Source organism: Cornus florida, unplaced genomic scaffold (genome assembly GCF_030987335.1).
Source record: "Cornus florida cultivar Cherokee Brave unplaced genomic scaffold, ASM3098733v1 CherokeeBrave_3.0.0_Hap2_Chr08, whole genome shotgun sequence".
In the NCBI taxonomy this organism is placed as follows: domain Eukaryota; kingdom Viridiplantae; phylum Streptophyta; class Magnoliopsida; order Cornales; family Cornaceae; genus Cornus; species Cornus florida.
This window is the reverse complement of record NW_026775578.1, coordinates 28,629,026-28,772,377: the sequence shown is the minus strand read 5'-3', so window position 1 is coordinate 28,772,377 and position 143,352 is coordinate 28,629,026. Positions and strand designations below refer to the sequence as shown.

Here is a 143,352-nt window from a genome sequence, read left to right as displayed (position 1 = left end):
TACAAACCAAAAACCCTAAAATTAAATCATACATTTAAACTTCAAATTGACAAGTTAGAGAGCGGGAAAAACATCCAATTAGCTACCACAACTAAGAAATTTGACAATTAGACAAGCTCTACCTCAAATAGAAGAAAAACCACAATTTCGAATTTCTCCAAACCCTAGCAATATTGGCCTCAATTTGAAGCTCATGCTAAGCTCTCCAACTTCCCTCCTTCATCTCTTTCAAAATTTAACTCAAACCTTTCCAAAATCAAGATCAAATGGTGGAAGACATTTAGTGAATATAGGTAGATATAGAGAGATAAGAGAATGGTTAGAGAGAAAGAGCATAGTGCCGAAAATGGTGGAGGAGGAAAAGTGATGGTAAGATAAAAATCTCAACATTTGGTCATTGGCTTGCCATGTGTCAACTTTTGGTTGATCTCTAATTTGGTGCAAAGTTACAATATTGTCCTCCTTCAAACCATACATTGCCTCATTTGCCCCATAAATATCAAACTCTAATAAATAGATATAGATGTATACATATATGTGAGAAAAGTCCATTATTCCCTTTTCTTAAAATGACAAAACCGGGAGAAGTTCCCGAAAATAGAAAATAGGAAAAGTCGGTAACATTACAAAGAGTCTCAGAAACCATTTTCGAGCACTCAAGACGACACTAAGCGACGAGAAACTGAACTCAGAAAAGAAATTTCAACGAAAAAAATTCATCCGTAAAATTCTGAGGAAAAAAGGAAAGGAAGGAAATGACCGGGTCGTTACAGTTTTCACCATACCTGATCAGGATATGTATGTCGTCGCTATGCCACGTTCTAACGGGGTCACTATCACTTATTTGTTCCATGTGGAGGAAGAGACGGAGGAGGAGATTATTGTGTCATTGGATAGCATACCAATTGTATAGGAATTTTCAGATGTTTTTCAAGAGATTCCAAGGTTGCCACCTAGTCGAAAGATAGACTTTGTGATTCACTTAGCTCCAGGTACTACGCCTATTGCTAGAGCACCATACAAGATGGCACCAGTGGAGATGCGAGAGCTGAGAGATCAGATTCAATAATTGTTCAGTCAGGGTTTTATTCACAGGAGTACTTCACCTTGGGGAGCACCAATTCTGTTTGTGAAGAAGAATGATGGTTCACTTTGCCTGTGTATAGATTACAGGGAGTTGAATAAGTTTACTATTCGGAATAAGTACCCTTTTACCCAGGATCAATGATCTTTTTGATCAGTTGAAGGGAGCTACCTACTTCTCTAAGATTAATTTGCGTTCTGGATATCATCAACTTTGGGTTAGGGAGAAGGATGTTCCTAGGATAACGTTTCTCACTAGATATGGTTCTTATGTGTTTCGTGTCATGCCTTTCGGATTGACTAACGCACCAGTAGTCTTCATGGATTTAATGAATAGAGTCTTCAGGGCTTACTTAGATTAATTTGTCATCGTCTTCATTGATACTATTTTGATTTATTTTAGGTCGGAGGACGATCATGCCAGACATCTTCGCACAGTGTTGCAAATGCTTCATGAACACCAGTTATATGCCAAGTTCAAGAAATGTGAATTTTGGCAGCGGGAGGTGAAATTTATGGGTCACGTAGTGTCAAAAGGGGGAATAGCGGTAGATCCAGCCAAGGTTTTAGCAATGGTAAAGTGGGGATAACTTACTTCACCTACAGAGATTCTGAGTTTCCTCGAATTGGTAGGATATTATCGTAGGTTCATTCAGGGGTTCTCGAAGATAGCGGGACCACTCACTCATTTAACTAAGAAGTGGGTACGGTTCGTGTGGGATGAACATTGTCAGAAAGCGTTTGATGAGCTAAAGAGCAAGTTGACTTCTGCACCGGTTCTGTCTACCTCACAGAGCGGGATAAAGTATCTTGTCTACACAGATGTTTTTTTGCAAGGTCTTGGGTGTATTTTGATGCAAGAGAAACGACCAATTTCGTATGGATCTTGTAAGCTTAAGCCTCGTGAGCTTAATTATCCAATATATGATTTGGAATTGGCAGTTGTGGTCTTTGTTTTACGCATTTGGAGGCATTATCTGTTGGGAGAGTCCTTCAGATTATTTAGTGATCATAAGAGTTTGCAGTATTTGTTTACTCAGTAAGAGTTGAATATGACACAGCGCCAATGGTTAGAGTTTGTGAAGGACTATCATTTCTCTATACAGTATCATCTAGGGAAAGTGAATGTGGTGGCAGATGCACTCAGTCACTGACCCTATGTGAGTCTTTTTGCTTTATTCACTATTGAGTGGAATGCTTTACAGACCGTGGATGAGTTGTCTGATGATTTTATGGCTTGCATGGTAGTTACACCTTCTATCATTCACAAGGTTTTGAGGGCACAACTCACAGATCAACAGTGCATTGACAAAGTTGCACAGATAGCTTCTAGGGAGGTTCCATTTTACTAGGTTGGGACTGATGGAGGTTTACGGTACAAAGGTCGTTTGGTAGTACCTTCTGCTGACGATTTGAGGAAGGATGTGATAATTGAGACTCATCAATCTGAGTTTTCTGTTCATCCAGGAGAAGATAAAATGTATCAGGATAGGAAGCAACAGTTTTGGCGGGCAGGTATGAAGAAGGACATTGCTATTTTTATCTCTCAGTGCAGTACTTGTCAGATGGTCAATATTGATCATCAGAGGCCGGCAGGAGCTCTACAGCCACTACCTATACCAGAATGGAAGTGGGAGAGAATTTCTATGAATTTTGTGGAGGGATTGCCTAATTCATTTAAGGATCACAATTCTATTTGGGTCATCGTTGATAGGTTGACTAAATCAACTCATTTCTTACCCGTTCGCACTGACTTCACATCAAAGCAGTTGGCGAGACTTTACATTACGAAGATTTTGAAGTTACATGGCATTCCGTTATATATTATATCGGACAGGGATTCGAGTTTTATGTCAGGATTTTGGAAGAGTTTTCAGCAGGCTTTGGGTACAGAGTTGCATCTTAGCACTGTTTATCATCCTCAGACAGATGGTTAGATCGAGAGGGTTAATCAGATCATGGAGGATATGCTTTGTTCTTGTGTTCTTGAATTTAAGGGCCACGAATTATTTGCCACTTGTGGAGTTTGCGTATAGTAATAGCTTCCAGAAGACTATTGGTATGGCACCATTTGAGGAATTGTACGGCCAACGTGTCGATCTCTTGTTTGTTGGATGGAGGTTGGCGAGAGCAGATTTTTAGGTCCTGAGTTCATTAAGGATACTTCCGAAAAGATTGCTCTTATTTGGGATCATAGGCGCACTGCTCAGAGTAGGCAGAAGAGTTATGCAGATCGTTGTACTCGTGCATTGGAGTTTTAGGTTGGGGATCAAGTTCTCCTCAAAGTGTCTCTTATACACGGAGTGATGCACTTTGGAAAGAAAGGGAAGTTGTCACCACGGTTTGTCGGTCCATTCATGATTACGGATCGAGTTGGAACTATAGCTTATTGGTTGGCACTTCCGGATCATTTGGATCGTGTGCATAATGTGTTTCATATTCCATGTTGCGGAAATTTTTACGAGATAAGGATTGGTATCAGCATATCGATATTGGTGAGATTGAGTTGCAGCCGGATGCAACATATTTAGAGCCACCGTGTTGTATTGTCGATCGTCGGAATCAAATTCTTCGCAATAAGGTTATACCTTTAGTGCGTGTCCAATGGAATCACCACAATGAGGCTGAATCTACTTGGAAACGGGAGGATGTCATTCGCTCGCGGTTTCCTGAAATAATGGAAGAAGGTAAGAGTGAATTCTGAGGACGGAATTCCTTTTGTTAGGTGGGAAAAATGTAATACCCCTAATTTTAAAAGGATAGTTTCGATATTTCTTTTATGGTTTTTTTGCAAAATTTAAATTCATTACTTTATTATTTGAGATTGTTTATTTGTTTATTTGTTAATTGTTTAATTGTTTAAAGTGAGTATTTGTTTTAGTTGAGATTATATGCTTATGTGGAAAATGAATGAATTGTCTTATTTGATTAAATTGATTAAGTGTTTAGTTGTAATTACATGTTTATTTCTGTTTTTATTTTAAAGGAGTTAGGCTTGGACAGTAGTAATGGACCATTCGTTTGGGTCTCACGGACTACTTGGATAGGAGATTAAATGGGTACGGTTGTTACCCATGGATGGTTATACATATGTATATGGGGTTAATTTAATTATTAATTATTAATAATGGTTAAATTAGTATCAATTGTCGGTAAATATGTATTATATATAATTTTAGGATTTTATATATATATGACTCACGAGGTGTGGTATAGCCGACTTAGTTATATACTTATTTTAATTATATATATTTTTTCCTTCTCTAAGTATAATTAGAATTAGGGTTATATACGCCTATATATATATTACATTATACGTTTGCTTAGTTTAAAAACAACAAAACCCTATTCACAAACAGAGAGAGACTTGAGAGAAAAATAGAGAGAACTAGTTAGGGTTTCGGCCATAATTGAAGGTCGGACCAAGGAGGAAGGAAGGGATTGCTTGTGGGTTTGAACCAGAGCAGTAGGAGGTTTGATGGTAGACAGCAGTCGTCGGAAAACTCAGAAATGACGGTGCAAGGTTTCAAATTGAAACCTAAAGGCAAGTTTTATATCTAACTCTCTCCCTTTGACTCGTGTTCTTTACATGCCTATTCAATCCCAGGAGTAAATAAACTTTAAATTTAATCTATTATACATGTTGAATTAAATTAAAGCAGTAGGAATATTAACAAACTTTTAATTGCGTGATTTTAAGTTTTTTTGTGTGAATTCTTGCTTTGATTGGTTTAAACAAATGCATAATGGATTTAAATAATTTCTGGAATACTCTGGGACCTAGTTCAGACACTTAGGAACCTTAGCAATGTAGGACAAAGGAATTGGAAGTCGCCGGAGAAGACGAAGTGGATGAAAACAGGAGGAGAGCAGGCTCCCTTTTGAAGGGAAGCGGCTCCCCTCTCAAAGAGCCGACTCCCTACAAGGAGGAGCCAGCTCTACCATGCAAGGAGGCGGCTCCCCTAAGGGGGGAGGCGGCTCTTCCCCCTTTTGTGGTTTTTTTAGCAAAATTTTGATTCTAGGTTTGGTTTTTGACATTCCAGATGTAATTAGGAGCTATAAATGGGAAGTTAAATGATGTCTAAGGTCATAATAAAGCTTTAGAGGGCATGATAATGCTTGATAAACCACCTAGTGTTTATAGCATGAACAATATATAATTCTTAATTAAATTGGCATATTGTTATTGTATATGGATGATTTAAGTTGTTTATCTTTATTTTAGCAATTATCTGTGGATGGTTGTATAGTTTTAATCATGTATCAGTGTTATCTGTAATACCCCTAATTTTAAAAAGATAGTCTCGATATTTATTATAATTATTTTAATTACATTTTTAATTATTTAATTGATTATGTGATTATTTGTTTATGTATTTAATTGAATTAATTGTTTAAATGTAATTTATGTAATTGAATGATTTATTTGGTTAAATGATGTATTTAATTATTTGTAATTAATTATAGAATTAAGTGACGATCTGTAATTCTTTGTTTACATGCTATATGTTTATTTGTATTTAAATTATTTACTTTGTTTTATATTATTTTAATTTAAAAGGAATGGTTTTAGATAGTAGTAATGGACCAACCAAATGGGTCATATGGACTACTTGGATAAGAGCCTAAATGGATAGGATTATGACCCATGGGCATTGATTTTATATATATATATATGTGTGTGTGTGTGTGTGTGTGTGTGTGTGTATTAGCATGGTATGTATTATTAGTATTTATTATTATTAATAATACATGGTAGTTTTGTTAATATGTATATAGATATAAATCAATATATATATATATGATATTATTATTATTATTATTACATTTAGTAATTATATATCATGGAGTAGTTATATATATAAAAAAATCATATATATATATATATATGATGTATATAGTTAGTATTATTATTATTTTAAGTTATGTTATTCTATTTTCTTTAACTTGTACAATTAGGATTTATGTAGGGTTAGTGTTTGATAGCTTATATATATATATATATATATATATATATATAGGAGACTATATTATTACGAGATAATATTATAGAGGAGACTGAAAGAGAAAAACAGAGAGAAAACGTGGCAAAGAAATAGAGGGGTTTTGGCTACAGGAAAGGCGAACCAAGGAAGAAGAAGAAGGAGGTTGCTCGTGTAGTTATAGACCAACCTACAAAGGAGGACGACGGTAACCAGAGGCTTTCAACGTTGAGGGATTGGCTGGAAAAGAAAGGAGTTGGGTTTTTAATTCAAAACTCTTATAGGCAAGTTCTTTATTCTACTTCTCTTATTTGATCTGGGGTTCAATGCATGTCTAGGACTGCTTTAGGATGGTTATATAAGATTTATTAATCTGTTTGCATGCTTTAATCAGATTAAAACATGAACTAATTATGTGTTTATATGTGTTCTTGATTTTATGTAATTTTGATGAAATTAATGTGTAATTCTTGGTTTAAATTGTTGGGGATTGTGTATCTGTGTATTATATAATATTGATAATCATATTAGACATAGATACAACAATTTAGGACCCGAACAGTGGAGTTACAGGTCTGGAACAGCTGTCGTGAGGAAGAAGATGACCTGTTTCGGTCGACTGATGTGGGTGTTTCGGTAGACCGATGTAGGTGTAGTGGTCAACTGATGTGGGTGTTTCGGCCGACCGAATTAGGGAATCGGTCGACCGAAATAACCTGTTTAGGCAACATCTTTTGTTTTCTGATTTTAATGGTTTGGTTTTTGGTTAAGTGGTGGCTAAGTGATAAATTGGATATTTGGGTAACGTTGTATTGTACGTGGTAAAATTATATTGTACATTATATTAATTTGGTTATACATATTTTATCCTAAAACAGTTATAATTAATAGGATAATATAACGTATAACGTGTTATGTGGTTTATTAATATAACCACTTTTGGACATTAGTTGGTGGTTGTTGGTTTTATCACTTTAGTGGAAAATAAAGATAAATGTAACGTGATATTTATTTTAATACACGTAATTGGATTAATAAATGATTTTATTAATTATTAAATTATAAATCATTTTTGGGATAATGTTATATGTATTCAATTAAATTCATATTATTAATTATGATTTAATTATATGAATGGATGTCCTTATGATCTATAAAAATGGTCTATGGCTGTGGTATTTAATTTATTTTTGAAATAATATTGTAAATGAGATTAATGTTTATATGGGACGTGGTCATGGAGATAGTTAACAAGCTACGCTTATTGATAATATATCAATTAAATATGGTTGGATTAAATTATTTTAATCAATTGTTTAGATTTAAATTAATTTAGTCATAATGTGGAGGTGTACAAATTGAGATGCATGTTAATTTATTATGACGTAAATTAAATGCATGTTACTTAGAATTGTTACATTTTGATCAATTAAATATGTTAATGCCAAAAATCTACACGCTCCGGAGTCGGTGGCGATTGCTGCAAAACAAGAGAAGTGATGACCGGCGTGGTGCCGGCTGGGTGCACTCCGACGGTCAAGTTAGTACTTGACGATCTAATATCCGATAAGGATTACATATAAAATTTATGGCATACCTTTTTAGGTTGACCCATCATCTCTTTTACAGAAGCATTAATGGTAGTAGTTGTTGAAACAAGATTCTCCCTGATTCAAGATGATATCGTTTTCTTCTTACAGGAATGGTAACTCTGGTTACATATGGTAATCAGATATTTTTTATAATTCCATAGAGATTTTGGGTAAGATAAATCCCTTACACTTATCTTATTTCTCTTTTGACTTTGAGTTGCTTATTATTTTTATCCCTATCAGTTGCCCCCCATTCTCGTGCTTACTTGTCAAGCATCGAGAATGTCAAAGTATTTTTTTGAGTGACGTCTCTTTAGCAGAAATCAATCTCTTTTTAGGTTACCCCTTGTTGGGCAACTTTTTTTTTTTTTGGTTAATCTCTTAAGATTTGCCCGAACTTCATAAGCTGAGGGAGTAGGCTTTCTTAAGCTGAATGAGCTTACCTATATTTATGAGTTTTACTCAGCTCGCCCCTTAAAAAGGAAAATATATTTTACAAACTTCACTCAGCTCGCCCTTTAAAAAGGGAAGTATATTTTACAAGTTGATTTTTTATTTCGACCCCTTTTAATACAGAAGACAACAATCACGAGTTTCTTTCAGCTCGGGCCCTTATAGTACGGGGCACTTTTATATCAATCCTTTGTAATATGGGGAATGGCAATTACGAGCTTCATTCAACTCGCCCTTTAAAAAGGAAAATATATTTTACGAGCTTTACTCAGCTCGCCCTTTAAAAAGGAAAATATATTTTACGAGCTTTACTCAGCTCACCCTTTAAAAAGGAAAATATATTTTACGAGTTTCACTCAACTCGATCTTTAAAAAAGGAGGTATATTTTACAAGTTGATTTCGACCCCTTTTAATACAGAGGACAATAATTACGAGCTTCATTCAGCTCGGGCCCTTATAGTACGGGGCACTTTTATATCAATCCCTTATAATACGGGGATGGCAATTACGAACTTCATTCAACTCGCCCTTTAAAAAGGAAAATATATTTTACGAGCTTCACTCAGCTCGCCATTTAAAAAGAGGTATATTTTACAAGTTAGTTTCGACCTCTTTTAATACGAAGGACAACAATTACGAGCTTCATTCAGCTTGGGCCCTTATAGTACGGGGCACTTTTATATCAATCCTTTATAATACGAGGATGGCAATTACGAGCTTCATTCAACTCGCCCTTTAAAAAAGGAGTAGGTTCTCCAAGCTTCATGAACCTATCCTTTTAATATGGGAGGTTCATCCTTGTGAGTTTCGTCATCTTATCTTTTTAATAAGAAAGACTAATTTTCGATAGTTGCGTGAGCTCATCTATTTGATAAGGAAGACTGATTTTTCAGAGTTTCGTGAGCTCGTATCTTTAATAAGAGAGGTTAATTTTCTGCCCCCATTCCCAAGCTTGCCTTTCATGCGCAAGGAGTACTAATGTGTACAGTTTGAACGGATAATATATATATATATCAGAATTAGTACAATTAAGGCAAAAACTTATCATTGAGCATCATAGGACCAAAATCATCCATAGAGCTAGCGATTATTCTCTAGAATAAGAAATTTATTTTTATTTTTATTTTTATTTTTTTAAACCCTGTGAACAGTGCCCGCGGGTACTATTCATGTGAATAGTACTCATAATTTTATTTTATTTATTTATTTTTTTCCTGGGAACAGTACCCGCAAAGCGTAGTATTCTATTGAAAGGTCTCCGGGTGAACTACATCATTATGTAGGTGAACAATATTTTGCAGACAATTGGAAACACATAAAAAATTGTTTATCTTTAAATCATGTGAGGAAGTGTAGACATATATTTTGATATACGCGTAATGCATGAAACTTACCCGGTTAACAGCGATGATGAAGCGGTCGGGTGAGGCTTTCCAGCAATTTTACCGGATTGAGCAACTGTACCCTTGCTTTTGGCCACGCAATCTATGAACTGTTCTCTTTCTTTTAGAGAAAGCCAGATTGTAAAGGGACTGAATTACTTTAAAGTTTTGTCGTAGATTTCCCTTGTACGAACCATGATTTGTTGGGACTAATATACGTTCCCACAGACGGCGCCAACTGTTAATGCCAAAAATCTACACGCTCCGGAGTCGGTGGCGATTGCTGCAAAACAAGAAAAGTGATGACCGACGTGGTTGTAATACCCCTAATTTAAAAGGATAGGTTTGGAATTTATTTTATTGTTTACATTATATTTTTATTTATTTAACTATGAATTGATTTGTTTTAATTGAAAATTTGTTTATATTTCAATGTGAGTTTATTTTGTTTTATGTGTATGTCTTATTTTAATTTAATTGTTCATTGCTGTGGTTTAATTGCATTTAGTTATTTAATAGATTTAATTGTCGTTTTCCTTTAAGTGGGTTAAATTAGTTATTTTAATTAGGATTAAATGCTTTAATTGATTTAATTTAACTGTTTAGGTGATTTAATCTAATTTAATATAATGGTTAATTATTTGAATTCAAGTGTTAGTTATTTTCATTTAATTGTTGTTTTAATTAGGGTTGTGTTTTAAAAAGGTCATGTTATAGCCGTCGTAGGAATCTAAGTAAGTTGGATGGACCGGTTAGGATTACAGTTGGGTCTTGCATTAAGCTAGGGTTTAGTAAAATCCTATAAATATATGTGAGATGTTTGGTTAGGGTTTTAGAAAAAAATAACAAAACCAAGTATACGTCTGTGGAGGCAGAGGAGGAACAGAGGAACTTTTGCAGTAGGAATCGCCGGAAAGCTTAGAAGAAGACGTAGAGATTTTTAAACAAAGGTCTCAAAGGCAAGTTCTGTCTTAACTCTCTCCCTTAGGCTTCGTGTTCTTTGCATACTTAAATAGTTTCAGGTTGAGTTACATGTTTAAAACAAAAAGAAAATATATGTTTTCATGTTTAGAAATTAGAAGCGTATCAGTATGTGTTTATACTTGTTAAACTGAGTACACTTGAAACTTTCTTGTAAATTTCTTTGTTTAAATCCATGCTAGTGGTATACCAAGGACATAAACAAGGGTGGAAATTTACTGGAAGTAAGGCATAAATTCTGGAAACCAAAATACTGAAGTGCCGAAGGGGTAAACGATGCTAAAATGCGAGAACAGAGAAAAGAGGAGGGAGAGAGCCGGCTCTCCCTTGGAGGGAGCCGGCTCTCCTTGTAAAGGGGGTGGCTCCAAGGCATTAGGAGGCGGCTCCAAGGCCAATGGAGGCGGCTCCATGGTTTTTGGAGCCTGCTCCATTTTGGTTTTTCCTAGTTTTTACGTTCTATTGATTTTTCTTTTGGTTTTCAGTGAGACAGGTTCTTGGGTATGGAATTTCTGAGTTTTCTAACAGAAACTAAATACTATAATGGATGGTTTAACAGTGGTCTGGTGCGGGAATAAAGTTTGAAGGGTGTTGAGTCTGCTCCATGTTGTCTTCTTCACAGTTTTTACATTCTGTTCTTATTTTTCAGTTCAGTAAGGAAGCCTATTGGTTAGTGAATTTTTAGTATTGGTTGAGGAGATTAATTATTGTAATGAGTGTTTAGAGACTGTCCAGAGGAATATTAGAGTCTAGAGGAACAGAGTAATATAAATATAGGCACCGAGTGTTAATCGTTAAAACTGTATGGTTTTTGTATGTGCCTTGTAGACCTGTTTGGTTTTGGGTACTGTATTTCTAAATTTTATTAGAAATTTTTGTGATAGTTAGTTCACTGTTAATTACATATATTTGAAAAAAAATACATGTTTTAAATCTATATTTTTGCTAAGAATTATTTAATGGTTGCATTGTAAAACCTAGTGCATCAATTTGTTGGACAGAAAATTATATATATGATACATTACTTACATTTATTTTGCATGCCATGGAACAGATTGATACAATGTCGATTTGGGCTGGGTTAATTATATGGAAACTGGGAATAGAGTTATATTTGCAGACACAGTTCTGTGTGATCAAGTTGTGATTTCTATATTGGTTTACTTAAGCATGTTGTTTACTTTACTCTAATATACTTAGTTTGGAATGGTTGATATTGTTATTTAATTGTCAATGCCTTATGAATTGTTGGACGAATGGAATTGTATGCACCGGTATGGGACGGTGTCATATTAGGTTTGGACAGCACAAGTTGCTAAGTTCTACCTATTTGGAATAAAGGTACGGGTTATTAAATAAATCCTCCTTATATATATGTAAGTCGGTGCGGTTGACTACGCCGAACGACTTAAATGGATTTCTTGTGGATGGATGGAATTGCAGTTTAAATATATTTTTATGGTACCATGACATGAGCTTGAGTCTCAGAGTCGACGGTTAGGATGCGTATATGCAGTTGGATGTGTAGCTGTCTGTGGGGATTGAGGTATACCCTGTTTAGGCCTAGGTACTCATACCCACTCAGGTGCGATTTGTGTGATGCCTTCTATTCAGGTTGAGACCCTCTTCATAGTCTAGCGAGGGTCCAGTAGTGTGGATATATATTTATGTACGGACTATTAACTATTGTTGAACTATTTAGTATGTACATGCGTATCGGGTCTCTGCTTGGATTGCAGTAGGATAGAACTTGTTCGTGGGCCTGACCCACTCCTATTTTACAGGTGTACGTCAGTTCCAGACTTGAGCTTATTCGTGTGAAGCAGAGACGGTCACTCATTCTTCCGACGATGTAGGATCTCTTTCCAGATGTTCGACTTGGATTTTATCTTTAATTTTACTTTGATTCAGTTTGGGATTTTTATATTAGGGGTCCACTAGAGATGGATTCCCGAGTTGTTAAAAGATTGGAGATTTTGGATTGTAGGATTTTAAGTTATTAATATTTTAAGGTTTTTTTTATATTAAGGATTTCTTTTATAGTTTCTTTCCGCTTATTCTTTTATTTCTTAAATCATTTTTTTTGTAATCTGTGTTCGTTTAAAATACTTAAATTGTTTGGTACTCCTTGGTTCTGTGCTTGGACTTGATCTCCCGTGGCTCTAGAATCGAGGGGTATCACAGTGGTGCCGGCCGGGTGCACTCCGACGGTCAAGTTAGTACTTGATGATCTAATATCCGATAAGGATTACATATAAAATTTATGGCGTACCTTTTTAGGTTGACCCATCATCTTTTTTACAAAAGCATTAATGGTAGTAGTTGTTGAAACGAGATTCTCCCTGATCCAAAATGATATCGTTTCCTTCTTACAGGAATGGTAACTCTGGTTACATATGGTAACCAGATATTTTTTATGATTCCATAGAGATTTTGGGTAAGATAAATCCCTTACCCTTATCTTATTTCTCTTTTGACTTTGAGTTGCTTATTATTTTTATCCCTATCAAAATGTAAAGGAATATTTGTACGATTTATATCATGCCATGTATGAATTTATTTGATGTGACATTATAACTGTAACATCATTTATAGATTGTATGCATTATATGCACCAGTATGGGATGGTGGCATATTAGGGACGGATTAACTAAAAACGTTAAGTCCTACCTATTCATGTACAAGGGAATGGATTAACTAAAATGTTAAGTCTTACTTATATTCATGTAGGTCAACTGAATTAGTTGGATGACATACCAAATTTATTTTATGTTTGAATAGGATGGATTATATATATATATATATATATAGTTATATGCCATGATATGAGCTTGAGTCTCAAGATCATGGTTAGGGTGCGTATATTGCCAATGATGTGTAGCTAGATATAGTGTAGTTGTTTCCTTGGTAGGTCTAGGTACTCATGCCCAATATATGTGCATTTTGCATGTTGCCTACTATTCAGGTTGAGACAACCCTATAGTCTAGTGAGGTTCCTCTAGTGTGTATCAATATATATATATATATATATATATATATATATATATATATATATACAGACTACTTAGTTATTGCATGAGTTAACTAGGATGTATTCGTTCCTTAGGTCTCTGTTAGATATAGTGGAAAGAACTTGTTTGTGAGCCTGATCCACTATTTATTTTTCAGGTATATGTAGATTTTGATCATGCAGAGCAGAAACCAGCCATCATCATTCTTCCGGTTCTTCTACATAGGATATTACTTTATGTTTTAGTATTTAGATGTAAATAATTGTTACTGTTGATTCAGTTTGGGATTTTTCTAGGGGTCCACACAGTATGGATTCCCGAGTTGTATTTTGGAGAATTGGATGTATCAGAAGATTTGTTATTTACTGAAAATGTATTCTGAGGATTTTGAAATATTGGATTATCATTTTAGTTTTCTTTTCATCATAATATCTATTTTTATTTATCCTTTTGTATTATGTGTTCGTTTATTGCTGATTTGTTTTGATATTCTCGGTATTCGGGCGTGGGCCTGGCTAATCCGCATTTAGAAATCCGGGGGTATCACATTATCAAATAAGCATGCTAATTTACATATTTTTATGATGTTTATTGTGGATTAATTGACATTTACATTTGTTACCTAGATTGTCAATTGTTTGGACTTAATTGATGTTAAATTAATTATTTATTTAATCAATTAGTGGATTTATGGATTATATGCACCAGAATGGGACGGTGACATATTAGGGATGAATTAGCTCAAAACATTAAGTCCTACCTACTCTGGAATAAGGGAATGGATTAACTTTAAAAGTTAAATCATACTTATATGCATGTCAGGTCAACAAATAATTAAATGACATTACTTTGGTTTGGATAGATTATATATATATATAATTATGGTACCTTGATATGAACTTGAGTCTCAGAATCGACGGTTAGACAACGTATATGCAGTGAGATGCATAGCTGACTATGACGGTTAGAGGAGTACTCTGTTAGGTCTAGGCACTCATGCCCACTTCAGGTGTGTTTTTCATATTGCCTACTAGTCAAGTTGAGACCGACCTATAGTCCAGTGAGAGTCCTTTAGTGTGGATATATATATATATATATATATATATATATATTTATGGATTATATAGTTATTGTTGAGTTGTTTAGGATGTACATGCGTATCGGGTCTCTGTTTAGATTATAGTAGTATAGAAATTGCTCGTAGGCCTGACCTACTATCATTTTTCAGGTGTTCGACAGTTCGAGGCTTAGAGTTTGATCGTGCTGAGCATAGACAGTCACTCATTCCTCCGAGTACATAGGACTACTACTTATGTTTTAGTTGCTTTCCTTTAGTTCAGTTATTTATTTTCCAGCTGAAATATTATTAGGGGTCCACTAGATGGATTCCTAAATTGTAATAATATTGAATGTTTTGGCAGTAGTGGATTATATAACTTTTAAGGATTTTTATTTAGAATTCTTTCAGCTTATTTATTTATTCATTAAATTCTTCTTGTAATCATGTTTGTTTAAATATTAATTGTTTGGTATCCCTCGGATCTGTGCTCGGACTTGATCACCCGTGACTCTAGAATCGAGGGGTATCACACTTTCTATATCTATTTCGCTCTCCTTTCTATTATAAAAACCGTTACTATAATTTATTCAATTAAAAGTCCTTTTAATTAAGGCAATTATTGAACTCAAAGAGGAGTTTTATTGTTCTCTTTATCCTCGCATCGTCTGAAAGTCAACTTTCCCAAAGAGACTATAGTTGACTATTTAATCTCGAACCATATAATTGGTTTTGGCACACTCGTATCACATCAATTCTGAATCGGATCAAATGAGCCGATTTTAGTATCAACATTCTTGGCACGCCTGGTGGGACCCCACTAGGTGAATAATTTATAGTAAAAATATGCAGTCAGCTTTTCAACTGACATACAAATATTCTGATCAATCAAATCAGCCGATGTACCAGTATTCTAATCAGCCATATGGTTGACCAGACAATTATCGGCATGTTCCAGAAGTCGCTGATTATCGGCATGTTCCAACAGTCAATTATTAGTAATCAGTTGCTAATTATTAGCAGACGCCAACAACCGCTGATTATCGGCATGTTCCAGCAACCAATTATCGGCATGTTCCAACAGTCGATTATCGCCAGACGCCAATAGCCGTTGATTATCGGCAAGTTCCAGCAGTCAATTATCAGCAACCAGTTACTGATTATCGGCATACGCCAACGGTCGATTATCGACAAGTTTCAGCAGCAGATTATCGGCAAGTGGTAAATCAGTCACAACAGATGACTTATTAATAACAAAGTTGGATAAACTATCAGCCTGGTACTGAAATCGGCTAGCCTTGCCGATCTCGGCAGGAAATTTTACCCGAAAATTGGCAGCAAAGTTTGCCAGAATATCACAAGTCACCAGTAGCCGATTATCAGCAAATGGCAAACCAGTCACCAGCAGCCGATTTAAATCAACAAATGGGAGAGTTTAATCAGATAATTACCAAAATGAGGGAGGAGATTAAAGCAATAATGGTTCAGATATCAGCTACCCAGAGTCGCCAAAATCAAGTCGAAAGCTCAGCATCTCATGAATCAATTCTTCAACATATTTCTTTACCATTGACACACATCCCTCAGGTGCAACAGACTACAATGGTAGGGCTTAGCCAGTCGAGTGTAACTGTTAGTTTACCCATCAGCAATCTGCCGATAATAACATAAATACCATTGATGCTGATTGAGCCGAATGTAAAATGGGCAAAGGTTATTCTACAACACCCACCAGTTATACCGATTCCCTTTCAGAAAGAACAACAAGAAATATGGGAGATTGATCAGGAGATTAAAGAATTGATAGCTCAGCTTATCCAGGCTAAGGTAGCTCAAGAGCGTAAGCGTGCTCAGCCTGTGTATAGGAAACCTTATCCTGACTAAGTGGTAAATCAGTATGTCACCCCTATATCACAACTTCTGTTATATGAGGGGCTGCCGATAACCAGTACTGAAATTGGCCAGTCCTGTCGACCTCGGCAGGAAATTTTATCAAAAAATCGGTAGCAAAGTTTGCCAGAATATTATCAGTTACCGACTTCCAATTATTAGCAAGTTCCAGCAGCCGATTATCGGCAGACAGTAAATCAGTCACAACAGATGACTTATCAACAACAAAATTAGAGAAGCTATCAGCATGTTACTGATGGATGAAAGGGTACAAATCGGCTAAAAGCAAAATGGCCTATGTACCAGAATTCTTTACCGATTGTGACATCTAATAATCGGCAAAAACAATCATTAGCTGAAAGAATTGTTTGAACTCTCTGTCTTCAGCCCAACTTCAAGAAAAGAAGAAAAAGACTAACCGATGTTAGTTTCACAAGAGTACTTAGAAATCGGTTGAGAAAATAGGCTAAGGCAAAATCGGCTGAAAGAAAATAGGCTATGACAAGATCGGTTGAAAGAAAATCGGCTAAAAAACCAGTGGCTGCCGAGGGGCATGTGATTGCAAACCCCAAACAAAAGTTAGTTAATCTATACACTACATTTCAGCATACCGATTATAGTGAGGTCATGCTTGCCGATTAATGGACTTTTGGGCATAATACAGTCCTGCCAATTGAACCAAAAGTAAAATCGGCAAAGGTTATTCTACGACATATCTCGATTCATGCCGATTATAGCGAGGTCATGCTTGCCGATCAATGGAATTTTGGGTATGATTTAGTCTTGCCGATAGAGCTGAATGCAAAATCGGCTAAAAAATAATCGGCTGAAAGGAAATCAGCTAAGAAAACTCCTTCCTGGCAAAATGTCATAAAGATAATAGGCAGATTGGCTAGAATGACGCTTCACAATAATTTAATTCCTGCCGATCATGATTATGATTTACTAGCGGAGTTGGAAAATGCATGGGGGGCAAGTCCTTTATTGGTTTATGGGCTGACAATATCGGTAAACTTTCTGAGAATCTAGGAAGAAGCCTAAATTGGCAGATTTGGCTAATATGAAATAAAGATCATCTTAGAGGTGATTCAGAAGAAATAAAACTTTGGAGCTCGTTTATTCCAACTGACTAGCACAACCTTTGTTCAAAATTTCCTTCCAATGTACTTTAAATTTCAAATATCTTATCGGCTTGGGCGGCCAACAACCGATAAGACATTTAAAATTAGGGGGCATTGTTGACACTCTTTTTGGTAAATTTTGTATTAATGACATGGCAACCAATTTGGGTATAAATTGACACGTGGAAAAGGAAACAGAAGTTGCATGCAAAGGTGGAAGATTGGAGAAGCTTTGAATTAACTAATGAATAGGGATCAAGTGCTAGTATTTATCTGTTAGTTGGTTTTAATTAAATATTTATATTTATCTTTAGGATTAGTTTAATTTAAATTAATAGTTGATTAAGTGATAGAGTTCTAATGCAAGTAAAATACTTGCATATAGGAGTTTGTTTCTATGTTTTATTCTATAAATAATTAAAGAGACATGCTGAGATAGAGGTCCAGCACCCTCAGACTCATTTTAATATTGTTATTGCTTTCTCAAGCCTTTCCCAGAATAACATCCTTGCTATTTTTTCTCTATCTCTATCTCTCTCTCTCAATCTTTCTCTCTATATTTCTTTCTATATTTATTTCTCTCCCCTTTCTATTCTAAAAAACGTTACTATAATTTATTCAATTAAAAGTCCTTTTAATTAAGGCAATTCTTGAACTCAAAGAGGAGTTTTACTATTCTCTTCATCCTCGCATCGTCTGAAAGTTAACCTTCCTAAAGAGACTATAGTTGACTATTTAACCTTGAACCATATAATTAGTTTTGGCATGCCCGTATCACATCAATTCCGAATCGGATCGAAGTAGTCGATTTTAACGTCAACATGCATAAAACTTGTCTCCACACATGAATCAAGATCTTTATTTGAAAATCCCTTTAAAAGTTTTTAAAACTTCCATTTCCCTAACACTCCTATATATATAAAAAAAGTCTATATAGAAAATATCTCTAAAGGAAGACAGAAAAAAAAATTTCCCTTTAAGAATTTAGAGTTAGTTTTTTTTTTTTATCTAAAGGAGACTCCCACAAGTTTTGTCTCCAAGGTCATTCATGAAGGTTTATGGGTGATTCCTAAAAGCAAGATCACTACTAAGAAGATGAAGGTCTAAGGAAAAGGCATCTAGCTAAGGGATCTAAAGACAAATTTAAGGTTTACTCAAACTTTTGATGTAAGTTTACTAACTCTAAATGAATGAATCATTTTTCTCTTCATGCATAAAACTTGTCTCTATACATGAATCAAGATTTTTATTTAAAAATTCCTCAACAAGTTTTTAAAACTTCCATTTCCCTAACAATCTTATATATATATATGGAGACCAAACTTGCAGAGATATTTTCTATAGACTTTTATATATATATATATATATATATATACTGCAGGCACCTTGTAAAATAGCTGCAAAGTTGGCCTCCATGCATGTGTGGCTCCGGCACTGCGTGTTAGTGTGTTGGGGTTGGGTTGTGTGCTCTTACCAAAAAAGGGGAAAAAAAAAAAAAAAAACACTTATAGTTTATCATCATCTGTTGCTTTTATTGTAAAAGTATATGGTTGAGTGATCATATATGATCTTTGATTTGATATTTTATTTTTGGGTAAGTATGTGTAATATGATCTTTGATTATGTTTCAACAAAAATTCGATTGTTGTGAATAATGTATTAAAGTCACTTCATTTTAAAATCGAACGTATGTTTAACTGATTTTCAATGTCCGATCGGAGAAATGACAGTTCTAATTACAATTTATATTAGACTTAACTTTAGCAGGACCAACTATCAAATAAGTTAAACTACATTCGCTTTTAGCTTGAAGTGTTGTAGCATTCTATTTAAAGTTTCAGCTAAATTAATAAATAAAAAAAGGAACATATAAACACAACATCAATGTTTTTAATAAACAGGAAGAACTTAAAGCAATTCAAATGTTCATTTGATTTGTATTTTTTGAAATTTGTTCTATCATAATAGTGTTACAAATGACCAAGCCTCAAAAAAATGTTTTCACTGTTTTTGAGCTACATAGTATATAAAGTTGAGAAAATATTAAACATGAATGAATTAGGTTTTAGGAGATTATCATTTCCTTATCTTAATATTGAACGAGACAAAACAATTAAATTTCCTTATCTCAATATTAAACCTTTTTAGATATAAAATACCTAACTGATAAGATACGTAAGACTCTATCGACCATACAAATGCGCGTCAAGTCCATGTAAAAGGTAAGGTTTGGTTACTATATGTCTTATTCAACCAAAATAATAATCATACATATCCTTTGTTAATATATATCTTCCAAGTCGTCCACAGTAACAATCCATCCTTCTCTCCAAAAGGCAATTTTAGTGAATGACCTAATATAATACTTCGGCAAATGGTCAAGTTGGTAATTTTATTTAAGGATAGTTACACTTACATCCCTGTAGATTAAATAACAATGACCTTCACTATGTCTTCAAATATAGCGCTGATCTCTCCCTGTTAATGCTGACTTTGATCCTAAAATGTTAAATTACTATTATACTCATTGTAAAATATTTATTTATTTTTAATGTACAAACTAACATTTTCAAGCTTTCTAAGAGCATTTTTGAATGTTAAAGAAATATTGAGCATGACATCAACAAACAATAGTGTCAGATTTTATGACATGGGAGGTCAATCAGTGTTACTCACACCTAAACCAGATGGGACGTCATTGTTATACTTAAAACTAAAGGAAAATTCATAATCTACAAGGAACGTAGACGTAATTATCTCACTTACATATGTCTTCCCCTCTGCCAAAAAAGATATCCAGTGAGACAAGCATATCACATGATGGATATACACACCAAAAGTGCAACATACTACAGTCCATACGCTCCTGGTATCATATATGTCCCTTTTAAAAATGAGAAGTTAGTGTTACTCAGACCTAAACGCGAGGGGAAGTTTATAAATTTTCTAATATTAGTGGTAAATATAATTATCTCATATATTTATATCTTCCCCTCCTCCGAAAAGATATTCAGTGAGGTGAGCATACCACCTGACGGATATACTTACCAAAAGTGTAACGTACTCCAGTCCATACACTCCATGTATGATATATGCCCCTTTTAGAAATTTGTGTCTGTTCACTTTTCTGCTCTTTTTCCTCTCTCTTAGATTCCTCATCCCCTCTCTCTTTGTACTCATCTTGGCTACTACTAAGTAGTAACTGTCCACTCTCTCTGTCTTTTTGTCTTATTATTTTATTTTATTTTTTTGTTTTATTTTTTATTTAGGATATTAGAAACGTAGTCCACATAATAGGAATACGATGCAAAGCTAGGAGGTGTCCACAATCCTAGTTCTTTTTGCTTTTTGCCAGATTGGAAAGAACAAGTTAAACAAACTTAAGGCCACATATATTACTTGAATATGCAAAGGTTAGGTAGGAAAGTAACTGGCATGACTATGACTAGAAAAAAATAAACGAACTTTATAAGATAAAAAGGTAAGAAATGAATCTGGCATAGCTTTCTGGCAATAGAGAGAGAGTACACTTTTACATTCATCAAAAGGTCGCAAAGATGAGTATTAAGAAAAAACCTAGTCGTCTATTTTCACTACTCTATGGATCCTACAAAGAGACGACTTCGTCTTCCAAAGTCGTGCCCGACTACTTGCAAAGAGCCACACAGGTCACATGCGAGCGCTGAACTCTATCTAAATGACTTTCTTCAAGGGAATGGAATTTTTTATATAGTCTTCCGGAGTTGTGCACAGAACTTTAGAGTGTAGAGAGAGTTGGGAAGATTTTAATATATTGAAAGATTTGTAGATAGATGTAGAGAGTAGAGAAGATTTTACAGTACTGTAGGACTTGTATATGGATATAAAGTTTAGAGAATATTATGGAATAGAAAATATTTATGTGGAGAGTTGCCGGAAATAATGTCGATACCTATAAATAATTGAGAGAGCGAATCTAACAAATTAAGTTTTAGAAATGAGGGAGACTTGTACAACATGTGATAACACATTACTGAATGTAAAAGTTATAAACCTGATATAATTTAACTCTATCTCGAAAGTACATCTAGTCAATAAAGTGACGCAAATTACCTTCCAACGTGAACTAACTCCCCTCCAATGTAATTCAAAAAGAATTGTAATGTTTTAAAGTTTACAAATCATTCACCAAACAGTAATATATATTATTTTACAATATTTTTAATTTACTCATTTATCTTTTTTTCATTGAAAATTTACTATTAATAAATTATTAAACTTATTCATTATGAATACAACAAAAAAAAATATTAAAAATCAATCTTAAAAATTATATTAGAAAAAATGGACCTTAAAATGGGAGGGAGGGAGGGAGTATGATACATTAGGAACGTAGTGCGGGTAGCTCAACTCAGCTAAACTTAATAGATTTTTTTTTTTTAACTATTTCAAGAATTGGTTACATAAATCTTATTTTTTTCATTTCCATCAAAATAATATTAATAAAAATAAACAGAAGAAGTTACATTATTGTTACCCAAATAATTATTCATAAATAAAATCATCATCTTTTATTCCTAAAAATCGGGTCGAACATAAATAATATCATACCTCAATTAATATTATATAACAATGTTTATAATATTTTAAAAGTAATAATTTCAAATTATTAAAATTTTATTTTTTTATTTCTGCTTCATTTGGTGCACAACGAAAGGGGTCATTGTTTTGGTCGGTCTGCTGACAAAGTGATTGAAACAATACAGAGTCACAAACTAAAGTCCCGACCTTTTTTTAATTTGTAACGTGCCACCGGATGATTTGTCAGTCAGCCAGATATTTTTAGCTGATGTGGACCGCTTGACCACTCTTGGAGGTATTTTGGGAAAAGTATAAGGGCAATTTCGGCATTAAGCAAACATCACCGCCGTTAAATTCGTCGTTAGTCTCAAACCACAAGAAACGGCGCAATCCACTTCTTTAATTTGAAGGGACAAAAAGGTCATTTCCTCACAAAAGACCTTTAACTGAGTCCACAGCGAGCCACGTGTCCACAATCCGATCTAAGATCATTTCAGATCTAGCCTAAACTATCCAGCGTCCGGCTTTAGATTTCACTACACGTCATACTGTTCTCGCTTACATGTAATCCTACGTGGAACACCTCCGACAATCCCCACCTCCACAATATCCACGTCATCAACCAACTTGGACTAATATAATATCCAAACACCAGACATATCTTTTTAGCTCTTCTCGTTGACACATTTCAACAACAAACCCTAAAACTGCTCTAAATCATTTGGAGTAATTTTGGTTAATCTTTGTGTCAAAATTTTCAAATCTGACCTAATTTATTTTCCCAATTTCGAAGATTGGCTCTGTTCTTCATCAATGAAGCTTGGAAGGTGATTTGATTCAGTGTTTAATATGAAAGAACAATTTTCCTGCTTAAATTTTCTCTGGAAAATTTGATTTCTTTCTTTCTAGATAATTGTTGTTTTATTATGCAATATTTTGTTTCTGAATTCTGAGAAACTTTGATATATTGAAAAAGTAGGATTTTGAGTGTTGTGTTTCTAAATTACTGTGAGAGAGCGTTAATGCCCTGTTTAGACTAAGTTAGAGATTATTTTTAATTTCTTCAGGACCTGAAGAATCGTAATCACTATTTTTTTCTACATACACTATATTCTGAATCTGAATTGTTTACAGATTGCATAGTTCCAGGTTTCACATGAGAATATTTTGACTTCTTAATATATGGTAGAGTTTATAGTGTTAAAATTTGTTTGTTGAGATTGTTACCTAAGGTAAGTGCAATTTCTGCAGCACTCATTCAAACAGATAAGATAACAGAGGTGTTGATTAGAGCAGATTTGTATCTTTATTTGCAGAAAAGTACTACTTGTAGTATGTATGTTAGGGTTTGGAGTATCTAATTTACAGCTCTTCGCACATTTGATTGGAGTGGTTGATACTTTGTGTTACATTTGTATTTATTCATTATGTTTTGGTTTATTTGTAGATTCTAATTCTGTACATATCTTTGGTTCAGAACTTGTTGAAAGATTCGGTATTTTTGTGGTTGGTTTCTTGAAGACAACAGTATGTGCAACTTCTCTTCTAAATTGGAGGTTTTGTTGCTGACTCAATCCAGTGCCTTATTCATCATTGGTCTTTTTGAATCTGGTTGATAAGGCGTGTTTGGATGAACGATAATTGCCCCACAACCAAAAGACTGGAAAAGCTAGCACCCATTTCAGCAAACTGGCCACTCGATTACCACATAAAGGATGAAGCAAAAGGAATTGAGGAATGGACTTGCCGGTGAAGGGCAGGATCTCTTAGAGGAAGATGGGTTAAGGATTAATGAAGATGTAAGCTGTGGGAGTATTAAGTTGGCTGAAGCAGACACTGTTCTGCCGAGTCTGCAGCAACAGCCTCAAGGGCCTGTGATTCGCTGGGAGAGGTTTCTTCCTCTGAGGTCTCTTAAGGTTCTTCTGGTGGAAAATGATGATTCAACTCGCCATGTTGTCAGTGCATTACTTCGAAATTGCAGCTATGAAGGTTAGTAACTCTCATCACTTGTATTTGACATGTATTTTAATGGGAGTTTAACTCTCTCATCACTTATATTTGGCATGTATTTTAATGGAAGTACGACCCTTTGGTGAGAGCCCCTAAAATTTTGAATACATGTTGTGACATTGATTATTGTATGTTTATGGGGGAACTGTCCTACGGTGAGAGGCCCTAAAAGGTTTAAATGACAACTGAGAATAAAGGATTCTGAGTAGGGGTGGAAAATTACCCCGCTCCGTCCTACCCCTTTCGAATGGATGTAGGGTGGATTAATTGGGGACGGGAAGGGGATGGAGTGAAAACCTGCGCGGATTTTGGGCAGGGACGGCCCGGGAAAGGTATACCTGCCGGTTATGTTATGAAATTACCATGATACCCCTGTACTTTATTTTTAATATACTAATTGAGTTTCTTATCAAATATTCTAATTGATTTTTTTGATACTCTTATGTGTTATGAACTTACCATGATACCCCGGTACTTTATTAGAAGATATACTAATTGAGTTTCTTATCAAATATAGTAATTGAGTTTTTTGATTCTATTATGTTGATTTCTCATATTGCTTTCCCACAATGGATTTCTTTCATTAACAAATTAACAAAATATTATATATACCTTTTTAACAAAAAATTAATGGAGTGAGCCAGTGCGAGGACGGGGTGGCGGAACTTAAATGGGGATGGGGGATGCTATGTTAAACGGGGACGGGGATGGGAAGTGGCCCTCAGCCTAATTCTGAGGAAGGGTCCTAAAGGTCTGTACAATAAACAGTATAAGGTATGCCTTGGGGTTATAGTTTTCTATTTGGATTTATTGTTTCAAATTCTGATAGATTGTTAAAGTGATTATTGTTCTCTTCCAGATATATTGTCCGCCTTTTAAATTCTTGCTATTGGTGCGTTGAAAATTTTCATGCGTATTAGCCTTATTAGGTTTCTATAGATTTAAGAATAAGTGTCACCGCTGTACTGAGTTATGTTAGCTCACTTTAAATTTTTACATTTCTAGACTTGCCACAAAGAGGAGACTGAAGAGGAGTTGAAAGTGTTTGAAACATGATGCTTCTTGCATGCATACTCACACACTAGCACTTAGCTTTATTTTTATTTTTTTGATCAGAAAAGTACTCGCACACACTTTGCCCACGCCGGAGCACTTAGTTTTATGAACTAGCCTATTTTAAATGTGTATTAATCATGGATTAAATATCCTTAAAATTCTAAAATTTTGCCTATAGTTCAGACTTGTTTGAGTATTTTATGAAATTCCATGAAATCCAAAGCAGGTTTACTTTGTTTTCTTAGAGTTTTTATATAGAGGCACTGCCTAAATTTTAATCGACATAGTCTGAATGGAAATGAATTTATGGAGAAGATTTAGTGCATTTTAAAAACCAAATAAAATTATTCTAGATTACTAAGACGGAAATTTATTCTATTATGAAATATTGATTTATAAATTTTATAATACGAACTCATTGGAATAATATGTTTTTAAGAAGTAAAATTACTTTAATTTTTTGATAAGTTACTTTAATTTAATTTCAACCCTTAAACCTACATCTCACATTGAGTGTTGGGTTTCTGGATTCGGGGTGTGATCAGTGAGCTTCTTGGTGTTTTGGTATGATTCAGTCGAATAAACTGGAATTTCCTTTTTCAACCTGCATTTAGTATATCTTTTCTGCCCAGCTGCTTTTTTTTTTTTTTTTTTGAAATGATATGGAATATTCCCTCCTACCCTATTCTTTGTCTTCTCTTGCTTTTTATCTTTTTATAAATTTTTGTTTTCTTAATTAGACTCAAAGTGCTAGAATTCCTTTTGAGTGTACCATATGAAGCAGTACTATAGTTGGATTGTAATTCAGTCCAAAATCTTAACTAGAAAGAGGCAGATTCTCCCAAACCCTAGTTCTCCCATACCACACTATTTGGATAAGCTTTCGCAAGCGATCAATAGCCTCCCCTCATGTCAACTAATAAGATAAGGTACAAGAGCTATTAGAAAGGGTGTAAAGTAGAGAGAATAAGAAGAAGCAAACAGTAGATATAAGGTATTTAACGTCAATAATATTGTTCTCTTTTATGCTATGTAAAATGTGAATCCATCTGTGTAAATGTATTAATCTCCTGGTGAAGTAGTTTTTCAGCTTATTCATGTATTGACCACAGGATGGAAGATGAAGTAGATGTAAGGTATGGAGCATCAATATTTGTATAGTTGGCTATTATGTTATGTGAATAGATTCTCTGATGGACCTATTTACTGTTATGATTAAAGTACCTATGCATTTGTTTCTTTACTCATTTTTGTGATTCATTTCATGATATACGATCTCTAAATGAGTAGATGTCTATATAAATGACATTAATTTGATGATATATTTCCTTGAGGTTTGGTATCTCATAAGATTTCCAAGTCATAATCCATTTCTTATATTTTTCACATGTATATTAACATTTAGAATATATTATAGATGTGATGGTTTGTATGTCAAAACATGAATTTACTAAATATTTTGTCTATCCTTTTAATGACAACATCCTTTTTTTAATTTTTTTAATTTTTTAATTTTTTTTTATCATCTGGATCTTGGCAGTTACAGCTGTAGCAAATGGTCTAGAAGCATGGAAAATCTTAAAAGATTTAACCAATCATATTGATCTTGTTTTGATGGAGGTAGTCATGCCTTCTTTATCAGGCATTGGTCTCTTAGGCAAGATAATGAGCCACAAAACTTGCAAGAATATTCCTGTGATTAGTGAGTGCTTTTGCCTTTTGCATTTCCTATGCTAGTTTTATGTGCATATAAAACTCTTTTTCCTTGATATTTATGAAACCAATACTCTTAATTGCTACACCTGATAAGTTTTGTGTGCAGTGATGTCATCTACTGATTCTGTGAGTTTAGTTGTCAAGTGTTTGTCGAAGGGTGCAGTTGACTTTTTATTGAAGCCTGTTCGAAAGAATGAACTTAAAAACCTTTGGCGGCATGTTTGGAGGAAATGTAACAGTGTGAGTTAATAAAGTTATTCCAATTTATATATGAATACAATATGGAACATATACTTTGTTTTGATGTAGCATGTAAACAATGAGGGCATCATTTGTTGAACAATCCCTACTAGAAGAAGGGATTGGTTTAAGTTGCATTGGGGAAATTTTCACTCTCTCTTCTTCTTCTTCTTCTTATTTTTTTTTCATCCAGTCTAGTGGTAGTGGTGGGAGTGAAAGTGGCATACAAGCTCAAACTTGTACAAAGTCTAAAAGTGATGAAGGGTCAGACAATAACACTGGCAGCTATGATGCCGATGATAATGGAAGCACTGGTTTGGATGCTAGGGATGGAAGTGACAATGGAAGTGGCACTCAGGTATTACTTAAATCTTTTCAAATGACAAGGCAGTAGTTTATCATATCACTTTTTTTACTAATCTCTAAATGTACATATTTGTATAAATACGTTCATACACACACAATATGTTCACCTGATCATTTGTTGCTTTAGTTTGCTGCTATCTGTGTATGTTTTACATTAATTATCATATAATGATGTGTATTAGTAGAGTGTTAAGGGTTGATTAAAAAATTATGTGGCAATGGGTCAACATTGGCACATAACTGCAATCATCAAAGAAAGCGATGATATTCCCCCACATCCTGGCCTCAGAAGATATATATGTATATATTTTTTGGGTTGGGTTGGGTTGGGTTGGGTTGGGGGGGGGGGGGGGGGGGGGGTGTGGGGGGGGGTGTTAAAACATAGCAATACAATCATATATTTATAGGGCATGACATTGTGGATGCTTAATCAACCAGTAACAAAGGAAATGATATTGAAGGCATTCATGGGGCAACGTGATAGTCCTATTGGAAGAAAAGGAGTGAACTTGGGCTTATCACTACTCGTCATTCTAGTTATGTCAGAGGGATAGTTCGAAAATGTATCATTTGTAATTCTGTTAGAGGATGTGTCTATGTATGAACTGAACAATATGTTATCTTCAATTTGTGGAAGTTACTAGCAAATATATATCCTTCTTGCCTTGTACTTTTAATCTGAAAACTGTGTTTGTGGCCTTTAGCATTGCTTTATCATCATGTAAATCTATTTTCTTTGCCACTTCCTGAAACAAAAGCCAAATAATTGATGTGTTGTAACAAAAAAATCTAGTAATTGACCAGTTAAATTAAAAGGAAATAACAGCACAATAGAGTAATTAACAAGAGGAGTAAAAGAATATAGTCACCAACTAATTCAAACTTCGTGAATCTTCTAAAAATTTGAGCATCAGAATAGATTCAATAGGTTACAAATATAAGCGGATCAAAAAGAAAATTAAATGAAAAAGATAGTAAATTGAGTAGATTTACATCTATAAGCTAGAATAATAGTTGGACAGATGAAGGATGTCGCATTCAATTAATACAATTTTCCAACGGAATTTTCACTTAGTTACGGGTCAGATTGTGTCAGCCACATCTAGAACCTTTTATCTTTAGAACTGTCTATAAATTCTAGAAAACAGATTGCATTCTATCTAACACCACCTCTGATTATTTAATGCTAAATAAAAAATCTATGGTTTTCAGATGTGTGCATTAACTTGGCCATATTATGATGACATCTCAATTTTCGTTGTGTAAATATGTTCAGCTGTATTCTTCAACTTATAGAGTGGCCACTTTTTTCTATACATCTACAGACACAGGGAGTGTTCAACCAATTGCTATATTTGCTGAAAAACATGGCGAGCTTAATGACCACACAGAAATAGTCTTCCTTGTGATCAAGTCCAATCAAACACAATGACTAGATATATATATATATATATATATATATATACCCACCAATATATACGAGTCCTACAGAGAATTTTCATTAAACACAAAACAACTTCCTATGTTTTCTTAGGAAAAGTGTCCCAAAGAAGTTGGTAAATTGAAACCTCTTCAAGGCGTGAAGCTCTTTTGTTTCTAACAATTTAAAAAGCAGCTTTTGGGCTCTGAAAGCCAGAAGCGGCTTTTGGGTGCTTCTTTTGAGCTCTTCTGTTTATATGTTATTGTTAATGGGTTGCATCCGGTATGGACAGTTCTTCCCCTGTAAGAGAGTTTAGGGGCCTTCTGCCTCCAAACCCCAAAACAAAATTTTGTTCTCTGGGTGTACAACTCTATTTGATAGGGTTTTAAGGATAGCACCAAAGCAAAACACCTACTTCAAGGCAAGGAAAGCAGATCAGGTCGGAGAAATAGGTTCATGGTTGATTGAATGAAGCATAGAGCCTTACTGTAGATGGAAGGTCTAAAAAAATTAAACTAAATAAATGGCCTATATCTTTTGACAGCAAGCGAATGGTAGACCACCTTTCCATTTATTGTGAGGGTGCTTATAGAATCAGTCCTGTGTTCTGTTTTGGCATGCCTAAGTATCTTCAGCTTGTTTGTTTGACTAAACTTGCCACTTGTTTCCATTCCATTGTTTTATGGATAAGATGAAAGATTGTATGGAGTCAACCCCAAGGGGTTGGCTCAAGTGAGTAAGTCACTTGGCCCTGGTGCCTAAGGAAGCATCAGGTTTAAGGTTCGACCCTTCTTGGGTAAAACAATTACCCCGCCGGGGGGGTTGAGTACCAACTACGTAAGAAGGGAAAACAAATTCTAGAATCTCCAATGGGAAAGTCACTGTTTTTTTTTTTTTTTTTTTTTTATATAATAAATTTTATTGACTTACCAAAAAAAAAAAAATTTATAGACTAGATTAAGTGTGACTCTTTTTTTCAGCTCAGGATCAATTGTAGTAATCTTATCATGTGCAGAACTCTTGGACAAAAAGGGCAGTAGAAGTTGATAGCACCAAACCAATGTCATCGTGCGACAACTTAGCAGATCCCCCTGATAGCACACGTGCCCAGGTTATCCATTCTAAACCCAAAGTGTTTAGCAATAACTTGGTGCATATGAATGCCACAAGGGAGTGCCATGAACAGGGTGACGTGCTTGGTATGCATGGCTTTATTGGCAAAAATCAAATTTGCACTTTCACTGGTCTAGTATATGTTTTGTTATTCTTTGTTTCCTTCTTTTGCTAAAAATCATGCTGCATTTCATTCCCCAGAGAATGGCACAATGGGCAAAGATTTGGAGATAGGAGTCCCTAAAAATACAGATTTACAGCTTGAAGACCAAAGCAATAAAGTATTAACTAGTGTAGCAGGTACTCATAAGAAAACCTTTTCTGATTTAGACTTGAAGGAAGATTGTGAGAAACTAGAAAAAGGGAAAGGGGAGATCAACAGAGACACATCAAATGCAGAATTCATGAATGAAGCTGCTGATCTTATGGGTGCCATCACCAACAGTACAAATCCTCAGATGGAAAGTATGGCCATCGAAATTCCAATGGACTTCTCCAAGATCACCAACATCAAAGATAAGGCCATCCATGATGCTGAAAAAATACCTTCCCTTGAGCTCAGTTTGAAAAGACGGAGAGATGCTGGAGATACTGGGACCAATCCGCAAGAGCGAAATATTTTAAAACAGTCGGACCATTCAGCCTTCTCTAGGTGTGAGGATATTTAAAAGCGAAATTCACTTTTCTAAACTAGAATTGAAGCTATTAACTTGAACATTCATATGACTCATTACCATGCAGGTATAAGTATAACACCACTTTGGCTGCTAACCAGGCTCCGACTGGGAATGTAGGCAGCTGTTCTCCGTTTGATAATAGATCAGAAGCAGCAAAGACAGAGTCGATACACAATTTACAATCTAATTCAAATGGCACTCCTAATCAGAATTCCAACGGCAGTAGCAACAACAATGACATGGGCTCCACCACTAATAACGTTTTTACCAAGCCAGCCGCGTTCACCGAAAAACCAATGCCTAAGTCTGCAGTCAGTATCCATCCATTCTCTGCCTTTCAACAAGTGCAAAGTGGGCATATGTCTTCATTTCAGCCTGTCATATCAGGTAAAACCAACGCTGCAACAGTTGACAGGGTCCTGGCACACGCAAGGGGTATGCACCACCAGGTCCAACTCCAGCACAACCATCACCATTACCACCATCATCACTACCTTGTCCATAACATGCAGCAACAGCAGCAGCTGTCCAACTGTGATGATTTGTCTTCGAGAAATGTGGTAGCAGCTCCACATTTTGCGCCATCCAATGTGTCAACCACTCCAATTGAAGGCAATGCTGCTAATTATGGAAGTGCTTCAGGAAGTGACAACGGAAGCAATGGGCAAAATGGTGGTAGCAATCAAAATGGTAGCAGCACTGCTGTATTTGCCGAAGGCACAAACATGGAAAGTGATAATGGTATGGCTAGAAATTTTGAAATTTTCGGTGGAAATGGGAGTGAAAGCAGGACTGAGGTACATCAAAATTGGTCCACACGGAGACAGGCTGCTTTGAACAAGTTCCGCCAGAAGAGGAAAGAAAGATGCTTTGGGAAAAAGGTAACTCTTGGATTGTGTTCTAACATCTACACTGAGCAAAAACATAGCATAGATATTTCAATGGACGCTTCCCCAGCATAACGACTTAAATCCAACTCTCTGGCATTTCTACAAGACCATCTATGTTACCACTTGCATAATCCTGCACAAAACACCTTCTAGGAGACACATCAATCACCATGAATATTGCTTTTCCACCTCTAAAAAATCCGTTTGTGCATTTTGTTGGTAATACCATTTGCATGTAAACAAATTCATCAAAACTGAAGAAATTGTAATTTATTTTTGTTTTTGCATTGGCCTCTGTAGCACATAGTTCATTTCTTTATTCAATTATAAAAGCAAAAATGATGGAAATGTTTTTCCTTCTCATGCTTTCCAGGTCCGATATCAAAACAGGAAGAGACTGGCTGAACAGAGACCACGTGTTCGAGGACAATTTGTGCGGCAGGCAGTGCATGAAAACGAAAGCAAGGTGACAAATTGCTAACACATCCTTTTTCCTGACAGTGCATGTGGAATACATAGATGAAGATTAGCACCGAGTTTGTAGATTGGGTGGGAGCATCAATTCAATGACGGGCAATACAAGGTGAAAATAAAGTCAATTAGTAGAGCTATGGCAATTGAAGACTACCAGTGTGAGGACACTCTGAAGACTACCCGAGACTATATATTATGTTGTTAGATGACCCTTAAAAGTGTAGACCTATCAAATAAAACCAATTCGTTTTGGTGTGCTGTGTTGTTGCTCAAACAGGATTTCCGCATATGGAAGCTTGTGAAACTCTCTATTCAATCTCTTTGCCCCACTTTTATGTGGTATTTAGAGCTCATCAATGCTGATTTTGTTGAACTCTCGATAGGGTCTGGCTTTATATTAAAATTGCTTCATGTTGGTACCCGATCCACCAAGCGAAAGAGACGCATTCAGAAAGGAAAAGGTGAATGTCAAAGGAACTTGTGGTGATTCTTCACCAGGTAAAATACTTCTCTCACAGCTTTTTGTTCTGAATATATAACACACATCAAGTATGACTTCTATTCAAAGAGTCATTGCTCGCTAGGTATCTGTGTCTAGTGTTAACCATTGCAGCAATCAAGATACTAGGTTTATTGTGTTTTAAGTGAATTATCCACAAATAAAGATGTGAGAATTGATCCTGGGTTGTTCAGATAAACTGTTTAGGGTGTGATGCAGCTCTTATTCTTAGTTTGGAAAAATGAAAAATGGTCCCAATAAAACATAGTTGAAGTCCTGAATGCTTTGCAAGTATGTGTGTGTGCGTGTGAGAGAGAGAGAGAGAGAGAGAGAGAGAGAGAGAAACCTGAGTGGGAGGAGCTTTCTTGGTATCCAAAAGGTCTAGCTGCTGTAGTATTACCAACCCTGAGAAGAAGCTTTCAGGGTCTCAAATCATTATTTTTCATGTACACGTCATAATGGCACCATTATCTCTTAGGTACCATATCTAATATATGCGTAACAATTCGCCAGGCATATAACAAGATGACAAAAAAAAAGTTTCCTTTTTGATAGGTCCAATAATACAAAGCATGTGTCATTCATTAATCACGGTTCAATTATTTATCACAAAGACGCGTGCACTGGGAGAATGCAGTTCTACTTTCAACGAGTGATGACATTATCTCTTCGGGAGCATCAATCAATTATATTTTGTCAATTATATCTTGTTAGCATAAGTAAAATTATATCAATGTTTAATTAGTGGGTGATACTATATTATAATTTTTGAAAAATGATTGAAATTTGTATATCATTCTCTCATGAAGTGGGATTCATTATCTTCGAACACGGATTAAATCAAAACCCTAAACATTAAGCAGTTCAATTCCGGATTAGGGATCTCTTCTGGTGGTGTATGTGAATGGAATGAGTTGGTTTTATGTTCATGTGAATGGAATAATTAAAAGACCTTCAATATATTTGAAAATGGACAATACTTGGGGCCTCACTAATGAAGATTCATACCACAAAATAAAACGTCCTCTTTTATTAAATAGGTCAAAAAAATAAAATAAATTGGATCCTATAAAAATGAGATTTGATAAAGTGGGTTCACAATGCTTTCTGATTCTCTCTCTTTCCGGCACAGCCTTAAACTCTCTCACTCTTCACCTTCTTCTTCCTCTCAGCTTTTAGTCCGGGACAAACGCAGAAAATTGATCTTTGGCGTATTTGGTCAGCTTCTTCGAATTTCATTGATTTTTTTTCTCCTGAATAAAAAATCAGCATTTAAATAACCAAAAAAAAAAAAAAAGGTAAAAAAAGAGAGAGAGAAGCAGATCAGATTGGGACATAATCTCAGAAAAAATCAGGTTTTTGAATTTTGTGTTGATATGTATGTGGATCCTTAAATCTTACACATAAAAGAAACCCTAAATGTGTGAAAAGAAAAAGAAAAAAAAAAAGATCATACCTCCTTCAAATATTCTTGCTTCTAGGACAAGAAGCTTGAAAGGAAGAAGATGGTGAAGAGAGAGGGGTGAAGGCAATGCCGGAAAGAGAGAGAATCAGTGAGTCACGTATGTAGGATCTGGTATATTTTATTTTAAAGACGTTTTAAATAAAATAGAACATGTTTTCTTTTCATTGGGTCACGTAAGCAGTAAGAATTGTATAAATCATTACTACTGAGGACCTGAGTATTATTTATTAATTAAAAGGTTGTTTGACAATAAATAACTTTTTAATGCTTCCATTATACAGCTGACTCAAAAAGATGTTTTGAAATTATAATTAATTTTATAAAAATAGTAGTAAGTAATGAATTAGCACCAAAATAAAGTGATTTGAAACATAGCCTTCCGATAAAGAATGTAGGCCCCATTATTCGGTTACTTGGTTTGTAATGAATGAAATTTTCGCAGCCAAAATAGGGATTTGCTATGGTACTCTTATGCTCTAACCTATTTTCTATTATATCCCATATATTTTTCTTTTTCTTGATCTAACCAGTAGTACTTAAAATCTCATTGTTTCTACCCTTTCATATGGGAAAACACAAATATGAATCTTGCGCGGTTTTTATGTTGAGATTTGTCAACTCGTTGATGGGTTTTATCAATAAATTTGTAAGGATATAAAGGATATTCATGAAACTATTACGATGTTAGTGATTCTTTTCAAGATTGTTTTCTCGCATAATTCAATAAAATTTAAATTGGCGATTATATTTATGTACAAAATTAGAATAATGATACTCAGATCTATTTCTCAAGTCGATTTATTTGGCCTAAAGGGTTTTTATCCATTAGATGTAAATCATGTAATGCATAAACTCAAGCATGATCCCATCCACTAATATTAATCCGTCTAAGAAATACGCCTAAGAATCAATTTTCGCAAAATTAAATCAATTTCTATTTCTTAAGAGGGTCAAGTATATATTCGTATATATAATAGGCCGACAGACTAATCTATATCTCATGGATTAGAGTAACTTTTTTTCTTCCTGTTTTTAATTCTTTTTTATCTCAAGGGAAGAAATTGATATCTTTTACTTTCATGCAAGACTTATGCTATTTAAGTCCAAGTCTTCAACTGGGACAAGTACATGCAATGCATACGCTGGGATTGAGAGTATTGTAGAATTCTTTGTTGTATGTGAAAGGAAGGCAAAGATAAATTGAAAATGAAAGAAGGAACACCTTCCGTGCGATGATGATTCAATCTAAATGAATTTGATCAACATTTTGTTCTAATAGTGGAATTTAATTAGATCACTTTACTATATAGATCGGTTAAAATTATACAATTATAAATATTAGGTATTATTTAGTGACTTAGTTGATACAAATTTATATTTTGGACATTATTTAGTAGCCTAATTGATATAGGCTTATAGCGCACAACTCTTCGAATGAGTGTGCCCGTGATCGAGTCCCTATCTTTTAATTTACCAAAAAAAAAAAAAAAAACACAAAAGGTATATTTTGGATGAAGAAGATGGAAAATATGGGATGGTTTACCTAATACAAAAACACAAGGGTACTTGTGCAAAAAGGACACCAATGTAGAGAGGAGGGTGTGTTATAAATAAAATAAAAAATAAATTAAAAAAAGAAAAAAAAAAGGCAAAAAGGGAAAAGGAAAAAGAAATAGAGTGAAAAGACAAGTGAACCCGTCTGAATTTAGATCTCTCTCTAAAGTCGGTTCTTTTTTGGGTTTTTTTTTTTCGGCCTCTCTCTCACACACACACCCCCTAAGAAGCGATGGGTTGGTTAGTTTAGAGAGAAAAGACGCGATGGGTTGGTTCCTCTGCCCTGGAAAATCAAACAAAAAAGCAAAGAAAAGGCAGAAGAAGAAGCCTGACAACAAGATCCCATCAACTTCAGGTATATACATACATATATCTATACGAGCAAAATATACACACACATGTACAAATTTCAGATGATGTCAAAAATTGTAGTCCTTTTTTAGCTCATTACATTTATACTCATTACTGTTTGACCTATTTTCTGGGTTCATTTTCATACAATTTATGACCACCTTCAGATTTGCTTCTCACTGATCAGGGAATGTCATTTGCATAATTATTCAGAGGGTTTGCATTATTGTGTGATTCATTCTAGAGAAAAATGATTTGGGACAGTGGCGTAGCCAGAAATTTCCCTTCTGTGGGGCAATCTTTAATAGCAATAATATATATATATAATTTGAACCATAATGATTTTTCTATTCAGTACATTCACAACGATTTTTCAGATTATTCATTGCTGTTTCAAAATTGAGTTCATTCAATTAAATATAGTAAAAAAAATCATATTCAATGAATCAAGAATAAAATATGAAAAAGAAAATAACACAGTTATCTAAGGTTTCTAATATATCACATATGAAAATGAATAAAAATAAAAATCCATGATAACATTGAATCTGTGATTTCATTGATTTAGGCTGCAAATAAAAACAAATTTTAAGTCTTATTTAGAGAATAATAATTAGTAACACAATTACACAAACTAAATTTTGGAAGAACAATAAGCCCTAAAATAATTTTGATAGTAATAACTAATAATTTTTCTAATTAAAATTATAATATCAAATAATAATCTTAAATTTAGATGATTAAAAAAAAAAAAAAAAAATCAGATTACCCCGCACTGTAGTACGACTGACTGAGTTTCTGTATACTCGTAAATGGTTGCTCCACTTGCTTTGTTTGGATTGTGGAAAATGTTGAAGATTGAAGATGTGATGGAAACAATCCATTTGTTTGTGGTAAAGTAAAAGTGTGATAGAATATCTTGATGAAATGCTTTTTTTTTTTTTTTTGGAAGTGTGAGAGATTATAATATTTTGGGAAAGTAGAAAAAAATATCATATTTTATGAGAAAGTGATAAATTGATAGATATATTATATATATTTACAGTTGTGTGATAATTATATTCCTTTGTTTTGTCCCCTTTTTTTTTTTTTTTGGGTGTAAAACCGTGAATGAGCTTTTGGTTATATATATATATATATAGTATATATCAAATTTTAGAAGGGGCAATTATACAAATTAAAAATCTTTCCATATAAAATGTTAAAAAAATTAAAAGTTGAGTGGGGGCAGTTGCCCACACTTGTCCCTACGTGGCTACATCACTGATTTGGGAAAAACTTTTTCTTTATAAATTTTTTCTTTGAGTTTGTATCAATTTTCCATGATTATGTCTTGGCTGATTTTTTATGGGCTGCTTTTATTTATTTATTTTTTATTTTAAGCATTCTAAAAATTTTATTTATATTTTTGGACACAGTAGTGTTAATTTGTTATGATTATGTCTTTATAGGATGTTGGTGTTTGGTCTCTTAACCATAGTTTTTAACTTGGAGGTCCTTTAGGTTGTTTTGATCTGTTAAATTGCTTGGAAATCCATTTCTTACAAGCCCAGTGGTCAGTGAAGCTAATCTATTAATTTAAATTAATCTATTAATTTTCTTTTTTTGTTGTTTTCAAAGAAATTTAGTTTTGTGGGGTGTTACCATGGAAAAATTGGCTTTTGCCAAAGCAAGTGCATTGCAGGCAGTTGTGGAGGCTGCTTTTGCTGTTGTTCACTGCTTATCAATATAATTGGTTAACGAAGCTCTTTTCTTAATATGAAATTAATATCGAGTGAAGAGTCATAGATAATTTCATTTTGTTTTGGTTGCAAGGGATTATATTTATTTTAGTTGCTCTATGGGGTGTTTTACGTTTCAACCATTGGCTTTTATCAAAGACAGTTGTTACCATGCACTTTCAGCTGCTTATTAATACATTTGTTTGATGAAGCCCATTTCTTAATTCAAAATTAACATTGAGTGAAGAGTCATAGATAATTCCAATTTATTTTGGTCGCAAGGGATTATTTTTATTTCAGTTGTTCTATGGGATGTTTTAGTTTTAAACTACTGTTATTGCCATAGCAGCATCGGATTTTGTCAAAGAACATGCTTCTATGGCCGGTTGTTACCATGCGCTTTCACTGTTCTTCATTGCTTTGGCAAAAGCCAATATTTATTTATTTAGTTATTATTATTTATCTATTTGCGACAAAGACCCCCTAGTTTTAACTGAAGGGAATATTGTCTTAATAGTTTATAGAATTCATTTAGTTCTGAAATAATTGTGACTTTAATCGTCTATAACGAAACTTGATGACAGAAGCAAAGCAAATTTTTGTATTACTACTTAGTACCATCAATACTGGTGGTTTTTGTCTTACTGGAAACAACCAAGCTAGAATACCTCTTGGATGTTTGTTTTGTGACTTTTTAAAGTTTTTTCCCTTATAATCTTTGTTTGTTTTCTATGATTTGAACAATGGTAGCAACCCTTTATTCCTCCTCACAAGAATGAAATCAGAACCCACATGGGTTATGCTGACCGTCTCCTTCTTATCTTGTCATTTGTGATTGTACTTCTTTTTAGTAATGTAGTTTTGTTCTACAAATAGGATTAATCGAGTTCTATTATTTTTTTCAGAAAAACTGAATAAGAGTTCTTCATTTGATGCAAAGGAGGCTTCTACGGATGGAGAATCAGGTCACATTGCTGCAAATACACTCACATTTCGTGAATTGGCAGCTGCAACCAAGAATTTCAGGGCAGATTGTCTTTTGGGTGAAGGAGGATTCGGTAGAGTCTATAAAGGACGATTGCAGAGTACCAACCAGGTTTGTTAAAAATTTTTATTTTTCAACTGTTTTGAAATATGAAGTGAAGTTATGACTTTTGAGTGGTAAGAACCGACTTAAAAGACACTTGGTTTGATATGCTTTTCTTAGTTCTGCTCAAAATGTTGGTGAGTTGAACTCCTTCACTATGGGATTTCTTCATGGATTTTGAAGTGTCAGGATTCGATGTGTTTTATGGCTTACAAATTTCTGTAACATTATAAATGAGCTTCTTGTAAGTTTCAAACTCATATGATTTTCTTTGGTACACAATGACTAAATTTCATATTTCTTAGTTTCTTTGTCAAAGAAATTGAAAATGCATTTTGGAACTTCCTTTTTTTTCTTTTCATTTTTTTTTTTTTTTAAATTTTTAACAAAGCCATGTGTCTGCTTAATGTTGCAGAATATCAAATCTTCCTTAATTCTAATTAACTTGGCTATCTCATCTTAGGCCTCTTTGTTAGAGGAAAATAACTTGGATTTGTTGGCTATTGTGAGGTTGGAGATGTCCTTAAAAACTTCTAAATTGTTTATCAAAAATAATATGCCATTATCTAGAGAGGTCCAGTGTTGTGGGCAGAGTAATTTTGATGGTCACAGATGAGCTATGCATTACTTGTTTTGATTTAAGACCCAAAAAGTTGTCTAAATTTGTGATAGTTTTTTTGCCAAAGTAATAAAGTTTGTTGTATCGTTATATTAACTATTAAATGATTATTTCTCTGTAATTTTCTTAATTATTCTTCTAAAAGGCCAATGTACAAACGAAATACATGTCTTCTAGCACTTGTATATCTCAAAACCTATTATTCTTTATCAGCTTGCACACACAACTTTTCATTTGTCCTGTTATGCTCTTTTTTCTTTTTTTCTTTTTCCCTTTGACATTTGGTTCTCTGTTTCCCTCTCTATGGTAGTTAGTTAATGCTATTTTACCATTAGGTTCATTGTAATATGTAGTACTAATGGATGGAGCTTTGACCCACGATAGTAAGCTTGTGGAAAGACCTGAATCTTGTTATCTTGTTTGTTGCAGATTGTAGCTATCAAGCAACTTGATCGTAACGGCTTGCAAGGGAACAGAGAATTCCTTGTCGAAGTACTGATGTTGAGCCTACTTCACCACCCCAACTTAGTTAACTTGATTGGATATTGTGCTGATGGAGATCAGAGACTTCTGGTTTATGAATACATGCCTTTAGGATCGCTAGAAGACCATTTACATGGTATAGAAATAGATTCAAATTTGTTTTTGTCCTAAAATATTAATCTTTCACTGAGGTCCCCCTGAAAGTCCCTTACGTCTCACACACTTAACTTGCAAATAAAAGTTTGATGGTTGACATTTTCTTGGTACATGTGGCTTTTAGAAGATTGATGTTTAACGAGTCAAAAGAAGAGCTTGCTCAGCCAAAAGAAGGATAATGATCGTATGATTTGGAATCATATTCTGTTATTTTGTTACTGTTTTTTTATACATATTTTTATTATGATTTTATCATAGTCTAGAAGGTCTTTCTTTCTACATTATGTAATTTTGTTACCTTTTCTTTTCTTTCTTTTTTATTTTTATGATTTTAATATAGTATAGAAGGTATTTCTTTCTATTTACTTTTGAAAAATGATCAATTTTTATATTTTCTATTTAAAAAAGAAAAACCATTCAGAATCATTTGGTCATGACAGTTTCCAACACCAGCATTATCCATGGTGATGAACCAATTGTCAGTGTCAAGCCAACATGCAACTTTTTTTTTTAATAAGCTTTTTAGTGGCTTTAACAACTTTCTATGAGGTATCTTTTGATAAAAGACTGTATTTTTGTTTTTCTCACTCACACATGCCAGACCTTCCACCTGATAAGAAACGACTTGACTGGAATACAAGAATGAAAATTGCTGCCGGAGCTGCGCAGGGTTTGGAACACTTACACGATAAAGCAAACCCCCCTGTTATATATCGTGATTTAAAATGCTCCAATATTTTACTTGATGAAGGGTATCATCCAAAGCTTTCCGATTTTGGCTTGGCCAAATTGGGTCCAGTAGGGGATAAAACACACGTTTCCACTAGAGTGATGGGAACGTATGGATATTGTGCACCAGAATATGCAATGACAGGTCAGCTTACATTGAGATCAGATGTCTATAGCTTTGGAGTTGTTCTCCTGGAAATCATCACTGGCAGAAAAGCAATTGACAATTCAAGAGCTGCTGGAGACCATAATCTGGTTGCCTGGGTAAGAATCACTGTTATCTTCTCTGTTCAAATGTTTTTGTTGTTGAAATCATTATAAAGGCAGTACTGTCCTTTTTAACTCTATGATAGCTTAAAGCACCCTGAGAGCATGTCATGTGCATTCATGTGGTTTGCCATTCCACTAAGTAGACTGCTGATTACTGGGCAGAATCCTTTGTCAGATGCATGACCAAATGCATGTTGATGGCATTGGCTTGGCGATCAATTTTAGTACCTCTTCCGGTTGATGTATATGTATCTTTCGCCATTGGTGTTTCGGCCCACAATATTAACCTTCTATTTTATTTGAACTCTTTACTCAATGTAGCCATGTTGACAAACAGGTAGGCCGTGTACCCATACTCAAAGCTAAGAACTAATTGAAAACGACGGAAATCAGAATATATACCTAAACAATCACTCACACCTGCACCTGGCACTCTTACCTGAGTCCTTGCAACATAGTTAACCTTTGGGATCAGCATGTGTGGTCTAAGTACCAGCTGATGGAGCTATACAGTCGTTCCCTTCTTTATTTACCTTACCTAACAATTGACAAATCACCCAGAATGAGTTTTTTTTTTTCCTTTTTTTATTACCTTTCTCGTTTATATGCAATACTGGATCTGGATTCATTCGATTTCTAAAAAGGATAAATAATCCTTAACTTTCAAGGCTCATAAACTGACCTAGGTAAATCTTTGAACTCAATTTGACTCTTCTTTTATTATTACTAAGCAGCTGCACATGAATTGTCTTCTTATGACTCATCATTCAGATCGATAATTTTTTTTGAAAGAGTGGAGAATAGTTATGGTTTCTCGCGAATTCATAGATTGTGACATGCTTGGAAGTTGTATGGCTGACTTCAGTGTTACTGCAAGATGAGCTAGACGGTACTTAATCAATCAAGGGTAGATGACTTGGTAGAACGATGTTCCACTGGTTTGATTAGCTTTTTCGAAACTCCATAAACTCTTTCTTACTTTTGCTGCACCCAAAGCATGGTTGTTGATTCCTGCATTATGCTAGTGGTACTATATATTGCACCTTGTGTACCTGTGAACCCATTTTGCTGTTCAGTTTCTTGAACATAATCGACTTCATGAAATTAATGATGAACAACATATTTAGAAATGTTTTGCGGGAATAATAAATAAAAAAGAAAAAGAAATTATAAGAATAATACCCTTCTGCAATAAGTGACAGTATACATTTAAAGACTTTATTTTATCAACAAACAGTAGAACAAAAAAACATGAATTTTTCGTGCTAAAATGTTGTCTTTATGTTACAGGCACGACCATTATTCAAAGACCGAAGGAAGTTTTCACAAATGGCTGACCCGGCACTCCAAGGACAATACCCAATGAGGGGTTTGTACCAAGCTCTTGCTGTAGCTGCAGTGTGTGTTCAGGAGGAGCCAACCATGCGGCCCCTTATAGCAGATGTTGTTACAGCCTTAACTTTTCTTGCTTCCCAAAAATATGACCCGGAAACTCAGCCAATCCAAAGTGCTTGCTCATGCTCTTCCGCTACTAGAACCAGAAGGGAACAGTGATAATCAGGCAAATCAAATTGAAGGACTAATCCGAGACACTTCAATCGATGAAATTAGTGGTTTGCTCTTGTTGGCTGCACAGATGATGATAATTGATACCTCAGACCTGTTTATCCAAATTTCGCAATCAGTCAAGCCTCAGGATAACAAGTTCATTTTCCAGTCCCTTCGCGGTGTTTATTCTACCACAGCTCTTATTCTTTGGCATTTTCCGTTCTTTTTTTTTTTTTTTCCCTATTATATGGTTGAGCTTGGGATTGTTGTATCTGATTGCCTTTTATATAGAAAAACACCACACCATATTGCTTCAAATTTGGGGCTTGCCTTTTTCTTTCCACTGATCTTGCTTGCACATGGAGATTGGAGAGTGAAAGATTTTGTAAGGAGTTTTTGAATTTGACCTTTTTAAAACTAACTGCCTTTACTATACTGTAGGTTCAGTATGTCAATGGACATTTTTACTCGCAATAAATTGTATAGAAATGTGTGATCTTCAAAATTAATGCGAGACACAACCATTTATGATCATATGTAGTATTATAATTTCAGGTTGTTTACCTGAAAAATTCAAATGTAAGCTACTGCTGACAAATTATGTTTTTGCAGTCGAATTCTCTCTTAAGCAGTCTCATACCGTCTGATCAAGTGGTTACGGGAAACAATTGCTGCTGACTAACCCAACCTGGGGGGGGGTTTTGCCCGGTGTCCCGGGGATTAGTCGGGGCAAAGTTCGAGTACTATACTGGTGACCTGGAAAAAAAACATTAAAAAATATTGCTGCTGACTATTATGGATTAATTTGCATGAATGTTGGAAGATACTTGTCAAATTTTTATTTTTATTTTTATTTTTTCTTTTTTTTTTGATGAAATTTCTAAATGAGGCATGAGATTTACTATTCAATGGTGCTCAATTATTTAATAATTTCTCCCCAAAAGAAGGAGAGAGTTCATATTTCATATCCTCGTAGGAGTAAATGAGAGTAAATGGGTGTGTAAAATGGAGTCTTGAAAGAAAAAAAATTAATAATAAAAATAAAAATACAAATTATTAGGATCTTATTTATAATGGCTACAGTTTTTCAAATAGTTAATCTCATGCCTCATTTAGGAATTTCTTCAGAAAAAGGAAAAAATTCATGCAAATTAATTCGTAATAGTCGTCATCATTTTTTTTTTTGCTTTTTTTCAGGTAACCAAGGTAATAATCGGGACTTTGCCCACGACTAATCCGTGAGACATTCTTGCACACTGGTTGGGGTAAAACCTAAAACCATCATGATTTCTCTACTTTAGGATTCAGAGGAAAAGAAATTTTTAGATGGTTCAGGAACTATTAGTTGTAAGGAATCACCTTATGGACATGTTATACCAAAAAAAATTAAATAAAGTTTACACACCTACTACACAATTCATTAGAGGATGAATGGTACCTGTAATAACTTCTCGATGAAAGAGAGAGATATTATTAAATTACAGTCCTTGGTGGTGTTGCATTGAGTGGATAAAATTATGATTTAATCAAAATATTAGGATGCTTTGGTGACAATTATTTTGAGTCGGAAATATCTACAATTTCGACAAGACTTTGCTAAAGCTTTGGTGGATAAGCCTTAACATTTCACTTTAACTCAACTTTTTTAAAAAAATCAAAACAAAAACAAAAAAAAAAAAAAAGGTATAAGAAAAGTAAAAACTAAAAAGGTAAAATCACAGTCCTACTTAACAACGTCAAGTATAATTTTGGAATCAATACAAGAGGTCTGTGTAATTGTGTTTTAATTCAAGGAAGCAAGTGTATATTCTTAATTTTTTTATTTAAATCTAAATTTCAAAATTAAACTTCAGTTTTTTATTTATTTTTTTACTTTGCTCTTATTACTCACAAAATAAAAAAACAAAAAAATAATTTGAATGATTACTAGTACTAAGTATTATATTTTCTTTTGTTTTCATTTCCTTTTTATTATTTAAACACTAAACAAGTATAAGACATTTTTTTTCTTTTTCTCTCTCATATCTCTCATGACTAAGCATATATATATTTTTTAATAATCATCATTTTTTTTTTACTCCCAACTATCCGAACGAATTGCCAATTACCTTCCCTTCAATTTTAAAAGTATTTAATTTGGTATTAAAGGAATTGAGAGATATTTAGCAGAAATTTGAATTTATACAAAATATCATATACAGAGAGAGAGAGAGAGAGAGAGACGTATATCTATAGGCATCAGTTAGTACTGTACTGTACCGGCACTTTCGCTTCCCCTAACCTCAATAATTATGTTTCTTTTTCGTTTCGGAGTCTTTGAAGACAGTCCACACACTTAACACTTGCTAACTTAAGCCCAGTGCGCATTTGCTAACCTAAACCCCAAGCGCAATTTTCACCATGTCGGGCCTCAAACTCACAATCGTCGCCTCCATTTACAGCAAACCCTACAACCTCGATAAATGGGTGCGCACATTAGCCACGACCACTAACATTACGCCGAGACCAAAACCCTCGACGTCCTTCTATACCCACACAGACAGAACTCCGGTGTCGTGCACACCCGTGTTGAGGATAACGCCGTACGCACCCCTCGCTCCATATAGCAAACTAGGGTTTCGAGGTCAGAAAATCTTCTATTCTTCCGAAGATAATAAAGGAGTAGTTGAAGGAGGATCTAGTGGTCTTGCCACTGATATGGGTACAGAGAGTAAAGATGACTACTGTTATGACAGTGACCGGTCGCCGCCGTCGCACAACCACCACCACCCGCCGCCGCCACCGCAGCAGCAACACAAAAAAGAACAGCATCAACAGTCGACAAAATTGCTCACATTGCCGACGATCTTGACCATCGGCCGTGTCGCCACCGTTCCGCTCCTCGTTGGCAGTATGTTCGATTACTCTTGATTTTCTGTTTTTCAGTTTGTATTTTCCTGGAAAATTTTGGTGTATAGAGGAGCTTTGACTATGAGCACAACTCTGAAATTTTTTGTGGTCTCTGTTTATTTTATTTTTAAAAAATTTGTTTACCATATTTGATTGGTGTTTGATCTTCAATGTATGTTTTGATTTTTTTAAGGTGTTGTTGCTTGATGTTTGTTCTGTTTGTTGGGACTGTTTTAGTTTTGAAATTCTGTTTCTAAAACTTGGTTTTGTAAATATATAAATCTTTTTTTAGGCAGTGAATTTGAACTATGTTTTACTTATTGTTGAATTTCAAGATCATCATGTAAATGAAATTGGAGCGTTACAAATTATATTACATGCAGTTTGTGTATTTACTTAGGGTTGAATTTCAATGTCCTGTTATTTGTAGCAGTGTAGCAGGTGTTTAACTTGTTATCTAAATGTGGAAAAGCAAATGCTCGTATGACATTTTAATTGCATGATACCGTTTTATATGATGAAACTAACATATTATTTTCTTTTTCCTCTAGCTTTTTACGTAGATAGCTGGTGGGGAACTACTGCTACTACTAGTATTTTCATTGCTGCAGCATTTACAGATTGGCTCGATGGGTACATTGCTCGGAAGGTATGTGATGCTCTTGTCTTTCAGCTATGAAGAAGCATTTGGCCAGACTCTATATATTTTTTTTGTGTATCTCGACTTATGAATTCTACATGCTTCAAAATGTCTCAGATGAGGTTAGGAAGTGCATTCGGTGCGTTCTTAGATCCAGTGGCTGATAAGGTAGTTCTCTCTTCTTCAATATAATTTATGTGTTATTGGGTTGGAGGTTAGGAAGAGCATTCGGGACTTGGAGAACTGCAGAGTTTGCGTGCTTTTTTCACTTGTTAGATCATTTAAGAGCTTTTTGTTTGGCATGCTTACTGAATGCAGCTTATGGTTGCTGCCACCTTGGTCTTGTTGTGTACCAGACCTATGGAAGTTCCTATGCTTGGACAAGTGCCATGGCTACTTGCCGTACCTTCAATTGCCATAATTGGTAGAGAGGTGAATACCTAACCTAAATCGTCTTACAGATTCAAGATAATCGATGCATTACTCCCAAGTCCTAACTAATTGCGTTCAAAAGAGGCACATTTCTTTCCATTTTCCCTTTATCTGTCTCTTTACTTTTTCTCACTTCTTTTAGTATGACTTTTTTTTTTTTTTTTTTTTTTCCCCCGGAAGATTTTAGTATGACTATTTCCTAAAACTTTTCTTTTGGTTTTGTAGCTATTGATGTTTCAAAAATAGGCATACATTTGAATGAAAATACACACAAGGGTGACACATTTTATTGATCAAGATTTCTTACATTTGTAGTCTATGACGTGTATCGCAGAAATGTCCTTTTTAGGTGGTGTTCTGTTCTTAGTCAATGGTTGCTGATTACATTAAACAAAAAAAATGAGATGATAGTCAACTATGCTTAGTTTATGCTCCAATCCCTTTTTTGTGTAAGTTTTGAAGCAATTGACTAGATTTTGAGACCTTGATATACAATTTTACCCATTCCTTAATAGCTCAAATTCTCTAAGCAAGTTGCTCTTTATTTTATCAGACCTTTGATTATGGGAGGTTTTGTGTTATTTTTTCATGAATATACGGGTTTTTAGGTGTTATTTTTCGTTAAAAGCATGTTGACTGAAAATTGCATTAAAAATGTTGCTCACTTTGAAGCACAAGGTGATTTGAAAGCCTGCAGAATATATGTGTGTATATATATATATATATATATATTATTTTACTAGGAAGTAAACTCATTATGGATCAGGTAGATCCTCTGGAATATAAATTATTTTACCATCGTTTTTTTTCGGGGTCCCCTAATGTGAAAGTTATTGGATTTTGTGACTTTGACCCTTCACAAGGACTCTACGTTAGTGGTAACATTAGCCACTAGTTCAGCCAGTCTTAGTGGGCAGTGTATGGACTTCTTGTAAGAAGCATTTTTCTTATGGATTTTGGGAGTTAATGGGCAGGAATCTTTTTTCTTCTCTTTGTTAGATAATATTACAGCGTAAAATTAGGTCCTGATCTGCCCAGCCAAATTAAGCTTCTCTTAATTTCTCAAGACGATAAGCACCCAGAAGTAAACACTTAAACTTATAAAGGAATCAAATAAAATGTATATATTTTTGCTTGATTTTTATTAAGAAACTATAAAATGGAAGATGAAACTATGATGTTCAAGTCAATTGAAGTTTAACTAATCAGTGAAGTGCAAAACAGACGTTGGAGAAACCATACAGCATAGTGAACACACGAACAAAATAAAGACCTGATAGGACTAATGGATTAAAATTGCAAATGAAAACAGAAAATAATGAACTAGATCACCTGTAGTGTGAAGGAGACAAATAGCTTATGTATCATTTCAGTCTTTCCAGATTCAATTTCTAATGTAAACATATTCAAATTAGACTAGAAGATGTATTTATTCAAATTATTCAGATACGAATGCACATACAGTGATCAAGTTTACTTGAACTATTTGGCTGCATGAGCATGTGAAGAGACCAGTCAGGCTTTGATCATTAGAGATGTACATATATTACATGAATGGTTGAAGAAGAAGTAACCAGCCTCGAATGAAAATATTGTTATAAAACAAAATGGTTTACCTTGCATTCTTTAATCCAGTTGATTGTGATGTGGCCTTGTAACTCTTTATATATATTATTTTATTTTATTTTTCGCATTAAAGCTTTCTAGGTTTGATGTGTATTTTGAGCATGCAAGTGGTTATTCTACAATTCAGATTAGTATATTACTTTTTTTTACCTTCAGCACTTTGCTCGCATGTGACATGTTTATTGTTTCTTTGCCATCATTTTCTTGTACAACAATGTTTTTGGTTTGCTTTCATGGATGAATGTAGGAGCTAATATTTGGTACCTTATAAATCAGTTTGCAATCTGTTTGTAGATTACGATGTCTGCTGTCAGAGAATGGGCTGCTTCTCAGAACACTCAACTTTTAGAGGTTCGTTTTCCCTGAGATAACAATACTTCTCTATCAACTACCCTCTCTTTGCAAACCAGTCATAGCTTCTAGAGTTAACTAAAGCAATAGTAATAGTAAATATTTTCAGGCTGTTGCCGTGAATAATCTGGGAAAGTGGAAAACGGCCTCACAGATGGCCGCACTAACTATTCTCCTGGCAACCAGAGACAACAGGTTCGACTCCCATCTTTTGTATAAAACTTCTATCTAATAAATGAGGAAATTTCTCCGGAAGTATCTTTTGATCGTTCCTTAATGAGTGCTCTCTCTCTCTCTCTCCAGTCTCACAGGAGCAGGGGTTGTAGTAGCTTCTGGTGTTTCTTTGCTTTATGTCTCGGCAGGGCTTGCTGTATGGTCTCTTGTTGTGTATATGAGGAAGATATGGAAAGTATTGCTGAAGTAGCAAGTTCGAATTTTCACTTTGCTTTTACTCTCAAGCACTCATTGAGGGGTTGTATAAGATCGCTTATTGAGCACTTGGTGGTTTACAGTAGTACCCTTTTGACAACCGAGCATCATAATATCAATAGAGAATTTTTTTTTTGTATAATTGGACATAGGAGGGGGAAGCTGCTTTTCCAGAGTTTCTTGCGGTTACGTGCCATTAAAATTACTTCGGAAGAAGTCGTTGCACTTCTTGTTTTGGGGTTGTTACAATGTCTTTTTTACGCTTGACCTTCGTGTTTATATGTTATATAATGAGAACAACAAAATGTAGATGTTGAATCCAATAGTTGAATTCTTTTTCGTCCCCAATTTTTCGTTATTTTGCTTTAATATTGATGGCTTTGAAGTCTAATCTGGAGTATGCATTAGTTGGAGTGTAGTTTTATTGCACTCTGGGTTGAAGAGACTGGCTGTTGAACTAAGGAAATGTAAAGCAACCATTATAACCCATATTCATTTTGCTTCTAATAATTACTTGAATGTTCATTTAGTGGTTTGCTGTGAATTTATATTTGCTGAATGAGGTTGATTGTACACTTTGTAGAGTTGAATCCACACCATATAGTTGGATAGGGTGACATTGGATGCTGTAGTACAACATCGCATTTTTAACACGATTGTTAGAAATGTGTTGAAACACGATTTAAGTGCATTAAAATAAAAATAATGATATAGGACTTTCCAATATCATCACGACCGACCAGATTTTAATATATTTTATTCATGATTTCAATACACAGTATATTTGTTGAAATATAGAATAAATGTGTTAAAATTTAGTGAAATGTAGAATAAATATGTTAAAATCTGGTTGTAATGCGTGGAATTCTTTTTTTTTTTCTTTTTTTTTTTTAACAGCATACTCTACTAAATTCAGAGGATACCAGCTGTAATTTTTCTGTCTTTTTAACATCTTTAAGTTTGTTTACATTTGGCTAAAATAAGTAGATGTAAAGGTGTTCGAAAACGAAATTGCAGCAGAGGATCCCAGCTATTGGCATTTGGTCTAATGGTTTTTACTGACCTGAAAAGTTGGGCAGTCCAATAATAAGTTTTCTTTATTTTACCATAGTTTTTAGATAACTGGAAGGCAAAAATGTCTTCTTTTACCTTTATTTATAAAAAGGTCTAGTGACCGAAAAAAATAAGGCACTAAAACTTCTTTAAAATAGTATTTGAGGGTGGGTTGCTTATTCAAATTTTGATCAACAAATAAGAACAGAAAATTTTCATCGGCACCACCAAGGCCTCTTTTGGTCTTAGTGGTATTTCCTCTCCTTTCACTTAGAATTTGAATCTCCCCAAGAACATTGTCGGACTTCTTTGCTCCGAAAAAATAAATAAATTCTATAACCAAGGTCCCTGCTTTAGTAGTATCTCCTCTCCTTTAAAAGTGAAATGTCCAATTCGGGTCTCCCAAGAGTTCTTTGCCAAGACAAAAAACAAAAAATTAAATTAAACTAATTTATCAAACTGCCAATAATGAGAGAGAGAACCAAAATGCAGGCTTGGGAAAAAGGTAGCCTATGAAGCTCAGAAGGCAAGCATTTTCGAACTAAAGCATCAACGCATATTAGAATTTTGACCCAAAAACAAAAAAAAATGGAAAGACAAGCAATGCAGGTGACATCCACTACGTGAAAATAATATTGGCTGTGATGCAAATACACATATAAAGTTAGTCGAATTCAGGACAAAATCTTGATTATTTGATACTCAAAGTCTCACCTTCAACAGCAACATTTTTATTAGCTTAGCAACTAAGGTTCCATGACTGTTCCCGGTCGCAGTTTTTCAAGTTTCATATGCCAATCAACAGAGTTTCCATACGGCTTTTTTTCTACTGTGTCTCTTGGCATAATCATCAACAACACCGTCTACGGTAAGATCCCGGTGAAAATTGGGAAACAGGTCTCCTATACATAAAATCTTCTCTTAATTTTCTGATCTTTTTTTTTTTTTTAAATAGAAAAAAATCTAAATAAGGATGGGGAAAATGAATCTTGAGTAGCAGATGTTAAAAACCCCATGCACTAAGTTTTGGAATCTGATATACCTCCACCTCCTTTAATAGAAAGAATGGGCCCGCGGCAGGAGCTTCGACTAATCAGATGGCTGTCCAAAAACAAAACTATAACCGTGATATCATCGTGAAAATGTCTTCTCACCCCTCGTTCAATCTTTTTCAGGTCAGAGTATCTCATTTCTCTTTTTTTTGCTGCTTCTTGAAGTGCAGCTTTGACAAGTTTCCTGGCAATGCCCTGCACAAATTCATTAATATTAATTATTTTCAAAAGCAACTTATAAGCGACTTCAGTACTTGTGTTGTACATATATAATAATAAACCTATTCACTATGAAATCATGAGTAATTACTACAAGTTAGTACCACCAGCTTTTTGGGATGGATTGAGAAATATAGGAGAAAATGCATGAACGGTTTGAATTGCATAGCTGGCCTATAACTATACAATCGTATTTAGCATTCAATTAAGATGGGGAAATAGACATAGGACACCTAGAGCAGGGTTCAATGGCTGAAACTGATAGAAGTAATTTTCCAATATCAAAACAAATGAAACTCGATATATAAATGAAAACCTACATGACGTGGACAGTTGTGGACAATGTCAACTGCCTCCTGATTGCTAAGGTGCTCCCAAAGGCCGTCAGATGCAAATATAAGAAACTGATCTTCGGGGTATAGTTTCTTCACTAGTATCGATGGCTCAGCTTTTAGGATCGGTTTGGTGAAGAATTCATGCAGTCTAAATTTTGGCAAAAGAGGCTCTCTATTGAACTCTGCTTTCTTCAAATAGGCATCACCAAGGGATCTTGAAACCTGTCAGAATATTGAAACTCATCACTATAAATCAAATGCCAATTTAACTCAACGGTCTAATTTTTTTATTTTTTATTTTAATGATAAATCATACTTAAACATGCCCATCAATCATATATAATCTGGTCATGTGGTGTGCAAATATAATTCTAGAATATTTATCAAAGGTTCCATTTATGATGAATGATAAGCACATATAAATCCAATATTACTAGCATCAACATCGTCTTCAGAACAAGTTGTTGCTTTCCCTCGCAAATATCATTTCTTTGTTCAGCTCAGCTTATTAATAGTTCCCCATCAATGCTCACAATTTGGATTATTTTTCACATATATAATACCCGATTTTAAGTTTTCCCAAGTTATTGCTTTCACCCATAGAATCCCATAGAAAGGGTCTTCCCTCAGTAAACATGGATTATTTTCTGCTTTAGGCCTATTGAAATTATAGTGACAAATACATGATTCATATAAAGTTCTGAACAATGATTAATATAGAAATTGGAAAATAATCAAGAGAATAATTTGTGTGTGAGAGAGAGGATTGATAAACTTGTGGTACTCAAATGCGTAGAAAATAATTCCAAAGTATTAGCAGTCATGAATTACTTGTGAATTACTGATGAGTAAAAAAAAAAAACCAGCTGGCATGCACTTGATGAAAAAGTTAGATTTTAGTTATTTAAAATATATATATATATATTAAATTTGATACTTTTATGGGAAATATTACACACATAATAAAAGAAAATATGAAAGGAAAAAGAAAAACATGTAATCAGGATCCAAAACAATATATATATATATATATATACATAAAATAAAGCCCAGACAAATCACCTGAATAAGACCCTTCACACGCCAAACCGTGTGCTTTAGAACTACAATCTGTGGATCATCTGGATGCAACAAACGCAATTCCTCCCTCACAGATTCCAAGTTTGCATTGTGCTCAGATGATAATTGAACAGCGTTAATGTCTTTGGTGGCCCTTTCCAGTTTGCCTAACACCACCCGAGAATCTCCTGCATTTGCAATGTATAACTGTCCACTACATATAATACCCACTAAACAACATGACCCAGCAGAAGCAATCTGTGGCATGCTTAGCCACTGCTTCTTTACTAGGGAAAGGAACTCCGCATCCGTTGCCAAAAATGCTTTGTTTATAACATCGGTCGACATTCCTTGATTCTCTGATGTGAACTCTGCATCATGAATAGCTGTCAAGTCAGTAAACACACGCATTAGCCGTCTTCAAACATTATAAACTAAAAATGGGAGAGAGAGTAGAACTAGAATTGAGTCCATATTCCATGTTCAATGCTCTGATCATTTTCCTAGGCCACCATCCATGAAAGAATATATATATAATATGTTAAATGAACATGGACATGTGCACTAGAGGTTGATTAGTGTCTAAGTATCGAATAATCACACTCATATCCAAAGACACGGGGACACAACTAATCACTCATAAAATTAAATTCTTTATTATATTAAATGATAAAAAGGTGTTTAAATACATCATAAGAGTATTTATGATGGGCTCCTCACTCCTTTTGAGATAATAATACAACAAAGGAAATTTTATGTATAATTATATAGTAACTTTGAATTACCAAATATGCTTACTAGGTGTATGTCCAATTCCACAGCAGCATGTCGGACACATATTCCATAGCCATTGACATACTAGAGTGTCATGTATCCAACATGGAAACTTCACACATTCAGAATAGTTCATATAAAATCATATGTACAATAGGGACTTGCTTCGAGAATAAATTAGCAATAAACGTGTCATTTCCAATTTTTTACTTCCAAAAGTTGAAAGCTTAGTTCTCCACTAGAAAGCATGGATACTTTCCCAGGTTTGCCGTGGCCGAAACAGACACATGTTTGACACGAATACACACCAAATACGTACCAATATAGCTAAGAAATATCCAAAATTTAGTTTTTTTCTTTTCAAATCAATAAGGCTATGATATGACATGGTACTTCTCGGATCTGACAGGTCAAATTTGAAAACATTTTAGAAAAGAAAACAAAGGTCTAATAGTAATATTGAGGTTCATAGTTTAAAAGGAAATAAAACAAAAGTCCAGATCGATATTTATTCTCATCGCGCACAGAGAAAGAGAAGAAGAAGAAGAAGAAGAAAACAGGATATCCGATGCTAATAAGGGGGGATGATCCGACGACCAGCGTCTACTAACTAGTTAAATTTTTCGTAGCCGTATTTATTTTTTAAAATTTTCCATATCCGTGTCATATCGCATCCGTATATGTGCTTCATAGGAACTCAATAACCAAGAAGTCATGTTACCTCTAGAAAATAATATATAAATTTTCAAGCCCATTACACTTGAGATGAAATCATATTTAGACAAAATTCGTAGGAATTCTTGAAACATTAAAAGTATACCAACTTCTCCATTCAAATGGCATGACAGATAATTCAATCATTTGAATTAGCCATATATGTAGGCAGTGACAGACCCATAAAATTATTTGAGGGGTGTGACCTTGAACAACTTTAGGGTAAATTTTCAACTACCTTAATAAACAAAATGATCACCTCTTAATATTATTTCACAAAATACATACTTTAAAATAGAGAATGAAAAATCAAATACATCTCTGTTAACAAGCATGTCTCGAATTGAGCGGCTCATTATATGAACCAAAACAATACAACAAAAAGTCAATAATCCCAACCCATGAAAATTACTGAAAAAATAAAAAACAAACAAACCCAAAGCATGAGCCCTAGCAACCCAATTTCCCAAACCCATGGAAAAAATAAAAAATAAACAAACCCATTTGATGAACGTTAATTCCTCTTTGAGAAACCCATTATGTTGCAAACAATTACGATCTGCACAAGAAGGAGTTGTCGATAGGCTAGGACTACTGCTAGACAAAGACAAAAATAGTGCAAAATTGAGAGGGTGATAGAGAGGATGAGTTTGAAGACCCAAAACTTAGTGGGGGCGAGTTAATATAAATTGGGTTTTAGCAAATACTTTGTGGGGGCATTATTATAATTTAACCAAAATCATAGGTAAGAAATGTGAATTAAAAAATTTCAGTGGAGACTGATGCCCCCATTGTACGTGCCTGTATGTAGGAACAATACCTGAACAATCCTCGAGTTTCTATAAGTTTGCATGTCTCCATAATGACGATGTAGGCTTCTATTACCTAATAAGCATTGATATTACCCCAGGTCAAAATCTTATTGAATATTCCTCAACATATCCACACAATTTCCTGTATCTTCGCTCAATCCAAGTTCCCAACATAGAATAATACCCACACTGATTTGATATTGTGGATGGAGAAATTGTACTAATAATATGCTCCCATTCATTAAACCAATTTAAAACTAAAAAGAACTTGATATCTAATTTTTCTCTCTCAATTTTTTTAATATGGATTCTGACTCCTGAAAGTGGTCTCAGAAGTCCAACTAAAACTACTTACTCTGTGTAACTTGAATGTTGGTGACAGTCATGCAATGAAAAAGATAAGGGCAGTGAAAACTAATCAAAAAACATTGATCCGATTATCAAAACAGGTTAATTAATTATTACAGGCGGCTGCAGGAAACAAAAATATCCATGAATCCTCCTCTCTCTGTCTCACACACGCGCACACACACCCACCTTATATGTAGTATGACGAAGAGGAACCTACAGAACTAAAATCTAAATTGTTATTGGTGTAGGTGCGCATAACAACTAGTCAACCAAATTGGGATCCTTGCAACTACTCAGAAACACAATAACCATCATGCAAATATATAAAAATATGCATTAAATAGAGATAGGATTGCTTGCAGAAAACAGAACAATTAATGCAGCAATGGGAACAAAAACATACTCTTGATATTGCTGAAAAGGTGGTCATGTACAAAGCGGGAAGCTTCTGCACCTCCATGGCCATCATAAACTCCAACAAATGTCCCATGGGGACCTGACTCAAGTGAGCTCATTGAACCCGATTCAAGTTGGCTCTGATCTTCCAATATATTGTTTGCTTGGATCGATGCCATTGAAAACTCTCCAGCAACATGGTTTCCAGAATCTTTATACCACCACAACCCATCAACCCGACCATTTGCATCGCCTCCTCGACTACTATCTCCGTCGTCGTCATCATGGACACAAGCCTTAAAACAAGGGGCCACAATCTTCTTCAATGTATTTGTCACCATCCCTTACAGGCTATTTATCCAAATGACCCAGCAATGGAAATATTCATCAAATCAATATTATTATTACAAATACCCAACCCTGTTTCCAGTCCTAATTTGTCCTCAGTTTCCCAATCCACGTCAAAATTCCTAAAATTTAAGTACAAATTAATAAATGCAGACACCATTAATCTGTAAATGTACAAAAACAATAATCCAATTAATGGGTATGTGCAATATTTGCATTATAATTAATGAGTGTGTGCAAAAAAATTATAGTACACAGATCAAACATGATAGGCACAGTTCAACGAGAGAGCAGGTACATAAAATATATAGAGAGAGAGATCTAACATGCCTTGTATTCAGAACCTTTCAATTGAAGAGGCCCATTATTTGATTTGATCAATCAGGTGTTAGATTTTTCCTTGAAAAGAGAAATCTTCAGAATGTTAAAGAGAGAGAGAGAGAGAGATGTATAGCTTTGTTAATATCTTTGTGGTGAAGAAAGAGAAGGGAGGAGTATAAGAAACGATCTCTCTCTGAATAGCCCTAGCCCTGGTTGGGTTGGGTTGGGGGTTTGGTTTTTTCAGTTTTTTGTTTTCTAATTTATTAGTATTTTTTCCTCTGTGGGGGGTTTTGACTTTGACCACCAACAAACCACCATTTTAGGCAACCTTTTCTCATCTCTCAATTTCCTTGATTTAGTAAAAAAAAAAAAAAACCTTCCTTTCCTTTTGCCCTTTTTTCTTTTTTTCTTTTTATTTATTTTTTTCATTTTTTCATTTTCTTTTTATATAATATCAACTCTATTTAGTCCAACACTCATACAGTGATATTTGCTGAATGACCGGATTGTTGTATAAATTTGATGGCATTATTATATAAATTTTATTTTTATGAACTTACATACCTATATCCCCATAGGTAATAGACTAATAGGTAATGATCTCTTGTTTTTTTTTGGCAAACAAGAAATTCATTCTTATCAAAAATATATATATCAATCACATTGAATGATTATTCATATATATTTGGATGAATTTTTTTACTCACCAATAAACACAATTCTATTTATAAAATGTATATACTTATAAAGTATACAAAAATAGTACAAAATTGACATTTGTATTTCGTGTCAATATTTTTGCGGGGAAAAGTAATTTTATCTTCTATCCTGTTCGTTAATATATTAATTTAGTTGAAAAGTAGAATTATAGAGATGGAAAATGTGGTGTTTTGCAATAAAAAATAATTTTAAACGTTAGTATGGTACACTGCTGATTTGTGTGTCTACGTGTATTTATGCTGCTACCATTATGTATCTAAATAATTTTGATTTTAAGAATTTTTGTTCAAGGAAAACTCAATTCATGATTTTCTAAAATAAATTCGCTTTACGAAAACTTGTTTGATAACCGTTTTTGTTGCGTTTAATAACGTGTAAAATTACTAGTTCTTAACTTTCGAGAAATTCTCTATTAGTGACTGTGAATGATTAATTCTTTCATTCCTTTCGGCATTGGCTATGTAGGAGCAAATAAGTAAGATCAGAATAAAAAAAGCCCAAATCAAGAAGCAAAACATTCTCACTTGTTATTGTCACTATGGGTAAACATGCATGGCGGCAAAATTTTTAACTAAGACAATATAACGTAAATACCACAATATCTTTGAATATTTTTCAATTTTATTTTTAAAATTGTGCAAGCAATTTAGTTACCATACATGGTAATTTTTATTTATTTTTAAGTCACAAGCATAATTAGTAAAAGTGCTAAAATTGTAAAACTCCCCTTTTATGTTCAAAAATTATCAACTAACTCTTCAACAAACAAAAAAAACTATTATATTATCCCTTGAAATTTTAAAGAGTCTATCATATTACCTTCTTCCCGTTAGTTTCCGTCTAAAACTAACGGGATTGTATAAGTGACAATCATGTACAACAATTGTATTATTTTGCTGATCAAAATAATCTTTAATTGGTAATGACAAGATTGCCCTTCTTACATTATAATTTCAATTTAATAAAATATTAATATACTATCAAGGGCAGTAATGCCTTTTGTAACAACTTAACGGTTATGTCACGAAAAGGGGGCAATGTGATAGTTTTTGTTAGTTTAGGGGTTGTTTGAAAATTGAAGGGGTTATATGACATTTTTGAAAACAAGAAGGTTTTTTTAATGATTTTAGCCCATAGTCAAATACAATACATACGAATAGAGATATTTCATGTATAATATCTCTCATTTAAAATAAAATAAATAAATAAATAAATAAAAATTGCTATTAAAAATTCGAACACAAATATATAATAGTTTTCTTCTCTTACGTATATTTCATTTCTATAATATAAAAGATTAAAAATAAAACTGTATGTAAGAAATTGTAAGAATTGACAAATCAGAGAAAATTATAGAGGATTTGTAAATACCTAGATAGTTAGGTGAATGTCTATATATAAATAGGAGTCTCGTGAAGTGTTACAAAAGAATAGAAAATTCTACACCATCTAAGAAATTATAAAAATGAACAGATGGGAGAAAATTATAAAAGATTTGTAAATGCTTGTACATTTAGGTGAATGCATGTATATAAATAAGAGTGTCGTTTGTAATAATCCAGTATAATAAGTTATCTTAATTATTGATGATAATGCATCTAATCTATCTATTACAAAATGTGCAAAAAAAGTATCAACAGTGAGAGTACGAGCATTAATTAGTTTTATACGTTTGAAAGAAGTAAAAATGATTCTGTTTATTTGAGAATAATTCTTGTACTAAACGAAATTTAAACGCTAGTTTTATACTGTATTTTTGAAAGAAATAAAAATGATTCTGTTTATTTGAGAATAAGTCCTGTACTATACGAAATTTTAACGCTTTCACTAAACTAATTTCACATCCATACGTGTCACTCACAACGCAATCCACTCGTTCCCAAATTCTGAAAGTATACACCTGTTCGCTGCCCTAAACTTCTCTCCCTTTCAGCACCAACTAAACTTCTCTCTTCCAGAACTTAGCTAAGAGCAGTTTCTTATTGTTTTCAAAACACAACCTACACAGTGACGGGAATCGCTTCTCACTATCTAGGTTCGTGACATAGAATCTTATTTTATTTTTATTTTATAGACATTATCAATTTTGTTTTTTTAAAAACAATATGTTGAATTTGTTTTGCACTTGTTATTCTCTGGTAAATAATATATGTTTCTGCTTTATCAACGAAATTTTTTATACAAGTATCTATTAGAATTTTTTTGAAATGGGAACAAAGTTATCTATTTGGATGCATCTTTTATCATTACAATAATGTATTAAGCTTGATAGAACTTAATTTTCGGCCTAGTACATAATGTGTTTGCATTTTAGTGGTGTAGAACTTGAATTTGTTGGTGGGTATATGATTTTTTTTTCTATAAGATTGGTCTCTGTGACTGTCTAACTTAGATAGGTAATTAGCAAATCCTGTGAATTAACTTTTTATTAAATTATCTAAAGAATTCAGACATTAATAGATAGAATGTGTGTTGGAGGACGGTTGAAGCACACCAGAGATGCAATGGTATTGAAGCCCTTACCTAAACCCTAATTTGATTAAATCTAACACCAAATTTAAGTGTCAGCCTTTACCATTTGAGATCTATACCACTTGAACCCATTGGGCATGAGTTATTTTGGTTATCAAGAACAGAAAATAATTGAAAATGAGGCAACAATTACTTTTGATCGATGTTTTTTTGGACAATTTTATACATATCAGAGCTGCCCTATAGAAAATTTTCAAAAGAAAAAGAAAAAGCATTTCTATACATTGTTTTAAAGCTTGACTCTGTTAGGAGTAAAATGAATTGCATTGTTTTAAAGCTTGACTCTGTTACGAGTAAAATGAATTGAAAGAGTAAGAGACTGTTTCTGTTTCCCTAAGTTTCAAAATTGAGAAACTAAAAATAAAAAGTCATTTTCAAAGCCGAAACGAAAAATGCCCTTTGCTTTACTCTGCCAAATTTTTTCATTTTTTTTTTTTTTTTTTGGTTTTCACGGCGAGATTATTCTTCAGAGGCTATTATTATTTATTCTTCTAAAACAAATTTATATTATAAAAAATTATCTTGCTAAAAAGTATGAACATGAAAGATGCAGCAAAAATGTTGCAACACTTCAGTATAAAATTGGGAATTAAAAGATGGTTGTAATGCATATGAAGTATGTTTGACCAAGCCTATATCTGCATTTTACATTTAAATGCTTTGTACAAAGATGGTATTAGAGACTATTACGCTAATCAAAATTCACTTATTATTTATTTTTATTTTCCATGTTTCGGACTTTCATTCTATTAATAATGCTCGGATTTGATGGGCGCAGTTTATCGTTTCAGTTCATATTCCTCAAATTTGGTATGCAACATCACATATGCATATGTTTTGTGTTGTGTTTGATCCAAGTGAGTAATTTGATTTTCTTTTGTTTCGATCTGAGAATCTATCGTGCAAGTGTTTTCTGCAGGGTTGCAATTTATAGACAATGAAGAGGGCAATGCCATTTAACGAGCAGGTCGATCTATCATCAGATGATTCTTCTTCGTCTGATACAGATTATTATGAATTTATCGGCAAGCAGTCGAACAATGATGTTGAAGAACCTGCCAAAGAAATAACACATGAAGGTATTTTACATTTCCTCTTGTACTTAGATGACGACTCGTTGAGTTGAGCTGAGTTGTGTCGGGTTTATTTGCTTCTTAACTCGATCTGGTTTTCGCTCATTGAATTTTTTGTGCTGCTTATACTATACAAAACACTTATATAATATTATGTTCTACAGTTATGGCTTTTGAGGGGCTGGGTACATAAATATTTGAGGCTTAAACCTTCAAAATTGTATTTAGAAGTGACTCGTACTTCTAAGGTTTGAAAACTTTTCCGTCCTAAGTAAACACCAAATGTCACCACGTACCGAACTAAAAGATAGAACTCATGCCTTCACTCGTGTTCTCCGTTTGTGGGGTGCTTAATTTGAGTCGTCTTTTTCTATGTTCTCTGATTTTTAAGGAACAAAAAACTCAAGGGAGGGTATGGTACAAGGCCTAATTCAGTTGGTTTAGGCCATCTTTTGGGTATCAAAATACTCTGAAATAATAGGCTAGTTTTCAAATTCCGATTCGTTGCAAATAATTTCGGTACGTTTAGTATTGCGTGCGCTCTTAGTAATCGTCATCCCAAAAGATTATAGCAGCAGATTATCAATTTCGATACTGTTAGAATTGTGTGCGCTCTCAGTAATTGTCATCCCAAAAGATTATAGCGGCAGATTATCAGTTTCTTTGCATGCGCTAATGTAAGGAGAAAGACGATTGATCACTGTGAGAGGCGACTAATCGTGAGGTGTTCCCGTTGAGGGGGATTAGTTTTGCTAGTGATTTCAAAAGGTATTGGAATCGGAGAACATTTAGCGTCAGAGGAATGTTAATGGCAGGTATTCCAAAAGGCACTCGAATTTGGAATTGACGACTTGTGGAGAACTTGTACTCTCTCTCTCTCTGTCTTGTTAATGTTGGATTGTTTCACTTGAGACTCGTGTCATATCTCTTTTTCTCTCTACTTTTCTAGTTGTTTTTTATTACTTATTTATTTGGTGATTTACTTAAAATCAATTTTTTAAAAATCAAGCAAAAGCGCAAACTAGTCTATACGCCCCCTCTGAAACGTTTTTTTTCACAACCACATATCCGCATTGCTTAACACTCACATTTTGTCCCTTCGAAAAATATGGACCAATATGTCGGATTTATTATTATTATTAATTGTAGTAGTATTAATATTAAGTAAACAATGTGTAAGGTTGCTGGAGATGTGCTTGTTGTGAATTGATTGCAGTTAATTCTCCTTCCATGAATTCCTGCATTTTAATCTCTCTTCCTTCCTTCTGAGATTTCTCGGCTTCCAATAATTGCATTAAACTTTGCATTACAATTGCAGATGCAATGTTCAGAAAGGCGCAAACGTATCAAGAATACATGAAGCAGATCCCAGTCCCAACTCATCGCGGCTCTGTTATTCCGTTTACATCATGGATGGGATTGGCTGAATCCGTTAAGAAGTTATACGGGCAACCCCTGCACTACCTGACTAACATCCGCCTAAAACAGTGGGATCAAATGAGGATCGGCGCCAAGGATGAACATATACCATTGGACACTAGTTTTCATCCTCTTAAAGCTGAAGCCAGTATCTGGCTTATTGAAGAAGTTCACCGGCTCACCGTGTCTCATCATCATCTAGCTAAACTCTGGCTGGCTGACCCAATGTACCATGCTTTTATCGATCCCATTTTTCCGAAAATATGAAGCTTTATCACACAGAGATCCTTTGTGTCCCTTTTTTAAGGCTTAGATTTAATTCATGAGTTTGATTTTTGCAAGTTTCAGTTTGTCATTTTTTGTTGAATTTTTATGTGGTTATTTCTTTCACTGGAAGAAGAGAACCCTTTGTTATATAACCCGTGTCTGGAAATGGGGAGAAACAGGACTCATGTAGCACATTTCAAGCTTTGTTGAGTTGATTGGTTTGGGAAAAGTGGACAAACAGGACTCATATAGCACATTTCAAGTGGTGTTGAGTTGTGTCACGATCCGTCCCAATCCGTGTAGAAATTGTCCTCAAGATGCATCTACACAGTTAAGCAGTTTTCACACGTATATATGTCATCAAACATTTTTCCAAATGACATGAGACGTCACAATCACCCTTACAGTGCCAATAAGATTTTCGAACACGGGCATACCCTTTAAAAAGCTGGGTGTTCTACCAACCAGGTGATGTCCCCGACAATACAAATAAAAGAATTCTTTTTTAATAGAATATCTGGGAGTGGATTGATTTGGAATAGTTTTATCACTAGTTTTAACAGTACAAAGATGAACCATTCTTTTTCAATCAAATCAGAATGATGGGAATCTCTCTCACTCAAAGTAATCTACTTTTCCACTTATCAAAAAAAAAAAAAAGTAATCTACTTTTCCATACAATCACATGTTTTAGTAAAGTAAGAGGACTTCAATTTAACCTTTTTCATGTTTTCATCTACCTTTATATCCTAATAGAATCTATACTCAAGAACATAATGCACCTCAAAATAGAGAACTTCCATAACTAGCTTTTCCAAGAAACATATCCACAAAAACAAACATTGTTAGGTTTCACCATGAAGAATTCAAGTCACTTGACCATCTCTGTCATTGCCATCATCATTTTTTCAACAGCCAATGGAAGCCAAATTACCAGCATTGCCCTCCAAGGAAACCGCTCTTACTCAATTCAGATTGAGACAACATGTGCACCAGCTGCAGAAACCACAGACACCATTAGTCTCAGGTTCAGCGACTCGGCTGGGGACTTGGTCATAATCAAGCACCTTAAGAACCCGAAATTGCTATATGCTCCAAAAGGAGGCTCGAGGAGACATGGTGGCGCATATGGTGGGTTCGCGAGGTGTGCCGTAGAAATGTTTGAGGTGAGTGGAGCCCGCATGGGCGGCAGAGTTTGCGCGTTGTATCTTAAGAGGTTCGGGTCAGATGGGTGGAGGCCTGGCTGGGTGAAGGTGCTTCGTCGACAGGATAATGGCCGTGAAGTGCCGGTGTCATATATGTTCTATTTCAGGACATTTGTACCAGGAAATGTTTGGTATGGGTTTGATTATTGTCAATCTAGAGGGGGATTTGTGCCTCATGTTGCTACTTTTGGTTCCTAGGTCCAGTTGGAAGAATGTAGCAAACCTTGTTACTATTGATTGTTTGTGCATCATTGAGAAAATGTTATTTTAACAAGGACAATATTTTCCTTTGATATACCTTATGAAATGAGGCAAGGCCATTTTCTCAGTTTCCAAACATCTTTAGATGTGCCAACTGCAATTTCGATTTACAAAAATGGGACTGCCCAACTATAATGCCCACCGCATATTTTCATTTCTCAAAATATATACATCAAAAAAAAATTAAAAAAATAAAATAAAATTCACAAACTTGCTTCCTCTTCTACTCTTTTGCTGAAGAAAACGTATGCTGCTGGCTGGACAGAACCTCCACCAGATTCTTTAATTTGAATTCTTTACCATTGCTATATTTCTATCGGCCACAAGGTGGAAACCATTAAATATATATGCCGCGCACCCCATAATGGATCACCTTCAGTAAATTATCTACCACAAGACAGAAAATGTTCTATCCTGTGATTGTGCAGCTACTCTTTGCTCGACATCTCACATATCCCAGTAAAACCCAGAGGGAAAAGGGAGTATACCTTTAGAAAGAAAACGACACAAAAGCTGTCGAAAGTATTCTTCCATGTCACTTGGCTGTTGCCAACAAAACCCTCAAAACAGGCTAATGGATAAGTTACTTTGAATCCATCAACTTCTTCACACACTCTTTTCCACTGCAAGTATAAACACGCAGAATTTATGCCTACTTTATCAACAATTACATGATTAAAAAGTATAATTAATAGTTCTTTTATATATGTAGAATTCAAGGAGACTCCAAAAATTTCTCCTACGTAAATTTTTACTAATTTAACTTCGTTTTCAGTTAGAATAGTCAGTATTGAATTGAAGTGGTATTATCAAGTAAAAGCTTAAGTTTGTTCGGTCACGGACTATGCCAATATAATCTAGAGTAAAACCTCTCAAATAGTCTAAACTGCAATGCAAATAAAATAATTTCCAAAGAATAGCTTGAGAAGCAAAGATACCTTTTAGGAAATAGAGGGATTAGCTCTTCAAACACTTGAATGATGACTGAGCCACACATATCTTCCTCTGAGGAAATCTGCCCTTTTTTTGTGGCTGTACATGACAACGGAGAACATCACAAACCATTTCCTTCCAAGTAACAAAAAACAATAGAATAATATAGGCGGATAATATAGGCGGATAATATTGGTAATTCATTAGTCCCTTGGTTACACCTAATAGCTGTATTACATGAACTCTACCTAATAGCTGTATTACATGAAACTCGAATAGATGTATCAAATGTGAGTATGCATCTAAACGTCAAATTTATCAAATCTCCACACTCAACAACTCAACAAGGCCTAAACCCAACTATTCAGGCTTGCCCAAAGAATCAATTGAGTCTATCATAACAGATAATATGTCTTGTCGGAATATCTTGAAGTTAATATATGGCAGAAAACTTCTCAACAAAATAGGAGAAAACACCCTCCAGTCTATTTCTAAACTTTATGGTGGGCAAATACATGGATTATCTAATAAATTGCTGGCACATCCTATATTTTTACCGAAGTTCTTAGAATTACTATCACAATAGACCACATCACCACGATTCGCGACTGCTTTCCCTTTCCTCTCAAAGACACGCATATATTGTCTGCAAAACAGCAGTTGCGACAATAACAGTGACAACTGGGAAAAAAAAATTTTAATTTCGTTCTTTTTTTCCTTTTTCTTATTGACTTGTTAAAAACTGAGCCTGCATTTTCCCTTTCCCCTCAAAGGCATGCATATATTGTCTGCAAAACAGCAGTTACGACTGTAACAGTGACAACTGGAAAATAAAGTTAAATTTCGTTCTTTTTTTCCATTTTCTTATTGACTTGTTAAAAACTGAGCCTGCATTGTTCCTAGTAATCCTTGCACAAAAAGGCTTGAGACCCAGAAAGGAGGTTGTATCCTGCAACTCATAAATAGCTTAAAACCTTTTGTCAGGCCCCTATAATAATGAATCCTGATGGCAAATCAGGACTCATGTAACATCCTAATAGTTGTGACTATGTTTCATTGAATTGAGTGGAATGACTAGTTAATTTTGTTGTTACAAGAGCTATTATATAACAATGACGGCAACAATAATAATGATAGAAGAAGAAACAACAGTAAGGATAATCAATTGGATAGGAAGCTTTGTGATTTAAATTTGGGAGCCAATTCAAGTTTCTTTAGTACCTAGAATCTTTTGGAATTGAATCATTGCCTCTGAGATACGATATGTCGTCCCAGTCTAAATCCAAACCTTCTATCTGCGCTAACTCATTCAGTATATGACCAATGAGATGATAGGCGACTATACTTGTCTCATCACAGGCTTCTTGGATGGAAAGGTATTGGTTTCTACCCATCTTGTGCTTATCCCCACATGCAAAGTTAGAAGAAACGGATTTTGACTGTTTTGCCGGATCGACTGAATGTTCAGTAAGTCCCAAACTCCTCGTACTTCCCAAGTGGTACCGGCTTCCATCCATATTCTGTGGGCTGTCAAAAACCTTTGATTCCCAACCTGAAGTGGAAGAAGCAAAAGAAGGAGAATCCATAGAATCATTGTTCAACCTTCCACTGGGTGTAAGAACTGGCGGAGAGCCATTTCCTTTAGTTAAGAAGGCATGTAAGTTGGAATTTAGGGGGTCAGTCTCCCCAGTGCTCTCTATTTCGTCATTGGGATAAAAAAGCCTCATATTTTGCAGGATATCTGCTTGTTCCTGGTCGTCATTATCATCATAACTATTATCACTTTCTTCTAAATCCTCCATATATGCATCTATATAATCTTGGTCAAACTCATGTTCAGGAAGCAAGTCCCACAGAATCTGCCTTGTCTGAGCACTCACACTCAATACACATTCTACTTCTTCTTCTATATCCTTCTTCGAGAAAAATCTACGAGGAGCACTTCGAGAGCTTCTATTGATAACAGCAATAGTTTCTAATAAACACTCTGGGATATGGTCCATATCACTGCACTCCAAAAGATATTCAGTTAGGAGTTTCCTCACTGCTGCACGTAAACTCCTTCGTGATAATTCAGCATTTGGATCCAACAGAAGCTGCAAATTCTTCAGCTCCGGAAATCTCACCTTCTCTTTGAGAATCCAAATAGCCTTTGCTATCTCCTTCTGCAAGGCTTCTATTTCTGGTGAAAATTGTTGAAACTCTATTACAGAGTTACAGCCTAGAACTAGCTTCAGCGATAAGCCTGCAACAGCCATTGCTTTGGCTAATGGTTCCTGCAGCTCATCCTCTTCACCAAGTTCTGATAGCATCTTCATGGAACTTTTCCTAACTGCTTTAATTAAACTGCTTCGTCCCCATCCTGATTTTGGAGGATGTAACTGGGGCATGTATCCTTGGATACATCTAAGCTTCCTGTGCATTGCGGTCAAGGTCTGGAATGGGAAGTCCTCAAGTCCATCCAGTACCTTAGCAGCAGCAGCAGCCTGCTAGGATTGGGATGCAGGTGTCAAAAGCGTCATGGAAGTCCCACGGAAATTGTGTGGGTCTTTGAGAAGTTCAGATATCTGTTTAGATATGGTCACTTGGTGGTTATTCTTTCGGTTTCCAACTATTTTTGGAAGACATTCTCTAATGATCTTTTTCATTTTCAACCGGGTTTTCTCAAAATTAGTTGAGCCACCTGTCAGCATCTTGGCAAAAACGTAAAGCCCCTTATTGGTCATATGATCAAGCAGGGATAAATCAAAAAGTTGCATTCTTTCTTGAACCACATGGTGATCTCTTTTAACAGCAGAGGCTTCAAATCCTTTTTCAACAAAAGTTTTGATGGTCTCATAATATACCTGAAAATAGATACCAAGAAACATTAGTGGCAGGATAATGGGAAAACACAATGACATGGAACAGGGCACTTCAATATTGCAAGCTACACGTGCAATGGAAAACCAACCCATAAAAAACCCAACTAAAGGATTTACCAGAGACAAAGTGCACGGTAACTCCTTTGATCTATTATTTTCATAAACGATACAAAGAAGCAGTTCGGTCTCAGTGTGTTCCTATCCGATGACCAGAATATATTGTTGGTAGTACCATGACATAACCCCAGAAACCAAAAATCACACCATACAGGCATCCTAAACCATTGAACCCTAGTCATTAATGGAAGTGTCACAGTAATAGCCTAGCAACTTCTAAGAATACCAAAAAGTAATATATAGAAAGGATAGGCACTCCAAAAACGAAAACTGGACAATTTAACTACGTATACTGGACAATCTCACTAGCCACGTAACACATTACTTGAATTCTTGAGTATACAGTCTCGTAGCTCCCTTTCTATGCATTGTAGATGGTAAGGGCTTGATCTAAGCAATCCATCAAAAAACAGTAGAATACTGGATGGGATTGCTTAGAAAAAGAATAAAGATGTGAGAATTTCAAAGCAAAAGCAAGGTAGAAAATATAAAAATGAAATCAAAAATCTCAAACTCAGAAAATAAACCTTGAGCAGTACTATAATTTTATGAAGAAATATGATGAATGATGAGAAAGTTAGGATCCTAAAAATTTGTGAAATATTGATCTTAGGCCCTGTTTGTAAAAAAAACCAGGGAAAAGGAAGAGAAAGTTAGGATCCTAAATATTTGTGTAATATTGACCTTATGCCCTGCTTGTAAAAATAATCAGGGAAAAGGACGAGAAAGTTAGGATCCTAAAAATTTGTGTAATATTTGACCATATGCTCTGCTTGTAAAAATAATCAGGGAACTCATTTTCATCATTTATGGCCTATTTAAGTGATAAAATTTACTTCATTTTTTGGAAGAAGAACACCATAATTCCTAGATTCTAAAACTGACTTACTGATAAAATTTGCTTTCAAGTCCTCTTACAAAAAAAGGTACTCGGTCTTGTAATGCCTTGAGGGATCTTATAACATCATTAGAAGAGGATTTCAATGTAACACCTTTCATGAACTAAATTATTTAATAGTTGAACTACTCAGAGCTTTAAGAATTGAAGCTTGCTCTGGTTCTTATATAAAATCGACAGAGAATCTTAGAAGGCTAAGGGAATATGTAGCACAACATAGCTGAGAAATTCATCGAAGGGGCAAAGGAGAGACTTTGTGACTTAAGAACATGAGGGGAATCTAGAGAAAAAAGAGAAGTATTAAAATCCAGCAACGGCGTAAAATAAGTTCATGTACTAAGCTTGAACCCATATTAAAATCCAGCAACGGCATAAAATAAGTTCACGTACTAAGCTTGAACACATAGATAGAGTTTAAAAAGAAATGCATATAAATGACAGCACCAATTGTTAGGTCCTGACATTGTTGAGTGCTACAAGAGAAATTTTGTACAAAAATAATCTTTTTGGCACTATTTGCACCAATCAAGCCCTTTGAAAAATAAAAATGAAATAAAAAAAAAAAAAAATTTCATGAATATTTCACCCAATGTCAACTAAAAATTTAGACTGTTGTACATGCTTATGCTTGTGCAATAATGACAAAGAACAGACTCCAAACCTAGCAATAACAAGAATCAAGGAATCACTTCACAAGAATACTGGCATATTATGTCAATTGTACATTGATGCAAACAGACAAGCATGACTATTTTTGGTAAATAAAAGAAGGCATGTAACTATGACAAAGGCATTGAATTATAAATTATTTATAGGGTAAATCGCAATTAACCTCCCTGAACAATCACCCCTTTGCCAATAACCCCTTGAACTACAAAATACCTCCCCAAACTAACAGAAATACACACTTAAGGACATGGTGTCAAACCACCGTTAACGAAAATTTGAAATTACTTTTTTACCCATTAATTGAACTGCGTCCTTTCATGTGTTATCCAACATTACTTGCTGATGTGGCTAGTGTAAACTCCACATCCAATAAGAAATCGACATGTCATCCTATCTTTATCATAATGCAAATGGTTAATGTTTGCTTTTTCTTTTTCTTTTTTTCTTTCAGTAAATCAGTTACCAAAACTTCCTCCATCTTGCACCAGCTAGCCAAACCCTAATCCTTTACCAGATGGATGAACACATAAATATTAAAACATGGTGAAAGGTGTAAACCCAATGAAAACATACAGTAAGCCAGTCAATGGAAATCCAGATGGACCCGTAATTATTGTCCGGTGAACAGAACTAGAAAGAGTCCAAGCGAGTCCACCAGGCACCAGCCATAAAGCAAAGGCACCATTTCCCACAATGGCCGAAGCAACTGTAAAAGTTGATTGTTGAAGCAAATCTTTTGATCTGGAACCACATCAAGGAACCCTCAATTTTCTCTTCCTGTGACAACCCTTTTCGCTTTTTTTTTTCTTCTTTTTTTTTTTTTTTTTTTAGCTTTCGTTTTTCCCTACAAATTTATAATAGGGAGAAGTTGAAACACATGAAATAGCAGTAAAACAGGAGATTGTTATTCCTTGATTCTCAAATCATCATTGATTAAGCCATTACAGCAACAAGAGCATGTAACGAACACCCAAATGGTGTTACTGAATTAGTGGAAAATTGTGTAAAATTTACATGCTCAAAGTCATAACGTAGATGGAGTTAGCGGGTAGCTTGTTGCCAAAAGACACTGATTTCATGGATGAAACATATAGATGGATGAAAGAGAGATAAAGTAGTTCGGGTTCGCAAATGGATTGCACTCAGTAGTTAGGGTTTGGTTGTTGAAATGAAGGTGGGAGGGATTGGGGGTTAAAACGGGTTAACCCAATAAATATGGGTATGACCTAACGGTCATAAAAGCAATAATGTTTTTATAAAAAATTGGGTTGATCACGTGACTTGCAGAGGGTGAATTTTCTGTTATTGCATCAACGGAATGGGGTATTCTGTATAAAAGGGGATAGTTTAGGGGGTTAATTGTCTAAATAGTAGTTCAAGGGAAATTTTTGTGAGAGAGAGAGAAGATAGTTCAAGGGGTTTTATGCAATTTACCCTTATTAATATAGTATATTTTTTTATGTCATGCATTAAACAATATCATCATGAGGTCCACATAAATACATCTTACGTCTTGTTTCAAGTTAACTGCTGTAATTTTCATAACGCGATTATTTTAGGACACAAATTCTTACATCATCTTCCCTAAGCAATGATTCTGGCACAGTCCTGTGAAAACAAAAACCATAAATTATACTTGAGCAAATTCAACGGCATACTCTAAAATAAAATTACACATAAATATGACATTAATGCTGCATAAAAGGAAAGAGGTCCAAATTCACTCAAACCCAAAACTAAAACAAGTGACATTATTAATCAAAAAAAGAATTTCTAAGGCAAAGAATTGATTGCCTTGACATGAAAAGCAACATTTTTTTTTTTGATAAGTTTGACATGAAAAGCAACATTGCCAAGTAATATAGAGTTATTGCCATTCTTGCCACAGAGGGGCGAAACTCGAATTTTGTTAAAAATGCAAGTTTGTCACTGCTACTATTTCTATGTAAAGAGAAAGCATAATTCATAATTGCAACAAAGCAAATGAAGCTTGCTTCTATTACTGCTATTCGTTACTGATAACCACTTCCACCAATGCCACCACAATCAAATGTAATAAAAATGTCAAACTCGAAATTTATTCTCAGCAAAAGCATTTGAAGGAAAAATAAATAAAGAGAAAAAAGAAAGACATAAGGAAAGGAAAATAACATGATAACATTTGCTCATAAGGTAATGTGTATGTAGGCCTATACACATTATGAAAAAATCTTTGTTAAAAGCCCTAATGGATTTTCTAGAAATTTTTGTTTATTGAACTAACTTTTAATATAATTCACAATATTTTTTTCAATTTGCTACGTAATTAAGCCAAATTTCGGCCTACAAAAAGGATCCCATAGCAGTTACACACACAATCAACTTAACCCTATAGATTGGATATGTATATGGTAGGTCAAGTTAACATCTAGGAAATTCCCAAGCAACGGAGTTATAAAAAGCAGTGCTTCAAATCCTGCGATTGCAAGGCCCATGATTTGTTAAACCTTATTGTTGTTCACAACATGAGATCCTAAAGCTAAGTCCTTGCCGTTTCCAATTTGCCCATAAAAATATCGGATATGGAGTTACTGGATATTGCCAGCTGGCTAAACTTATCAACGCCCATGTATTTATTATGCTAACAATTTAAAGAGCAAAATGCATGAAGCTCCTTTAAAGTTAAGCTTAATTGAAGGGATCTCCCTTCCCAATACAAAAATTATTTTTTAATGGAGAATATAGTTTTACCTTCCTATTCTCTGAAAGTTCTCCATAGAGAAATACAGTTTTCTGATGAAAAAGCCAACAAGTTTGCTATCAGGCCAAAGAGCAAAAACCCATATAATTCCTCTTGGTTGTGATGAGGATTGGAAGTCAGGTGGTGGAGCTTTCTGCTGTAACGGGGAAGCTTAAGCTTTCTCTTTTGGTAGAAAATAGTTGGTATATAAATATGGTCATGAGATTGAATTTGGGGTTGAGGCAGCAGGTGTCGTGGAACTCATATTTAAGCTTGAAGTGGAGATGGAAGTTGAAATCTGATTCAGATTGGGGTGGTGAAGGAGGTTGCATATGGTTGGCTAGAGAGCACAGATACAGAAACGAGACATGGGTATGATATGGACACGGCAATACAAAAAATCTCAAAAAAATAGGGCACGGATACGGATACGTCAAAAAATAATAATATAATATATTATTACATATATAAAAGAATTACTCATTTTATCTATGAAATCACTATTTTGGACCTTAGAGTTAGATGTTTGTTATTTTTGTTTTTAAAATTTTATATTATTTTTCTACTTAACCCATAATATATTTTATATTGCATTGAATCCCATTTTTCTAAAAAAATAATAATAATTACAAAACCACCCTGTCGTATCCTGAAAGTGCCCTTGTCGTGTTTCAACCGTGCCCTAGCCGTGTCCAAGAAAAAATATATATTTAAATTGCAGGACACTTCAAGCTGTGTCCGCGTGTCCGACACTGCCACGGCACCCCTAGGTGAAGTGTCAGTGCTTTCTAGACTGCAAGTGATGGTTCTATAAATTGGGTGGATCCATGACTCGTGCATGGTACCATCATGTTGGGGGGAGAGAGAGAGATGGAGAGAGAGGAGTGGCAATGGTATAAATTGGGCTAGAGGTGGTAATGTGGTGGTGAAGTGGTAGAAGGTTCCCCTAAAATATTCTTGTTTGAGAAGGGAAGGAGATATGGAGGAAGGTGGTTGAATATGGTGGTGTTCAGGTAGTTGATTTTATAATGATTGTGATAGTCGCAGATGTGGATAGGATTGTGGAATTGATTATCAGAAATCAGTTTCCTGGTGTTGAAGAATGGTGGAGATGACATCATCGTCTTGTATATATTTTATGATACCACTCAAGCTAACAACTAGACGTCAGATGGTCTTTTATATATTTTATGATACCACTCAAGCTAACAACTAGAAGTCAGATGGCAATGTGCTCTTGTATATCTTACTCGCTCCGTCCCAATTTATCAATCTCTTTCCATTTTTTCTCTATCCCAAAATAACAACTAACAACTAGAAGTCAGCTGGCAATGTGCTCTTGTATATCTACTCGCTCCATCCCAATTTATCAATCTCTTTCCATTTTTTCTCTGTCCCAAAATACTTGTCCCGTTTGAAAAGTCAAAGTGAGATAATTGCATTTTTTTCATAATACCCCCTTGAATTTTGCAAAATTTCCCAACTTGATAATATATATAAACTTCAAAGGGTAAATTGAGAATATCAAGAGGGACAATGCACTAAATGCATGCCCCCTTGAAATGTTGAAATCCAGAAAATAGAGTAATAAATTGGGACAAAGGGATTATATTATAGGTAGTATGTGATAGGGAGAATAGATCTCTTGTTCACTCAAAGGATATTTCATGAAAAACTAGATAGCTGCAGCGATAGTCAGTGGGTACCCTCATTTTATCATTTCCTTTCTTCAAGAAAATCAAAATGAAAATTTAATACTATTCTCTAATCTAAATGTCATGCAAACTAATATCCTACTGATTTCAGCAAGGATACTTATCTGCTGATCATAGATGTACAAAAGTTTTGTGGGTATTTAATAGCACCAATCACAAGGATGCACTTAGATTAGCCAATAACCTTCTTGTTGAGTTGCGAGCACACCCATGTTTAAGCTAAGAGGGTATCTCTCTTAGCTGCTTTACCTGTTTTACGATAACACTGGGATTACTAACTAAAAAACGAAGGGTGCTAGGGTCAAGATTCTATATATATACTGTGACAGTGGCACCATACAGAAGGAATTGTCCGGCTTTTAAGTCTAGGTTGGTAAAGCCAGTAATTACTTGTTATATTGTTCGTGCTCCATCCTCAATGGGTCACCTCACTCACTTGATAGAGGATTAACAAGTTATGTAAGGAGGGTTATCTCTCTTAGCTGCGTTATTCGAAGGAAACCAAGGAAGCCGGCAAGAAGGGGTGTAATATATCTCTTTGCTTGGTTAAATACACTTCAGGTTCAGGGACATCAATTTGGATTTGTATTTTGAAGTTTGAACAAATATGCCTAAATCCTTCGATCTCGAAAGCAGAGTTATGTCAACTAGCATTTTTTATTTTTTATTTTGTTAAATCCAAGAGAAAAAGTAATACAGATTCGAGAATTGCACTCACCTTGTAGACTTTCAGAGTTTATAGCCAATTCTATTCTCTACTGTTCTTTATTTTAGGACTCAAAAGGAATACTTACTTGACTTCCATATTTGTTTTCATTTTTTGTTGATCCCTATATTTAATAAATATCCTTTATGCAATTTTTCTTTTAATTATCATAAAAGGAGTTCTATTTTTTGGTAAAACACATCATAATTAAAATACTACGTATAACTAACTTCCAAAAAGATTGAAATATAGTCAAACATAAGTTCAAAACCACAATTTACTCAAACAATTTCCTATGCTGAACAAGAAGTTTAACAAACTGAATATTCCAAAAATAGTCATTAAATTATACAGAATTGAACCAATTTTGCCACGTACCTATCTTTCAGGAACTTGGACCCTTTAAATTCCTTTTGCTCAGAATTGGATATAGGCAATCCCATCAACCACCTGCATGCAAATCAATTGACAGTTCTTTCCTTATTAGCACAAAATTGGAATATCTAACTGAATTGCCATAAAATATCCTTGAAAATTACAATGATAACCTAGAATGAATTTGAAAATAAATGTTCCACAGAGATATGAGGTTATACAAAAAGCAAACCTATGCCTTCCACAAAGTGCATACACTAATCAACCAGTGGGTAGGGAGAGAGAACAATTCGCTGAACTGTTGAATTAATGTAATTCCCAGCACTCCAAAACAGAATTGCATTATATGATTCGAAAGGTCTATAAAATCATTAAATGTTCCAAAAGATTATGCTTTAGTGATAACCACTTCACTAACCAATACTGTAATAAAACAGAACTGAAATATCTCAAATAAAAAGAAAAAAAAATCTGAATAAACCTAAGCTTAAAAAATAAATAAATAAGAAACTCTGCAATCCCAAAATTTGTTATAAATCTGTACCTCCCAAATACCCAAGATATAAAATTAATGACGGCCAAACATGTCTATCAATTTCCAATCAAACACTGTGAAAAACACGTATATCGACTACTAATGTAAGTGATACAGATTATTATTATTTTTTTTTTTTTTGTAAGTATAATTTATGTGATACAGTTAAATAAAATTTTAATTATAGGCGGTTAATAAAAAATTTTATTAAACGATAAATTTAAATTGTTCAAGAATACAGAGTTACAATTTAAGAAATGAAAATGAACGCTAAAATTAAGAAGATATATATATATATATATATAGAGAGAGAGAGAGAGAGAGAGACTGACCTTCTTTTAATATTAAGCTGCTTCTCTTGATTCTTTATTTGTAACAATAAGGATTCGACATCTTCATATACAAACTCCATCTTTCATATGATGAAAATCTAGAAAGAGAGAGGGAGAGTGGTAATTTGTCTAGGGTTTTTAGGTTCCAGCTGGTTCTTGTAGAATAGAACAGATAAAAGCTAGGAGAAAGAATACAAAAACTCATTACTAAAAGAGAACTTACCCAAATCGGAGTCATCACCAATCTGGTGGTTTCCAGTGGTGTTGCCGTGAACGCTGATCTGATGGTTGCCGGTGGTATCGCCAATGACTGGTTGTCAGTGGTATAGAACCTCTGGTCAAGCAAGCAGGTCTGTCGGGGGGGGGGGGGGGGAGAAGGTCTGCATATCTGAGAATCCAATGTAATAAACGACAGTGTCTAACGTTAATTTTTAAGCTTTAGTCCCGCCGTAGCAGAGAGAACATGAAAAGTTATGAAAACTTGATTTCCTTTATCTATATACATGAACGTAGTTTTTTAAAAATTAAAAGCAGCACTTTATTAAACATGATTTTAGGGTTTAATTTTGTCTTCTAAGGGCTGACAGTAGAAAGCTTCGTAAACGGGCTCCCGTTAACTATGAGGAAGTTATTTCTGCTTCTACTATCACAGAAAGCAAAATTATGATTCCAATTTCTTAGAGATGAAACAGAAAGTAAAATCACGTTCGGTAAGATATTAATTCTTGCTATTTGTGTGCCAATCCTAGGCTATGAAGGGCCACCTTGCATTTTTTGAGAATGGACCGTGTTCCTCTCTATCTCTGGTGGAGTTTGCAATTTACCTTTGGTATGGATACTAAAAGTGAAAAGACCACTATGTATAGTAAATACCTTTTGGAAGAAGACTTAGAGGTATAGGGATATATAATTCTATTCTTATTGATACTGTAGATTAAGACCCTCCTCATCCACAATATCCAAATTCATATCCCAATCAAGCAAATAACTAGTTGCCATTCTAATAAATAAAATAGGGTCAAGTGCAGAAAACACCCCTAAAGTATGCTTACAATGCATATCACACCCCTCACTTGCAAAAAACACCCCTAAAGTTTCAATTTGGTGCAAATAGGTCCCTCTGACAAATTTAAATCCTAAGTTGACTAAATTACCCTTACTGAACCATTTTATAAAATATATAAAAATAAATAATTTTGTAAAATGACCGAAAAGGATATTATTGGATAACGCCCCTCACGTGCAAAAAATACCTCTAAAGTTTTAATTTGGTGCAAATAGGTCCCTCTGACAAATTTAAATCCTAAGTTGACTAAATTACACTACTGAACCATTTTATAAAATATATAAAAATAAATAATTTTGTAAAATGACAGAAAAATGACACTATTGCCTATTGGAGGACGCCGGCAATGAACAAATAAAGATAAATATAGAAAATAAAAATAAAAGTATAAAACAAAAGTAAAGATAAAAATAAAAAAATAAAAACGAAAATAAAGTGCAAACGAAAGAAAACATATTTGCTCCAAATTCCGGAAACCAGTGCACACTGATATTGGGATTTTTTTTATAGATATATATAGAGAAAAAAGTTTCAAAAAAAAAAAATATAAGGTAATGTACACATAACACCCCTATACGATGAGATTAGTAGCATATATAACCCTTAAGCATTTTTGGAAGAGTAAAAGGGCAAAATGAATATTACAACACTAATTTATGTATTTTTGCACAATGTGAAAAGATTAGGGGTGTTTTTTGCACATTTTTTCAAATAAGGGTAAAGTGTTCCGTGGAGTATACTTTGGGTGTTTTCTGCGCTTGTCCCAAATAAAATAACTAATGCATACACAACATATAGGCCTCAATTTTCATATCAAAATTTCACCTCAGAGTCACTGCTAAGTCTCCTTCAATCACAATATTTGAACAGCAAACAAAAGATTCAAGAAACAGAACATCGCATTTAAGTAAAGATATATAATACAAACACAATTGCATTAAACAGGTATATAATATAAATGAAAATCACCTTGGAAATCTGTAAGATAAAATGGGATTGTTAAACAGAGGCTCATAAGCAATAACCCTCTCTGCAAGAACCCTAATTTCGTAAGCTATAACATACAATGCTTCTAAAGCTTACACGACTCACAATTCTGAAACTCCTGAATAAAAGCACTGAAAATTTCACCATTAAATAATTCTCACAGTGAGAGGGAAAAATAAATAAATAAAAGGAACGAGTTCAAAGAGAATATTAGGGTTTGAACAACAATCAGAAATTCTCCATTAACTTTGAAACCCCTAATTCTAACAATAAAAACTCCAATGTTATAAAACGATTGCGTTCATACAAATAAATATATATGTATATGTATGGAGAAATAGAGAGAGAGAGGGAGGGAGGGGAACCTGAAATTCGTTGAGAGCATCGGCGAGATAAGATAGACGAATGGTGGGTGGTGCCGTCTCCGGACGTCGGTCACCGATCGAAATGGAAGGAAGACACGCGTAGCGAGAGAGGGAGAGTGGTGTGCGAGAGAGTGGTCAGATGTTATAAACGACGCCGTTTTAACGTTTTCTTTGGGAAGCTTTTTTAAGTTCCATTTTAACGCCGTAATTTATTTTTATATTTTTTTAAGAAAATATGTACGGGTAAGTAATTTCTACCTCAAAACGTAAAAGCAAAGGTATTTTATTTGTACGGTGTGGGGCGTTATCCGAATGGTAATAGGTTGTGAAATTTGATCTCTCTGCGCTAACCATTGTTATGCTAAAAATATATATATATATAAAGAGTGTATGTTGTTCTATTTGTCATGTTTGGTTTGATCATTGTCAAGCTAGAGGGGGATTTTTGCCTCATGTTGCTACTTTTGGTTCCAAGGTCTAGTTGGAAGAATGTAGTAAGCTATGTTTGTTACCATGCTTGTTTGAGCATCACTGAGGATATATATACTTTACAAGAATTATATTTTCCTTTGATATTGCTTTATGTAATGAGACAAGAAATTTTCTCATTTTCCGAACATCTTTCTAACTTTTTCAACGTATCTGTTGAAATATATAAATATTTCTATATAATTGTGGAGCAAAGTTCTCCACCAATCATGTTAATCCGGTCAATTTTCTCATTTTTCAACTTCTTCAAGGTATCAATGTCCCCTACTAAGAAGGGTTGTCATTTATCAAAGGCAACCCCATCTATTATGTTTTTTTTTTTTTTTTTCACATCTTTGTTCTACAAGTTGTGCTTGAGGTACCACCTAAAAGAACCACCTTCTGCTGCAAAATCTTATTTATCGCTAATGTGAACAATTTTCCGGCCCTTGGTTTCACTTCACAAAACCAAGGTGAAGAAGTATCAAAGAAAATTCATAGCTTCTAAAAGTAAATTCCAAAATCTAAATTTCCTCTTTTAGCAGACGAGGCAAACCAAACAATCATGACAATTGTTCAGAACAGTTACAAAAGAATCACAGTATATTTCTCAATTCTCACCTCTCATGGAATATTTAAACAATGGAAAAAAAAAAAACAAACAAACAAACTGAGAAACACAATCCAAAAGTATACAAGTATGAAGTATGAACAGTTTTTACAAATCCAACCTAATTGTCACGCTCTTTATCAATCATTGCAGCCGGAAATCTGGAGTGCCAATGAGGTCAAAAGGTTTGCCTAGGGTGTCTTTCAAGATTGTGATCTGACCTTCTTTAAGTAATACATCTTCATCGAGAGCCTCTATCTTCTTCTTTAATACATTGTTCTCGGAGTTCAATAACATGTTCTTCTCACTGTACTGTTTCACCTCCTCCCACATCAAGTCTCTTTCCTGAGAGACTCTTGGTAATGTTTCCCTCATGATGGATAATTCCCTTGTATATTCTTGGAGGTCATCTTGAAGCCGGTTTGTGTTCTCGTCCTTCTTAATCATCTGTCAGAAAGCAGCAGAAAATTATATATAAAATGTAAGCAAGTGATATTGTCATAATTGAAGAAAAAGTTTTAAAGAATCAAGAGCCAGCAGAGAATATGTAGCAGTATGTTATTTACAAGTTAGAAATTTAATCCAATCATACAAACGGCAAACCACTCAAAAAAATAAATTTAGGCAGGAATATGCCATAGCACAAATTAAATCCAAATAGAAAGACACAACCATGAATGAGCAAATTTAAAACTAAACATTTGTATCATTAAGTACAGCAAGTCATTGTCAGAACCTACTACTGAAATGTACTTGTAGCAGCTTCAAGGATACTTTTAAATGCCACTATATTTGGTGACTCAAATTTCTGAATTTTTAGGAAATGTATAGCTATTTTCAAACAAAAACTTAAGATTCAACCAACAAATAGTGATTTTTAGTCCCTCCATGATAAAAGGATAAAAGATTCATCTTGTAAGAGTACTTCAAGAATGTTCGGAACACTAACACGTGGCTATGTGCACTAGTGACATCCCAAGCATAGGTCCAAACAAATAAAAGAACATAAGAATAGAAGTTTATTGAAAAACTACTTACCCAAAAAAGTTGCATTTATCAAAAATTTCTCTTTATACAGCATAGTTCATCACACATCACACATAATAAATGCATTAACTTCTACTTATATTTTTTTGTCCTACCTCTGCTACACCTTGACACCCGCATTTCAATTAAGCTTATTCCCAAGGAATATCCGAATAGAGTCTTGAACCATTAAGCAAATTTGGCCCATGTTATGCAATTAGACAACATGTTTGATATTCTGAAAACACTCAGCCCCTCTAATTTCATAGAGAACCTCTTTCTTTATAAATTATCTATACATATAAACAACAACAATCACTTTCTATACATCTTAGTCATATTATTCACCATCCCCTATTTGAAAGTCTTATCTAAAGCAATGGTAATATTTACATTATTTAACAGAATCCCACTTACATTAATCCTTCAAATTTCAGCACCCCTCTACCTAGTAATAAATTAGCATTTACATCAAATATAGTATTGTTGACAAAAAAATAAAAATCTATCACAAACCATGGGGCCTCTTCCCTTTATGCCGATCTCTAACCAATGTGAATGCCTATCCTCTCCTTCAATGCGCAGCCATAACGTGTGCACACACAGAAGCACATATAAAGGCATACATGAATACTACCTGAGTTCAGAATACACTGCATTTTCACTACGACTATCCAAGTTCTCAGGCACATATCAGCAAAGACTTGTACTAATAAAGTAACCCACCCACCCACCCCACCCCAAAACCCCCCAATTTATCAGAAAATTCTCCTTTTACAGTACAGTTCACCATATCATTTAGCCATGTTTGTAGGCCTTCTCTTATTCTTGCAGCACCTTCAACTTCGTCTAATAATTCATTTGTAATGGCAGTCATTTGCCTTCGTTGGACATGATTGAATTATCAAAGAGAAGGCTCAGCTTGTTAAACATTGCTATCTCAAGCACCTAACTAATGCATCAACTTCTAGATCTATCCTTTTTATCCTGCCACTGTTCCCACTTTGATGCCTCATTTCAGTTAAGCTTATTCTAAAGGAGTGCTCTTCATTAGCGGCCCAAACGTCTTATGTCAAACAAAAATGGCCCATATTATCCAATTAGTGGACATGTTTGCTAATCTGAAAGCACTCCCATCTTCTCATGGATTATCTACTAAAAACATAATCATCAAACAGCAATATTACTTAGTTATACTACTCATGTTCCCCTCTTTCTAGTCCTATCTAAACTCAAAAGTTAATTCGGTAAACTTTTATTTAAAACGCACTCATATTAAATACCTATACACTTGGTGCGCAGCCATAATTATATGCATGTACACACACAAAAAAGTACATAAAAGTACATACATGGATATTACGAGTCTGGGTCTTAAATTTTCAGGAAAAGAAAAATTACATGGTAGGCTTACCTGAAGTTCAAGATCTTTCATCTTGTGAGTTACACAAGAAAGTGAGTCCAGTGCGTTTTGCACTTCACATCTGAGAATGTCAGTACCTCTAACAGCCGCCGCTAGTTCAGCTTGCAGTTGCTCCACATCCAGTTCTTTGGAATACAGCTTTTCTCGCAATAAACTTGTTAGTAAAGTTTCTGCTTTGAGCTCTGATTTTATGGTGTCCTACACGAGTAAACTGAATGGTAAACACCCAATTTAAAGTAAAAGAAAAACAAACATGAGTTGAGTATCAGTTCAACAGAAAGAACATTTTAAGAATAAGCAACAGTAGACTTCACTTTCATCGTTATCATTATATAACAACTATGTGCACCAATATATATATCAGTGCCAATTTACCTCAACGCTCTTACTATTTAGCCAGCCTGATTCATCCACTAAGCTATGTGAATGAGACTCCAAAATGACCAGATTGGACTTCTCATGCAACAAACCAGATATTGTCTGTAAACTCCTCCTTAAGCTTTCAGTTCCCCGCTTAAAACCTTGGACTTTCATATCAGCTTCAACAATAAATTGATCATCAAAACCATTAGTTATGACTTCAGTACCCTGGTTAGTTTCTGGGATTTGGGTTGTTTTCTCTTTGATGTGATCTAGTAACTTCGAACAAAGCTGAGTGTTCTCATTAAGCAGTGTTAGTCCTTGGTTTTGCAAACAGCAAACACGGTTCTGCAGTTCTTGATCCAGCTTAAAAATTGAAAATCCACCCTCATTTCCGCTGCCTTTTAGACGTTGTAATAGGTTTATATTCTCATGCCGAAGAGAATCAACTTCCAGCCTATAAGATTCCACCTCCTTCCTCAAAGCCTGCTCCACCCCTGTCAATCTCATTTGCTCCATTTGCAACTTTCCTAACTGCTTATCAAAGTTCTCCAGAGAACCCTTCTTAATTTCATGACTAAGTCCTTTTCGCAACCCATCAATTGTCTTCTCTTGTTCACTGCAGGTTCTTAGTAATCTAGTAATAGATTTGTGTAACTGTTTACGCTCTTTCTCCTTCTCTTCATAATTTCTACGGATGCAATCACGATCTTCTTCCGCTGCCTTATATTTTTCTTGTATGTCAGAAAAATCTTGCTTTAGATTTTGATTCTCCTCTCTTGTTTCATCCAAACTTGTGGTCAGGTCCTTAAGTTGTAGCTCTGAATATGTTATCCTGCTACTAGTCTCCATTTCCCTCTCGCTAAAAAAAGAGACTTCCTTTTGGAGCGAGACATTCTGCTCTGCGAGTTCCCTCACCCGCTCACGAAGCCTATGCTCTTCTGCCTGGTACTTTTCAAGCTTCACTGACCAGTCACTTGATCTTCTGTCTAACTCCTTTTCCAGAGCCAACTGCAACTCGTTCTTCTCCTTCTCCAGTCTTCGGGTCCGAGAGTCCAATTCCACTCTTACCAGTCTAATTTCTTCCTTGGTTGAAGCCCTCTCAGCAACTCGATCCCGTAGGATAGATGAAACCTCAAGTGCCATGCTTACCTTCTCCTCAGTTAGGTTTCTAATTGTCTGAATCAATGCAGGCACACTGAACCCACTGTCTTGAAGAAAGTTTTCCTGCTCAAGCTCTTCAGAAAGAACCATGAACCGCTTCTCAGCTTCCTTGGATTTTCTTAGTAAGTCCACGTCTGAGTCCTCTACAATCTCAAAAGAGTTCAGATCTCCACAATTATCAATAGGGAAGCAGTTTCGTTTCTGGAAGCCTGAGATTTCTTTGTGGTGATATCCATTGGTGGTTCTATTCTGTCCATCCAGTAGAGAGCTGTTTCTCAAAACCCTATCTGAATTCAAACTAGGGCATCCATTTAAGGGTCCACCATAGATATCTTCAATGGTTATTGGAACATCAGAATTTAATTCTTTTGAACTTGTTTTGGGTAAAACACGAGACTGGGTAAGTCTCTCAATCACATGCTTTGCAAGCCTCCGAGGAGATTCTTGTTCAAATCCATTCCCCACAGAGTCTCCAGATGAAAAATGATGGTGGGTTCCTCCTTTAGCTTCTCTAAATGAATGAGACCTTGGTTTCCCTTTCACACTATCTGTTGGTGAAGCAGGGGCTGTATATTGAACTTGCCGGGGATACTTTCCACCACTATTTCCATTTCCAATGTGATTTCTCTCGTAGTAATTGCACTTTGGCAAACTCCTTTCCTGCTGTTGTTCCCCGTCAATGTAACGGTCCAGAACCTTATTTGAGACATTACTGGAGCCCTCTGATGAATCATTGAGACTTGCAGACGAAGTAGTAGAACCAGGCTTCTCTACTGCATGCGCATTTTTAATTGCAACAGCTTCAAAGCATTTTTCCTTGGATTGCCTTTCAGGAGTAAAGGTACGATAACTAACAAGAACCACAAGTCAGTCAAATCAGTTTCAAGAAGCAACACATACATAATTACAAATATTTTAGAAGATGATATATATTTATATATATGCAAATTCTTATTCTGAAAAACAAGCAAAACATAATATCTCACCGGGATGAATGTCGATTGGATCGCTTGAGTGGAACATTACTACTGCGAGAAGGAGACCCATTCCTCTGTCCTAGAGCACCATCATGAGAGGCTGCAGATGAGAATGAAAAGCTCCTTCTAAGGCACGGTCTGGTATCAGTGTCTGTTACTTTCTCCCAATAAACTTGCTTGTCTGTTGAAGGGTGTGAAACAGAATTATTGTTTCCACTACCAGATCCAGAAGATCTGAAAAAGAAGAGCTTCTTCATCATCTGTGTGTCTTCAACTGAAATTGATGCCTCTAGCTCATCATAATAATCGCTAGGGACAGACAAAACCAGAAGAGATGAACATACATAAGTATATCATGTTTCAATTAAAGATTACCAACATTGCATTGTAAATCTCAACATATCATATTTTAAAATTTATATACATGGAAAAAAAAAAAAACCCATAATTTGGACAATGAATGTGAAAATCTCGCCAAATGAAACATATTAAAGCTTTTTCCTTTTTTTGACAAACCTGAAGGAAATTGAACCTTAAACCACATAAAGAACATAAAGAAAATTCCAATCAAGGGGAGAGAGAGAGGGAGAGAGAGAGCAACTTCCAGTCCATGATTCTTATAGTTGCATAAACATTTTTTCAAAGAATAATTTAAGGAATGTAATGGCAAAATGAGAAGCAAATCGCATTCATATTTCATATTAGTTAAAACCAACTTAAATGGAATACCAAGTAAGAGAAATCTTCAGACCATAGAAGTAGAAAGTAAATAAAACTATCAACAAAAGAAAAATATATCTATATATATATATATGTAACAAAACCAATGGCCTATCATACAATTTAAACAAGATACACTCCCCATCCCCAAGAGAACATTTGCTGCAGAAAGTTTTCCTCTAAAAGAACACATGAAATTTAAGGGAAGGGCAATAGTCAAAGACCATAAAAGACATACACAGAAGAGATTTCAAAAGCTCCAAACAAACCAACATACACGGGTACTCAGTTATTCACTATTCAGTCATGTTATGCAAGGACGTTTCTGAATCCCAAATTCAGCTCTAGAATAAGAAAGATGAAAAACTCCGACATAATATAGAAGTGGGAATATATAACAATATGAAAAAGTAATTCTTACCTTTTGTCCACAGAAAATTATTGAAACGAATCTGAGTGAAAAGCAGCAAACAACCTGGGAATACTTCAATTTGGACCTGCGCAACAGCAATGAGTAAATACATATTCAAAGCAAATTAAACAAAAAAACTAACCCCCACTTCCCCAAACAACAATGATAATTATAATATATATAAAATGAAATATATATATTTATACATATATATATTAATATATACAGATTTCAGCAAGTGTGAAGAATCAAAAATGTGTAGTATTGATTTCAACAACCTTATTTTTCGTTGCAGACATCATGAAAGCCCAAAAAGAATCAATCAATGTGTTTCTGACCCATAATTGAAAAGCATTAGTGTCAGAAGTTGATATTATTATCAAGCTAATCAGGCTGTTAAAAGACAGTATTACCCTCACCCTCCAAATACCCTATTTCTTCAAACCCTGAAACCCATCCTAATAGGTCGAACACAATGTGGAAATTCTTGCAGAAACAGCTTTTTGGCTGTCATAAATCACACCCCAAAATGCAAAATAATAATAAATTAATAAAAAAAATAAAATCTAATTTTCTATTTCGAGAAATCATGTTACATAAAACTCAAGATTCTCAAGCAAGCATGAACACGGATTGAAATTCATTTAAACGAGTTTCTTGTCAAATTTCCCAAGAAAAACACATGAGAACAAAACAGATATTTTTCAATTACTCGCTCTTCTCTCTTCTTCTCTCCAGAATTTCAAACACCCAGATATTACCGTTATTCTACTCTTCTTGGAAAACCCATAACGTTCAAAAATTTCAACAACACCACACAGACACACACATGTGTATTCAAAAATGTCACTAATCAATTTCCAGTCAAAATTTCCGAATTTGGAATCAAAAAAATTCTTCCCGAATTTGAAATTTCAAAACATAATCCAACTAAAGAATCCCGAAATTCCAGGAACAAATACATGATATATATGAAATCTTCACTTTAAAGAGAGAAATGTGTGTGTCTGTATAGAGAGATAGAGAGTCTTACTCAATCGAAGAGTCGAACGGTGTGAAAGACTTCGATTCCGGCGGCCAAAAAGTTCGAAATCTTGAAATCAATGTAGCTGTTCGGAAAGAAAATTCTGTAATTATGTTAGAGAGAGAGAAAGAGGGAGACAGAGAGAGAGAGCACAAAGTGGTGAGAGGAAAGCAGTGGTGGTTCTTCTTTTGTGTATCTGATTCTCAGAGCGGAGTATCGGTGAGGGGTAGTTTCGTCCAAGTGCAAAAGGTTTAAAATTTCGATGCCGCGTATAAGGTGGAAGAGGAGCGTACCTTTGAAGGAGTTGTGATCAGAAGCGGTCGGGTGCAGTGAAAGTGGACTTGTGGTGACTGCCCAGTGGAGGGCATAGAGAAGGTCAAACTACAGAGATTTTTTCTTTTTTTCTTTTTTCTTTTTTCTTTTTTTTTTTTTTTATGTTTTGAGATATGATTCGCCTCTTCTAAAGTAGAGGGAAAAACTTAATCCGAATGCATCAACACCGTTTGATGCGTGGGTCCCACCTGCTGCATGCTTTCCGCCCTTTATTTGACACGAAGGTTATAGTATCAGATTTCTTAACAACCCCCGAATCCAATTTTATTTCGTTTTTTTTTATTGCATGTCATCTCTTTATTAATTTATCAGTCATATAATTTCGAATTATATAATAATTTTTCTAAATTCAGCCCTTCACTTCTCTATGGAGCCTACTATAATGCTTTTGCTTTTGGTTTGTGGGGTGAATAATCCAGTTTTATTCCCTTTGTTTATATTACATGTTATTTCTTTATTTATTTTTTACTTTTTTTCATAACAAAAAAATACACTCACAATTTAAACTCTCATCTTCTATTTTAAAATGTAAAAAATTATCACTAGACTAAAGAGTCTAGTATGTCATGTCACATAGTATGGAATCGTGTAATAATTTTTTCAAATTTAGCCCTCCGCTTTTTTTTAGAACCTGTTGTAATACTTTTGTTTTTAGTTCGTCGTGTGTTTTGTTTTTATTTGAAAATAAAGTTAAGAGGAAATTTTTTGGTCTCATTCACACTAATACCTTTGTTAAACTCTCGATCTTCTATTTTAAAATATAAAAAAATAATATGGACTCGTGTAATAATTTTTTCAAATTTAGCCCTCCACTTTTTTCCTGAGTCTATTGTAATTCTTTTGTTTTTAGTTCGTGGTGTGTTTTGCTTTTATTTTGAAATAAAGTTAAGAGGAAATTTTTTGGTCGGATTCACACTAATACCTTCATTAAAGTGCTACTTGCTTGACTAATTATTTGAAAGTTGAAAAGGATATATGATTAATTAAAACTATTTTTCTTTTAAATTTAAGATGTTAATGGATATTATTTATTATTTTTGCTCATAAGTCATAACACATTTTGTATGTCACAAATTTAACATTACGTTACAAGTATACAGCTGTACTGTGAATAATATTTATTGTGATTTATTATGCATAGCTGTCAAATAATATGACCATATCATTTTACAGGTAATATTTAGTCAAAGTTAGTGACAATGTTGACTTTAAGAATTAGGGGATTTCAAAATTTAATAATTGTATCTAGCCAGTATTTTTATTTTTTTTTTTACTTTTATTCCAAACTAGACAAATATATATATATATATATATATATATATATAGAAGAAAATATAATAATTTTATTGTATATAATGTGAATTGATATAATTACATTTCAATGTTTTGAATGCTTTTTATTTTAATTTAGATAATTAGGGCTAAAAAAACATAAAATATCACTCCTTGTCTTTCCCTCGACTCTTCATATGAAACATAGATTTCACGGCATAAAATAGTCAGCATAGTGCACGAGGTTCTAATTACTACAAAAAAATTTAAAAAAAGAAAAGAAAAATAAGATGTACACAGTATTTTATCATCCTATAAGAAAATATATGAGACATGAGAAGAAGAAAGAAAAAAAATACCAAGACAACATAGCTATATACCTTGTTTTTAGATTTCTTTTATTGCAATAATTAATTCAGCCATATTTCTATTGGACCCTGTCACTTTATTTTATTTTAAGTAAGAAAAATGATTAATTTCATGTGAATAAAATAAAATTCAGATTGTTTATGAACAAATTAATCATGGTTCGTGACAATGGTTGTTCATCTTTTATTATGCATCATGATGCATAGTATTTGTCATGAAAGGTCCCACTTTTGTGATTAGTATGCGAAGGAGAATGTCAACCACATGTATAAAAATCATTCAATGTAAATGGATAACCAGATACAGTAAATGGTCGGGAAAAGATAAAAATCATTCAATGTATATATATATATATATATAGCCAAAACATTTACTAAGACCTAGGACACACAATACAAGCTTATATCCTGTATTACGCAATAAACTATCATTATACTGAGAGTATAATAGCCTACCCCATTATTTTTTCCAAAACTCTAGTAATAATACCTATTAATGGTTATTAAAGGTGGCCCTCCATATTTTTTTTAAAAATTCCATGGCAACTTATCTGTGATTATTAAAGGTGGTTAGTAAACGAAATTACTTGTGATCCTTTCAATTTTTAATAAATTATTTTAGTCTTGTTTTTAAAAAATTAAATCTAATTAAAAAAAAAAAGGTACTGTATTATAATGTTTGCTAGGACATATAACTACTCTATATATATATATATATATATATATATAGAGAGAGTTGTGTTCAACTGCTTCCGGTGAGTAAGAAAAAGTATTCTGACTTTCAAGTGTAGCTTTATAATTTAATCTTAGGGCTAATAGAATCCTTACACTATTTTAGGAAACTGATATTATTTGAATTAGTAATTAATAACAACTGAGGTAAAATGACTATAATAAACATTTTCATAAAAGGGATGAAATTAATTTTGTTTAATACAACATTTCAAGATTTGGTTGATTAACATAAATAGTATAACAAGAAAAAAATTTTATTGTATTTGTCATGAATGACAATTTTTAGACACGGGCTTAAAAGCGTGTTCAAAGAATCGCAAGGGGTAACTTAATTGGAAAAGACTTGGATAAACTTTGGGTGAATTAGGTTTCAAGTTCAATTTCTCTTATATACCAGTAATTTTTTTGGAATCACAACTGCAAACATAATCTAAATTTTATTTGATCTTTACGAAGCTTTGCACGAGTCCCGATAATTAGTCAAGCCTATTCATGTGTCACATACAACCAAAACAAAACCCACATGGCATTGATAAAAACCATAGGTTCAAGTGTTTTCGAAAACATATACCATAAACATAAATTACTAACACAAATTATAAAGCTAAGTTATGGTTAAGTTGTACAGACAAGGACACACAATTGATCAAATCGGTGATCAGATTGATATATGATGATGGGATTGAGAATTAAAGCTCAAACCCATTAGAAAAAGTGAATGTTAATAAACATTTCAATGCATTTGTATAGCTTATGAATTCTTGGAAGAACGTGTTTTGACATACATCTTTATTTTTATAAAGGATTTCACAATATACTTTAAGTATATTTGTTCCCCACTTTATAATACAATCAACAAGTTATTTGGATAGCTGGTATGGAATCTCCTGTGACTGATGCATTGCTCAAATAGGTTACATGATCGAGCGATCAGGGCCGCCCAATTTGAGATAGGGAAAGAAAGTGATCTTAGCCGTCGAACATAGGAGGGTAGTGGGCTTATGGATTAGTGGAACATTTATAACACCTTTCAATTAGAGCCCTATATAAATAGGCCTAAGTTGATCCCATATGAGGTGTGCCAGACTTGAGAACAAGTCCAACTGTCCAAGTCTTAGAGAGAATTCCGGTGAGAGTGTGAGAGATTCTGCTAAATGCTGATGAGGATTCCGAGCGACAAGCCCGGATTTCGATGAAGTTTTTAGCCGACGAACCTATATTTCGGTGAGGTGTCGGTGAGTCTATAAGGTATTCCGATGAGGCTCCGATAAAATTTTCGGTGACAACCCCGAATTCTAGCAAAAGTTCTAACCTTCCAGTTTAGATTCCGGTGACCATTCTGATGAACATAATTGAAATTCCAGCCAACTTTTGAGTAACAAATTATGAAATTATTGAAATGATACGTTCAATATCTATATCTATTGATATATGTGTTTAAATATAATTTCTAAAATTATATTTTATTTGAACAATAATTAGACGGAGATAAATACATAAGTTCATGGTAGGTGCCACTATATGGACATAAAGATTGTTGATTCTGGTTTAATTGAATCATTGTCATTTGATATTACACCTAGGAGAGCTTCAACTATCTACGAGAGTGATTCTCTCCTCTTATATTGGATATATTGCCATTAATGCAACCCATAAAATATTGCTATTGCCCCTGAAACTTTATTTTTCCTAATATGCCTTTATTTTTTCTTTTTCTATTATATACTGTATACCCACAAAATATTACTATTGTCCCTCTAAAATTATTATAAACAAAAAAAATCATTCTTGCCCCCTCACCTAATGTTCTGATCGGTTCTGACACTCACTTCCTGAAAATATCTGCAAGAAAATATATATATAAAAAAATAAAAAAAATAATATATTTTACATCAAGAAATTAATTCAAATAGTATTTTAACTGCCTCAAAAAGAAGAGGAGGATTTGAATCCCGTGTGCCATCACATTTAAAATATATAAGAATTTAAAGATGTTTTACATCAATAATTTAATTCAAATAAAACCACTAATCATTTAAATGAAATAGAACTTTTATTTCCTATTAAATGAAAAAATGAGGGTTTGAACTAAATTACAGGACACTCAAAACTCTAATATTTTCATTTAAAAGGATCATATATGACAAACTTCTTGCTCCCAGCTTTTCTTTGGCGGTGGCGTCAGAAGAACGTATCTCAAACCCTTCAAATGCAAAAGGTTAAAAATGTTTATATATATATATATATATATATATATATATATATATATATATATATATATATTAAGTATCACAAATAGGACAAAAAAACCCATATATATTCATTTAAAGGGAGTTGAAATGCCAATTGAATTACATTCTTGAGGTAAAACAACTTTAAAGTGTTTGCCACTTCTAACTTGCCATGCATTCTTTCGTGGCAAAGCTCTCTTCATTTTATTTTAAGGTAAAAAAATAAATAAAAAAATAAAATTCCTAAATTATTGGTCAATCGGCAATAAATTCTCCTGAATTATAAAAATTGCAATAAACTTCCTAAATTTTGCATTTTTGTTCCGGCGAACGGCCGATTGGATCTCACTGTTAAAATATTCCATCCGATCACATGACACGTAATATTATAATTTAAAGACCATAATACCCTTATAAATGTGAAAAGACTCTATTGCCTCTGATTATGAAACCCAAACACAAACAAGCCCTTATCTTCCAACTACACCCAAACACGCCCTTAAAGAATCTCCAATGCAAAATATTATTTTTCCATGCCAAAGTTATATTTTGAGATGAGCTACAGTGTCAAAATACTATATTACGGTGCATTTCATCCAAAATATTATTTGAGGTGTATTATTTTCATTCAAACGGCACCTTATAAGAAAAAATAGACCTCTCAAAAATTTTTGAAAGACAATACTTTTGACCATCTCAAAATATGAGAGATTGTGTTGGGTGAAGTGTCATGTTATAATTGGTCCTTCAGATTATAACTGCCACGTCATACAATTAAGTGTATCCACATCGCACATTTAAGTGTAAAAGTGCCAAAACCACCTCGTAAAATTGTCTTTTGAATTTTTCGATTAATCCACCTGCCAGATTGAGGTAAACTGCAACAAAATAATAATTCAAGTGGTTTTTAATAATTTAAGGAGGACTTCAATGGTTCAGGAAGATTTTTTTGCATTTTATCTTTTATTTTATTTTATTTTATTTTATATATATATATATATATACACTTTCCGGTAAACTTTTCAACACAAATTTTTACCTTTTAAAGGGTACGCCCTGTCTACAAATACATTTTAAAATATATTTTATCTTAATCATATATATTTAAATTTTGTTAAGGATCAAAGGAGAATTATAACACACTCTTGTCAATATATATATATATATATGACACTCTTATCAATTTAGGAAAGTACGTTAATAAATTAATGGTTAAAATAAAAGTGGAGAGAGAATATACTACAGTACAATCTATTTTAAAAGTAGCTATTGGAGTTACCAATACACATCCTTATCTATTTATAGGCCTTCTATCTGGAGTATTTAAATTGTTACATAAATATCTACAATTTCATCAAATTACCATATGCAATATGTTTTATACTCTACAAAATTCTAGAATCCTTCCTAGTATCTCTGTCCAACACTCCACCCAAACGTAAAAACCTCTAAAACTCCATTCAAGTAAAATTATTCCGGCAAATTATACAAACCTTACAAATTCCTTCTAGTAGAGCATTTGGCCTTTATTATTAAGTGTAAAATATATTTCATACCCTTATCTAATTTAATAATAAAAAAAATCAAACCAAAAGACTCAATTACCTTATATATATATATATATATTATTTTCGTAAAATTGAATAATATGAAATTTGTATGAAAATTGATATTTTGCATTTCAATGACATTTTATAATATTTTTGCCATTTAATATTAAAATAGAAAACTATTAAGATCTTTTAACATAAAGAAATGATAATTTAGTCATTTTTTAAAAATTTGACAAGATTGTTAAAAGGGATGGCAACGGAACGGGTGTATCTTTTCCGTCCCTGTTTATCCAAAATCGAACAAACCAAGTACTTTCCTACCCCGTTCCCGTCCCCATCCCCGTCCCATTTAAGTTTTTTCACTCCAGTGTACTTCCAAACTTCCACCCTTTGTTTTCCTAAGCACTCAAATCTTACAAAACTAAGCCAACGAAGAAAAATAAGATAGAAAAGAATAATAATGAACACACTCAGTTACGATCTCTTAAATATAACAACATAGGGAAATTTTCCAATCAATAAATATAGAATGAAAAATTAAAGAACAGGAGTACTCAATCACAGAAATAATTTCGTTACAAATAAAGATTAGAAAGCCTCAAATGAATATCTGTGTTCGTCTTTTCAAAATGGCATGCAATTTTTTTTAGTACCAATTAAGTCTCTCCACCATGAATATGACAGAACCATAGAAGAAGAGAGAGAGAACTGACAGCACCACACTAGCACCAGTGAGCCGTGACGGTGACAGTCGAGTCGGCTGCAGTGAAGGCAAGTCGCGACGGTGGCAGGCCTTGAGGTGTGAGAGATGAAAGGTGAAAGAATCTGTGTCTTCAGTTTACTATATAGATATATATATATATATATATATATAGGATAATTTAATAAATATGAAATATAAACGCGCCCATGTGAATTTTTATTAATAAAAATCATTCTTATTCAATTAAATTAAATAGTCTCCCAAAATTACTATATACAAGATACAGTGGGGTGGGTACCCATCCATTTTTACAGGACAAATTGTCATCTAACCGGTAAACATATGCGCCAAATCTTAAGGTATAACAAGTTATTAGATCTCATTCATTGATTTTCCAACTCGATGGATTAAAAAACACACTGATTTTGAGTTTGGGTAATCGAGTGCACAAGAAATGCAAACTATTCATCCCTCGCAGCGGACTGATGCCCCTTCCCGCTAGAACCGACCAATGCATGGCGTTGTTAAATGTAATGTTGATGCTTCTTTCTCGAAGCTTTCTCAGCTGGCAAGTGGAGGTTCAGTGTTTCGGGATTCCTCAGGTTTGGTTCTTCAAGTGGTAATTTTTAAGCCTTTTGTGTCTTCGTCCGTGCTAAAGTCACAGTCTTTTTGCTTTCGCCGTGCTGTCTTTTGGGATTTGCTTTGAGTCGGATTCTAAAAAGGTGGTGGATGCCGTTGAAGGAGTTTGTTCTAGAGATGTTTCAATTGTTTCTTTAGTCTCTGAGATCAAACAAGAGCTTCAATATTTTTCTAAATTTTCCATTTCGCATGTCCGACGACAGGTAATCGAGTGGCCAATGCTCTTGCTAGGCTCTCAAAGATTGGTATGTCAATCGATTTAGTGCTCCAGTCACTGCCGCTGCCGATTTGTAATATCTTGGATGCTACTGCAAATAAATTTAAGAAATCATACACATGCTTAAAACACAACAATATAATGATTAAACATGCGGAAGTCCTTACGCAATGTGTAGCAAGAAATCAAAACAATTAAAGAGAAATAGAACAACGTACAAGATTTGCAAAAGAACGTTTTGCTTGATCTTCCACCCCTTCACTTTTGCTTAGAAGTCTATCTAATGGGGTTAGACTAAACTGAATTAAACGTATGTGTGAGAGTGTGGATCAAACAATATATATATAAATTATCTGATAAAATCCCTCCCATCAAGGGATCTTTATCAAAAAAACAACAAACCCAACGTAACTAAGTTATGTTTATCGCATTATAAGTAACCGTATATAATGCTAATATTCAATCATCAATTCGGATTTTAATAACGTTAATCAATGGATGGAAGGCCAAAAATTCTTACACCTGCTTCTTAGTTTTGTTTTCTTTTTGTGGGTTGGTGTTGCCAGGAAATTAAAATAAAAAATAAAAAAATAAAAAAACAAAAGAGTTTGGGTTACAAGTAATGGTTGTTGGACTTTTATTGGATTTTAGATTCAGGCTTAACATTTCAATCCACAATGACACCCAAATAGAGAGTATGAGTAAAAGTGTAAAACATAAACCAATTTGGCAATACACGTGGGTCCCACAGTCTTGGTGAAATGCTTAATACCAGCATAAATCTAAAAAATCCAAAATTCTTTCCCCTCTCTCTCTCGATCTAATTCCTTTCTTTATACCGCGATGGAAATGGAAACGCTTCCCAACGGCAACTCCGCCACCGCCACCGTCACAGACGCGGCTGCCGCCTCCGCCACCATGACAGCTCCGCCGTCGAAGCTGAATCAGTTGGCGGAGTTTCTGAAACTGGAACACCAGTTCTTGAGAGTCCCCTTCGAGCATTACAAGAAGACGATCCGCGCCAACCACCGTATCGTCGAGAAGGAGATGTCTGTTGTCATCTCCGGCGTGGCGGACGTCGCCGGCGGCGATTTGTCCCGAGACGTTGCCGTTCAGCACCTCAATTCACTCGTCTTCAGGTTACAAGGTCTCAAGAGGAAGGTATGTAGTGTAGAAGCCCTAGAAAAGCTACATTTCTTGTGCTCCTTGATGGTGTTTCTTGAAGACGTGAACTTCATTGTATTCTTAATTTCACATTTTCTGGTAAGAATCTCGGTTGAATGATGAAACCAATTTGTTGTATTTGGTTATGATGAAACCAATTATGTTGTATTTGTGTGTGTGTGTTTTATGCTTTGGCAAACAAAATTTGAAGATTCTTACCAGGAAATGTGAAATTAAAGTTTCAGTCATCATAACCAAATACAACAAATTGGTTTCATCATTCAACCGAGAGAAATTAAAATAAGTAAACATAAGATTTGAACTGTGACCAAAAGCAATTGTGATTTTGAGTTGGATTTGGTGAACTCGCTGATTTTGTTTGATGCTGTCCTCTTCGGAATTAGTATCTCAATGCCATTCAATATGTTTCATCAATTTGTTTTATTATCATTGACAAACCGAATATTGATATTATTATCTATATATAATGCAAAACTCTCCCAATTCAAGAAATCTGGTATTGCAATTACAGCTACTAATGCCAGTGTTATCTATTTAGTTACTACTTACTACTAATTAATTTATTTTTTTGTTACTGGTTAGTTGGAAGAAGGGAGTCGTACAGAACACTTACAAGCACAGAGGTGCCGGGCTCGCCTGGATCACTTGGAATCAGCAGATGCAGAGAATCTATCAGAATGGAGCAACACACGCTTAAAGCGGATTCTTGTGGACTACATGTTGCGAATGTCTTATTATGATACTGCAATGAAGCTGGCCGAAAGCAGCAATATAAAGGTTACTGTTCCTTGCCATTTTCAGTTTATATGCTGTTATATAATTGGGTTCTTTATGGGCTGATTTAATTGAGTAGAGATTATCATCTCAAGTATTAATTTAACTACGTTCTATCAATTGGAACTTTGTTATTATCATTTCAACTCATGGAGCTTTAAAAGTTATAGTTTTGGATTCCCAATCTAGCCGGTATAAGGTGGGAAGGAACTTTCTTTACATGCTTTGCCCAGGGGAAAAAAAAGGTTCATTGCATGTGCCAGAAAAGTATTACATGCTGATCTATGAGAGGAAGAAAGGAAAAAATAATAAGTGTTCACGTGCCATGAACTATTGTTGTTCAACTGCATTTATTAGTTCAGTTGTCAAGGTCCTACAAGCAATGCATTATCTGCTTTTTTGTTAATGGTTTGCTAATAATTGTGACATTTCCCCCCCTGCTCCATGGGATTCACCATGTTAGTTAATCTTCATCTTTTTGTACCAGGAATTTGTTGATATTGATGTATTTCTTGAAGCGAAAAAGGTGATTGATGCTCTTCAGAACAAAGAGGTAGCTCCAGCCCTTGCTTGGTGCGCTGAGAACAAGTCCAGGTTGAAGAAGTCTAAGGTACATATGGGTTGTCTTCTTTGAAGCTCATTTTTAAATAGAATAGCTTTTTGTTACCTTTTTTTTTTTTTTTTTTTTTATAAGTAGGTTTTTGTTATTTTATTATTTGTTTGTTTGTTTGTTTTCTCCTTCTTATTTAATTGAAATAGATTAGAGCACAAGTACTTTATATAACATAGTAACTCCCACAGTAATCAGCACTCTTTCATAAATGCGAACTGTTAGTTTGAGTGGTATCTCCTAGGAAACACGGACACTCTTCTAGGGGTGTTGTGGTGGTGTCAAACATGAACACGTGTCGGACACGTGTCCAACATGGTGAGGAGTGTCCTAGATTTGAATTTCTTGTCTTTTGTTGGACACGGTTGGGACACCGATAACTTTCGGAACACAACAATGTAGTTTTGCAATTATTTTTATGAAAAAAAAAGTTGTTCCAATGCAATTTTAAAAAATATACTGGTTAAAAGAAAAATAATATAAAGTTTTAGAAAACAAAAACAATCAATCCAGCTATAGCTCCAAATTAGTGATTACACTCGTGATAATGTAGATAAGATGAGGAATTTTTTTTTTTTATACTCCCTCTATCCCAAAAAAAGTGTCCACCTTTCCTTTTTTAGCTATCCCAAAATAATTGTCCCAATTAAAAAGTCAATGTACTAATTTTTGTAACATTACCAATTTAACTTTCTTACATTGAATTTATAAAAAGTAAACCATCACCTCACTTTGGACCCACTATGGGTAAATTTGGTAATTCATTCACTACCAGTACAATAAAAAAAAACACTAAAAATCATCATCTTAAAAAGTTAGATTCCCAAAAAGACACTCTTTTTTTTTTTTTTTTCATAGTTGGTATCTCTGCTGTGATTGTGTCCTTTTTTTTTTGTTGGCGCATCGCCGTGTCCGTAATGTGTTGTATCCGTGTCCCATCTTCATAGCTCTTGTTACCAAATCTTGGTTGAGCCACAGGTGTTTGATTTCTGGTATTTCTCTATTTTTGCCAGAATAAGCAAAGATTGCAATAACATATATGATTTGGGGCTGTGATGATTACTTTATGTATCACAACCAACTAACCTAATATGGGTTTGGGGAATCTATTGATGGTGGACTGGTGGAGATAATGATACTCTAATGGAAGTGCAGATACTAAAGTGTGAATTACCTGCTGTGCATTTTTTATCCTTCCAAAGTATGAGGATGGCAATTTATTATGTGATATTTTGTTGATTTAAGCACATATTCTTCTGTTATGTTAATGGATAAAACTAATCTAAAACCAGTGCTACTATAATTTCTAGGAATTTGTGTGCAGTGTGCACTATTCCATGAGTGTGCCTGGATTGTTAAATGGAAAATGTCAAGGTTGTGAGTTTGTGAACACTGAATGCTTCGTCTTGTGGAACTCAATGTAAGAAAATGGTAATAAAAGCTGGTTGTAAGCATTCATCGAATTTTAGGACTTGGATGCCATTCTCTGAACTGGAAAAGGAAAAATGCTTGCCACTCTTCTCCATGATTACCTTGGAGAAGTATCATTTTTCTAAAAAGTTTAGACAATGAAATTCAATAATATTGGTCATATGATACATGAGCATATAACTATCAGCTTTTATAGTTTTTGCCTGCCACCGAATCATACAATTGTGTTATATGGATAATTAAGGTTGCTTTTGTTGGGTTAGGTCGTGGGTATGATAATTGAAAGATTGGGGATTATATGAAGTTTTAAGTTAAATTCTTTTATATGTGCCTTTGTATTTCTTGATACTTTGTTTTTTTAATACTTCCATGTAATGGTTTTGACCTTTAGTGAACTTGAACTACTATTGCTTCGTTGGTGATCTCATATTGACATATTTGGACATGATAATATGCTGTACTTTTTTCTGATTTTAGTTCATTCTGTCAGAAGTCATTTTACTGCTTCATGATGTTTTACTCATTAAAGGAGCAGGATTTTGAATCTTTTGGTTCTCTATTGGTTAAAATTCCCAAAATCTGTAAGAGGCCTTTGAAGTTTCTAAATAAGCTCCTAAACTTTATTTTTATAAAAGGTCCTTACCTAATGTGATTCCAGTTAATCGATGGTGTTTAGAGGGGTAGATTGGATATAGTTGCGTTCTCACGCTTGACAGCCCGAGAATTTACCACTTCACCAGGCAATGGCCCCTTACCTAAACTATATTTTTATAGAACTCCGAAAACCATTTGGGACATAGATCTTTTAGTTTTTTTTTTTTTTCTCTTTATTATATTTTTGCTGTTGCATTTACAACCAAGATATGAACAATGTTAAGAGAAGGGGAAAATCAAAAGTAACATGGGTTGGAGATGAAAAGGAAAGGTAGTGTGAGGTTTAATTGAAATTTTGGCTTTAAAAGCAAAAATATCAAATCATGATCTGCCATCCGTGTAGGTGATCCGAAATGGTTGAGATAATGCTTTTGTTGAGTTGAGTTCTATTGTAGTTTTTGTTTTACCTCAGTTGGTCTGCTCTATTTCTAATTTTCTGTTCTTCGGTTCACCTATACCCTGTAAAAATTTCCTTCTATCGTGTGGATACTTTCTACGGAAAGCTTCAGTTCCACAAAAATCAGCAAATTTTCTCTGATAGATTTCTTTCCTGCATCTCATTTCCATTTGTCCATTAGCAAAATACTAAATCCATAGAGCCTTCCTAAATCCTGAAATGGTACTTATGTGTTTGCTGTCCAGAAAGAATCAGCTTGTAGTAAAACTGCCAACAAAAAAGTAAAGAAGACTGAAAAACACTCTATATGACTATAGGGTACTTCCCGTTTTTTGGCCTACATAGCATCTTTTTATCGTATCCAACTAATTTCCACCCAAATAGCTACAAACAAGTCCATGCTTTCTCTTCTTGAATTTACGAATCTCCAAGGCCCATGAGTTCACTTGGTCAACCATCATACTACACGATTAGAGTCATTTCCGATCCGACAATTGTGAAGTTACTAAGATGATGCCTTTATAATTCTAAGACCTAAAATTTCTGCTCTGATTGCAAAATCTCTTTACTCCACTCCTCCCAGCGGGTATGCTTCCTCCATAACCTTTTCCAACTGGTTTACAAACATGGGAATGTTGAGTGCTGTTAGAACAAGGTACTGGAGCAAGAGAACAAAATATAGATTTTGATGGTATGGACAAGTTCTTAGGTTGAAGAGTATGTAGAGAGTTCTTAAAATTAATCAAGCAATGCAAATGACACTACAAATTAAGGTCAAGTATCTTAAATATGTTTTTGTTGGCATACGTCTGAAGAGAAACATTTTGCTTTATTAAACTTAATATTTAAATGTATTCCTCTTGTTTTGTGGAGACTGCTCGTACTTCTGTGAGAGGGTCATAAAATCCTTTCAAGACGGTTCACTCTGATCATAATGTTGTCAGTTATCTTAATTTTGTTAGATCACATTGCTGAAGTAGTTTACTGAATATTTGGAAAGAATTGCATCACTTGCAGTATTTCAGAAACATTTTGTACACTGTTTAATGCCAGATCTCTTTCATGATGACAGAGCAAATTCGAATTTCAGTTGAGACTTCAAGAGTTCATAGAGTTGGTACGAGCTGAAAACAATATGCGAGCTATCACATATGCTAGGAAGTACCTTGCCCCATGGGGAGCTACCCATTTGAAAGAACTGCAGCGGGTCATGGCTACACTGGCTTTTAAGAGTAGTACTGAATGTGCAACATACAAGGTGAACCTAGTCCTTCCTGTCGTATGTTTTATTTTGTCACGCCTGTCTGACTGCAAATGGACATGCCTTCTCATGATATTCAGTAGATAAAACACCTGGTGGCACCAATTTCAGCATAGCTCTCAGTTTTTGGAACTTTTCTTCAGTGTGATTGCTTGGAGTGCATATATACATGTGAACTAAGAAGAAGAAAAAGATACTTGGGAGGGGGTGGCAGTGCTAGACTTTTCTCAACTTCCTAGTCTTTTGTTAAGTAATCTGTGAATGCTAATGATGATTAGACTTGATAAATTTCTTTCTCTGTGACGGTTACAACTCCTCAAAATGTGGTGATGTTCTCTAGTTTAACTGCATAATATTTTCAGATTGCTATTTATAATGGTTTTAGTGAGAGCATGATTTTCTAAAATGGTTTCTGCTGCTTATCATATGACAATGGCTTATGTTCATACAGTAAATTGTCCCCGTCTTCATTTGATCCATGGCTTTGTTGTTAGTTTCCAAATTTATGTTTTATAGGTTGGCATGAGCTAGATAATTGACTTTTTTTTGGTTGTTCTATGCAGGTTTTATTTGAACCAAGGCAATGGGATTACCTAGTGGACCAATTTAAACAGGAATTTTGCAGGCTGTATGGCATGACCCTTGAGCCTTTGCTGAATATATATCTGCAAGCGGGCTTGTCTGCTTTGAAAACTCCGTATCCACGTTCAATGACTTGCTGCTGATATATCTTTACCTTTTGTTTGTATATGTTTTTAACCAGGGGTTTAATGGCCCAAGTAGCACATCCCAATTAGAGTCGAAACACTAAATTCTAGTACTAAATCTTTTTGAACACCTCTAGTTTAGCTTGCAAATAAGGTAATCTTTCCAGATTCAGGGGTAGTAGAATTTTTGGTTAGGTCTTTGTGAGCCCTCCTTTTTTTTTTATTATTATTTTCCCTGATTTCAATGAGTTATAGGACCTTTTTAATCAGATGGTTCTAAATCATCAAATTGTGGTTGATCATTTGCAAAGGCATAGTAGCTTCACTCTTAATGCCTTTTACGAAATCATGCTTGGGCATCCATTATTAGGATTAAGATAATTATTGTCCCATTATTACTTAACCAAAAAAATTCTCCCATCCTGTATTTTTCTTAATAATCTTGTGAACCAACGCTGTATTTTTCTTGTTTACGGATTGTAATTTTATCCAAGTCTATGGTTTTGCCTTAGCCGGATTCAGGTTCTGTTATGAGGATGATTGTAGCAAGGAGGATCCTCTGTCACAAGAGAGCTTCCGCAAATTGGCATTGCCATTACCATTTTCCAAGCAGCATCATTCAAAGCTCGTTTGCTACATAACTAAAGAGTTAATGGACACAGAGAACCCCCCGCTAGTGTTGCCAAATGGCTATGTCTACAGCACCAAGGTTTGCATTATCCTCCTCATAAATAAGCACAATTTTGATTGGTGAATCTAACTTCTGTTGCAAAATGGCAGGCTCTTGAAGAAATGGCAAAGAAGAACAATGGCAAAATCACCTGTCCAAGGACAGGTTCCGTGTTCAACTATTCAGAAGTGATCAAGGCATATATTTCATAAGTCAGATATTCAGGACTGATCAGAGTTCTATGCTGAGGGAGGTTGGATCTGCTGGAGTTTCTTGTTAAACATGCCGATTCCTGGGGTAATTTCTTCACACCCATCACATAGTTCTAGGATTGAAGACTACCGCATGTACATATGCAAATTGTTCTTTTCAAGTGTTCTGTACTTATTGTTTGTCATCTAAACATTAAAATAAAATAAAAATAGAAAATGTTTGATGTCGTCGTCCTATAGAATGTGTTTGGACAATTTTTTGCTCGTGTTTCAAAGATGCATAAACAGACTCCATTACTATTCTCTTTAACATTTACGAACTGGTGCATTGTGATAATCTTGGACCAAAGTCATAATGCTCCTTAGATTGCCAATGTGACAGAAAAAGATGCAATCGTTGGTCGGAATTGTACTGTCAAAATGCCTTAAGAAGAATTTAGTAACACACCTAAAAGAGAGGTTGTTGCATCCTAATAAACCCAACTATCGCTGTTACATGTTTCAGTGTGGATTGTTCTCAATTTGGCATTCATAAGAATATTAACTTTTTTATTTTTATTTTTTTTGGGAAGCCTGTATTTGTAGAAAAGGCCGATTCTCCATGGAAGGTTTTATTCTAAAACTGGAGTCATTTGAATTCTACCAGTAAATCTCTTTAGGGCACAAATTGGAATACAGTTTGCTTGTACAACGAGCTATCCTCGAGTACAGGCTTGCCACCTTGTAACGCAACTTGCTTTTTAAGCTTTGGTGTCTATTTTAATAAGTTAATCCTTTTCATTGACAATGAGATTTCGTCATCAGATTATCTTAATGAGCTTTGATTCTAGCTTTGGTTCTCTGTTAAAAAACTATTGAGCCATTAGGTCATCTTAATTATAGCATCCACCTCTCTCTATGCACAAATAGAAATAGATACAAGTGCGATCAAATAGAAATATTTTTATATTTTTTCATAAAATATTTACGAAGAAACAAAATTTTAAAATCTAACAATAATAATTTACCCATCAATTTTTGACAAGTTAATTTACACAATAAACTCAACCTCAACCTAAACTTTGCCGAACACAGAAAAAGTTGAAATAAAAAATATGTTTTACCTAAAAAAAAAAATTAATCTTTTACAATTGCACTTTTAGGCATTTTTAAGCATTTTAAGCATTGCACTTTTAAGCATTTTTTTGGTACATCGTATCCATTTTCATTTAAAATTCATTAACCAACCAAAATTCATGGTGTAAACAAAATTGGCTCAAGATGTTTGTACTTGTTCTATAAAACCATACCTCTAAATGGTGAAAAACCCTCTGAAAATTCACCTGAATACTCGGATAATAATAATACATCACAGTTTAACGCATGTTCAATATAAAAAGACTTGTCACCGAGTGGTAAATCTCAAACTACCCGAAAATAAACATACATACATATACATACATACATATATATATAGAGAGAGAGAGAGAGAGAGAGAGACAGAGAGAAGCACAACTATATAACTAATTATTTCAAGTAACATGGCAAGGAAAGAAGTAGAACCTCAAGACAACATCCAATATCCAAAAATCAAGAACAACCCAGGTTCAGGAATTTCTCAAGAACACAATTTATGTTTCTCAGATAACTAAAAGCGCAGTTTCAAGTAGAATGAGTGCCATTCGCCACTTTTATGCAGATTCGCTACCCCTTGGAGAACCATGGTTGTTATCATCATCATCATCAACAGGACTACCAACATCCCGAGCAATAGGGCTAGGGCTGCGACTCTGACCATTTTCTTCCACAGGGCTCCTATCCTTGGGACTATCTCTCCCAGTATCATTCATGGGGCTCCCGCTCATTGCCCTGGGGCTCCCACTCATTGCCCTGGGACCCCCACTCATTGCCCTGGGGCTCCCACTGTATTCTGAACCATTGGCCTGCCTACGGTCCCTTGGAGATGGGCTACCTCTCTCTCGTGGGCTTCTCTCATCTGGTGTTAGGCTATGCTTTCTCCCTTTGGATGGTAAGGGTGAAGCTCTCAGCCGCCTGGGGCTCCTGCTGTGACGAGGACTCCTTGATCTTCTCTCCACACGTTCAATGCTTCGTTCCCTCCTTGGAGGTGACCTGGAGTGACTGGAGGGAAATCAAATTAAGGACAAACAAAGTCATATATTGAATGGACAGTAAAACAAAGCACAGGTTACAATACAACTACTTTCTAAAAAATATGTACATAAATGACTCCTCTCCTTCAAGGATTAAAACCTCCACAGTATCTCTTCCATTTGCCAATAGGTCAGAGTTTGTAATAATGGATCACAAACCAACCACCGATTACGATTTTTATTTATATCATGCTCTTCCTACACTTAAAGAAAATCTCGGTCACATATCTATGAGTAAATAGTTAATCAAATGGTGAAAAATGTGATAAATGTCAGTTTCTGACAGGCACCATACACTTGTGTTCATGTTACTCGGAAATATGTTCTGCCTATACCAAACTAGTGGTACTCAACTTTCCAACTACGTGGACTCAGACAACATGAATCCTAATTTTCCCATTCCCTATCCAAGGTTGTTATCATAACGTTTCTGACCAACTCTACCAACCATTAACGTCCGTCATCCCCTTCAGCATTATCCCCCAAAAGCATTGCCACAAGTATGAACCATGCTAATCTTCCTTAATCCTTGCTAATTCATGTTCACAGAAACCTAAAAACTAATTAAATGTAGATTACACAATATTAGACACCGTAGGAATGTATCGAGGAAAAATGCTTCAAAATTAACAGAAATATCATATTACGCCAGACACACAATATACAGTCCAAGAAGGCACAAAAATGAAAAACCTGTAGCTACGACTCCTGCTAAAACTGCGGCTTCGGCTTCTGCCACGTCGAGGAGATGGAGATCTGGAGTCACTCTTTTCACGTCTGCACCAAAAATCTTTTTCCTGAGTAAACAACTTTCAAGACTTCCAGAAAATGAGATGTAGGCATACAAAGATCTCCAGAAGAAGGGTACCTTAGTTTCTTGGGACTGTTCTGACAGTTTCTTTCTATATGGCCTCGATCCCCACAGCGATAGCACTTGTTCTTCCAGTCCCCAGCCTTGCAATCTCGAGCCCAGTGGCCGTCAATTCCACAATTAAAGCAGCGCCCTGATCCTGGAGGAGGACCTCTGCCAAGATATTCACGAGATCCACCTGGACCACGAGGGCCCTATATTGCAATTCAAAAAAATTTAGCATTGTTCTGATTTGTAAATGAGTAGCAATCTCTTTGAAATCCTGTTTAAATGAATGTCCACACAATGATTGAGATTACTAAATAAAACATAAGAACAGAAAATAATATTGTTCTGAAAATTAAAGCAATCTAGTCTATTAGTTATGAAAAATCTGGATCATGAAAAAGGTGATGAAACTAGAAACATGTGTTCTTCCGGCTGGCATGACAATCAGATTCGGACAACTGTTTTAACATTTCGATCAAACACCAAGATAGGATACAAAGAGGTGGCTTGCTCAACGGAAGGGAAAAGGTTAAAAAGCCAACTATAAAAAGAGAAAAAAGAAAAATATTAACATTATACAGAATGCAGGCCAGGGAAGCATGAGATTCTTCTTTTTCTTAGTCTCCATTATATTGGTATGTAACATTATAAGCTTGAATTGATTAATTTAAGTGTTAATGCAAGGACAAACTTGATATTGACCTAGCAGGATAAACATGTTACAAGAAACAACAAGAATAATTGATAAGTATAATTAATTAATTCCATAAATACACAAGTAAACATAATCTCAAACAATTAAAAGTATAATTCCATTTACTCATTGTTTTGAGTTCCATTAATCATTCATATGCATAACAATATGACATCATAAAAAATGTTATGACTAGCATTATAACAGCATAACAACATAACCAAGTAACAATTCATCAACTGTACAACGGGATCAAGAACCATATACGAAGCATATAAACCATACAACTTACCCCCTTTGCAAATTCCACAATTATACGACTTCCATCATAATCCCGACCATTTAAGGAATATCTTGCATCATCAGCATCTCGAGGATCACTAAATTCCTATTATCAGAAGAAAGAGCACATATTTACAAAATACATGTATTATGAGAAAGGGCAATATACCCCATACATGGAATAACAAAAACATGAGTGGGGAGATTATGAAGAAATACATACAACAAAGGCATAGTCGCGCTTCATATCCACATCGCGTATTCTGCGTAAACCGGTGCCAGAAACAGTAAGGCCATCATGACATAAGAACCGAAGGGTTGATACTTCGCCCCTCTAAGATGAACTAAACACCACTTTGAGATTGTTGCCATTTCCATCAAAAAAACACGCAATAACATTATAGAAAGAATCGCCAAAGTCCCCTATACACCGCAAGAATTGTGACCAATTCCACCCAAGGGCAACCTCTCACCATAGACCTCCAGGTTGGGCAAAAGCCCAGAAACCTTCAGAAAGATCATTCAAGTTAAATCACTGAGACACATGGGAGAGGGTGCAACTTTCTCACACATGTTATAAAGAAAATCCAGTGTCAATGACAAGCACAAAAAGAGGCTTGGCTAACACTTCATTGTCTCATACACACCTTGAAGTGGATAAACCCCAGAAATGAGACCAATGATCACTATTCCACATTGGAAATTAAATATTAAATAAAATGTGAGCTAAATTGATTGAATCATGCAACTACTTTGTGCAAGATCTAACATACAATCTGAAAGGTCCGTGAGTGCACTATGTTTGAAAACACACACATGTTAGAACATTTTTTACAGAAGATAAATGGGTTAAATTCGACAAGATTAATCCCATGGACTCCTCTCTCTTGGTAATAATAAGACCAGATGATAGAATTACTGCTAAAGCTTTTATATAAAAATTCAGCATGATATATATATATATTTTTTAAAAAGGGTAAATTTGAAGGCTAGGGCTGAGCTTGTATCATCAATGATACCACAACACAACATCTTAGCAGAGCTTAATTGGCAAAAAAATTTGTTACCTTCCATATCTGCTGAACAAGTCCTCCAAATCACGTGATCGGGTCCGCGAAGACAAGTGGCCAACATAGAGACGCGAAACACCACGTCGATCATCATACCGAGGCATTTTCTTTAAAACAAAGATAAGAGTCCATTAGTGATCATCATGGAAACAACTTGGCAATTATTCATGGATTGAATACACAAATGCGAATTTATTTGTTCATGTCTTTACCATTTAACAGGAAAAGGCTGACTTCCCAAATCACGACAAGTCCAATTTTTTTCCAAAAAAAGAAAAAAAAAAATAATCTTTCAAAAAATACACGACTATAGTGTAGTGTTCAGTATTATCAAATGCTATTTCAATGAAAATCATCAAATCAACGGCAGCTAGAAAGATGTTGCAACTAGAGTGGCAAATTAATCAAGATCAAGACTATTTGGACTTGGCTCATTCATTCAATCATTCATGTCTCAAATTGACTTGACTCGGGCTTGTGACAAGAAATTAAGCTTGTACTGTCTAACAGCAGGTTGAGATTGGTTCATGTGCTCATAAAACACATTATCTTAACTAACTATTATATTTTAAATTTTTATCAATTAAATATGCACAATACTTTTCAAATTGAAAAAGCAATTGTAAGAATTGTACTTACGAGCCGAACGAATATTGTCCCAGCTTTGGTCATTTACTAAACAAGCCTATACTCGAGTTTGGTTAGTTTGCTTAATGAAGGAATAAGAGACAAGCTATTCGGAGTTAATTAGGCAACTTATAAACAAATTAAATCGTCAAGTAAAACCCATAATTGGTTGAAAATTTACAATAATTAGCATGACAAAATATATAAATTTATTCCATTTTTTTATTAATAAAAGGGCAAATTTCGTAAAACCCCCAATACTTTCATTTTTTGATCATAAAACCCCAACCTATTTCTAAAAACCCCTATACTTTTAAAAAGTGTTCACATTGCCCCAATATCCGTATCCGACCCGTTAATTGGGCTGTGAAATGACAAAATTGACCTTACCATTTAATATTAAATTAAAAACTGAAAATTATTTTTTAAAATTACTAAAATACCCTTCAAGTCTTCTTCTTCTTCACCCCCTTCTCTCTCTCTAAAATATGACTTATTCGTTCTTACCACCGGCTCAACTATAGCTCCCTCACCCTGTGGCGGATCCAAAACCAAGCAGCGGCGCTCCAGCTCCCCATCATCCCCTGTTCCAACGATTTGGTTCTGGACTGGAATTACGAAAAAACCCGAACCAAAAGTTGAAGATCTTGCAGGCATTGGCTTCTTCACAAATGCCCAATTATCAACTTCGTCAGCCCTAGACATGCCTCTTACCTCAACACCACCACCACCAAGCTACCTGTACCGATTAGAGCTGCCGGAATCGAAGGACGGTAGAGATTTCTTCCCCGATGCCCAATTATCGACCTCATCAACTCTCGAGGGTTGATCAAAATCCGAAACCTTAGAAGGCGGACCCCTACGATCGTCATCGAATCCACCACTGTAAGATCTTCGATTACTTCCCCAAGTATTATCACCATCTCCGTCTCGATCCCGCATACAACCCGGTCCTCCACTGGACCGGCCGTAAGAAGAGAAACCCCCGCCAAGCCGGCCGGGCTAAGCATCTCGTCCGGCGTCAAACCTTTGTAATCAAACACCGGTTCTGGGCGCTGCATCGTGATCTCCTGCAAGCTCATCATCTTCTTCTTCGGCTTGGTGCTCACCGCATCCCTCAGACTCGGAAAGCTCTTCGAATCCCCACCACCCGCTGCCGCCACCTTCTTATCCGCTTGCTCCCTATTTAAGGGTTTTTTTGTAATTTAATAAAAATATTTTTATTTTTTAATTTAATATTAAATGGTAAGGGCAAATTTGTCATTTCACAGCCCAATTAACGGGTCGGATATGGATCTTGGGGCAATGTGAACACTTTTTAAAAGTGCAGGGGTTTTTAGAAACAGGTTGGGGTTTTATGATCAAAAAATGAAAGTATTGGGGGTTTTACGAAATTTGCCCTTAATAAAAGAATATTATAAGCAATACAACTACAGAACAAATTCAAAGTAAACAGATAAGAACATCATGCAAACTGCAGAACAGAAACAGCAGGAAATGAAATGGACTGTATGATGTGTAAACATATGATAAACCTTTCTTTAGAAAAATTTTGAGAAAATTTTCAGAATACAGAAACATAAATGGAACAAATAAGATTTGAGGTAAATACAGGTATAGCCTGTTTATTGGTGAAAATTTACCAACAAAACTATTCTGATATGAGAAAGGTTTCAAGAAATCAAATGTCGAAATTTGCTCAAAATGCTTTTTTTTTTCTTTTGATTACCATCTAAGATAGGCATATAAAATCCAAACTTAATGCGTGCATGCTGATTGGGGTTATAAAATCCTAATAGAAATCCTGTTCCATAGGTTGGATAATTCAAAACATGCACGAAAAGGCAAAATTACCAACTTTCTTCTTGTAATTATATCCTAATTATAGCAAAATATACCGTTTATAATAAATACATGCACATGTATATCTATATATAAAAACACGCGCATAGATATAATATAACAGATCTAATCAGAGTACCCAAAAAAAAAAAAAAGATTTGTAGCATATATAAACACATAAAGTAGCTGAAACAAGAAAATATAACCATTAATTTAAACAAGATCGTAAATTTCGAGGAACCATTAACACGCATAAATTCAGAGACCGTACTGAATCATAAAATCGATAGAAGAAATTCATACAAATCCACACAAAAGATCGATATAAATATAGAGAGAGAACCTTTGGAACGGAAAGGCACCGAAATGGATAACCCTAGATTTCGACTGAAAGGGGTCTATGGCGTTTCTCTCTCTTGAATTTATAAACTCGAGATCGTTAGATTCGACGGCTTGGATTCGTTTTTTTAACCGACAAATATGATCCAAAGAAAAGCCCATAATTAAATGGGTTGCAAACTTGTGGATATTTTGGGTTGCGCTCTTCTCGCCCCGTATTCGTCGGGTCAAGTCTCAACAGTCTTTTTTAGTTTTAATCAATAAAAACTGAACACCTGTATTAAAAAATAATAATAATTAATATTATTTTGAAAACGTTTCACAACGATTTTGAGTTAAGAAAATACACAAATCATCTCAATTTAGTTCAAAATAAATATTTTTTAAATTATTTGGAATCAGGAATATTAAATATTGTTCTGCTATTTATGATTTTCTCTCTAACATCACATAACAAAACCTGATTTACTCTCATTTTCTATTTTTAGTGGACTGTTTCACGATGAATAATTTCTAATTTTTATAATTTTTTGCTCTTCGCACATTCATACTAATACTAACATTTTGAATATATTCCGGTTACATAATTTATAAATATGTTATTTCTTAACTGTCCATGCCATAAAATGTAATAAATTCTAATAATAATATTAAAATATAATAAGTGATAAAATATAGTAAAATATAATAATATGTAAATTTGCACAATACACAATAAAAAATAAATTTTACCATCCCAAAAGTCACCACTGTACCCAGAGGCTTGAGTATTCAAGTCCTGGGTGAGTTTTAATTTCAGCAATTAAAATTTTTCTAGATGAATGTGGCAGTTCCAGAAAATAGTAAAATTAAACACATTTGCTAACAACAACATTAAGCTATCATGTAGCACATCTTTCGATGAACTCCCTGATAATTTGCTTGAAAATTGACAATTTTATATTTGGTTCCATTTGTTTGAGCGTAAAATACTTTTTGAAAAATATTTTCTGATATTTGATTGTCGTAAAATATTTACGAAGAAAAAAAAAATTAAAACCTAACAAAAATAACTTATTCATCAATTTTCGACAAACTATTTCACACGTCCGATAAACTCGACCTCAACCTCGACTTAGACCTTTACCAAACATCGAAAATTAAAAATAAAAGAAATATTTTACCTGAAAAAAGTCGGAAAATATTTTCCGTTGAAACAAATGGAACTAATTATTTTCTTTTTAAAATTCAAAACAGTGTCAATATTCTTGCAAAGTATCAATTCCTTCTTTCCAACTCCAAATACACACATGCATTCATCCTGTAAAACAAAATAGAACAAAACAGAAGGAAGAAAAAATACTGGACATTATTACTGTAATTAACATAAATAGTAGTGTCAAATTAACCACCCCTACCTCCCAAAAAAGATTACAAAGGAAAAGGAAAACAATTAACATAATTAACATTAAATTCTTTAACATAGCAGCAAGAAACCATAACCCTTTTTCATAATATCAGTTTATAACGCATAATTGCAACTCAAGACAACCATTTAAGGTAATAATTTAAGGATAAACAGTGCTGCACTTGTCCAGAAAAATGTTACAGTATCCGATGTCACGTAAGAGGCAGTATTTTCAAATTTGTTGAAGAACATGTGTGTGTGTGTTTCTGACCGACCCCGGAACCCATGGCTGTAAAATTGTACAAGTATCAGAGAAGTATGTCGCTTTGATGTTAGGTTTATATCATGATCCCACAGGTATGCTGATTTCTGCAATCAGTAATACATAAATTCCTGTCAAGTGCTCGTATCTGACTGCATGAACAGACCCTACTTTTCTGCTACCAAAAGTTATGTTCTTCTATAATGCTGATAAGCTTGCACAGTAGTTCTTCAGCCACTCAGAAGCGGATTTGAGGACGCGAAGCTCACCAGTGAGGAGATCCCGAGCCATTTGCCTCCTAAGAGAGAGTTTTTCAAACACCAAGGGAGAACTGGGAGGCCCCAATGCCTGAACATGCATGTAAAAAACTCAAAACCGATCTCTTTATGAACATGCAAGACAAGGAAGCTCATTCCATGCAATTGTTTAATAAATTGCACGAAGATAACTTATCAAAGATCAGAAAGGCGCCTTAACTGATCGTACTAATGAATTTATACTTTCGGTCATTCATGCAAGATCAATTGACATTGTGCCACAGAAGGGCAGAGATAATCCCACAATTTCTATTTCTCTTGCATTTTCCTATTCCTGTTACATTTTTACAATGTGTGCAAGTAATGCCCCATGCAAGACCACAAGGCAGAACTCTTTGAAGATGCAAGGGATGATGATATTGATTGTTACACTGAGTTTTCAGCAATATAAATATTGTAAGGTTAATTTCAATTGCAAAGAAATAGTGAAAATGTGAAAGAAGTGAGCAGTAAAATATTGAAACATCGCATTTAACTTCAAAGATATGAAAAAGGAACTATAAAAGTTACAGATTGAAATTTTATGAATAAGAAGAATAAGTATCATCTACTGATTATTAGCACAAGGTATGGATATGTAGATCAGCACAACTTTGATATATGTAAAGGGAAAATACCATTCATTCTACAATTTTAACTTCAGAATATGACAAACTAATAAATTAAGCAGTTCGGCATCCATTATATTGGTAATGAAATGAGCTCAACTTAAAGATAACGAGTTTACTTTAACACAGAATATTCTTCCAAAAGTTGATCACATTAAATTATAGCATGGAGGTTACTTGAATCATTTTAGATAAAAGGTGTAATCTATTCATTTGATATGTTCATTTTATACTCTTTAAGCGTAATTAATATGTTCAGTTGACCTTCTACTAAAATGGTAAGCTTACCCCAAGGTACAGTAACATGCCACTTTATCCTATTTGAAATGTTATTGTTCCTTACAAATTTATATGACATTTTCACACCAATAATTTCGTGCAATACAGGTAGTGGCTACAATGGAATTTAATTTTTTTAACCAAAATATAGAATAATAACCTTAAAACAACACTCTTGACACATCAATTCTATCAGAATACAACAAAAATATAAGTAGTTTTATACATATGATTTCTTAAGAAATAACCATCCTCATAAAAATATGACTTGTTAAATTTATTATATTCGTATATTCAAATAGACACGATCTTGACTGGATTGATTCTACATGGATCTGAGTTCAACTGCATAATTAGAATTCTCAAGTCAGATTCAAATTTGAACCAATGAGTGAAAATCAGTATCCTTATTGGATTAGTAGGTGGATTAAGATAGAATCTCATCTTGTTCCAGCTCGTTGAAAGCCCTTATAGAAATTATGAAGCAACCAAATTGAATACAGAATAGACAAGTTATTTGAAATTTCTGAGTATTTGTGCCACAAATAGATTAAAATTTGATGTGGCGTTTGTTTTCTAGGTTTTTCTATGCTACTTTATCTAATTAATGAAGTAAAATTGGTACTCAGTTACCTTAATTGACAAATTATATTTCTCAATTGGCTGAGTAATTCGTGAAAGCAAGAACTGATGTGCTTGGATTTCTGTGCTCGTATTCTTCAAAGGCTGTCGAGCCAGCCGCCCATCATTTCGTGCAGCTTCAGTTGCCAATTCATCAAGCTCTGAATATGCAGAATTAATAAATAAAAAAAACTATGCAGACACATAGACTAAAAGAAATCCATATCACCAAACAATTTAAACTATGGACAAAGAGGACAACATGGTTGAACCTTGAGAAGAGGTGGACCATAGAACACGAGCAAATGCGCGTAGCGATTGTGGTATTCCCCTTCCTTTCCCTTTAGCAGACCTCACTTCTCTATATAATAATTTAAGTTGTAAGAAACAGAGGTGGGTATTGAAAGCATAACCACTTAAGTTATTGGCCCATTACATCAAAGTATCAACTTAATTCAACCAAAGACTGCACAATTAAGTTGGATGCGGATACAGGGGCACCATCATAGTAAGTAGCTATTGTAACTTCAACCAATAAATCAAGTCAACATTCAATTTCAAAAGTTCCAGAAAATAAAAGTCACATGCACTTTATTATAATCGAGTTAATATACTCTACATATAATAGTATAATGAAGATAAAAGAGAACTTCAAAAAGGGAATTAACATAAAAAGTGATTCAAGTGAGCTTAACTTGGTACCATCAGAACTACGCCAGATTTTAAACAAAAAAAGCAGAATCAAGTACAATATATAAAGGGTTCCTCCACACCCCCTTTAAAACCTTGCTCCACAAAAATGGAAGTGTCAAAACTATTCATCTGTTTATTATTATTGTTATATAAATTTTAGTTTCAGAATTACCACACCTTGCTGATTTGAAGAGCTAGTCGAAAAGAATCTCTTTGAGAATCTTTTTAACATGGATCGTGAAGTCTCACTTCTTTTGCAAGATTGCAAAACATATCTTCTTGCAAGATTCATTCCAAGAAAATTGATTTGCATATTTCAGGGCTATCTTGGTAAATTTTTTCCATCATGTTACAATCTGTGCCTAGTTTATTAACAAAGGTATCACATGTAACCATTTGCAAACCACCAAATTTATCCTTCTGGACAATCCAAAATATCCACAATCAACTCACTAGTTCTTTTTCTCCCCCAAATCCTAATCACGTAGCTAGATCATCAACCAATTTTAACCCTTTTCAGATATACTTGTTTCCCTGCTGAATCTTTCAAGGATGGTTAGTTAAGATCCATATTGCTTTAATACCAGAGGTCAGCTGCCATTTATTACTTGTTAAAACTGTGTTCAAAGTACGATCCTATCCATAATAGATCATTCTTCATTCTAATAACAAAGCCCTTCTAACACTCGCTCACAATTCTATCTCGAACTTCTGGTTACTCATTTCTGGTTCACCTACCTTAGTTTATGCTTGACATATTAGAACCCTTTTTTTCAAATAACTCTTACATAATGATAGCATGAAGTATAACCATTTTTCGACAAATCGGCAACCAAGTTCCAGTAGTGCATTAAAGCCTACTGATCAGACCAACATTTCTATATCACCCTTTTGTGTTCGTAGGATAATCATTTTCAAAGAGGAGCACTGGAAACAAGCAATATCACATAGGTCAGCCTCAAGCATTTCAGACTCTCTTTAGATCGAGAAGAAATCTAATTTCCTCTTTTAAAAAGAATTGAACTTTCCCTATTCCTTCTAGTTTGATATTTACCTGAAATTTTTTCTTCATGTTTTAGTTCATGATAGAAAGAGAAAGTACACTTCTGGATTAACAAAATGGCATCCATGTTAAGATATCAAATTTCATGAACCAGTACCAACTTGATAGTGAAAGAATCCCAAGAGCTGGAGATATTGACATCTTTAATGGTTGGTGCACAATGTTCATGCAGAAGTTCCAACTTCATTGCACACAGGTGATCGTGATGAGGTATATCAACCTGAATTTGAACCTGAGAATAACTTGTCATTTTAGAAGGAAAAAAAAAAAGGGCCAGAATCTGAATTTCAGTCACAAAAATATAATATACACCCATATCATTGCAAATTCGATAAATTAAACAATATCCAAGCAATGGAAAAGAAGAGGACAAATTAGGAACTACAAACAAAGAAATGCCCTCAGATAACCAAATGATGTATAAACAAATTAAAAAATACAATAAATTTGGCATCAATAAGGAAAGGCCACTGATCATTAGTGGTCTCTTTGGTAGGAAGGGATAAAGGAGGAGATGGCACGATAGAGTTTTCATGGTTTTAAATTTAGGAGGAAAATTGGAAGGGAAAGGAATAGGGGGAACCTTTGCCTCCAGCTACACCGTATTCCTTCCACTTAAAAATGGGAGGGAATAAGGAAGAAAGGGCTAAATAACATTTGAGGGTAATATGGAATATACCATTTGAGCAATGTATTGGCCCCGTACACAGCAGAAATATGTTGCCATATGCATGTACAGATATGAGGCATTAAGAGATTGCCATAAAACATTCACTAAAATTTCTAGGGAATTAGCACCTTTAGGTACCATGCATATTAAACGTAATATATAAGTTTACAGAAGAAATTAAAAAAATACTATATCACAATAAACGCATTTCCAAGTTTGGGCATGCAATTATAGAACTACACAGGTAGAGTCAGCAGACATGCATATAAATTACGCCACACATATAGCATATAAATTATTTTTAGGTAAGAATTTTCACTCCCTTCTCTTCCACAAATTTACCTCAGTTTATTTTAATTTTGTCTACTCTCAAGAAAATTATCCTTGTAAAAATAAATAATAATAATAATAATAAACTGACAGGTCCAACACTGTTGACCAAATGTATCAAAAATGATATTAAAACAGAGCAGTTTTAGCAACCAATCTCAAACAATACCCAAGTAGCCATTTAGCCAATTACTACACGTATTGTATAACTAATATTTGCTTGGGCCATCAAATCGATCGGGTCATGAATCAGAGCCCACCAGGCATATTGTGGAACCTGTTATGGGCATCTAGCAGAGGGCTCGCAAGGCCCAGAATGATTCTTCAGTTTCTTAGTTGTTGTTTGGGCATTAATCCCCCTTCTAACAGAAAGAATCATTCACAAAGTGTCTGACTACCTGTAATTTTTTCTTTTTCCTTTTGTGAGTGTGTAAGAGCATACATGTTTCTTGCATCTTTTTTACTAAGAACAGCATACTCTACCTTGTACCAACACAAGAAACAAACGATTTGCAGAGTGGCAAACATATCAGAAAGAGACTAAATTTGCTGGGACAGAATGAAATGTACTGGTCAATATTGATTGACAAGAATAGTACACAAAAATCAATTTATAAGCTACAGCAACATTTTATATCATTGAGAAAGAATGCCATGGTAAACCTTCATCAAGTTGAAACACAATACTTACCTCATCATAAATATTGCGAGGAAGTGTAAACCCAAAGTCCAATAGAAGAGTTGCGTTGGAAAATTTTCCGTATCTTATCATCACCTGAACAAAAGCTGTGTGCATATCAAAATCAGAACTCAAAAAAAAACACACACACACACAAATCACAAATACATAGCCACAAATGATAGATGTGAAAAGTATTTGTAACACAAGAAGAAACATGTGAGCAGAACACTTGGATCATGGAACACAAATTATAAAGCTACTATTGACGTTATTTTCTTATTAGAGATTTTCAAAACGAAGGAACCATCGAACCTTTGGTACACGCCCACCAAATAGTGTCCTGTGGTAGGAAATTATAACACAAATCCACCAGATACAACAGACATGACCAAGGCAAACAAGGTTTTCAAAACCAACATATAGCTCAAATTTTAAAAAGTGGAGGTTAAAATAATTTCTCAAGAAGAAGAGAGAGTATATTATAGTTGCATCTGACCTGGTCTCCAGGAGCATAATTACGATCAGCAATAACCTGTGCAGATAAAAATAAAAAGTGAAAAGGCTTGAAATTTTCTTAAATGGGATTACTGTTTCTGCAACTAAGGTATTGAAGTGACCGCTGCTATAGCAAAGACGAATCAATATAATCCCTTATGCTACCCTAACAGCCTGTCAATATCTAAGTTGGCATGAAGAAGTGTTGAGTCTGCATTTTATGTAAAAGAATGCAGCATGAGACACAAGGATTTGGGTGGACTATGGACTATGGCATGGGAAAATAAACAACAAACTTCACTAACATAATCGAGAAATTACCAAAACAAGCCACAACAATATCCAACCAAAACAGCGACAAGTAGAAAACCCCAAAAGCCCAAACTCTCTCAATTTGATATGATTATTGACGCCCGAGTGAAACCCTAACAGAATATGCATAAAAGAGTCTCACAACTCTCTACATGAAATGCACTCTCAAGAATCATGTTTTCCATGATACCAGGAAAAAAATATAAGGGAAGTAGTTCTAATAAAAGATCTTACCTAGTGTATGTCCGTGCTAGGAGGAGAAGATTGGAGAGAGACTTAATCTTTGCTTTTATTTTGCACAAAGTGGCTACTCTAAAATCTACACCTCAAGCTTGTTCCTAGAGATTTTACCATTGCACTAAGCAACAAAATTCAACATCATCATCATCATCCTTGCCTTCATCCCATATGCTGTGTTACCCAGACTCGGGTATGGGTGTCGGACACGGGTACGTGTCTAGAGGTTGGATTCATCCGTCTTTCAAATGCTAAAAAGTATCCAAAAGTTGGACACAGACAATTGGACACGTCTTAATTATTAAACAATAATAAAAGCATAGGGTGTTTATCTGTTATTTAAGAGTATTAAGTATTTCTACATCAAGAGGAGACATTCCGTCCTACCCTCTCTCTACAAAAAAGAAAAAGAAAAAAGAGATATATGCATCATTTATCTTTTAGTTGGTATAGTAGATGTTTTTTTACAAGAAAAGCAAGTAGTTATAGTCTTCTGGGAGTCAAAAAGGTAAAAAGTATATGTAAAAGTGAAAAAAGTAAAAAGTGACTGCACAAGGCTCAGTGTATATGGTTTTTTAATACTCCTAAGAAAAAGCAAGCAGGAGTAGTCTCCTGGGAGTTAAAAAGATACGAAGTAAATGTAAAAGTTAAAAAAGTTAAAAAGTAACTGCATTGGGCTCAATGTGATAAGGCACTTAGAAACAAAGAAAACGTGGCAGTAAAAATGACCATTCATCTCCCACACTTCAGAACATTAAATAGAGAGATGAAAATCCCTGAAATGGTGTGAATGCACTCTCAGATAAAATCAGAAATGTGTAACAATCGCACATGAGGGAAACCAACCATCTTCAACCTTCTAGAAATCCTAATTTCGAACCAGCAGCCTTTGATCTAACAAAGAGACGCGAGCATCTCTTCATCAATCGTTGATCAGCCATGTCTGATAGAAGTGAAAAGGCATTCAACCCATATTCTGTGTCAGTGTCCATGTCGTGTTGTGTTGACACAGACACCCGAGCTAACCCGAATGGGGACAACCATGAATTCTCTTTTTTCATTCTTTTCTATTATACACCATGTGTTCTCATAGACTTAATATTTTGAAATCATTTTTAATTACTTCATCCCACATAAGTTTTGGTCGACCTCTTTGTCGTTTACCTTCTAAGCAAACAACCCTTCCTGTTTTAATAGGTGTATCATTGGGTCTATGCTGAACATGTCCATATCACCGAAATCTACTTTTCCTAATGTTATCATCTATAAGCGCTATACCTAGTGTTCACCTCACACGTTCATTATTGATCTTAATTTTTTAGTTAATCCTATAATCCAACGTAGAATCCTCATTTCCGCTACATTAATGTGTTGCATTTGTGTCTTTTTCCATGCCGAACACTCTGCTCCATACAATATTACTGGCTCAAAAACCGTTCTATAAAAAATTTCGTTTGGTTTATTTCGTATTCCTTTGTCACAAAGGATACCACTAACTTGTCTCCATTTTGTCCATCCTACTTACTACATCACCATCTATCTATACATCTTTTTTTAATATTGATTCTAGATAATGGAAGTAGTTATTTTGAGTAACTCTTTGGTCTTGAATTGTAATACTTGTATTGTCATCATTTTCCAAAAAAAAATAGTTATCTCAAAACAAAATCCAAATATCTCCACAACTCCATTGTACCAAGCCAATGGTCTTTAACACTTTTTCTGGATCCATAAACAAGATTTAATGTGTTTGATGAATTTTATATTGATTTATTAGTTGATATCAGCAAAAATTGCTGTCACAAAATTGCTGACTCATGGAATCATAAGATAATCTGTTCTTGGCGTTAGATTTTTACATTTAAAACAAATCCAACTTCACAAATGAAACTCCATTTCTAAATAAAAAATAATGCCTAAAAGATCAGCAAAAAAGATTGGAACGTTGTGCTTTGATGGCAACAGTTAGCACGAGTAAAGAGTGAAAACGTACAGGTAAATTTTGAATTGAAAAATGACAATATAACACCAACAACAAACAAAACAGAGATAACTTTCACAAACATAAGAGGCCAGACTGAAATTATAACATTCTACTTTTACAATCCAGAGCCAAAACAAATTGTGTGCATCAGATAAGCAGTGGATAAATATATACATCTGGAGAAGAGGGGGAGGGTGGGTGGAAATGGGGATACCTCTGAGAGTTCTTTGCTATCATCACTCAATAAAACTGCCTCTGCAGCACCATCATGATTCAGAAAATCTGCGAATGGAATCTATAAGATAAGTTAATAATTGAGAACATTTATATCAATAATATATACATAAGTACTAATTATCCTCTTCACACAAATGTAACAGGATCATTACAGAAGTATACCAAGGACACACCCTTTGTGCTCCTCCATGCCCGAGATTCAACTGAATGTCCACAGTGAACTCATCAGAATAAAGAAACAGATCATAACTCCATGCAATTAACACAAATGCGTAAACAGAGATTTAAGATGATAAAAAAACATATGCAGTTTATTGAAGACAAATGTTTAATTTCGTTCTAAATTAAGTTTCAAAGCACAAGTGCAATTTTCTTAAATTTAATCAACAGTAATTTTTTCAGACATTATGTTTATGAGGTCTGATATTTCTACTGCATAAAATTTTCCAAAATCACGAGCAGCTTTTTAAGAAATCGAAAATTTCCAATTAGTCAATTGAGAAAAGATGAAACTTTTAGATGGCCAAATCTTGGAAACTTTTGAAAACGAGACCGAATCTTATCTCAAATGTCCACTATGCATATGCTGATCATTTGTTTACTACCCCATTGCATATTGTCAAAAACTCGTGGCAGTGTACCATATGAGGAAATTCTAACCACTAGCCTATGAAAATTGAACTAACCATATAAAATATGTGGATATGACCTTCATAGTTCAAATATTTGGAATTAAACGAGATTGTGGCATTCAATTAAGTAGAGTTCTTGACACCAAAGAAAAAATGTAAAAAAATTGAGAAAAATAACAGTATTGGTAATTACATTTTAGTAAAATTTAGTACCTAAAGCATATGCATGCTTAAAATCCTTAAATGTGACATCTCCAAAAATTCCAGGGAAGAGATCAAGAGCCTGAAATTAAATGACAAAGCTTATCATAATTGAACTGTATCAAAAGCATGCAAGGTAGAAGGCTGTACCATACCATATGAAACTCACCAAAAGGAAATACTACAAACACATGTATAAGAATATGCAACTTGCGTCTAGGATATAACAGTATCCAATGCATAAAATAGTTGATTTGGTTGATTAATAGTGTTAAATATTATAAGACATAGTAGGAGACATTTTGGAATATTTGAATTTAATATAGTAGTTAGTAGCAGGAAAATGGCAATATATCACAGCACAATCTTTCGTTTACGGTTAGATTAGTTTTTTTTTTTTTTTATTTTTTATAAGTATGGTTTAATTTTCATTTTGACAATCATAATTTTGTTGTGATGCTCCCTAGGATACTCAAATGATGGAACAAGACGTGTTGAAACCCATATACTTGAGATAGGACAACACAACTGAATGACAATAAAATTAATTTATGCTAGGAAGGTCAACAAGGGGGGCTATTTATTTATTGAAGAAACTAATAGGAAAACATACAGATAGAAAGAGATAGGAAAAAAAAAAGAAAGAAGGAGAGATCTTTATATGATTCTTATTGATTTAGAGAAAGCCTATGATAGAGTAACTAGAGATCTAATATGGAAGTTTCAAAAAAGAAAGGAGTTGCAGATATTGACAGGACATGTATAAAGGAAGTGTGATTATAGTTAAAACAACTGTGGGGGATATATGTGAATTTCCAATTAATGTAGGCTTACATCAAGGTTCAACATTAAGCCCATAGATTTCGGCCTCAGAATCGACAAGACACATTCAGGATGAGATTTAATGGAACTAGAGAAGCAGTCAGTGTTAAATTGGAGGCAAAATTGGAGGTTTGGAGGGAAGCTCTAGAATTAAAAGGCTTTAAGATAAGGGGGAATAAAACTAAATATATGGAGAGTAACTTTTATATAGCTAAAACACAAGTAGGGAATAGTGAAAATTGAGGACCAATAGATACCAAAAAGTGCACACTTTCGCTATTAGACTCAATTATTATCAATGAATGAGAAATTGGAGATGATGTTAATCATAGAATCAAGGTAAAATGAGATAAACAGAGGAGTACGCCTAATATATTATGTGATATTGTGATTAGTATATTCCTCTAAGATTGTAAGGGAAAGTATATAAAATAGTTGATACACCGGTCATTCTCTTTAGGACAGAATATGGGACAGTTAAAAAACAACATATGCATAAAGTGACAGTGACAGAAATGCGAATGTTGAGATGGATGTGAGGCAAGACAAGAGTATATTAAAAATGAACACATTCGTGAAATGGTTGAAGTAGCACAATTGGAGATAAAATGAGAGAAAACAAATTAAAATGGTTTAGACGAGTGTAAATAAGACCACTAAGTGCACCAGTTATGAAAAGTAACATGACCCACATTGAGGGTAATGCTAAGTAAAGGAGAAGGCCAAAATTAGCATGGATAGAGTTAGTAAGGAAAAGATATAACATGTAATTTGACTGACGTTATGACCTTAGATAGAGTAAAACAGAAAAATAGGATTCATGTAACCAACCCCAAGTAGATAAGAAAAGACTTTGTTCAGTTCAGTTCAGTTGTATTCATTAGTATAGCAGCTCAGTATCGCGGTGGTAGATTGGAATGTGAAAAAACTGAAAAGATAATTGTTCTATTACAATTCCTCTAAAACATCAAAATATCTAGATGAACTTAAATACTTTTAGAATATTGTAGGTGACTGATACTATGGCCCCATGCCATGTCATCACCATGTGGCATAAACCCTGCCACGTGTCTGGACTCACCGATAGACATTTCTAATTCCCTTATATATATATATAAATATTTAGGTATAGGTATATGCGTACATATTGTGTAAATATATCTGTTATACAAGGTCCCCCTCAGGCAACCTTTTGTGTTGTCCCCATGGCAAAAGGATCCTATACTCTTCCATATCTTGAAGCTAACGATCTCTCCTTCACTAAATAAGATTATTTACAATCGCAGCAAGATATAAAGCCCAATGGGGATTCCACCTACGGATAAGCCTCGAGAAAGCACCAAAACCCCAAGAAGTTCACCTATGAGGGTAAACCTTGGTTCATGGTAAACCTTGGTTCATGCAATGTACCTTGCAGTCTCTGTGGGACACAACCTCGCAGCATTATTCCTCCAATGGGATAATAAAGGGAATCGGCCTGATGGCTGCACACTCGAGGGAAGTTGAACTGGTTACGGAGAGTCTCTTGGCGTGTTACAAAGGGAAGAGATGATCTCTTAAGAGGCAAACACATGAGGTAGTTTAGGATTCCTCGCATTTCATGAAGGTACCCTTTAAGTCATGGTCAGCATTAAATGCCTGACTTCCCTACTCTATCAGGCTAATTAATCACATCACAGATTCTGGGATTTGCAGCCAATTAGAGGATCGATGATTAGATAATCTTTTGGACTTAGGGTCCATACCCAATGACGAAGTAGTATAACACCACCCCCCCCCCCCCCCCCCCCCCCCCCCCCCAAAAAAAAAAAAAAGAGTGAATGACCTGAGTAAAAGTAGACGGAAGGGGAAAAAAATGTAACTAATACCAAGTGTACTGGCTCAAGAGATCACCAAAGTTTAACCCCACCACCTTTTCCATGAGACAGCTTGGTACCCCACTTAGGTCCCTGCTTCTTGGCATTCTCATTGTTATAGAACTTAATACAAGCATCAATGATACTACCATCTTACAACCAAAGTTATCACCTGCTGGATCTACTCATCCGGTCTATTAGGATATAAATCATATACGAGGTTAGTTGGAATTAAAAAGAAGCCATATGAATTGCAACATATTCCCAGCAGCTACTGGGCCATAGTACCACCACCAGCTTGAGGCAGTAGACTAGTGAACTAACAGGACATAAACTTGTGAACCAACAGGGAAAACAATAACTACTTACTGGCTTAGCTGCCAAAAATTGATTCTCGATGTGAGTATTTCGTTTATTAGTTTCCCGATATACTGAGCTTTGCTGAATCATCTCCAACTCTCCCTCACTCCAGAATATCTGCAAAGATTCCAACAGTACACACGTTAAACATCATACAGGAACTTGTGTCCTTCAAGAAATATTGACAACTTCATTAATCACAAATGTATTCAAATATTGTGATAAGACTGCTCAATTGTAAGAATCTGTTTGTTATAAAAAGAGGAAACTAGTTGACCTACAGTAGATTACTTTTTTAAATGATAAAGAGAAAACATCAATCCACGATCACCTGTGCAAGTATCAAAGATCACAACCAAAGAAGTTGTGACAATGTTAATTTTGATGTATAAAGAAAATGAAGGCAGGTATATATTGCCTCTTCAAATAATGCTTTCTTCATTAACTTTAAAAAGTGTGTACTTTGTAGACTGATAATGTAAATTATTAGTTCTCCAAGGCTAAGGCTAAAAGCAGGTCAACATTCAGTTCAATATTTATTAGAGATCACAAGGAGCAGCCCATAACATGTTAATTTACATTTCATAAGCAAAAATAAGAGTTCTTTGTACATATTAACATATCCTATAGAATTAGTTCCAGAAAATCTCGACTCTTGAGGTGTAATTCTTTCTCCTTTTATAAGTCTCTTTAGGGTGTTATTTTGATAAGTGCTGCATACAGCTTTAGTGAATATCCATTCAAAAGACCAACAACACTCCATCTCCATCCATAACGAATATAATATGTTCACTGTTGTGTATTCTCTTGGCCTTGTAATAAATGCACCTTTTTTTTCAAAGTAGCTGCTATTAGACTTAAAAACCTGAAATGTACAAGATTTAACACAGCGCCAAGTAACTTGTTATTGTATAACACCATACCTAGTGTTCTTTCTAATCAATTTATTATTTTATTTACATACAACCTTCTATTTGATCTGACAAACTGAGCTTAATCTATCATGACATAGAGATATAAAAAATATGAAGAAGTTCCTATTAATGGATCTCTATTTAAACATAAACACGAACCCCCCCCCCCCAAAAAAAAAAAAAAAAAAAAAAGGAAAAGAAAACTCTAACATCACTAAATTAGCCTTTAGCACGCATCAGGCAATAACTACATTTGGTTGTATCTACTACATAAATTGTTTACAGCACACTAATAAAAAATAAATAAATTACCGTGCAATACATCTCCTCAGGCTGCGGAAGACGGCTGATATAAGGGGCCCATTCAGAATGCTGCACAAAAAAAGGGAGGATAAAGCAAATAATTATTCAGCTCCAATTGTTTTTCAAAACAGGCCGAATAATTGTAACATCAAAGCACGCAACCTGATGAACAAAAAATCAGAAACACGCAACAGGGTGTCAAATATACACAACTACTGATAAAGATTAACTATCCTTACGAAGCTTGAAAAACAAAAAGTAAACAGTACCTGACCCATTTTCTGCTCAAATAAAATGATTATAGCAAGCTTTGCAACATTGCCAACTTCATCACTTAACAAAGAATTAACTTCTGGAATGAGATTATCCTGTGCTATTTGCTGCAAATCATACAAAAGAATCATTCACAAAAGTTTAGGATGCCCAAGCAACAGAATGGACTTAAAATATTAAGAAACTGCAACTCAGAATAATATACCACATCATAAGGAACCTTCAACATGCAATCCCCAGCTTCTATTGACTTGGAAGCAAATAATGACCTGTTGTCGGAGCATATATATATAAATACATATACAACTAAATAAGAACAGATATTTGCAGACAAGTTTATTGCAATATGATATGAGAGATTCTCAATCTCATAACATGGCAAAAAACTTTTTTGACAACTAAGCTTGATGTCCTCATTGATGGAACAATAAATTTAGCAGAAAAGGGTAGAAAATGAAGAGAACTTTTGCTCAGAGTCATTGCTGGAAAGGAAAAATAAATAAATAAACCAATCAATTGCATATCACCTGATCTTTCTTCACCAAGAAAATCATAAAATTAACTGCATATCTTCACATACTATAGCTTATCAGTTTTTAAAGACGGATATCAGCCAATAATCTGAACGTGGGAAAACATCCTAGGTGTTCTGAACCCAAGTAGGCAATTAACCACACAAATAAACCAATTACTTAATAAATCTTCCTTTTAGCTACCATTCCAGGTGTAGCACTGCCAATGAACCGCAAAAGTGGCCATTCATTTTAAAATACTATCAAGAGAAAATTGCAAATTGCAGGGATCAGCCATCCTTTAATGGTACAATCATCATTTATCTTGCAATTAGAAATATAGTAATAATAATAAATAAATAAAATTGCACAGCACATGTCACGTCTGAATACCCCAGATTTTAACCTAAAATTGTGTTTGCATTTCTTTTACATCCATCGATTGTGTATTCTGCAATTTTTTTCCCTCTAGCTTCTGGCATAAAACACTAACTTTCAACATCAAGTATATCTGCAGCATTTCATCCTTTGCTAAGACACTAATTATAAACATCAGGTGTGTCTAACAGCATTTTATCCTCTGTAAAAAATGTTAATATTGGCATTTCTTTAGCCCACCATGAGAGACAAACAAGTTAACATAATGCAAAAACTGTGAACTTAGCTTCCCACTTCAGGTGTAAATTGAATAGCAGAGCTCTGCCCAGGAACTTTATTATGGAATCAATTAATATGGTCCCATGAATTCCAAACTATTCGATTAGACAATGACCTTATGATTTATGCAAAATGTTTTTGTCATTATACTTTGATTGATTGTATACACCTTCTCAATGAAAATGATAAAATGTTTTGTAAAAAATAGGAATTAGGAGTGGTGTTGATTTTCCAGGCAGGGAGTTGTCCAATGAATTTCCCATCAACAGTAAAATGAAAAACATCATTTATTGCATGACCTTCAAAGCAGGCACAATGCCCTAAAAGGAACGCGTAAGGTAGCAACAACTACAATAATCACAGAATTTACTAGTGGAATCCATGCTAATTCCTACACTGTAAGTTGTCAACTAGCCACCATGTATAGCATTTATCACAATCCTTGGGTTGCAAATGATAAAGCATAAATAGCTTCGAACCATACCCTGTTGCTTCACCTTAAGCTGGGTATAAATGCTCCTCAGTCCAACCCAAATCAAAAGGGATAAGGTAAAAGACCAAAGGACCTCTAGCCCAATGGATCTCCCCATCCTCAAAGAGTAGGGGAGGCTTCAAGCCCAGGCGTGGGCAAAAAGTGTTTGCGCGTGTGTGTTTGCTTTACCATTCAAAAGAAAGAAAAAAAAAGTTATTCCTTGTCTAGAGTACAATACTCTCAAAGTCGCAATGGCCTTGTTATCATTTGCTTAAATGTTTCAATTGCTACAAGTTCCAAAAATTGCCTTTCGGAATGGAAAGGAATTATTGTAACCACAACAATATAAATAACTTCAACAATCATTTTAGTTCTCCCTGATCGGTCCTGTAACTTAACAATCAAAGACATTGTATCCCCTGAAATATATATATATATATATATATATATATATATATATTGGGGGATAAATGCAATTCGTTTTTAAACAGACAACATACATATGCAATTGGATAAAGGCCTTTTTAAAATATAACTCTTACCCCACAACAAATTTGACCAAATTCGGAAACTCTCGAAGAGTAATGTTCTTTAAGTTAATCTTTCTGAAGTGATTGAATTTCGAAAGGCAACAAATTAATAAGAACCTTGGATTGTTACTAGAAACAATCATCAATTTAATGGTAAAGATTTTCAACAAAACAGAGGGATTAGACCTGCCATGTGCAGACTTCCCAATTGATAGCCCGGACGAAATTTCAATCCCAGCCTTGCGACACAACCACGGCAAGAAATCATCATCTCCATCCAAACAGTCTGATACCTGAGGCAATAGTCCATTAACAGCGTCTAACAAACTCGAAAAGCAAAATCAATCAAACTTTAAAATAAATGCAACGTGTTTAGCTGATAATCAACCCATTCAACCGCAAATAGTCTCACTGAGATTTAGGATTCTGAATTTAAATTTACTTTTCTTTTCCATACACTGTCTCGGCAACAAAAAGGGATGGGAAAGAAAATTTTCAGTGGAAAATAAGAAAAGATATTTGAGTTTAGTCGAACCTTGGCTGAAGAAGGTGATGTGAAGAAATTGAGTTTAGAGTAGATGCGATAAGAGAGAGTGAAAAGGGGACGTTGAGACCACAATGGGTTTGAAATTCGAGTTCCCAGTATCATCGTAGAGCATGTGTACTGTGTGTACGGCGGTGAAATGTTTGTGCCTAGGGTTTTTTAATCCGTTCGTACAGCAGTTTCTTGATCCGGCAGACGGCGTCGTTAGGAATGGAGTTCGCGCCAAACAATCTTACCCCTTCCCGTTTAATCGACTAGCTTAGTGGGCCATCTGTACTTGGAGGAGATGTGGAGAACATTTGATGACAGAAATGTATATCTGTTTTCAAAAAATTGTCCTTCATGGTTCCATAAAAATAAAAATAAAAAAACAATGAGTTGTTGAGTTGCAAAATATAAGCAAGCTCTTTGTATAAACAGTCTTGTGGACACAGTTTTGTTTTATGAGTTTTTTATAACTCTTTTTTGTTTTTTTAATTCTTACTGAATCATAAAAATATTTTTAAGAAATTATCTTTTATATTTATCTAAAAACATGGCTATTATAAACTGATTTTTAAGGAAAAAAAATTTCAAAAAACTGAACCAAAGACAAAAAAAAATTTGCTCAAATTTCATCACAGTCAATCAAAGCTTTCCATGACAATTAAATCGGGCAACTCATTTGGCTTCAATCTTGTTGTCCTTCAAGGCTCCACCTTGACTCAAACTCCTTGCGATTCTTTTTTAGTCTTTCTCTAGCTAAAAAACCAAACTTTTTTTTTTTTCGGGCCGAAGAGAATTAACCCACTCCACCTTATCTTTTTTGGGTTGAAGGGAACAAACCCACTCCACTTTTTAGGCTAAAAGTGAACCTTAGCTGAGAGCAAAATGGCTTTATATTTTTCATTAAATAATGAACCCACTATTCTTTTAGGCTCAAAGAGAGCTTAAATAATGAAACCCACTATCCTTTTAATTTTGCTAAAAACAAAACCTCCACAACTTTTATGGGCCAAGAGAACACTTGCAAGCTAATAGATAATTCAATGTTTTGGGGTTGAGAGTGAACCTGACGGCCATTGTGACTAACTAAGCGAACTAATTAACTCCACCTGGAACTGAATCCGTTGCAATACTTATTGAAACTTCTTGTATTTTATGGATCTTCTAAACATCTCAGTTAAACCGTCAGCTTTGATTCCACTTGTTGGGTTTGGCACAGCGGAATAAGGGCTAATAAATCACCAAAATAGCAAAATCTCGCGAACCAGACAAGTGTGACCGGTCTAACTTTGTAGGAAATCATAGCTGAGAAATTTGGATCGATCCTCAATAATGCAACTGGTCGAACTTCTCATAATACGCACTGTGACAACAATAACACAATGGAGGATCCAATAAAAGCAATAAAACATCCACATAATATTATACAACACATAATTTATATGGTTCACCAAACTCTATGATTACGTCAATGGATGAGGAGATTTCGCCACAATGATGAAGAGAAGTACAATTTGTTTATAACTGTCTACCAGACCTAAATATCTCTTTGCCCATCAACCAACGACTCACTCTCTCGCGAGTGTGCCCTTACGAGCTACATATCATTAGGTATTTTTTATTTTCTAATTTTCTTTATAAATTATGGTGCTATTTATAAAAGCTAATTTGTAGAACTATTGAGCTTTTCATGAATTGGATTAGATTGAATTATTGCCACAAGGCCCTTGGTGAATTATTTTATGGTATATTTATGTTGAATCTTAACAAATTTGCGTGCACCTCTATTTAAAACCAATAATATTTTGTTGTTGGAATACTTGTACTAATAAAATAATTTTGAAATACAGAGAAAGAATACGAGAATTAAAATCACATTCAATAATTCATTGATGGTGTTACATCCAATTTATAACAGGATTTAGCTAAAATAGGTAACTAATTACCTATCAATTAGTCATAAATCAATGAGTAAATAATTCAATCCTAAAACTATACTATAAGAGATAAAATCTCAACACTCCCCATCAAGTTGGTGCATAAATGTCACACATGTCCAACTTGTCTAAAATTTTTGAAAACACTTGATTTGAGACTGCTTTAGTGAGAATGTCGGCTAATTGATTCTCAGATCGAATCTTAGGCAACTCCACAATTTTTCCATACAACTTCTCCTTAGTGAAGAATTTGTTTATTTTGACATGCTTCGTACGATCATGTTGAACTGGATTATGGGCAATATCACACACTGCTTTATTGTCACAATATAGTCGAATAGGTTGTCCAGGTAGATAACCCAAATCCCGTAAGAGAAGTCTTAACCGCAATGTTTCACAAAGTGCAAGCGTCATACCTCTGAATTTAGCTTCTGCACTCGAGCGAGCAACAACATTTTGTTTCTTGCTTCTCCATGTAACAAGCTCACCTCCTACAAAAATAAAGTAACCAGAAATAGATCGTCTGTCATCTATAGCTCCAGCCCAGTCAACATCAGTATATGCATCTATGTTTTGACAACCAACATTTTTAGTGAACAAAATTCATTTTCCAGGAGCAGATTTCAAAAACCTCAAAATGCATATAACCGCATTCATATGTTGCTATCCAGAATCATGCATAAACTAGCTAACAATGCTCAATGCGTAAGCCAAATCCGGTCTCATGTGTGCTAAATACATTAATCTCCCTAAAAGTCTTTGGTATCTTCCTTTATTAACAGGTACTTTGTTAGACTTAACACATAACTTCAGTCCTTTTTCCACTGGTGTCTCAGCTGGTTGACACGCTGTCATGCCAGTCTCTTGTAATAGATATAAGACATATTTTATTTGAGATAGAAAGATTCCTTTATTAGATTGAGATACTTCGATCCCAAAAAAATATCTTAAAGGACCTAGATCTTTTATTTCGAATTATCTGGATAAGTACTTTTTGAGAGCCTTCATTTCTTCAAGATCATTCCCTGCAACCACCATGTCATCTACATATACAATGAGTGCAGTGATCTTACCATGTTGTTTCTTCATAAATAACGTGTGGTCTGAATTGCTCTTACAATAGCAAAAGTCTATCATAGACTTTGTGAATCTTCCAAACCATGCTCTTGGAGATTGTTTCAACCCATATAATAATTTCTTTAACCTGCAGACCTTCCGACTATACTTTTCGGGTTTCATGCATCCTGGTGGGAGATCCATGTAGACTTCTTCAGATAATTCACCGTGCAAAAAAGCATTATTCACATCGAATTGTTGCAATGGCCAACCCAAGTTTGCAGCTAGAAACAATAAGACTCGAACTGTGTTGATTTTGGCTACAGGTGCGAACGTTTCTGTGTAATCGATTCCATAGGTTTGGGTGTAACCTTTTACCACCAATCTTGCTTTAAAGCGCTTAATGTGATGACAGAGAAAGAAGAAGAAGAAAGAACGGACAAGGAGTAGGCCGGATTTGAGAAAGATGATGCCGGAACTTGGAAGAGACAATCAAAGGTTAAAGCTTCAATTTCGTTTCGAAATCTTCAGGCGAGTTGTTTCTAACTCTCTTCTTAGGACCCATAAATTTATCACCTTGGGTGCCAGAATTTTAGATTAAATTCATTAATTAAATCATGTTAGATCGAAATAATTAAAAATATAAATTATTATATTTGGTTTGTGGATTTATTGGATTTTAATTGCGTATATAGATGTTGTATATTTTTAAAATCAATGTATAGGTGAATTTGTAACCCAGGAGGGTTAATTATAATTTCTGGGAGAATTTCTGGAATTTTTTTTATATTTTTTTAGATTGGTTTTATAATTTTCTGTTATTTTTAAAATTATTTATACAATTAGTTATATGTATAAATAAAATATATATACTGCATATATAAACCCACTGTAGGGTTTAGAGAATCGGTGCATTTAGATTAGGGTATATTACGGTGCGGCGCAGCACACCTCAGTGTGGTGCGCTCGCATTACAGAGGGTTGATGGGTTTGATGATTAAAGGGGGAAATCCAGTGCAGCGCGGTGTAGAGTATAGTGGTGTGCTCGCAGATCTGAACCTCAGAGAAGGGGTTGACCAGAGGAAACAATCCGGTGCGGCATGGCATGTGTATGTTATGGTGTGCACAGATCTGGGCCATTGAAGATGCCAGATCGATTCGGTGCAGCACCCATGGGGACACTGTGCAAATGACCAATGGGGGCACGCCGCGTCACCAGGAATAATAGTCAGCGCGTGTGGCAGCGCGTCTCAGCGCGTGTGAGCGTGTGCTCACTCTCGAGCGCGTGGGAGGGCGTGCGTGCGTGGGAAAGTGTATGGAAATGCGTGCAGGGTGTTTGGAAGAGTGTAAAGGCGCGTGGGGGTGTCTAGAGAGGTGTTGGAGTCTCGGAAAGGTACTGGGAAGTTCGAATATGTCCTAGAATTAGTTTTCGAGCTTAGTGATGCTGAAATAACCACTAGAGAAGGTGTTCTTGGTATTCTAAGAATCTTATGCTACGTTTGGTGTGCATGAATGAAAATGAATGAAATTTGGAATGGAATGGAATGAATATTACTATTCTAATGTTTGGTGTGATACGGTGAATCGTTATGGAATGGAATGATTATTACCATTTTATTATTTGGTTGAGTATCATTAAATCTGGAAGGGAATGCCTTTTCTCAAAAATGCCCTTTTCATTGGAGAAAAGAAAAATAAAAAAATTATAACTAAATCAACTCACCATGATTGAATATTTAATATAAGAAATTGATGTAAAGGCTAAAAAATTATATATATATATATATATATATATATATATATTTAATGATATATCAATCTTAATAATATATAAAAAATCGTGCACCATAAGATCAACTCAAATAAAGTTAAGGAAATAAATAAATCATCAACCTAACAAAAAAACCTGGTAATATTTTCAAGTACTTGTGTAATTTTTTATTTATTTATTGTAGATTTCTTGAAAATTCTAGTTTTGATAAAATTCTAATCAAGCAAGGTTTTCCAATCATCCAACGATGAACTTGACTAAGGGTCCAAAAGTCAAACTAGTCCACTTTTGGTTCCAGATGATTACACAAATGTTTCAACACAAAAATACAAAAAAAAATTAATAAAAATTAAAAAGTGATATACTCAGAAGATAAAAGAGATTTAATACCTACTTATCAAAAATAAATAAACAAAGAAATTAAAACTTGTAATTTGGTCGAAAGTCCTGCAACTTTTTTGTCAATGGCAGCTCTGGGTATATTCAGAAGAGAGGGAAGACGAAAGATCTTTATCACGTCTGATAAAGAAGCCGATAAATATGAAAAATGGAATGTGAAAATTTTTTGGTGAGTGCGAAATATTTTTGCCTTATTGGAATGTGATTAAGGGCTTATTGGGAATATTACAAAAATATTTTATTTTACTATGGAATGGAATGGCCATTCCATAGGTTTACTAATGGAATGGATTTTCATTCCATTGGAATGGTCATTTCATTCCATTCCTGCACACCAAACAACTGAATGGTTGGAATGAGTATTCCATTCCATTCCTGCACACCAAACGTAGCATTAAAGTGTTACTACGAGGATTAGTAGCATTTATTTTTGAGTAAATATATTAACTTATTATATTGTTGTGGAATGATGTGTATATATGTATATATAAGTATATATATATTTACATATGTGTGTATATAGGGATTTTATTAAATTATGATTAGTAATTAGGAAAGAAGGATGTATATATATATATATATATGCAGGATTTAAATAACCAATAGTTATTAGGGAAAGATTATACACATATATATTATATAAAATATGTGTGTATATATGTATGTGAATTAAGATTATTAGTATTATTCTTTCTTATTTGATATATTTGGATAGACTGGTTATTAAGTTAGGTATGTGCTTATAATCAGCATGAGATATCTATGTATAAATTAGTTATTGTTGAGCTTACAATTTGTACATGGATGAGTTGTCATAGGCGTAATTATATTGCCTTGGTATTTGCATGAATAAAAAAATACATACATAGGAAGCATAGATGAGTTGCTAAATTAAAGGTATAAATAAATATACTTAGAGAAGGTATGGTTAAATTGCCAAATGTATAAATAAATATACTTAAAGAAGGCATGGTTGAATTGCCAGTATATAAATAAATATATTTATAATGGCATGGTTGATTTGCCAAAGTGTAATTATTGTTATGTGTCAGATGATTAAAATATATTATCTATGGTTATTACATGTATAGGTTGGATTATGATTAGATATTCTTAAAATATAATAGTCTAATACTACAAGTTGGGGTATTACTTAATATATATTAATAAAATAATACTAGTGGTGACATGAATGATTTGTCAAAGCCTAGCTGTGTAATTTAAATACTTATAATCATTATTGGTTTTGGGAATTAAATATATTATTCTTTTAATTTAATTTTATTGTTTAAACGATTATATTGTTGCTTAGGATGGAATTATGAGGAGTGGAGTTTATTTTATAAGAAAATTATAAGTGATGGATTTGGGCTAGGTATGATTAATAATTAATTGCTGGTGAATGATTTTATCAATTTGGTGAACCTATTAATAGATATGATTATTGTTTTATATATAAGTATTTATATATATTTGTAGCATCTTATATTAAAGGTTAAAAACTTTAATTATGATGATTTTGGTTATAGATATTTTATTTATTGGTTTTCAGAGGCTTGGTAGATGGAACTTGCTCGTGAGTCTAACCCACGATTTATTTTTCAGGTTATTAGAATTTCCAGTCTCGAGGTTGAGGATCCGCAGCTGGGAGACTGCCATTCATCTACTCATCTTGTTTACTTTTAATAATATAGTTATTTATTGTTAGATGTTTTATATAAACTGTTGGATTATAAGATTATGGTTTAAGGGTCCTTAACTTATGGGATTCCCGAGTTGTATTTTTTTAGAATTTGAAACTCATGGAATTTATTTTTGTAAAAGAGGTTCTATTTTATTTCGTTCAGCGATTTATTCATTCTTTTTATTCCTCTTGTATTCTGTGTTCATTTAAATAATAAATTGTTTTGATATTCCCATGTTTTCGGGTGTGGGCCTGGCCAACCTACACGTGGAAATGTTGGGGGTATCACATTTAACTATGTCATCGGCTTTATACTTCATAGTGTAAATTCATTGACATCTAACTAGTTTCTTCCCTGGTAGAGAATCAATAAGTTCCCAAGTTTCATTTTTCTGCAAAGATTTCATCTCCTCGTTCATAGCTACTTTCTATCTAGGGTCAACTAAGGCTTCCTGCACACTGTTAGGAATAGATATAATAGATAATTGATTTACAAATGACAAATTTGATTGTGATAAACGATGGTTCGACACATAATTGCTCGTGGGATACTTAACTTTACTAGAAAGTTCAGGTTCATATGTGGGTTTAGGAATACCTCTAGTGTGACGCGGTAATAATTGTTTTCTGAGTGGCTCAGGCACTAAATCATGAACATCCTCAATAGGCGATTGGTTTAATATATCAGTTGTGAGGGACTCGAACTCGGACGACGATGGGGTTGGCGCCATACTTTCCATTTATGGGGGTTCATCACCACTTTAATCCAAACTTATACCACTCTAATCCAATTCGCCAGATTCCTGATTAGTTGGTCCAACTTGTGAGTCATCAACACTAGAATCGCCATCCTCAAAAGTGTGATAATTATTATATAGAGTCTGAATTTCGTTCTGGTACTCCCCCTGAAGTTCAGACGCAAAGGAAAAATATATTGAGTCTTCATGGAAGACAACATTCATTATGATAAACATTCGTCGAATTAAAGGGTGATAACAACGATACCCCTTTTGATGAGTAGCACATATCTAAGAAAAACACATCGCAATGCTCTAGGAGTTAGCTTGTTGCGTCGATGCTTATGGAGGTGTACAAATGTTACATAACCAAAGACATGAGAAGGTAGATTTGGGACAGTTGGGCCAACAACTGTGTCAGTGAGAACCTACAATGATGTCCGGAAGGCAACAGAGCTGGAAGGTACTTGATTGATTAGATATGTTGCAGAGGTAAGTGCTGCTCCCCAATACGATAATGACATATGCGCTTCTATCAATGAAGCACGAAAAACCTCTAATAAGTGTCGATTTTTTGGCTCTGCAACCCCGTTATGGGGTGTATTGGAACAAGTGATTTGATGAATGGTTTCACGTGCTTCCAAATACTGATAAAGGTTAAAACTCTGATATTTTCCACTATTGTCACTACAGAGAACCTGAACATGTGCATTGTATTGAGTTTCAACCATTTTATGAAACTTTTGAAACAATAAGTTCACTTCACCTTTGGACTTCATCAAGCACAACCAGGTCATATTGGTACAGTCATCAATAAAAGTAACAAACCAACAGGATCCACCTAAAGTAGTAACTTTGGACGGACCCCAAACATCATAATGTATAATCATAAAAGGAAGTGGACTTTTATACAAACATAATGGATATGAAACACGATGGCTCTTTGTTAGTTCATAAACATCACAGCGAAAACTAGAAACATCAAATTTTGTAAACAATCTGGGAAATAATTTTTTCAGATAACCAAAAGAAGCATGCCACAGACGTCGATGCCACAGCCAAATTTCAAATTTATTTTTCTCCCCCTTAGAACCATCCACTGTCAATGTTTGTCGTAGCTTGTCAAAACTTTTGGACATCGAGTCCAAGTAATATAGTTTGTCTCGCCTAATACCACAACCAATCGTCTGCTTTGTTTAGATGTCCTTAAACACACAAAAATCGGGCCAAAAAATGACAATGTAAGATAAAGTTGTGGTCATTTGGGAAACTGACAAAAGATTATAATCTAAAGATAGAACAACTACAACATAATCTAATTGCAGATTATCGGTGAGTGTCAAAGATCCTTCTCCAATAACTGGAGTCGAAGTCCCATTGGGAGTAGAAATAAATTTGTGTGAGGATGAATTAAGAGGTGAGACCTGTCTAGAATCAAATGTCATATAATCCATGGCATCATAATCATTTATCCATGCACTATTAGCAACATGTGTAGAAATATCGAAAACCTTACCACCATTATCTATTGTCTTAACAATTGCTGCAGTTGAGGTCTTTGTTGAATTATTTTTCCAACGGCGATGATCCCACCATTCCGGATATCCCAAAAGTTTGAAACAGCGACTTTTGGTATGACCAGTCTGGTTGCAATGAGTGCATTTGTAGGTAGACTTGTCTGCTCCAGGTGATTCAATAATTTTTTCACTTTTTTTTGGAACTGGTTTATCACAGAACCAGTTTTCAAATGAGGTTACAAAACTGGTTTAGTTTTGAACTAATCCAGAACTGGAATAGTATTACATTTGTGGCCAAACAGAGGGTTTTGATAATATATATATATTAGAAGAACAAATATATGTTTTATATATTAAAAGAACAAATCAGAAGGATTTGTGGATAGCAGGACTCGGTAAGGAGAAGACGAACCGGCGGTAGAGCTCGGCCATGAGCTTCGGTCGAGGAAGGCGACCGGTGATGGTGCGGCGATGGCAGGTCGTCCGCAGATCGGCGACTGGTTTGGGATTTTGGTTGTTGTATTCGACCCTTTTTTTTTTAATTTTTTGGGAGCAGCGATGGCTATGGATAGCAATTCGACAGTTGAGGGTTGCAGATCCGGCGACGGCTATGGACGATGCAGCGGTGAGCAGCGGTTTGGTTCCGCATATCGCCGGTAGCAATGCAGCGGTTCGACAGCGTCGTTGTCATTTATGGACAGTAATTGGCGGATCTGCAGATTGCAGGTAAAGGACGGTATGGTTCAGTGACTGGTTCACTGTATGGTCTGTGGGTCTGTGATTGGTTCAGTGTATAACGAATGTATGTGATGGTCTGTGGTTCAGTGATTTCAAAGATACGATTGAAAGAGATTCAAAGGATGGCACTGATACCATCTTGAAATTCAGAGAAAGATACGATAATTAAAATCATATTCAATAATTCATTGATGGTGTTACATTCAATTTATAGAATATGATTTGGCTAAAATAGGTAACTAAATACCTACCAATTAGCCATAAGTCAAGGAGTATAATAATTCAATTCTACAGCTGTATTATAAGAGATAAAATCTCAACAAATAGGTTATATGATTAATTTGCCAATTTGATGGCTTCTATTTTTTTAAAAATCATCAACTTAGAGTTCACTAATGTGCAGAGAAATAAATTTTTGAGAAAATAAAATAAACCTTGTGCATGGAAAGACTCGCGAAAATATAATCATTTATACATTATTTGATATATAAGATTAAAGCAGAGTTTGACTATGTACAGGGACGAAATTCTCTGTAGGCTAACCTGGGCTATAGACGAGTCCAAAATTAAATAAATAAATAATATTACTATTTCCTATCAGCCATAGCCCAACCCAAGCTGCCCAGTCCATAATAAAACATAAATGATAAATGACCCAGCCTAGCAAGCCACAAGCCTACAAACAAATTAGTCTGTGAAACTGGAAGATTGGAGAAGACCTAACTATGCGGGTGTAAATGTAGACTGCAGATCGTCGTTTACATCTCACAACTTGAGTGATAAATCGTATTTTGCGATCTCCGCCAATGTTAAAACTTAAAGGAGGCTTTATCGCTGGCGTTAGGGTTTTCTCTCAATTGGAGGCAGTGCCACCAGTGGCGTAGCCAGAAATTTTCTTCAGTGGGGGCAATTTTTAACAGCAATAATATATATATATATATATATTATTTGAACCAAAATAATATATGTAAATATTAAACAATACTAAATATTTCAGAATATTTTTCATATTCTAAAAGCACGCAGTCGAGTTTTAAAAATGTTCATGGCATAATAATAGTAAATTTAAATGATCAAAAATTATATATCAGATTATCTGTCTCCGCACTGCAGTATTTGTTTAGATTTTGTGAATTTTTAAAATTTAACAACGCATTTGTTTATGCTAAAGTCATAAATTAGAAAGAATATTTTGAAGAAAGTGTGAAAGAATATAATATTTTAAGAAAGTGAAAAAAAAATATCATATTTTTTTGAAAAATTATATTCCTTTTTTTGAAAGATTATGTGCAATTTCAACTTTTAGTATGGACAATTATAGAAATATAAAAAAATTTCTATATAAAATAAAAAAAAAAAATTAAAAAATTAAAAATTCAGTGGGGGCAACTGCCCCCACTTGTCCCTATGTGGCTACGCCACTGAGCGCCACCATCAACTTCCCTTGATAAAGCGAAGGCCACTACGCTTGTTTCGTAGTAAAATTTCTCCCATTCACCCTTCTCTCTTCTAATTAAGGACACTATCCATTTTTTTACACTAATTTTGATATAGTATGACATCATGAGTTTTGAATTGTTATTTATTCATTTATCTTATTGTAGGAGTGATGCATAGGATTTTCATTTTATTTGTAGGTAATTGGGGTTAGTGATGCTTAATTATTTTAGATAATTTTTTAATTATTTAGAAATTATTTCTTAGATAAACAATGTATTTCTACAATTTTACAAATTGCAACATTCTAGGTTTGATCTTTGCAGGTTAATTTTTCCCCAATACAAGAAGATTGAGTTTTGTAGATGTGAAATGAAAATGTGTTGTGAACATGCACATAAATAAAGTACAAAATTACAAATCATGCATTAAATTGCTACACTGCAATGCCTCATGGAATGATTTCTTTAGCCCCCACTTTGCAATCCTAATTCCACCCTAACTATATAAAAGTGACATTATTTATTTGCACTATGCATTTCTATATTTTTATTCCACTTTATTTTTTTAATAAAAAAAAAATCATTAAAATGATTTGTAAAAATACATAATTGTGGGTCGGTTTGAAGAGTGAAAAAAAAAGGTTTATTTCTTGCACAATTTCTTCACTTGCTAAAAAAAGACCGCGAGAAACTGCGAATGCCATCGTCTTTTGACATGTCATCGATCCAGGTCGAGTAAAACTGCGAATCGTAGCCCTCCAAAAAACAATCAACGGTGGAAACGCTCTACAACACCATCGACACGGATCGGTTTCCTCCGTCATTTCACTATAAATATATAGAGGGACAATCCTCATTTCCACGAGGTAGTAATCTAATTTATCTGGTTCAAGCTTCAACTCAGAGCTAGCAAATCAGGTTCGTCCCTCTCTCTTATTCTCTCCTCTATCTATCTCTGTGATTTTTGTAGATTTGTATTATGTATATATGTATATATACGATTTCTCCGAGCCTAATGTTTCTGTTACTTAAAAAAAAATATGTTTGTTAGGGTTTCTGAGGTACAAATCTAGGGTTCAATTTTGGTTATTTTGGAACTCAAATGTTGATTCAGTACATGAATTTGAGTGTAGGTTTTATGCTTCTTAGTACACTAATCTTCGAGCAAAGTTATTCAATTGAAAGCTTAGGGTTTTTATTTAGCTATCTCTGTCATAAAAATGCAATTTTTGGGTCTTTTAACCCTAACCGGCTCCATTGTTCCTCAATTACAGTGAAACAGACTGTTAATCGAAGATGTCAGGTCGTGGAAAAGGAGGCAAGGGATTGGGGAAGGGAGGAGCAAAGCGCCATCGCAAGGTGCTTCGTGACAACATCCAGGGCATCACGAAGCCAGCCATTCGTCGTTTGGCGAGAAGAGGCGGCGTGAAGCGTATCAGTGGATTGATCTACGAAGAGACTCGTGGTGTGCTCAAGATCTTCCTCGAGAACGTGATCAGAGACGCCGTGACCTACACCGAGCACGCCCGCCGGAAGACGGTGACTGCCATGGACGTGGTCTATGCACTGAAGAGGCAGGGTCGCACTCTGTACGGGTTCGGTGGTTAGGGCTCGCGATTTCAAAAGTCTTGCTGTCAAGAAGAAGATATGGGTTCGGTGTTAGGGTTAGGGCTTTTGTTTTGTTCCTGTAATTACTAGTTTCTTCGTGCTCGTTTTGGTTCCTTCTTTGGGATTGAATTGCATACCGATGTAGCCAAAAAGGCTTTCCATTGTAGAATTTGAATGAACCATTTGAAGTTGGCTATATTTACTGTTTAGCTGTGTTTTATAGTTTTTTAAGGCCAAAAATTAAATTTTAATGTGTTATTTGGAATCAAATTCGTCAAATTGAATTGGGTTTGAAAATGAAATTCGTTTTATTTGAGTTTAATTGTATTTTTTTTTAATTACTATTATTTTTATTTTTATTAATTACAATTGCAATTTTATCTCCCATTGGAGGGAAGGGGAAATTAGATAAATTATAAACATATAATTTAATTAATTTTTATTACATTATATTTTGGGATTTCAAATCTTATGATCTACAATTCTATTTCTTTTATTGATTTCAACTACTAATTAAAAATAGAACTTCTACAAATATGCAAACATGTACTCCCTCCATCTCTAATTAAAATGTTTCCAAAATGAAACTTTTAATTTTAGACGCATTTAACTTTCTTAACTTGCACCGATTTTTCAATAAATATTTCTTTACTATTTTTATTTTTTTTGCCCCAAAAAAAAAAAAAAAAAAATCCCCTCAACCAAAGGGGTTGTTTATGAATATTTGCCAAAAAAATCACCACCAACCAAGTTAGGGGGTATGCAATTTGCAAAGTTGTGTGAATTTAGCTTCTTCGTTTTTTTTTTTTTTTTTTTTTTTTCTTTCGTGAATAATATTCGAACTTATATTTTTCTTTAATAAATAAAAATATCAAAAAAATATATTTAAAAATTAAAATTCAAAGTTATGAGTGCAACTACATGCCCTTTCTTTAGCATAGTTTAATCTTGTAATTTTTTTTTTGTCTTTTTTTTCTATTAAAAAATTAGATAAAAGTATATTATTTTATGCATTCAATTCGTTTTGGTAATTAAAATTTAGTCAAATATCCATCTCATAGACTTATGGGTAAAATGAGAAAAACACTCCTAAGCTTTAAAATTTGTGTAAATAATACCCTTAATCTTTATTTTAAGTACATAAGACGATTAAGTTTTAAGAAATAGGCAAATAAGGGCTTAATTCATATAATATGTCATAAAATCACATTAAGTATTCATGTGTGTTATACATGTCTATATTAAGTAACAAATTCCCTAAACTATCATTTTGGTCTCTCCGAATGCCCTTATACCATTTTACATATAAACACACCATTTTATTTTTCGTTATAGTACTTTGGTCATTTTATGTTTATTTTGTCTTTCACCTTCATTTTTTTTTTCCAAATACATAAGGATACTTTAATCTTTTAATTGCTCCCCGGACAATAGGTCCTTGCTCGCACAAAAAATAAACCGCTCGCAACCCTATACTTATATATATATATATATATATATATAACAAAAAATATAATATAATATTATGAGTAAACATATATGCAGTTGCACTCACAATTATAAATTTTACTTTTTAAAAACATTAATTTTCTTCAATTAAAAGTATAGCGATGCATGTAACCCAAAAAAAAAATCACTAAATTGAGCAACTTGCAAAAAAAAAAACATCGACTTAGTAGGGATATTTTTATCAAAACTTCAAAAACAACCCCCTCAGTTAGTTGAGAGTGGTTTTTGGGCCAAAAAAATTTGTAAAGGGTGATTTACTACAAAACAGTGAACGTTAAGAGGGGTTAAATGCATTTCACCCAATATTTAATGGACTTTGAAAGACCGCGTGTATATATTCATGACGAACTTTGCATCATTAATAGGTATAGATAATCAAACTATGTTAGGCTCCGCCCGTCGTTATTTATTATTAAAAGGCATATATGACCACCACGACCGATTGTGCCACGTTAAATTCCACGCGGTATGATCATTTGACATTTCTCTAGATATCGTACCGATCTGCGAGGTCTGAAACCACGAGTATTGTATCCATAAGTGACCCTTCGCTTTTTTTATTTATTTATCACGGAAGTACCTATTTCATTTTGTTAGGTTTCACCAT

The 143,352-nt window shown here is 34.4% G+C and overlaps 12 protein-coding genes across 24 annotated transcripts; 7 read left to right on the top strand and 5 right to left on the bottom strand.

The window, feature by feature from the left end:
- The first annotated feature begins 22,765 nt into the window (after positions 1-22,765).
- LOC132271017 (two-component response regulator-like PRR37) lies at positions 22,766-32,445 on the top strand. 4 transcript variants are annotated; one of them, XM_059772248.1, is made up of 9 exons: positions 22,766-22,937; positions 23,588-24,099; positions 26,717-26,878; positions 27,029-27,132; positions 27,326-27,490; positions 29,934-30,117; positions 30,233-30,683; positions 30,773-31,589; positions 31,972-32,445. In XM_059772248.1, the coding sequence occupies exons 2-9, from the start codon at positions 23,826-23,828 to the stop codon at positions 32,077-32,079; spliced, it is 2,265 nt and encodes a 754-aa protein (XP_059628231.1). In that variant the 5' UTR covers positions 22,766-22,937; positions 23,588-23,825; the 3' UTR covers positions 32,080-32,445. The 4 variants fall into 4 exon arrangements, with proteins under 4 accessions (XP_059628231.1, XP_059628230.1, XP_059628233.1 ...); XM_059772247.1 differs by having other exon boundaries at positions 26,999-27,132; XM_059772250.1 differs by lacking the exons at positions 22,766-22,937; positions 23,588-24,099 and adding an exon at positions 24,874-24,894 and having other exon boundaries at positions 26,999-27,132.
- On the top strand, positions 32,440-42,792 carry LOC132271018 (probable serine/threonine-protein kinase PBL7). 2 transcript variants are annotated; one of them, XM_059772252.1, is made up of 5 exons: positions 32,440-32,570; positions 38,568-38,758; positions 39,798-39,987; positions 40,609-41,000; positions 42,297-42,792. In XM_059772252.1, the coding sequence occupies exons 1-5, from the start codon at positions 32,483-32,485 to the stop codon at positions 42,558-42,560; spliced, it is 1,125 nt and encodes a 374-aa protein (XP_059628235.1). In that variant the 5' UTR covers positions 32,440-32,482; the 3' UTR covers positions 42,561-42,792. The 2 variants fall into 2 exon arrangements, with proteins under 2 accessions (XP_059628235.1, XP_059628234.1); XM_059772251.1 differs by lacking the exon at positions 32,440-32,570 and adding an exon at positions 35,350-35,945.
- Positions 42,793-44,785: 1,993 nt separating this feature from the next.
- Positions 44,786-49,269, top strand: LOC132271016 (CDP-diacylglycerol--glycerol-3-phosphate 3-phosphatidyltransferase 2). Of its 2 annotated transcripts, XM_059772244.1 has the most exons (7): positions 44,788-45,444; positions 45,995-46,092; positions 46,201-46,251; positions 46,402-46,515; positions 48,436-48,492; positions 48,602-48,687; positions 48,796-49,269. In XM_059772244.1, exons 1-7 carry the CDS (start codon positions 44,955-44,957, stop codon positions 48,914-48,916), a joined length of 1,017 nt encoding a protein of 338 aa, XP_059628227.1. In that variant the 5' UTR covers positions 44,788-44,954; the 3' UTR covers positions 48,917-49,269. The 2 variants fall into 2 exon arrangements, with proteins under 2 accessions (XP_059628228.1, XP_059628227.1); XM_059772245.1 differs by lacking the exon at positions 46,402-46,515 and having other exon boundaries at positions 44,786-45,444.
- Positions 49,270-49,786: 517 nt separating this feature from the next.
- On the bottom strand, positions 49,787-56,198 carry LOC132271014 (probable protein phosphatase 2C 38). Of its 3 annotated transcripts, none has more exons than XM_059772241.1 (5): positions 55,694-56,198; positions 52,643-53,025; positions 51,566-51,802; positions 51,017-51,221; positions 49,787-50,876 (listed from the first exon to the last, which is right to left on the bottom strand). In XM_059772241.1, the coding sequence occupies exons 1-5, from the start codon at positions 56,025-56,027 to the stop codon at positions 50,773-50,775; spliced, it is 1,263 nt and encodes a 420-aa protein (XP_059628224.1). In that variant the 5' UTR covers positions 56,028-56,198; the 3' UTR covers positions 49,787-50,772. The 3 variants fall into 3 exon arrangements, with proteins under 3 accessions (XP_059628224.1, XP_059628225.1, XP_059628226.1); XM_059772242.1 differs by having other exon boundaries at positions 52,643-53,010; XM_059772243.1 differs by having other exon boundaries at positions 49,787-51,221.
- A 2,736-nt stretch (positions 56,199-58,934) lies between these two features.
- Positions 58,935-63,868, top strand: LOC132271013 (protein RDM1-like). Of its 2 annotated transcripts, XM_059772240.1 has the most exons (4): positions 58,935-59,110; positions 60,386-60,417; positions 60,527-60,686; positions 61,999-63,868. In XM_059772240.1, exons 3-4 carry the CDS (start codon positions 60,545-60,547, stop codon positions 62,364-62,366), a joined length of 510 nt encoding a protein of 169 aa, XP_059628223.1. In that variant the 5' UTR covers positions 58,935-59,110; positions 60,386-60,417; positions 60,527-60,544; the 3' UTR covers positions 62,367-63,868. The 2 variants fall into 2 exon arrangements, with proteins under 2 accessions (XP_059628223.1, XP_059628222.1); XM_059772239.1 differs by lacking the exon at positions 60,386-60,417 and having other exon boundaries at positions 58,937-59,110.
- On the top strand, positions 63,224-63,769 carry LOC132269952 (embryo-specific protein ATS3A-like). The gene has a single exon (XM_059771176.1). The coding sequence runs from the start codon at positions 63,224-63,226 to the stop codon at positions 63,767-63,769; it is 546 nt and encodes a 181-aa protein (XP_059627159.1).
- A 32-nt stretch (positions 63,869-63,900) lies between the features above and the next one.
- On the bottom strand, positions 63,901-78,270 carry LOC132271012 (uncharacterized). Of its 3 annotated transcripts, XM_059772236.1 has the most exons (9): positions 78,114-78,270; positions 77,731-77,791; positions 75,919-76,047; positions 75,696-75,793; positions 74,832-74,903; positions 69,887-70,921; positions 65,987-67,611; positions 64,771-64,864; positions 63,901-64,455 (listed from the first exon to the last, which is right to left on the bottom strand). In XM_059772236.1, exons 7-8 carry the CDS (start codon positions 67,186-67,188, stop codon positions 64,798-64,800), a joined length of 1,269 nt encoding a protein of 422 aa, XP_059628219.1. In that variant the 5' UTR covers positions 67,189-67,611; positions 69,887-70,921; positions 74,832-74,903; positions 75,696-75,793; positions 75,919-76,047; positions 77,731-77,791; positions 78,114-78,270; the 3' UTR covers positions 63,901-64,455; positions 64,771-64,797. The 3 variants fall into 3 exon arrangements, with proteins under 3 accessions (XP_059628219.1, XP_059628220.1, XP_059628221.1); XM_059772237.1 differs by having other exon boundaries at positions 70,824-70,921; positions 77,731-78,270; XM_059772238.1 differs by having other exon boundaries at positions 70,888-70,921; positions 77,731-78,270.
- A 625-nt stretch (positions 78,271-78,895) lies between these two features.
- Positions 78,896-87,207, bottom strand: LOC132271011 (uncharacterized). The gene is made up of 6 exons (XM_059772235.1): positions 86,307-87,207; positions 85,283-85,358; positions 84,151-84,450; positions 82,016-84,014; positions 81,632-81,838; positions 78,896-79,638 (listed from the first exon to the last, which is right to left on the bottom strand). The coding sequence occupies exons 3-6, from the start codon at positions 84,399-84,401 to the stop codon at positions 79,336-79,338; spliced, it is 2,760 nt and encodes a 919-aa protein (XP_059628218.1). The 5' UTR covers positions 84,402-84,450; positions 85,283-85,358; positions 86,307-87,207; the 3' UTR covers positions 78,896-79,335.
- A 7,936-nt stretch (positions 87,208-95,143) lies between these two features.
- On the top strand, positions 95,144-102,491 carry LOC132271009 (protein MAEA homolog). Its single transcript, XM_059772230.1, has 7 exons — positions 95,144-95,509; positions 96,116-96,310; positions 96,795-96,917; positions 100,472-100,657; positions 101,224-101,357; positions 101,890-102,076; positions 102,148-102,491. Exons 1-7 carry the CDS (start codon positions 95,192-95,194, stop codon positions 102,247-102,249), a joined length of 1,245 nt encoding a protein of 414 aa, XP_059628213.1. The 5' UTR covers positions 95,144-95,191; the 3' UTR covers positions 102,250-102,491.
- A 1,235-nt stretch (positions 102,492-103,726) lies between these two features.
- Positions 103,727-110,200, bottom strand: LOC132271010 (serine/arginine-rich splicing factor RS2Z32-like). 3 transcript variants are annotated; one of them, XM_059772231.1, is made up of 7 exons: positions 110,117-110,200; positions 107,302-107,411; positions 106,458-106,497; positions 106,245-106,340; positions 105,268-105,464; positions 105,093-105,176; positions 103,727-104,367 (listed from the first exon to the last, which is right to left on the bottom strand). In XM_059772231.1, the coding sequence occupies exons 2-7, from the start codon at positions 107,406-107,408 to the stop codon at positions 103,920-103,922; spliced, it is 972 nt and encodes a 323-aa protein (XP_059628214.1). In that variant the 5' UTR covers positions 107,409-107,411; positions 110,117-110,200; the 3' UTR covers positions 103,727-103,919. The 3 variants fall into 3 exon arrangements, with proteins under 3 accessions (XP_059628214.1, XP_059628215.1, XP_059628217.1); XM_059772232.1 differs by having other exon boundaries at positions 107,302-107,408; positions 110,117-110,179; XM_059772234.1 differs by lacking the exon at positions 110,117-110,200 and having other exon boundaries at positions 106,458-106,741.
- Positions 110,201-111,645: 1,445 nt separating this feature from the next.
- LOC132271008 (ribulose-1,5 bisphosphate carboxylase/oxygenase large subunit N-methyltransferase, chloroplastic) lies at positions 111,646-128,692 on the bottom strand. The gene is made up of 15 exons (XM_059772229.1): positions 128,357-128,692; positions 128,008-128,114; positions 125,856-125,919; positions 125,647-125,757; positions 125,387-125,446; positions 124,170-124,277; positions 121,135-121,204; positions 120,452-120,492; positions 120,267-120,347; positions 117,521-117,556; positions 117,034-117,117; positions 115,444-115,574; positions 113,859-113,947; positions 113,599-113,747; positions 111,646-112,109 (listed from the first exon to the last, which is right to left on the bottom strand). Exons 1-15 carry the CDS (start codon positions 128,468-128,470, stop codon positions 111,960-111,962), a joined length of 1,395 nt encoding a protein of 464 aa, XP_059628212.1. The 5' UTR covers positions 128,471-128,692; the 3' UTR covers positions 111,646-111,959.
- An 11,761-nt stretch (positions 128,693-140,453) lies between these two features.
- Positions 140,454-141,432, top strand: LOC132271006 (histone H4). The gene is made up of 2 exons (XM_059772228.1): positions 140,454-140,546; positions 140,903-141,432. Exon 2 carries the CDS (start codon positions 140,925-140,927, stop codon positions 141,234-141,236), a length of 312 nt encoding a protein of 103 aa, XP_059628211.1. The 5' UTR covers positions 140,454-140,546; positions 140,903-140,924; the 3' UTR covers positions 141,237-141,432.
- The last annotated feature ends 1,920 nt before the right edge of the window (positions 141,433-143,352 follow it).

Coding starts and splice junctions, on each gene's coding strand:
- LOC132271017 (XM_059772247.1), top strand. CDS start 23,826: ATGAAGCAAAAGGAATTGAGGAATGGACTTGCCGGTGAAGGGCAGGAT. Junction 27,491..29,933: donor ACAATGGAAGTGGCACTCAG/GTATTACTTAAA, acceptor TATCATGTGCAG/AACTCTTGGACAAAAAGGGC. Junction 31,590..31,971: donor AAAGATGCTTTGGGAAAAAG/GTAACTCTTGGA, acceptor CATGCTTTCCAG/GTCCGATATCAAAACAGGAA.
- LOC132271018 (XM_059772251.1), top strand. CDS start 35,855: ATGGGTTGGTTCCTCTGCCCTGGAAAATCAAACAAAAAAGCAAAGAAA. Junction 39,988..40,608: donor GCTAGAAGACCATTTACATG/GTATAGAAATAG, acceptor CACACATGCCAG/ACCTTCCACCTGATAAGAAA. Junction 41,001..42,296: donor ACCATAATCTGGTTGCCTGG/GTAAGAATCACT, acceptor TTTATGTTACAG/GCACGACCATTATTCAAAGA.
- LOC132271016 (XM_059772244.1), top strand. CDS start 44,955: ATGTCGGGCCTCAAACTCACAATCGTCGCCTCCATTTACAGCAAACCC. Junction 45,445..45,994: donor CGTTCCGCTCCTCGTTGGCA/GTATGTTCGATT, acceptor TTTTTCCTCTAG/CTTTTTACGTAGATAGCTGG. Junction 46,252..46,401: donor TAGATCCAGTGGCTGATAAG/GTAGTTCTCTCT, acceptor TACTGAATGCAG/CTTATGGTTGCTGCCACCTT.
- LOC132271014 (XM_059772241.1), bottom strand. CDS start 56,027: ATGGTGACAAATACATTGAAGAAGATTGTGGCCCCTTGTTTTAAGGCT. Junction 53,026..55,693: donor CCTTTTCAGCAATATCAAGA/GTATGTTTTTGT, acceptor CTGACTTGACAG/CTATTCATGATGCAGAGTTC. Junction 51,803..52,642: donor GTGTGAAGGGTCTTATTCAG/GTGATTTGTCTG, acceptor ATATTCTGACAG/GTTTCAAGATCCCTTGGTGA.
- LOC132271013 (XM_059772240.1), top strand. CDS start 60,545: ATGAAGAGGGCAATGCCATTTAACGAGCAGGTCGATCTATCATCAGAT. Junction 60,687..61,998: donor CAAAGAAATAACACATGAAG/GTATTTTACATT, acceptor TTACAATTGCAG/ATGCAATGTTCAGAAAGGCG.
- LOC132269952 (XM_059771176.1), top strand. CDS start 63,224: ATGAAGAATTCAAGTCACTTGACCATCTCTGTCATTGCCATCATCATT.
- LOC132271012 (XM_059772237.1), bottom strand. CDS start 67,188: ATGCACAGGAAGCTTAGATGTATCCAAGGATACATGCCCCAGTTACAT. Junction 64,865..65,986: donor TCAATTCCAAAAGATTCTAG/GTACTAAAGAAA, acceptor TGTCATGTACAG/CCACAAAAAAAGGGCAGATT.
- LOC132271011 (XM_059772235.1), bottom strand. CDS start 84,401: ATGATGAAGAAGCTCTTCTTTTTCAGATCTTCTGGATCTGGTAGTGGA. Junction 84,015..84,150: donor TCCAATCGACATTCATCCCG/GTGAGATATTAT, acceptor GGTTCTTGTTAG/TTATCGTACCTTTACTCCTG. Junction 79,639..81,631: donor TGAAAGATCTTGAACTTCAG/GTAAGCCTACCA, acceptor GCTTTCTGACAG/ATGATTAAGAAGGACGAGAA.
- LOC132271009 (XM_059772230.1), top strand. CDS start 95,192: ATGGAAATGGAAACGCTTCCCAACGGCAACTCCGCCACCGCCACCGTC. Junction 100,658..101,223: donor CTGAATGTGCAACATACAAG/GTGAACCTAGTC, acceptor TGTTCTATGCAG/GTTTTATTTGAACCAAGGCA. Junction 101,358..101,889: donor TTGTCTGCTTTGAAAACTCC/GTATCCACGTTC, acceptor AGCCGGATTCAG/GTTCTGTTATGAGGATGATT.
- LOC132271010 (XM_059772231.1), bottom strand. CDS start 107,408: ATGCCTCGGTATGATGATCGACGTGGTGTTTCGCGTCTCTATGTTGGC. Junction 105,465..106,244: donor TTGTGGAATTTGCAAAGGGG/GTAAGTTGTATG, acceptor ATTGCAATATAG/GGCCCTCGTGGTCCAGGTGG. Junction 104,368..105,092: donor AGCAGGAGTCGTAGCTACAG/GTTTTTCATTTT, acceptor ATTTCCCTCCAG/TCACTCCAGGTCACCTCCAA.
- LOC132271008 (XM_059772229.1), bottom strand. CDS start 128,470: ATGATACTGGGAACTCGAATTTCAAACCCATTGTGGTCTCAACGTCCC. Junction 120,493..121,134: donor TAAGCATGCATATGCTTTAG/GTACTAAATTTT, acceptor GTGGACATTCAG/TTGAATCTCGGGCATGGAGG. Junction 113,748..113,858: donor ATGGTCCACCTCTTCTCAAG/GTTCAACCATGT, acceptor CTGCATATTCAG/AGCTTGATGAATTGGCAACT.
- LOC132271006 (XM_059772228.1), top strand. CDS start 140,925: ATGTCAGGTCGTGGAAAAGGAGGCAAGGGATTGGGGAAGGGAGGAGCA.